This window comes from Gorilla gorilla, chromosome 1, assembly GCF_029281585.2.
Source record: "Gorilla gorilla gorilla isolate KB3781 chromosome 1, NHGRI_mGorGor1-v2.1_pri, whole genome shotgun sequence".
In the NCBI taxonomy this organism is placed as follows: Eukaryota; Metazoa; Chordata; class Mammalia; order Primates; family Hominidae; genus Gorilla; species Gorilla gorilla.
Genome location: NC_073224.2, coordinates 53,005,699 through 53,148,728, shown reverse-complemented (window position 1 = coordinate 53,148,728; position 143,030 = coordinate 53,005,699). Strand labels below are relative to the sequence as shown.

Genomic DNA, 143,030 nt, shown 5'->3' with positions numbered 1-143,030 from the left:
CATCCATTCATCCATCCACCCAGCCATCCATTCATCTACCCACCCAGCCATCCATTCAACCATCCACTCAATATAGTTTATTGGGCATCTATAAGGCAAATGCTAACATTAGTGTTTTCCTCTCTCTCCTACTTCTTTTTCTTCACAAGATCCAAGGGTAAGAAGGCGGCAAATATCCAAGGGTAAGAAAGCAGGAAATATTTTTTCTAGAGATTATCTCTTCAACCAATCAGCCTCTACTAAAAACCAAGCTAATTCCCCAGATAAACCAGCTTCCCCCAGCTGCTGGTACCTGTGATGAACAATCTTTCCTGCTTTTATTGTGTTTAACTTGAAGCCCTCCAGCACCATCTATGCTGCATTTGCTGCTCTCACCTGAACACTTCTTCTCCCCTTTGCTGTTCTATTTTTCATTTGCTCCCTTATTCTCATGGCGTCCAGGAAAGAGCTTAGACCTGGAGTCAGAAAACTTCATTTTGAATTCTAGCTCTTTCAGTCACAGTTGAATGACCATAGCCAGTTTCTCCATCTGCAAAATGAGTATAATAATACCCAGTTGTTGTGAGGATCAAATGAGATAATAGATGGGAAGCAGTTTTGTAAACTGTAAATGGCCTTACTCATGTGAAGGTTTATCATTAATTCCCCCTGTTTCTCTGACACCAAAGAGAGACAAGCTGGGGAAGGCAACAGGACTCTAGGTCAGAGCTGAGAATGATGCATTTGAACCCTAACTCTGCCCTCTGGCTCTCCAGGAGACCGTGGGAAAGCCATGAAACCTCTGAGCCTCGGTTTCCTCACCAGGAAAGGAGTCATTAGATCCATGTGCTTCCACCAGCTGGGGAGAGGAGTTGCTTATAAACAGTGATGGCTCACTCTCTATTTTAGAGATGCTTCTGAGCTCACCACCACCAATTACCATTTATTGAACACACAAGATGCTATATCCTGGGCTGGGTAACTAGAACTTCCAAAGGCCTAGGCCTTGACCGGGGATGGCAGACTACCTACCCTAGCCCTGTCGAGGAGCTGAGCAAAGCACCCTCTCACCACACGTGTTTCCCTGCCTTCTCTGCTCCTGCATAACTCAAGTAGAAGTGACAGTTAGGCCTTATCCCTGGTATAGGCCACCAACATATGGCAGGACCCTAAATAATCAGAAAAAGGAGGATTTCCTTGTCAAGTCTGAGACTACTCAGCTGCCAAGGGCTGCTAATCTCTGCTTCTCATTGTCTCTCACAGCTGCACCTCCTTTCTACTTCTGCTGTCCTCCTGGAGGATTCTCAAGCTGACGTTGTTGTGTAACCTACTAGTGGATGCCCACAGCTTCGGCATTGCTTCTCTCCCATTCCTTCCACCCACTGCTGTCATATTGATCTTCCCAAAATGCTGCTTTGGCCTCTCAGTTTCCTCTTGGACACCTTCAATGATGCTTTGTTGTCTAGAAGACAAAACAACATTTTGAAATCAAGCTGACCTGGTGCCAATCCTGGGCCTGCCACTGATGGGCAGGTTACTCCAACCTCTCTGAGCAACCAGTTTCTCAACTGCAAAATGAGGCCAATAGTACTGCTATCATGTTACTGTGATTAAACCTTAAGATACAGTTATATGCCACATAATGACGTTTTGGTCACCAACACACTGCATATACGATTGTGGTCCCATAAAACTATAATACCAGTCAGGAGTTCGAGACCAGCCTGGCCAACATGGCGAAACCCCATCTCTACTAAAAATACAAAAATTAGTTGGGCGTGGTGGCAGACACCTGTAATCCCAGCTACTCGGGAGGCTGAGGCAGGGGAATTGCTTCAACCTGGAAGGTGAAGGTTGCAATGAGCCTAGATCATGCCACTGCACTCCAGCCTGGGTGACAACAGTGAGACTTCATCTCAAAAAATAAATAAATAAATAAATAAATAAATAAATAAATAATAATACCATATTTTCATGGTACCTTGTCTATGTTTAGATATGTTTAGACACCAGTGTGTTATAATCGCCTATGGTACAATAACATGCTGGACAGGTTTATAGCCTAGGAGCAATAGGCTATACCATCCAGCTTAGGTGTGTAGTAGGCTATACCATCTAGGTTTGTGTGGGTATACCTATGATGTTTGCAAAACAATGAAATCACCTAACAATGCATTTCTCAGACTATAGCTCTGTTTGTTAAGTGACTCAGGACTGTTTATGTAAGGCACGGTGCCTAGCTTGTAGAAATTACTCAGTATACATTAGCTCTTTCCCTTTTCCTCTCCTCTTTTCTTTGGTATTACTTCCCTCCACGGTCTCCACAAGCAAGGGGCACGGTGTGAGCCTAATTGTACATCTACCCTGGGAATTCTGGAACCCTGATGCTGACAACCAATACATCACATTTACAAGGGCCAGGAGGGCACTGAGAAAAAGGTAAAGGCCTTTGGGATTGAGCATCAGGCTGCTGAAACATCAGGCTTGAGGCTTCAAGCAAAAAGGGAAGATGAAGGCTGCCCCCTGTACTGTGAGTGTGGCGAGGCCTGGGAAGGCAGAAAACACACCCTGAGATAAGAACACTGGTTCCTGATCTATAAGAAAGACATTGTGGGCCGGGCGCGGTGGCTCATGCCTGTAATCCCAGCACTTTGGGAGGCTGAGGTGGGTGGATCACAAGGTCAGGAGATCAAGACCAGCCTGACCAATATGGAGAAACCCCGTCTCTACTAAAAATACAAAAATTAGCCTGGTGTGGTGGCATGTGCCTATAATCCCAGCTACTTGGGAGGCTGAGGCAGGAGAATCGCTTGAACAAGGGAGTCGGAGGTTGCAGTGAGCCGAGATTGCGCCACTGCACTCCAGCCTGGTGACAGAGTGAAACTCCATCTCAAAAAAAAGTAAGACATTGTTAGATAACTTAGCTGGGCATGGTGCCAGGCACCTGTAATCCCAACTACTCGGGAGGCTGAGGCAGGAGAATCACTTGAACCTGGGAGGTGAAGGTTGCAGTGAGCTGAGATCGCACCATTGCACTCCAGCCTGGGCAACAAGAGTGAAACTCCATCTCAAAAAAAACAAGAAAGACATTGTTAGACAGCATTGAGCATATCACTTAAATGGCCTTGGCTCACCCCCTGGGGAAATCATGTTCTTTCAAAGACACTATAAAACAAACAAACAAAAAAAGCAACAGTAGCTACAGAGTTCCTGCTCCAGCAACCAGGAGCCTTGAGGCAGCACAAGGACACCGGGGCGGGAGCGTGGCCCAAGAAGCAGAGACAGCAACAACAACAGGATGACTTCATTTACTGAGTTATCGAAAACCACAATGTCTGAAAACCACAATGTCTGCCAAGAAAGAGGATGAGTCACCAGGACCCACAGGAAAGAGGGGCTGGGGTGGGTTGGGGTGGGCAGCATGGCATGATGAGAAAAGCAAGTATTTTGACAGCACACAGATTCAAATCCTGACACATCTCTGAGGCCTTCAGCTCTCTGGGTCTCAGCTTCCTTATCTTTAGTTTTTATTTATTTTTATTTCAAAAGAAATGAGATGGAATCTTCTCTGTTGCCCAGGCGGGAGAGCAATGGTGCAATCTTGGCTCACTGCAACCTCTATCTCCTGGGTTCAATTGATTCTCCTGCCTCAGCCTCCCAATTAGCTGAGATTACAGGTACATGCCACCACACCGGCTAATTTTTGTATTTTCAGTAGAGACGGATTTTACCATTTCGGCCAGGCTGGTCTCGAACTCCTGACCTCAAGTGATCCACCCATCTGGGTCTCCCAAAGTGCTGAGATTACAGGTGTGAGCCACCATGCCCAGCCCTCAGCTACCTTATCTTTAAAAATGGGAAAGAGCCAGGCACAGTGGCTCACATCTGTAATCCCAGCACTTTGGGAGGCCAAGGCAGGTGGATCACGTGAGGTCAGGAGGTCGAGACCAGCCTACATGGTGAAACCTCATCTCTACTAAAACTACAAAAATTAGATGGGCGTGGTGTCATGTGTCTGTAGTCCCAGCTACTCGGGCAGCTGAGGCAGGAGAATCACTTGAACTTGGGAGGCAGAGGTTGCAGTGAGCCAAGATTGCCCCACTGCATTCCAGCCTGGGTGACAGAGGGAGACTCCATCTAAAAAAAACAACAACAAAAAAAACAGCAGGGGATGGGGGAGGTAGTAACAATAGTGCTTATTTCATGGGGTTGTTTGTTTTGTTTTGTTTTTTTGAGACAGAGTCTCGCTCTGTCACCCAGGCTGGAGTGCAGAGGCACAATCTCGGCTCACTGCAAGCTCCGCTTCCTGGGTTCACGCCATTCTCCTGCCTCAGCCTCCTGAGTAGCTGGGACTACAGGCGCCCGTCACCACGCCCAGCTAATTTTTTTGTATTTTTAGTAGAGACGGGGTTTCACTGTGTTAGCCAGGATGCTCTCAATCTCCTGACCTCGTGATCCACCCACCTCGGCCTCCCAAAGTCCTGGGATTACAGGCGTGAGCCACCGCGCCAGCCCAGGATTGTTTTAAGGATTTAGTGAGTCCTTTATCTGTATAAAGCACTTCAGCAACAAATGGTATTCACTATTTTGATATCCAAGTTCTTGATTTTCCCCAAAGTTGTTAAGAGTCACACTGTCATCTTCCACTGACCCCCAACAGAAACCCTTGGCTTCAATTTTGATATTCCTTGAGGGATGATTCCTCTAAAGCTCAGGCCTCCCTGCCTTGGTTCCAGCCGTTCCCTGGGAGGCCAGGCCTGCCTGGTCTAGATCCTGAAACCTTCAAGATCCACATCGACTCCTGATGGACTTCCTCTGACAATCCCAGTGTCCGCTCATCTCACCACTCTGAACATACAGCATTTCTCTTCTGATCCACTCAACAGCACATCACAGACCATTCTAGGACACTCCAGGCTAGAGTGCAATGGCGCGATCTCAGCTCACTGCAACCTCCACCTCCAGGGTTCAAGCGATTCTCCTGCCTCAGCCTCTCAAGTAGCATGCACCACCACACCCGGCTAATTTTGCTTTTTTAGTAGGGACGGGGTTTCTCCATGTTGGTCAGGCTAGTCTCGAATTCCTGACCTCAGGTGATCCGCCTGCCTCGGCCTCCCAAAGTACTGGGATTACAGGCCTGAGACACCACACCCGGCCCATGCCTTGCTTTAGTATGTCACTGGTTCATTCTTCATGGGTGTAAGTGTTTACATCCAACTATACCACAGCCTTTTTGTAACTCTTCCTGCAGCTGGTACAAAGCCAGTCACATACTTGAAGTTAAAGCTATTTGTGTTCTGAATAAACAAATGGACTTAGCTTAGTTAGTGCATTAGCCTAATGGGATTGGGGCTTAGGGTCCAGGATATAGATGGCTCTCAGAGTCCAAGCCACCCATACTGCTCTGTGCCACTGGCCAACCAGGCATGAGATGAGCGAGCGTGAGTGAGCCTCCCATCACCACAGCCAGAATTAAGGCACAAGCCCTGCAGAGGGACTCCGAGGGCTTTTCTTCCTCTACCTTCCTGCTTTCCATGATACTGATTCAGTTCAAGGTGGCTGGGGCCTTTAGGAAGGAAAATAACCAGGCAGACCCAAACTGAGACATCAATGCAGACATAGCTACAGAGGCTGGGGCTGGGGCAAACCTCAGGCAAGCTAGGAACAGCGTCCAAGGGAACACAAGTGTCTCCGTGCTAATGTGAAATCAGGCGGTGCTGGGTATCTCATCAGCCTAATAGGGCATAGTGCAGGCAGTCCATGGGGCAGCCAATTGTCTGGGTTCCACAAGGGGGTGGTGGTCACTGAAGGAGCAGTTTGAATCCAGAAGGGCCCCAGCATCCAGCCTCAGGGAGGCATCTGTGAACGCCTCCCCAGATGCACACAGCCACGTTAAGAACTGAAAGGCACTGGTCCCCTGTCTGATTGGCAAGGGCTCTCAGAGGAGATAAAGGAGCCTGTCAGGCAGGGCTGCTGCACTCTTCCTGGATTGGGATATGCTTTCCATCTTTCAGGTGTTTGCTGGATAGGATGCCCTTCTTATGAAGGTTCAGAATCTCCAGATGAAGAAGCAGAGGCCAGAGGGAAAGAATGCCATGGAGATAATTCATACGAGTACTGCTTCTCTCAATGGTAATTCAAAAATGACCTGGCCAGGAGCCAAGATAGATGCAGGAACTAGGAAGACAGAGGAAGGGAACAAGCAGAAGGAGCGGCTGACAGATCGGTCTGCAGTGCACCATAAGAAGACGGCTCTGCCAGTCTAATGCATTCGAGCAATATCTTGTTGGTAGAGAAATACCCTAATGATGTGACCTCTCTGAAGTGTGACATTTAGCTGGGCATGATAGCCTGTAATCCCAGTGGTTTGGGCTTTGGGAGGCCAAGGCCAGAAGGCCACTTGAGATGAGGAGTTCAAGACCAGCCTGGGCAACATAGCAAGACCCCATGTCTATAATAAAAAATAAATAAACAGAAACTATCTAGGCATGGTAGTGTGCACCTGTAGTTCTAGCTACTAGAGAGACTGAGGTGAGAGGATTGCTTGAGCCCAGGAGCTCAAGGCTGCAGTGAGCTATGATCATGCCACTGCACTCCAGCCCTGGTGACTGAGTGAAACCTTATAAAAATAAATTAATTACATTTAATTGAATTTAAAAGTGTGATCTTTATCTTATTTATTTATTTATTTATTTTGAGACAGAGTCTGGCTTTGTCACCCTGGCTGGAGTGTAGTGGTGCAGTCACGGCTCACTGCAGCCTCAATCTCTGATCCTCCTGCTTCAGCCTCCTAAGTAGCTGGGAATACAGGCATGCGCCACCATGCCCGGCTAATTTTTATTTTTTGTAGAGATGAGGTCTCGCTATGTTGCCCAGGCTGGTCTTAAACTCCTGGCCTCAAGCAGTCCTCCCTCCTCGGCCTCCCAAAGTGCTGGATCTACAGGCATGAGCCACCACGTCTGGCAAAAGTGTGATCTTTGGATTTAATATCAATACTGACTGAATTCCAGACCCCTTTGCTTTTGTGTAAAATCACCCCCTGCTGCTTCTCTTAATGGTGGGGTCCTTGGATAGAAAAAGATAGGAGCAAGGCCCCCAGGTATCTCAGAGTTTGGAGACAAAAAGGATACTTCAGGCTCAAGAAGCAGAAAGTACAGAGTTGGACAAAGTATTAGGGTTCTCTAGAGGGACAGAACTAATAGGATACAAGGCCGGGCACAATGGCTCACGCCTGTAATCTCAGCACTTTGGGAGGCCGAGGCAGGCAGATCACGAGGTCAGGAGATCGAGACCATCCTGGCTAACACAGTGAAACCCCGTCTCTACTAAAAATACAAAAAAATTAGCCAGGCATGGTGGCGGGCGCCCGTAGTCCCAGCTACTCAGGAGGCTGAGGCAGGAGAATGGTGTGAACCTGGGAGTCGGAGCTTGCAGTGAGCCGAGATCAAGCCACTGGGTGACAGAGCTAGACTCTGTCTCAAAAAAAAAGGATAGATACATATAAAAGGGAGTTTATTAGGTATTAACTCACATGATCACAAGGTCCCACAATAGGCCGTCTGCAAGCTGAGGAGCAAGGAAAGCCAGTCTGAGTCCCAAAACTGAAGAACTTGGAGTCCGATGTTTGAGGGCAGGAAGCATCCAGCATGGGAGAAACATGTAGACTGGGAGGCTAGGCCAGTCTCTTTTTCACATGTTTCTGCCCGCTTTTTTTTCATTGCCTTTTTTTTTTTATTATTATACTTTAAGTTTTAGGATACATGTGCACAACATGCAGGTTTGTTACATATGTATACATGTGCCATGTTGGTGTGCTGCACCCATTAACTCATCATTTAGCATTAGGTATATCTCCTAGTGCTATCCCTCCCCTCTCCCCCCACCTCACAATAGTCCCTGGTGTGATGTTCCTCTTCCTGTGTCCATGTGTTCTCATTGTTCAGTTCCCACCTATGAGTGAGAACATGCGGTGTTTGGTTTTTTGTCCTTGCGATAGTTTGCTGAGAATGATGGTTTCCAGCTTCATCCATGTCCCTACAAAGGACATGAACTCATCATTTTTTATGGCTGCATAGTATTCCATGGTGTATATGTGCCACATTTTCTTAATCCAGTCTATCATTGTTGGACATTTGGGTTGGTTCCAAGTCTTTGCTATTGTGAATAGTGCCGCAATAAACATACGTGTGCATGTGTCTTTATAGCAGCATGATTTATAATCCTTTGGGTATATACCCTGCCCGCTTTTTATATTCTAGCCACGCTGATAGCTGATCAGATGGTGCGCACCCAGATTAAGGGTGGGTCCGCCTCTCCCAGTCCCCTGACCAAATGTTAATCTCCTTTGGCAACATCTTCACAGACGCACCCAGGATCAATACTTTGTATCCTTCAATTCAATCAAGTTGACACTCAGTATTAACCATCACAGACAACTTTGCAGAAGGATGTATAACAGGCTAGATGCGGTGGCTCATGCCTGTAATCCCAGCACTTTGGGAGGCTGAGGTAGGCGGATCACTTGAGGCCAGGAGTTCGAGACCAGCCTGACCAACATGGTGAAACCCCATCTCTACTAAAAATACAAAAATTAGCCAGGCTTGGTGTCAGGCACCTGTAATCCCAGCTACTCGGGAGGCTGAGGCAGGATAATCTCTTGAACTGGGGAGGCAGATGTTGCAGTGAGCCGAGATCACACCATTGCACTCCAACTTCGGCGACAAGAGTGAAATGCTGTCTCAAAAAAAAAAAAAATAGATGTATAATTGTCCTTGAGACCAAGCCATTGACCAACGGCTACTCCCTCACCAAATCTTAATAACCTGACACCCTTAGGGCTGTTCCTGGGATGAACTACAGGCTAGGCCACCTCACACTGAGGGCTCCTAAGGCTCCTTGCTTCTGTAGCCCTCCATGGCCTCAGCTGCCCTGCACTACCAGGACAGCAATGTCTGGAGGCCTGCCCTTCCTCCACCATCTACACACTCTAGCATGTTTATCCTGATAAAATCACGATATACCAAACCCCTGCAACAGTCTTGAAGAGGAAGGGAAGTAAAAAGCCAATATATAACAGGAGATATGGGAAGAAAGAGAAATTCACTCCTGTTCCCTAGGGCTAGTGGGAAGAGGCAACTTTTTTTTTTTAAATTAATATGGACCCTGAGTTTAATACTAGTGAGGATTTTTTCCATTGCAATTAAAAGAAATCCAGTTGCAATTGGCTTGAGCAAAATTTGTGTGTATATCAGGCCCAGCTGCACACAGAGCTTACAGGATGTGGTCAGGACTAATTTCCCTCCAACTCATAGCTGGGCTTTCCTTTACATTGGCCCCACTCTCAGACAGGCATTGGCAAGATGGCTCCCAGAAACTCCAGGTGTGTACCCAACTATATTCTTTCTTTCTTTCTTTCTTTCTTTTTGAGACAGAGTCTTGCTCTGTCACCCAGGCTGGAGTGCAGTGGCGCAATCTCAGCTCAGTGCAACCTCTGCCTCCCGGGTTCAAGTGATTCTCCTGCCTCAGCCTCCCAAGTAGCTGGAAGTACAGGCACGCACCACCAAACCCAGCTAATTTTTGTATTTTTTTAGTAGAGATGGGGTTTTACCATGTTGGCCAGGCTGTCTCAAACTCCTGACCTCAAGTAATCTGCCCACCTCAGCTTCCCAAAGTGCTGGGATTACAGGTGTGAGCCACCGTTCCTGGCCTACCCAACTATTTTCAATTCTACTGATTGCAGTTTCAAGCAAAGTCCCAGAACTGAGTCTCATTGACTGATTCTAGTTACATGCCCATTCCTGGAGCTAGGAGTGAAGTGCTTCCAAACTGTAAGTTCTTGAAAGTGCATTGATTTTTCCGAAAAATCAGAGTGCTCTTACCAGAAGCCACCAAGACTACACACGACCACTAAGGATCCCATCCTGAATCATGGCATCCAGGCAACCACTAAAGTATGTGTCAGGAGTCGGCAAAGTATTTAAATCGATGGGTAATATGAGGAACTTCTGACAAACCCTTGGGACTCAGTCGTATCCACCTTTGTCTCAGTCTTAAAACAGAGCCTGGCATAAATTCTGTGCATTTGATTTAACTACCCACCAGGTAGTTAGGAAAACTGTGTAAAAAATAAAATAAAGAATGTTTAGCAAAAAAAAAAAAAAAAATCTTTCCCAGGTGTCTCAAAGAGGTAGAAACTACTTGGAAGATTCTAGTTTTATAATTCAAAAGATCTGATGATCTGGGATTGAGATTGTTGTGATGAAAGCCGAGATAACTTTGGTGCTGGACAGAGAGGGTTTTGCTTCTGGTGTGACAGTAGAAAGTGAGAGAAATGTCCCTGGCCATGAAGTGAGATGGAAGGAATGGAAACTTGGGAGAGGGAACAAGAAATGTGGCTCTGGAAGCTGGTGCACCAGGGAGCCTGTGCTGACAGGACCGGATGCCAGAGTCTGTACACCTCTCAGCTCACCGGGGTTAAGCTCATCCACCAAGAGGCCAGACTCTGTAATAAACTACCTTGTGAACTTGAAATAGCTGACTAAATGTTAAATACAAGAAAGGACAAGTGGGCTGGGTGCAGTGGCTCACGCCTGTAATCCCAGCAATGTGGGAGGCCGAGGCAGGTGGATCATCTGAGGACAGGAGTTTGAGACAAGCCTGGCCAACATGGTGAAGCCCCACCTCTACTAAAAATGCAAAAATTAGATGGGTGTGGTGGCACGTGCCTGTAATCCCAGGTATTCGGGAGGCTGAGGTAGGAGAATCACTTGTAAATGGGAGGCAGAGGTTGCAGTGAGCCGAGATTGTGCCGCTGCACTCCAGCCTGGGCAACACAGCAAGACTCCATCTCAAAAAAAAACAAAACAAAACAGAATAGGGATGGAGGAAAGTCAGAGGTCCCAGAGCCATGGATCCCAGGAGCAGAGTCTTTGGAAGCGAACATACAGGCTTCAGAGTGAAGAACAAGGTCTGAAACCAAGCAGTGCTGCAGAAGCCCTGAAGGACACCTAACCTGGGTGTGGGAGAGGAGACCCAGGAGGCTTCTCAAAGGAGGTGGCATAGACCTGAGTCTTAAGAAACTGCTGAGCAGATGGATCTGAGCCACAGTTATTTTGTGACTGCCGTTCCTCAGCCTTTATCATGCAAGAAGCATAATAGGTTGGTTATTGTCAGGCTGATTATCACAGGGAGATGATATCACATTGACTGCACTGGGGTAACTACCAAGCAGAAATCATAGCTCCATGCCTGTAATTACAGCTTGGGCACTATGACCTCTTGTGGTGAGTGGTATCCTATGGTCCCAAAACAGGTGGTCCGGTCAGGATGGACCCTCAGGGTGCTGCAGCTTCCATGGTCAAAGGGAAGTGCAGGAATGGAGGCCTGGACCTCACAGGAAGATCAGGAGTTATAGCTGACTTGGAAAAAGTGTGTTCACATAAGGCTAGGCTATGAGACTATCTTCTTCAGAAATCTCCCTCGATTCAGAATCAGCTACTGTTTGGGTAGTGGCAAGGGCATGCCTGCCTAGAATGTGGAGGGGAAGAACCAGTTGACCTCTGAAGATCCCATTTGTCATTGGAGCCCATAGTTCCATAATCTGCCTCTGTGTTTCTAACTTATCCCAAGGATCTTGGTTCAAGGTGCTGCCCTGGGCCTTTCCCTCAAATTAATTAGCGACGTTTCAGGTTTCACCCTACATAGGAAAGACAGCCCATTGTGTCCCCCACCTGTACACCAGTGCCACAGATGTGGGAAACCCACAAGGGCCTAGAGAGGTTGAACACTTTGCAAAGGCCACTTAGCAAACCATAAATAAGTCCGGGCACGGTGGCTCATGGAAGGTGGGCAGATCACTTGAGCCCAGGAGTTCATGACCAGCCTGGGCAACATGGCGTGAAACCTTGTCTCTACAAAAAATAAAAATAAATAGCTGGGCATGGTGGCATGCACCTGTAGTCCCAGCTACCTGGGAGGCTGAGATGGGAGAATTGCTTGAGCTCAGGAGGTTGAGGCTGCAGAGAGCCAATATTGAGCCACTGCACTCCAGCCTGGGTGACAGGGTGAGATCTTGTCTCTAAATTAATTAATTAATTTAAAAAATAAAAACAAAAATAAAACGTTGTCTGTGGTTCCTAACAGAGAACCCATACTCCTCCATGTAACACAACAGGATTAGCTTTTCGTGCCCATAAACTTTCTCTTTACCCCTGACACCAAGTCCCAGAAGAAGCTAAGAAGGCAGATGAAGCCAGAATGGAGCAACCCCTCCCCCACTCCTCCTTGCCTCTGGCAAGCACCTCTCTATGTCATCCTCACTTTCAGTTCCAGTAGACGAAAGGGCCTCTAAGGTAGAACTCCAAATCAGTTGGGAGAGGGATGCTGGGGAAGACTCAGCAAAAGTCTTAAAATGCCTCATATCTCAGTTGCTGCTCTCTTTTTGTTTCTGGTGGGTGCCCCATGAGAGTGTGCACTTAGGACTAAGAACAGATCTCCGGAAGAACTTGCTTGCATCTCGTAGCTAAAAGCAGGGGTATGTAACCCAGGGAGGCTGCAAAGTCTTCTTCTCTGAGCATTCACTGTCTTTTGAGCCACCTGCAGTTCAGTTTGGAGGCAGGGGCATGGGTGGAGAGACTTCCCAAGAGTCCAGGATGCCTCCTTCTCTAGAGGTCTGGGAAGACCCAAAGGAGCTGGGAACAGAGTCAGGCAGACAGTTGTTGGGTAGTGAGCAGTTTATTTAAAAACATTCACCCAGTTGGCTGGGCCTGAGGCCTTATGCCTGTAATCCCAGCACTTTGGAAGGCCGAGGTGGGTGGATCGCCTGAGGTCAGGAGTTTGAGACCATCCTGACCAATGTGGTGAAACCCCATCTCTACTAAAAATACAAAAATTAGCTGGGCATGATAGCGCACACCTGTAATCTCAGCTACTCAGGAGGCTGAGGCAGGAGAATTGCTTAAACCTGGGAGGCAGAGGTTGCAGTGAGACAAGATCGCACCATTGCACTCCAACCTGGGCGAAAAGAGCGAAACTCCATCTCAAAACAAAACAAAAATTCACCCAGTCCAGCTCTCTGCCCCAAGTAGCCTGGTCTCCATCTCTACTCTGCACACTTCCCAGGTTAAATACAGAGAGTAGTTATCCTTTTCCCGCCTTCCTCCCCCATGGACCAAGAGCCTCTGTAGTGAGCACAAAACGTTTTCGCCATTCTCAGCTCTTGTTACAGTGAGATGGACACACAGCCTAGACAGACATTTAAAATTTCTGTCTTCCCTGCTGCCCCAGACACTCAGGGTTGGGCCTGAATGCTCCTCTCTCTCTCTCTTTTTTTTTTTTTTTTTTTTGAGGTGGAGTCTCACTCTGTTGTCCAGGCTAGAGTGTAGTCATGCCATCTCAGCTCACTGCAACCTCCACCTCCCAGGTTCAAGTGATTCTCCTGCTTCAGCTTCCCGAGCAGCTGGGATTACAGGTATCTGCCACCATACCTGCTAATTTTTGTGGTTTTAGTAGAGACAAGAGTTTCACCATGTTGGCCAGGCTGGTCTTGAACTCCTGACCTCAGGTGATCCACCTGCCTCGGCCTCCCAAAGCGCTGGGATTATAGGCATGAGCCACCACGCCTGGACGACACCTACTTCTTAGGACTCCAAAAGTAAAAGGCAATAATGCAGGTAAAGTGGCTTGCTTCTTTGTTTGGCACATAGTAGGCTCAAGAAGTGTTAGTTGGATGAATGACTGAAAGGTAAGCGCACAACATGAGCATTTGCTGGGGCCAGGCTGGGAAGCCATGGCTTCACCAGCTATATGTCTGGAAGGGGTCATGAAGGGGGTCAGTAGCTGCTAAGTCAGAGAGACTGAAGAGAGCTGAGCACCTCTGATAAAGTAAATTGTACACTAGGTTTCTGGGAGGGCCTGCCTCCTGTGGTCTCCCCAAAATGAGAAGGTGAGTTTCAGAAATCCAGGCTCCAGTGTCATCTGGAGAAGCAGAAGAGCTGGGATTCAGTTCCTGGCATGGAGATAGGTTCCACTGCCACCTCTCCTTTCCCAGCATCCCCTCCCAGCCAGGGCTTCTCTCCCCAGTTCTCCCCAAATCTGTGGATCCTGAAGCCTGCAGAATTGGCCTGGAATGTAGACGGCGAGAAAGCCTGTCACACCAAGGCAAGGGAAAGAGGCTTGGGCCAGCAGTTAAACAATTTCTGTTATATTTCTACCATGAACTGTGTGATACCAAACAATGTAGTCAGCCTTTCTGAGCCTCAGTTTCCCCAACTGTAAGATGGGAATAATAACTCATGCCCTATTCTTCCTACCATATAGGACTATTGCAAGGATCAAATTAAATATTTTACGTAGTCCCTTAGCTGGAGCTCAGTGGGTTTGTAAACTGCAATGTACTGTGCAAACACAGAACTATTAAAGGCTCTGGAACAGGGGGCTTCTGGGGTGGGACAGGTTGTAAACTCTGTCTAGCATGGGGTCAGCAAGGATCCTTCCAGTTGGACTTCCTTTTTGATCTTCATTTGAAACTTAATGAGCACTTAGGGCATTGCTGATTCTCTAATTAGGATTCAAAATTCAATTTAAAAATCATTGCTTGTTCCCTTCACTCCACACTCACTTCCTCAGCTCTATTGAGCCCAACCATTAACCAAAAACTATTTTTAAATGGCATTAATTTGTTATACCCTGAAATAAATGAGAGACAAATATTTTGTTAGAAAAACAAATCATGAACCAAACTTGCGTTAAAAAAAAAATAATAACAGCCTAGTTAATGAGTTCAAAGTGAAATTAAAATCAAACAACTGCAGCTTCCAAAGCAATTGAACCAGAATGAAATTAGAATAGCAAAATATGCACCCAAGTAAATCAAACAAATTCTGTACCTCATCGAAAGTCCTGAATCAGAAAGATGCTTCTGGCCCTCACCTCCCGTTTCGGGTTTTCTCATGTCAAATTCTGCACTCCTTCATTTAACAGTATGCACAGATGCCTTTGATGTTCTAGTCACTGGGGATGCAAAGATGGAGAAGAGACCATCCTCTGCCTCCAGGAGCACACAGCCCAACACACAGGTTTTTCCCATGAACACAGGCTGTCTCTGCCCAGCTTAACCCACCTCTAACACAGTGGCCGCCTAGATCGCAGAGTAACATGGAACGCTTGGCATCCCTAGTAATCCTCATTACTGCCAGAATCAGAGCATGAAACCAGCAATACACAAAGAACAAAAACCCAACAAACAACAGTTAAGCCACAAAGATCTCTGTGGTGACACTAACTAGGTGGTCCTCTGAGACCAGCTCCTCAAGCCCTCAGAGAAAGTGTCCTTTGATTTAATTCTGCATCCCACCCTTGCAGATTCAGACACCCTTTCTAATGATCTCTGTAAAGGCTGTTCCATCCAGTCCTCTCACAGGAATTCCAGGAAGTGGGAAAAATGAAATTGTTGCTTGTCAAGTGTAGAAGACCACCCACACTCAGCAAGGGGGTGAGCTGGAAGCCAGCCCTCCCATGGAGGACCCAGCAAGGTTCTTGCAGTGGAGAAATAGCCCAGCCTGCTGCTGCCGCCGCTGCTGCTGCTATTGCTGCTGAAACAGCTGCTGATATTTGCTTATCTCTCATATAAATATAGCAAGAAGTATTCATCTTTATCTTTCTTGGACCCTCTTAGCTGAAGTCACTATTGTCTTCCCTGAGCAGACCCTCCCTGATTCCTGAAGCAATGCTCAATCTGAACTTGAGAATTAGTTGTTGTTTTTCATTTTTGGTCTTGTTTTCGAGACTGAGTCTCGGTCTGTCACCCATGCCGGAGTGCAGTGGCGCGATCTCCACTCACTGCAACCTTCGCCTCCTGGGTTCAAGCGATTCCCACTTGAATGGGAGGCTTGAACTCAGCCTCCTGAGTAGCTGTGATTACAGGCGTATGCAACCATGCCCAGCTAATTTTTTTGTATTTTTAGTAGAGACGGGGTTTTGCTATGTTGGCCAGTCTGATCTCGAACTCCTGACCTCAAGTGATCTGCCCGCTTTCATCTTCCAAAGTGCTGGGAGTACAGGCGTGAGCCACCACGCCCGGCCAGAGAATTAGTTGTTTTGATTGTACATGAGAATGTCTTGGAGGGTAAACCCTGGCTATCTGTGTCTCCGTCTAGCAGCCTTCTCTCATCTCCTGCCATCTTGACCTAAGCCAAGTCCAAGGACTTCTGCCTTGGTATCTCTGCCTAGCATTCATGCCCCCAGCCCCTTAGCTGGAGCTCAGTGGGTCTTCCTGGATCCAGTTTCTTCCCCATTAGAACCCTTGCCCTGGGTTTTGTATAATAAGGATAGACAAAGGACATGGGGGCAGAAGTTACTCAGATAAATACATCTGTCTACCTTGCAGCCATCACCAGGCCTGCTCTGCAAGGAGGTAGAAAGAAAAGCATTAGAAACAATCAAAAAGTCCAACTGGAGTCTCACCAACTCTAAGAAGCCTTCTGCAAAGCTTCCAGCCCATCTTCAGCTTTCCTTCGCTAAACTTTCACTGGGTTTTTCACCTGGAACAAAGTTTTAGACTTCAGCATATACTTTATTCTGTTGTTACCTGCTTTATATCTCTCCACAACCAGATTAGAGGCTTCTGGAAGGCAGGGACTATGTTACATATCACTATGTTCCATAACATTGCCTAGTAATGCATTGCGCCTGGATTATCCCTCCCACCATCTTTAGGCTTGCAGTCTACCCTACACACTACTGCCACAGCCAGCTTGCTAAACACAGACCCAGTGAGGCCACTCAGGGCCCTCCATTGACTGAACTCAAACTACCTCCCCAGTCTTTCTCCTCTATTCTTTTTTTCTTTCTTTTTTTTTTGAGACAGTCTCACTCTGTCACCCAGACTGGAGTGCAGTGGCGCGATCTCGGCTCACTGCAAACTCCGCCTCCTGGGTTCAAACTATTCTTGTGCCTCAGCCTCCCAAGTAGCTGGTATTACAGGTGTGTGCCACTACACCCAGCTAATTTTTTTACTAGAGATGGGGTTTTGCCGTGTTGCCCAGGCCAGGCTTGAACTCCTGGCCTCAGGCAACCCACCCACCTCGTTCTCTATTCTTTCTACCTCCAGATATTTGCTCATGTCCCACCCTAACCCCGCCTCCATCCAAAACAGTTTAAAGCTTGCTTTTCAAGATTTTTCAGGTACTTGCAAATATTATCTCCTTCCTAGAGCCTTCTAATATTCCCATCTGAGGCAATCACTCCCTAGCATTTCCTAGCATTTTATATTTCATCTTTTAATATGTACTACCTAGCACATAGTAAGCATTCAGTAAATACATTTAAAAGATTATAGCATCTTTGATTGTAGCTACTTATGCTATGAAACATCTTTTCCTTCTACTAAACTATAAGCTTATTACCTCTGTATACCTCATCTGGGCCTAGTAGATGTTGAAACAGTAGACATTCAATAAATGTATGCTAAATTGAATAGTAGGTGTTCAGAGATACTTAACTGAATGAACAAAATGCACAGAAATGACTGAATCTAAATGGTAGCTACTAGCTCAAAGACTTTCTATATTACTTTCTACACTACATTTCTACATCACTTAGTACAAGTGACCAAAAAACCTAGTTTCATCTAGCGTAGGCATGCACAATGAGTCATGTAACTCATTTGTAGGAAAGGCAGGGGTACAGTGGGATATGAGGTACAACGAACTCCAATGCTGCTGGCACTCACTCCTTAGCTTTCTCCTCTGCCTCTCTTGCATGCGAGCTGTATTCTTTTTTATTGCAGGCTTCTTCCACGGGGCAGGGAACTTGACCCCTGATACTTCCAGAGTATAAGATACTTGACCTCTGATACTTCCAGAGTATCTCTTCACAGTATTCACAGCAGGGACCAAGCCTTGTTTTCTGTTTAATCGTAAGTGCAAAACTCTCAGGAAAGGATGTAATTGGCTCAGCTTGGGTCAGGTGGGGTTAGGACCTCTAATAAAATGTCAGTTTCAATTGTTGTTTTTTGTTTTGTTTTGTTTTGTTTTGTTTTGAGATGGAGTCTCGCTCTGTCACCCAAGCTGGAGTATAGTGGCAAGATCTCAGCTCACTGCAACCTCAGCCTCTGGGGTTCAAGTGATTCTCAGGCCTCAGCCTCCTGAGTACCTGGGATTACAGGCATGCCCAGTGATTTTTTTTTGTATTTTTATTTATGTATTTATTTATTGATACAGAGTCTCACTCTGTCACCCAGGCTGGAGTACAGTGGTGCAATCTCAGCTCACTGCAACCTCCATCACCTGGTTTCAAGCGATTCTCCTGCCTCAGCCTCCCGAGTAGCTGGGACTACAGGCGCGCACCACCGTGCCAGCTAAGTTTTGTATTTTTAGTAGAGACGTGGTTTCACCATGTTGCCCAGGCTGGTCTTGAACTCCTGACCTCAAGTGATCCAACCGCCTCGGCCTCTCAAAGTGCTGGGATTACAGGCATGAGCCACCATGTCTGGCCCAGTTTCCATCTTAACAGTGAGAAGAAAGGACGTCCCAAAGAACTGGGTTCGGGCATGGGGAAAATGGCTGCTGTTCTAGCCAAGGCAAAATGGTAGATATTCACAACAGGGAGTCATGCAGTCTGCATTCGGGGGAGGTACAGGAAATGGTGAGGAAGATTTGGAAAACTCAAGGTGGAGTCATCAAGAGGCAGAGGAACACATTCTGTTAAACACCTAAGTGAGAGACAGTGCTGACTGCATTTTCCTCAAGTGAGAGATGGGGTAGGGACAGGGTCCACAGTGATGTAAGCCCTGTAGAGACTGACCTGCTATGGGGAGTTCAGGAGGCTGAGGAGAGCCAGGCTAGATCTAAAGAACAGGAACCTGTAAGGTCAAGAGTACAGCAGGGAGAAGAGGGAAACAGGACTGCTCAGAGCTGAGCAGAACAGGCCGACTATGAACTTCTGATGCCAGAGGCAGTGTCCTCCTTCTTGCCCCAGGGGGGCCAACTCCATTTTCCCACATCTAGTGGTTATTTTTATGGATAGATTTATTTTTACCCGTTCTAGACCTCAAACCTGCCACTGCAAGAAGCGAAGCACTGAGGCTTCTAGCTTTCCAGAAAACACAGGCCTCAGTGGTCAGCTCAGTGACAGAGATCAGGCTATGGTCCCCTCGGCTCCTCTGGGGTCACATTGACCCACCCCCCGACATCCCTCCCTCCTGTCTGCAGCAGAGCTGGCGTGGGAATGGAGTGGGAGGGGGATTCCTTTTTTCTCATCCCACAACCCCACAGCCGGTCAAGGGGAGGATCTACAGCCACCCTGGAAGTCATAATCCTGGCCTGCCCCTGAATCCTAGCCAGCCAGATGTGGGACAGCCATCAGAGCCTCTTTTGACAGCACCTCCCTGGCAGAGCCTGTCTCCCTGGAATCCAGGGAGCTTGAGGGGAAGATCTTACCTTTCCAATAATAACCAGCTATGAAAAGGTATCATTTCCCAGTCCCCACAAAACAGGCAGCCAAAGCAGACTTCTTCTTTAATGGGACCATACATCTGGCCTAAATTGTCATTCCCCCAAGACAAGTTTACTGAACAGTTAGGCAATGCCTCCACACACAGCCACTGCAGACGAGCTTAAAATATACTTTAATACATTTAAAGAGTCATTTCAGAGACTGGCTTTCTTATGATAAAGATGCAACTGACACTCATTGGTGCTAAAATGTCATGTTGTTGCCATCCAGCAGGGAGCCTGACAAGCCGTTAAATCTGCAGCTCTGTTAAGCTGATTCATTTCTTTTCCTTTCTTTCTCATGTCTTCCCCAGCAATTGATTTGGGCTCCTGAAGCTGATATTTTGCTAGGGCCTACCAAAATCTAACAAGGGTGCTGTCCATTGTAGGGTGTGCCCGTAGTCCCAGTTTCTAGGAAGGCTGAGGCAAGAGGATCACTTGAGGTCAGGAGTTTAAAACCAACTTGGGCAACACAGGGAGACCCATAATGAAAAAAAAGAGGGAAGGAAGAAGGAAGGAAGGAAGGAAAGGGAGGAGGGAAGGGAGGGAGAAAGGAAGAGAGGAAGGAAGGAAGGAAAAAAGGAAGAGAAAAAGAAAGAGAAAGAAAGAAAGAGAAAGAAAGAAAGGAAGGAAGGAAGGAAAAAGAAAGAAAGAAGGAAAGAAAGAAAGAGGGAGGGAGGAAGGAAGGAAGGTAGAGGGAGGAAAGGAAGGGAGATGGAAGGAAAGAAGGGGAAAGAAAGGGAGAAAGGAAGGGAAGGGAAGGGAAGGGAAGGGGAGGGAAGGGGAGGGAAGGGGAGGGAAAAAGGAGGGAAGGGAAGAGGGAGGGAAGGGAAGAGGGAGGGAATGGAAGAGGGAGGGAAGAGGGAGGGAGGAAGGAAGGACTCTAACAAGGTACTAACTGTTCTTGAAATGCCCTGGGAAGGTGGGAGTGACTAGAGGAGTTGCAAGAGGCTGAAATGAGAACAAAGGTCACCTTTAGTGTCCTGTAAGTGCCTTGAGGGTGAGACAGTCAATCACTAGACAAAAAAGACCAAACAATCCATAGTTCCCATAGAGGGTGACCCTAAAATCTCCCCCTACCCCTGTAACTTTGGCTGCTGGCAGGGAGAGGCACAAGTACAGGCAGGGGCTTATTTTTTTTCTCTTGTTTTTAATTTTTTTGTAGAGATGGGGTGGGTCTTGCTATGTTGCCCAGGCTGGTCTTGAAATCTGGCCTCAAGTGATCCTCCCGCCTCAGCCTCCCAAAGTACTGGAATTACACGGATGAGCCACTGTGCCTAGCCAGGGCTTATTTTGGATTTTGTTTTCAGATGACAGTAGGCAATCTCCAGCCTCACATTGATGAACTCTGAGTTCTGAGCCCAGCCCAACCAGTCTAAAAACATTACTGGCCGGGTGCGGGGGCTCACGCCTGTAATCCCAGCACTTTGGGAGGCCGAGGTGGGCGGATCATGAGGTCAGGAGATCGAGACCATTCTGGCTAACATGGTGAAACCCCGTCTCTACTAAAAATACAAAAACAAAATTAGCCGGGCGTGGTGGCAGGGGCCTGTAGTCCCAGCTACTCGGGAGGCTGAGGCAGGAGAATGGCGTGAACCCGGGAGGCGGAGCTTGCAGTGAGCCGAGATCACGCCACTGCACTCCAGCCTGGGCGACAGAGCAAGACTCCGTCTCAAAAAAAAAAAAAAAAAAAAAAAAACCATAAAGAAAAAAGAAATAGCAGGGTAAGAAAACGAAGAGGAAAAAGAGGACCCAAATGAGAGAACATTGGGAAGGGTGCTAGTTGGACACGGGGGAAACTGGACCCCTGGGTCTAATTCACAACCCTGTTTCTCCATGTGCATGTGGCTCTGCTTCTTGGGGGCAGGGACGACAGCAAAGAAGGACAGGGGGTGGTGTGAGCTGTTGGGTTAGAATGATAGGATCAAAGAGGCCTTTTCCCAACCCTCTGTTTAAAAGGTTGGGAAGTAGTGGCCAGTCACCTTCTTCACAGCATAGCTCATAGCTATAACTTGTGAGATATATGTCAATGTGCCTTCCATAAGCATATAAACATGAGTGTGTTTGCTGAGGTAGGTGTGGGAATCTGTCAGTCAATGAAGATATGTTGTGTGAACCAGCTGATGGTGCATGTTTGTGCTTGAAAGCCATAAAGTTCTATGCAAAATCTATGGGTGGCACTGTTGCACAATGCTAGTGGGTGTGTGGGTATGGGGGTGTGATTAACTGTTTACAGGCTGTGTATAAGTGTGCATGGATGTCTGAGTGTGTGCAAATTAAAACGGAAATATGTGCCAGAGTATGATACAAAGTACAGGAAAGTACTCGGGCTTTGGAGTCTGTCTGACTTGGTCTTGAATCGTTGGCTCTGTCATTAGCCAGATGTATAACCTTGGGCCAGACACTCAATCTTCAATTCCCTCAACTAGGAAATGAGGTTAATAATAAGTACCTTTCAAGATTGCCGTGAGGACTAGAAACGATACCATATAGACAAAGCTTTTGGTGTCATAGCCCACGCATAGCAGGACTCAAAAGTAAGCAGCTATTTTCATGCACTGTCAGTATACCTCTGGTGGGTACAGGGACAAGAGGGAACAAAATGTGACCTGTATATAAGGTGTGGGGGAGGACGGGTATGTGTGTGTGTGTGTGTGTGTGTGTGTGTGTGTGTTTACAAAACAATTTATTCTCCTTCTCCAAGGAACCCCCTATTCAGACAAGAGCAGGAAGGTAGGAGGGGACATACAAGTGTCCACAGACACCTCGGGTTTCTGGGTCCTGGATCTAAGTGAGTAAGGGGTTGAGAGGCCCGTAGGAGCTGCAGGAAGCCAACCGCCTGCCCGAGCTTCCTTTTTTTTCCCCTCCGCCCAGCAACCGTTGAATACCGCCACCCACATCCACTCTCCACCTCCACCCTCACCCCTCCTCCACCCCTACTCAGCTTTCTATTCAACAAGTGAGAGCAAGGGCGGAGAAGAAAGCCGACGGGGAGAGGATTGCTTCCCTTTCTTTTCCCATTCCCCCTTAAGACGAACCAGGAAGTAACCGCAAGAATCGGGCCACCTTAACAGTAGAGTAATGGTTTGGCCTCGCGCCAAGTCCCACCTCTGTTCCAGCTCCTGCTCCTCCCCTCTCTCTTCCCGCACTGCTTGGGGAGAGCTGGTGAGCAAGAGTCTGGCCCGAGTTAGCTAGAGCTGTTGCCATGACAAGCATTTTCTTAAGAAAGCTCTGCTGTTGAGATCGTCCAAAGCTGGGGGCTGGGAGGGGGACACGAACTTCGTGGGGCACCATCCCTCCGAAGAGAGCAAGATCAGAGACACCCGCCCAGCTCTCCTGCACCCTTTTTCTTTCAGGAACCTGAGAGGTCCTTCCCATTGGAAGGGCAGGGGGAGGAGACCCAGCCCACTCCCCGGCCTTAGCCGGAAAGGCAAGAGAGCAAAGCCAGCGTCTCTAGCTTGGTTGCCACACTGGGGAGACTGGTGGGTGGTCACCCCACCCTACCCATATCCATGGAAACCCGGAGGGAGAGTCCCGCTTGGAGAAACCTGGATCTTTGCTAGAAAGAGAGGTAGGCTTGCAGAGAATGAATTGACTTGTGATTTGCAAACTTTGTTTCTTTCTTTTCTCTCAATGGCTTCTAAAACTCCCCGATTTTCCTCTTTCTAGCTTATTTCATGCGACTGGGTTTGGAGGATTTTTAAAAATATGTGTGTGTGCACAGATTTGTCAAATACTGTTTTACCTATTATCAGTTCTGAGAAACCATATAGTCGAACAAGTGATTTATCTCTCTTTTCCTAGTTCTTGTCATTCCTGGGCTATGGGGTAGGGTAATGGAGGGTTCTCTTTTTGACACCAAAATTGAGCTCTTGGAAAAAATATTTATCTCCCCTCCCTCAACCCATTCCGTTCCTGCCCTCCCCTTCCCCCCTTGGCTTGGGAATGAGACGCAGGATGGAAAACTGTTGCAAAAATATTTTCCGTGTCTGTTCCCTTTCTCGAAAGCCCAAAAGAGAGATGGAAAAAAAAAAAAAAAAGGAACCAAAGAAATCTTCAGCAGAAAGAGGGGCTGCAGCGGGAACTAGGAGAGGGGCACTTTGGGGCCATGGGGTGGAGGTGGGCTGGGAGAAGTTGGCAGGAGTGGGGAAGGAGAGTGCACGAATTAAATTTCTTTAGCTTTGCAGAGAAACCTCAGCAGTTTCTCTGTGCTGCTTGCAAAACATCCTCGGACTTTCACATGTATAATTAGCTGTGGAAAAAGCTGGGAGTTCCCTCGTACCGCTGTTGTTTGAGTGTGTGTGAGCGTCCAGAACCAACTGTATGAGTGTCTCCGAGGGCACCGCCCCACACATCTCTGGTCCCAAAGGGGAGGAAGGAGAAGGGTGAATTGAAAAGTTTCCGATGTCGAGGCTGGACACTGTGGGGCTGGTGAGTGTTTGGCAGATGGGGTGGGCCACAGGCATCTGTGGAAGGATCCCTGAGCGTCTCGGGTCACTGCCTTGGCTTGCTGAAGAGCTAGGAATTAAGACTGGGATTGTCCTTCCTGCTCTCCCTTCTCTCTTTCTTTTACATACTTGGCTCGCTCTTGGTAGAGGGGGCTGCTGGCATCCTTCCCCGAGTCGAGTCTGGCCTCTTACACTCCTCCACCTCCCTGAGGGTACCCGCCGCTCTTCTCCAACTGGGTGTGGAGGGTGCAGGAGTGGCCAGCCGCATCTTGGGAGGGGAGTGGGCACTCTGCTGCCAGAGGCACCTCCCTCCTGGGCATTCCTGCCGGACTTAACAATAACTTGCAGACGTGATGCCGGCGCCTGCTGGCCGGGCAGGGGGAATGTCAGATGAAGAAATAGGCCGGTACTCAACTGAGGCCCCTGTGGAGAGGGGAAAGGAGTGGGGGAGGGAAGGGAAACAAAATCCCATTCTGCAGCGCCCCCCTCCTCTGTGTGAGGAGTCTGGCGAGGAGTCTAGAGACCCTGGCCCTGCTCCTTAAGCCCCTCCCCAAGCTGCCCCTTCTCCACGCGCTTCCCATTGGAGGCCCTACTGAGCCCTCTACCTAGAGGAAGGAGACCAGGCTCATTCCGGGCTGGGCCAGGCCCAGGAAAGCAGCCTGGGGGTGACGAGGGGCTGGGCCAGGAGCGTTTAGGAAGAAGGGGAGTGGAAGAGGCCTCCTAGCCCATGTGCTGAGTTACCCTCCTTGGCTGAGGGTGGTGGCTTGGGGAGCAGACTCTGGGAGGGGCAGGAAGGATGGTGGCAGCTTGGTAAGGCGTGTTCTGGAAGGTGGGCCCTAAACCCTGAAGCAGACAAATCTGTGGGAATCAGGCTGGGGGAGAGGAAACACCTGCCTTCAGCCCCAGGGCTTGGAGGAGTGGTAAAGGCTACAGCTGAGACCCTGGGGGAGAAGGAAGTAAAACACTTAGAGGAGAGCTCATCTCGGGGCTGGGGATGCAACAGGAACGATTTGATTTTCACTTTGAGGTGTTGATTGATCTGACTGCACCCCTCGGCTAGACAGCTCTTCCCTACCTGTGTTCTGCTCGAGAAGGGAATGAGGCCTTCCCCAGTGGGCAGGGGCCCCAAGACAGAATTAATGCCCGTGTTCTGGAGGGAGGGGATCCATTTCTATGCTCCTCCTCGGGAGTCCCATCCTCCCTGCCACCATCTTGCTGAGGTGCAGCCTCGAAAATCACGCCGCTTTCGCCGCGGCCTCCCATCGTGGAGGCTCAGAGTGCAGCTATTCCTGCAGCCGGCCTTCCTATTTTCAGTAATCTGATTAGGGGTCGATGTTGGTGGGCTCGGGGACGGCTTCTCCGTGAGGTCGTTATTTAGCGCGCACCGGGTCGCCTGCTCCCGCGGCATTGAGCCCGGGGTCGCGGCTAAAGGGGTAATCGGCTCCCGCAGTCTCAGCCCTTCCCCCGGGGCTCGGGGCGGGATTGACTGCGCAACCCTGGGCCCCTCTGCTCTCCGCCGCCTCTGCGACCCCGCCCCGCCAGCCTCTCCGCCGCTGGGCTCCACCCTCCCGGGCTCTGCTGTAGTCTGAGAACTCCGTGGAGAATGCGAACCGAGCTGCGAACGGAGGCTTCCTGCCTCCCAGGTTGTGCCGAGCCTCAGACCCTTCTCCCTTCCATTTACCACCAAGTCTCTAGATTCAAGGTCAAGTCAAAGGAGCCCAGCCCGTCTTACCCCTGGGACTCCCAGCGCCCAGCACGGAGCCTGGGATGTTAGAGCGCTGGGTCAAGGCATGTTGAGAGAAGTACGGGCAGTTTGGGGGCCTTGGAATCAGCCTGACGCCAGCGAGTTCCTAACCCGCCGTCAGGCCTCCAGTTTCCCCTCTGCACAATGGAAAGCCTGCTCTCCACGGTTGAGGTGACAGGGCGTGGCTAGGCAGATTTGTCACACTGCTGTGGTCTTTGTCAGAAGAAAATCAAAATGAGAGGGCCCAGTTAAGGGCAGAAGGAGAGCAGTTAGAATTTGCCGAAGGAGTGGGGGCTGGAAGAGGTAAGGTGATGTGTAGGGGCTGGATGTCCTGGGCCAGGATATCGGGAGGCTTTACTCTTCCCCACTCCCACTAACCGGAGGTCCCGAGAGGAACGGGGTCTGGGCTGCTCCCTGCCACCTGTCAGCAGGTCAAGCCTTCCACCGGAAACTGCCCCTTATTCAAGAATTTAGCTTCTCTCAAAAACTCCAAAACCCCTTTTCTCTCTCTCTCTCTCTTTTTTTTTTTTTCAATGCTCCTGGCCTTGGACCCAGCACCCAAAGACATGGATTAGCCCTATCCACTAGGACAGAGCATTGCAGACCCACTAAGCCTTGGAGAGAGAAAAGGATGTTGTTCATTCTTAGTCCCCAGAATGACCAAGACAAACCCCGTTAGCCAAACCCCTAAAAAACTGTTTGGCTTAGGTTAGATTAGCTCCAAGTGTTTGACCTTGAAGGGGAACACCCCACCCAGAGTCTTAACTCTCCTTCTCTGGAAGGATTCTTCAGGCAATCTGAATTCTTCCCCCGAAGGGCACCCCTCAGACAAGGCTCCCTACCCAGCCCAGTTCCCTGCTTCTCAGATAAGCATTGATTCCTGTCATCCCAGTGGGTATTTGGTGGGTAGGGGTGAGAAGGAAAGAGGGATGAGAAAAGCAAGGCCTCTGCCTTGTCAGACTGGGATGACAACCTTTCTCCACTCATGTCCCCTTTTCTGCAGGTCATAGGATTAGAGCAGGCCCTGGGGCTGGAGTCCAAAATGCTTGTGTGGAATGTTTTGCCCTTGGCTTCCTCTGCCAGTATCTCTCTTTGTGTCCTCTTTCCTCTTTCCCTTGTGTGAGCCATTCTTGTTCCACTGACTTATTTCCTCTGTACATGTTAAAACAGAAATGACAGGGACTTTCTATTTCTGCCTCTACCTTAAGCCAGTCCTCTGTGTTCAGCCTACATGAACTTGAGTTGAGGAGGGAAACCAGGCAGGATCTAGTGAGGACCAGAGCCAAGGGCTCTGGGTCAGGGAAGAGGCTTGAGAGGCAGTCTATGTGTGAAGGGATAGTGGAGAGGCCAAAGGAAAGGAAAGGATTGAGAACATAGGTGCCAAGGGGCAGAGCCTCCATTTCTACCTTTCCTCACCCCAGTTCCTCTCTGCCTAAGATCCTCAGCCTCATTACTCACCTCTGCTCTAGTTTCCCAAGTTTCATGCACAAATCCCTGGGACAACTCAGGGAAGATGAACTGGGATGGGATTAATAAGACCCGCTTCCTCTTACCTTTCTGCCACTTCACTTGGGGTGTGGCAAAGGGAGTTTGGAGCAGTGCGTTTATTGGTAGGAAGGTCAAGGACTCTCAGCTAGGTTCAAGGAAAGTCTTAGCTTAGAACACCTCATAGCAAGGTCTATCTAGGTTGCGAAATCAATGCCAGGAGTACAAACGAGTAGTATACCCTCAATGGGGAGGAAGTTAGCAATATCTAACAAAGCTACGTACACATTTACCCAGCAATCCTACTTCTAGGAATTTATTGAGAAGGTGCTCATTCACAAATATGGAAAGCTACTTACAAGGTGATTTTTGTTTGTTTGTTTGTTTGTTTGTTTGTTTTTTGAGACAGAGTCTCGCTCTGTCGCCCAGGCTGGAGTGCAGCGGCGCGATCTCAGCTCACTGCAAGCTCTGCCTTCCGGGTTCAAGCAATTCTCCTGTCTCAGCCTCGTGAGTAGCTGGGATTACAAGTGCTAGCCACCACACCGGCTAATTTTTTGTATTTTAATAGAGATGGGGTTTCACCGTGTTGCCCAGGCTGGTCTCAAACTCCTGAGCTCAGGCAATCTACCTGCCTGATCTGGGATTATAGGTATGAGCCACCAAGCCCGGCCACAAGGTAGTTTTTAAAGGCATATTTACAATAGGAAATCATTGGAAACTACCCAAATGCCCATTCTTTAAACAATGGTTAAACAAACAATGGTACAGTCCATACAATAGAATCCTAGGTAGCCAAAAAGAAAAAAAAAATAATGACTAGGAGCCCTGTGAACTTATATGACATGATTGTTAGGATATATTATTAAGTGAAAAAACCAAGACATAGTACAGTATATAGTATGCCACCTTTGGGATAAGAAAGCAGGAGAAGTAAGAAATTTTTTTTTTTTTTTTTTTTTTTTTTTTTTTTGAGACAGAGTCTCGCTCTGTTGCCCAGGCTGGAGTGCGGTGGTGGGATCTCGGCTCACTGCAAGCTCTGCCTCCCGGGTTCACGCCATTCTCCTGCCTTATCTTCCCGAGTAGCTGGGACTACAGGCGCCTGCCACCACGCCCGGCTAATTTGTTGTATTTTTAGTAGAGACGGGGTTTCACCATGTTAGCCAGGATGGTTTCGATCTCCCGACCTCATGATCCGCCCACCTCGGCCCCCCAAAGTGCTGGGATTACAGGCGTAAGCCACCACGCCTGGCCTAATTTAAGTACTTTTTAAGCTTCATACCCTGATTCTATATTCATATTTTAAGTTAAAAAAAAAAAAAAAAAAAACCACCTACAAAGAAATCTTGACCTTTACTTTGTAGAAATGTTATTGGTTGTGGTATTTGTGTCATAAATTGGAAACTGTTTCGTTTATTGTATGATAGATGAAATGAGTAACTATGGTGATATTTCTGGAAATCAGGGTCTCACTATGGAAAAAGAGAGATATAAGTATGGAATGGGGGAAGGGGAAAAAGAATCTTTTGGGGTTTTTTTGTATATCTTGTGGGTCTGTCCACTGAAAGGACTGTGGAAAGGAACACACCTAGTACCTGGATTTTTATTTCTAAGTACAACTTCCCACGGGGGAGGTTGTAAGGAACAGTGCTCCTTGAAAAAATGACTAATTCCAAGTCTGAGACTGGGAAAGTATAAGTGAACTGTGTTGTGCCAGAAACTAGAGCATGCTCATGTCATGACATGTTGTCACAGGAGCTGGCTTAAAGGGTCTCCCGCCAACCAGATGTGAAACACATTAAGCATTCCAAAGGATAATGGTAATAGATTGTAACACATTGAATATTAAAAATTCCTTGAGTCTATTTTGACAGTTGACATGGACAGGGAGGAGCAGGGAGGGAAAACTCTGAACAGAAATGCCAACGAGGCCAGACACAAGGCCTCACTCTGTAATCCTACCACGCTGGGAGGCCAGGGCAGGAGGATCGCTGGAGCCCAGGCGTTTGAGGCTCCCATGAGCTCTGATCATGACACTGCACTCTAGAATGAGTGATAAAGCAAGACTCGGTCTCAAAAAATTAAAAAGTAAATGCCAGTTGGGCGCAGTGGCTCATACCTGTAATCCCAGCACTTTGGGAAGCCCAGGCAGGTGGATTACTTGAGGTCAGGAGTTTGAGACCAGCCTGACCAACATGGTGAAACCCTGTCTCTACTAAAAATATAAAAATTAGCTGGAAATCGATTGAACTCAGGAGGCAGAGGTTGCAGTAAACCAAGATTGTGCCACTGCACTTCCAGTGGGAGACAGAGCGAGACTCCATATCAGATAAATAAATAAATAAATAAATAAGTAAATGCCAACTAATAAAATCTAGTAGTAATGACAAAATTTTTCTTTAAATTTAATTTTATGTGAGGCTGAGGTGGGTAGATCACCTGAGGTCGGGAGTTTTAGACTAGCCTGACCAATATGGAGAAACCCCGTCTCTACTAAAAATACAAAATTAGCCGGGCGTGGTAGTGCATGCCTATAATCCCAGCTACTCGGGAGGCTGAGGCAGGAGAATCGCTTGAACCTGGGAGGCGGAGGTTGCAGTGAGCCAAGATCACGCTATTGCGCTCCAGCCTGGGCAAGAAGAGTGAAACTCCGTCTCAAAAAAATTTTTTTTAATTTAATTTTTAATTGAAAAATACTAGTTTCATATATGTATGGGGTGTAATGTGATGTTTTGATATATGCATACATTATGGAACGATTAAGTCAAACTATCAACATATCCATCACCTCACACATTTATCAGTTTTTGTAGTGTAAACATGTAAAATCTCTCTTAGCAATTCTGAAACATGCATTACACTAACTATAGTCACCATGTAGTGCAGTAAATCTCAGAAACATTCCTTCTGTCTACTGAAACTTTGCATCTTTTAGCCAACATTATCTTTATTTACCTACCTATTTTTAGAGATAGGGTCTCACTCTGTCAGCCATGTCGGAGTGCAGTGGCCCATAGCCTTGAACTCCTAGGCTCAAGCGATCCTCTTGCCTCAGCCTCCCAAAGCACCAGGATAATGGGTGAGCCACAGTGCCAGGTTGGAACTTTAAATTGACCAGTTTGCAGCCTCTACTATAATAGCTGATTTAGTCTAGCGTTTAATGGATACTAAAACCATTGGGTGAAAGATTGGTCTTAGCATATCTTAGTTTGGGCTGCTAAAACAACATCATAGACTGGGTGGCTTGAGCAACAGAAATGCATCTCTTTGTTTGTTTGTTTGTTTTTGAGACCGGGTCTTGCTTTACCATCCAGCTGGAGTGCAGTGGCACAATCACAACTCACAGCAGCCTTGATCTCCTGGGCTCAAGCTATCCTCCCACCTCAGCCTCCCAAGTACCTAGGACTACAGGCGCATGCTATCATGCCTGGCTAATTTTCATATTTTTTGTAGAGACGGGGTTTCACCATGTTGTCCACATTGGCCTCGAACTCCTGGGCTCAAGCAATCCACCTGCTTCAGCTTCCCAAAGTGCGGGGATTACAGGCATGAACCACCGCACCCGGCCCCATTTATTTATTTAATTTTATTATTATTATTATTATTTGAGATGGAGTTTTGCTCTTGTTGCCCAGGCTGGAGTGCAATGCTGCAAACTCAGCTCACTGCAACCTCCGCCTCCTGGGTTCAAACGATTCTCCTGCCTCAGCCTCCTGAGTAGCTGGGATTACAGGCATGTACCACTACACCCGGCTAATTTTGTATTTTTAGTAGAGACGGGATTTCTCCACGTTGGTCAGGCTGGTCTCGAACTCCCAACCTCAGGTGATCCACCCTCCTCAGCCTCCCAAAGTGCTGGGACTGCAGGTTTGAGCTATCACACTCAGCCCCCATTTATTTTTGAAACAGGGCCTTGTTCTGTCACCCAGGCTGGGGTGCAGTGGTGCAGTCATAGCTCACTGCAGCCTCAAACTCCCAGGTTCAAGCAATCCTCCCATCTCAGCCTCCCAAGTAACTGGAGCAGGTGCATGCCACCATGGCTGGCTAATTTTTTTGTTGTTATTGTGGTTTTGTTTTTTTGTAGAGACGGATGACATAGGAAGACTCCACCTCTACAAAATAAAAAATCAGCTGGGCATGGAGGCTGTGCACCTGTCTGTAGTCCTAGCTACTCAGCAGGCTGAGGCAGGAGGATAACTTGAGGCTGCAGTGAGCCGTGATCATGACACTATACTCCAGCCTGTTGACAGAGTGAGACCCTGTCTCAAAAAAAAAAGGTGAAACTAAGTAAAGGGTCTGCAGTTGTTTATTGTGCTATTTTTTTCAACCTTTCAGGTTTGAAATTTTTCCAAATACTTAGCCAGAGAGAGAAGTCCATGCCAGAGGCACTCCTAGATTCCTGGTTTCTTCTCACCTTATCTGCAAAACTCCTGACCAATAGGAGTGTCTTTTCTAAGCTCTTGGGTGCTGAGAGTCCCCATGGAGCACACAGAGGGATCTTCTGAGAAAGTAAGGTCCTTTAGGAAGCCTACCTTCCCACGCTCACTGCTCCCCACCCACAACCTCTCCTGTCCAGACAGGAGCACCTGGGCCCTGATGGGTGGGCCACAAAGGGAGGCAGGATGACAGGCATTCTCCCACCATGCCATGGGGCCAGCTGAGGGAACCTGGGGACTGAGGGCTTCCAGAGTCACCCACCTAACTTTTGAGGAGAGGGGTCCCAGGCTGTAAGAGAAGAAATTCACCAAACAGCCCAGAGATTGTTGCTGACCAAACCTTTAGCATCCCTTAGAATTCTCTAATTAGGTGATTCTGAAAGAAACCAGCAAGCAGTGCCTGCCTGGAGCCTTCATGCCTGAGCTAAGCAAGGCCTTCTAGGCACTCCCTTGGCAAGGGCAGCACACCTGGCTGTCCTGTCATTGACCCAAATCATTGTGCTACCCACCCCCACCTCCCCATCCTGATCGTCGCTCTGGAGAGAGATTGAGTTTCCAGGATGGCTTCTCTCTCTCTTTTTCTCCCTCTCTTCTCCTGGAAACCCTGGGGCTAGGCCCTACATGACTCAGGGCTCTTTTTACGTAGGCTCATGTAGGCGACGGCTATTAATCCTTTAGTCAATTCCCCTTCTGTGTTGGTGAGGGAGCCTGAAAGAGCGGGAGCCAGGAAGTTGGAAGGGGGCAGACAGGGAGGAGTTTGTTCTAGTGGGCTGCCAGGCTTGCCAGAAGAGCACGGGACTGGGAGTCAGAAAACTGGTAATCTGGACTCTTGTCTGCTATGTAACCTTGATTGAAGCAGGGGATATCTCTGGGCCTTCATCAACTGCACTGTTACATGAAACCAAGTTTGGACATACAGACATTCCTGATTCAAGACCCTCCTCTTCTATAGAAGACAAAGGAGTAAAACTCTCAATGCCCAAACCAAACTCTTTTTATCACAGATAGAGTCTAGCACAATGTAACAATTTGCAGCCAAGTCCCATCCTTCTGCCCAGGATGACCAGGGGAAAAGAAGCCAAAAAGCATATTGTGCTTTGAACTGCCACCATTGATGTTTGGGAGTAGAACAGGTTCTAAGATTTCCCACCTCCACCTGCCGGGAACTTCAATTAGGAAGTACCTTCCAAGGCCGTAATTCTGCTATGTCCTAGGCCAGAAACTAAGGAATATTAGCTAGAGGTAGAGAAATTCAAACTTTCACAAAGTTTCCTAGGGCACATAATCCCCCCAAAAGTTATTATATTGAACCATATGAAAATGCCAATATACGGCTGGGTGCGGTGGCTCACGCCTGTAATCCCAGTACTTTGGAAGGCCGAGGCAGGCGGATCACGAGGTCAGGAGATCGAAACCATCCTGGCTAACACGGTGAAGCCCCGTCTCTACTAAAAATAGAAAAAATTAGCCGGGCGAGGTGGCAGGTGCCTGTAGTCCCAGCTACTCGGGAGGCTGAGGCAGGAGAATGGCGTGAACCCCGGGGGACGGGGCCTGCAGTGAGCCGAGATCGCGCCACTGCACTCCAGCCTGGGCGACAGAGCAAGACTCCGTCTCAAAAAAAAAAAAAAAAAAAAAAAAGCCAATATACAACCACTTTTGACCTACAAAGGCAATTTCATGTAGCTCACCTAACAATATTATTCGACACTGGAATAATGTCAGTGGCATTACAGTCAGTGTTGTGAGCTGCAGAGATTAGATTTTCATCTGAGCTGTGGGTTGGATTAGAAATTCAGGCAAAGTTGCCAGCTGCTAGGCCAGCTTACCCTCCTTGCCAATCCAGACTTTCAGCCCTAGAGGTAGACATGTTGGCAGAGCCCTTGTTTGGACTCTGGTTGAGATTCTAGCATTAGCCTTCCTGGCAACTGGCCAGGGAAGCTGCCCAAGGTAGAGAGGAATGTATCATCCATCTATAGTCTGCTCTTCTTGTGTCCCGAATGCCCTGCTTCCTATCTTGGGAGCTGAAGACAGAGGAAAATTTAAGAAAGGAGGAAATGGAAATACTGGCCCTATTCATCCTCTGTCTAGTGGGATACAAGAGCGGGAACACACACTTGAAATCTCATCTGGTGCAGGAACACATGACCTAGTGATGGCTGGTAACTGCTAATAGGATGGCTGGGGGCTGAAGGGGTGTTAGTGGGAATGGGGAGACTAGAATTTGGCAGGGCTCAACTGGAAATTATTCATGGAGGAGGTGATTGCCAAACAGGATTTTAAAGAGAAAGGATAGATTTGATGGAGGAGGGGAGGGGAGATGGGGAGGAAGGGGTGTGCTGCTACCACCCGACTGAGGACACTCAGAGCATCCTGGAGAATCGGATACTCTGGCAGGTGAGGGAGGCTGTCTGATCCCACTCGCTGGAAGGCCTCCAGACTTTGTCTGAGCCAGTACCGGTACTGTGGGCAGGATGGCATCTGGCCTCAGCAGCGGCCTGCCGCCTGTCTGCTTTCCTGGCACTTATGGACCATTAGGATGATTTTTTGATGTTTTCTCCCTGCTGTCCATATTACAGCCTTCTTTGTGGGGAGCACTCGTACGACATCTGTTAGGATGCAAGGACAGGCACAGCAAGCAGCAAGCATCCATTCCAGGAGCTTTCTGACCTTGTACAGGGGAGGACGGTCACCAGGCTTTGGGCTTGTCACCAGGCTCATTTTATTGAGACAGAGCATTTGAGATGGACAGAGAACTGGCACCTCGAGACTTGCCCAAAGACACTGGGTTAGTTTGAGGCAGAGCTGGGGGTACAGCCTAGTTCTCCCCACTCCAAGACTGGGACCTCGACCCCATCACTGCAACACTGTGTGACCAGATCAACACCAAACTTCCCTGGTTCCCAATGTCTCTACCCACATGGCAGAGAGAACTATCCCCGTCCCTCCAAGGATGATGTGAGGTCATGTGCTAGGAGCAGTTTGGAAGACAGATTCTAGAAACCATAAAGGTGCTGGTGGCATGATTGTTATTGTTGCTGTTATTATTAACAATTAAGATCCTTAGCACACAGAAAATGCAAAGAAGTATTTGGCACTGCCCGTATCACCGTGCAGCTCCTAACAGTCCCCTCCATGGCTCCTCCTCGCACACTGGGCCTTGAGCTGAGAAAGGCAGAGTAATTGAGAGGGGAAGCAGAAGTCCTGGGAAGAGGTGTGCAGAGATCTCCTCCTGCCAGGGTATTCTTGGCCCTACGCTTTCCTCAGGGTGTGCCTCCTCCAAAAGGTCAGAGGAAGTGCAGAGGGGAAGGAGGGGAAGCACTATTAACTCCATCCTTCCTTAGCAGCTGACTAAGTCAGGTTGGCTGCTGAGCTCTGATTTGGGATCTAAGAGTCAAGAGGGCGGGGCCACCATAATGTGACAGCACAGGCTGATTTGATTGCCAGAGCCAATCTGTCATTCATTTGCTTGTTCACTTATCCGTTTATTTATCCAACAAACATGAAGCGAGCACAGACCATATGCCAAGCACTATGCTAAGGGTTTGGGAAGAAGTGGTATCCGGGAGGCAAAGGAAGGGCTCAGCATCAGTGATGTTAAGCTCAGGGATGATTGTCCCAAGCCTGGGGACTCACAGCAAGCCCCGCTTGTTGGTAGTGCTCTAGGGAATTTGCATCTGTTTCCCTGGAGAGCACATTTAACCCTTGACTTCAGGGAGGTAAGATCTAGACCCGACGCACAACTGAGCTGGTAGGGGCTTTAGATATCATTGCAGGGCAGCCCCCGGTGTTAGCAGTGAGACCATGGCCTGAATGGTAAAGGGCTTGCGCTTGTCCTTTGCTGAAGAAAGCCTTCTCCTGGACCAGGGCACGGTTCCGAAGCTGGGTGTGGGTCCAGCCTGGTTTATTCAGCCGCTCGGCTGGCCTCCCAGTGTTACCTGACTTTACCATCCCCTGCTTATATCCGGAGCCTCTGCCTCTGATGGGGTGGAGATGTTCTGTTGCTGGGATGCCCAGAGGAATCCAAATGGTACCGAGAAATAGAACAATACCTCTCCAGAGAAGCCCTCCAGTTCCTCCTCTGGTCTTTACCTCTCATTTCAGCCTCTTAATCCCTATTTTCAGAGGCAATGTGGTATAAAAGATAAAGGAGTGGATTTAGCTTCAGTTGGTACATGCTGTACACATCTACACCTAGCCTGAGTTTTGCCCTCTTTAAAGTTTGTATAATATCGCCTTTCATTACTTACCCCATAGAGTGTTATGACAGACAAATAAGGTATTGTAGGTAAAAGCATCCCATAAACATTAAAGTGCTAGATATACGTAAAGCTTATTATTCCGGTGACCCCCTCTTCCTATTCCCCACTCTTCATCTCAGTTCCTTCTCTTGACTGCCCAACCCCTTGACCCCACTCCCAAGAACATCCTCCTGTTCTCTGTGTGTTCCCACTCCTGCTCTCACTGCATCCTCCCTCCTTGCTTAGATCAAGATCTAAAACACTTGTTGCATCCTTTTTTGAGACAGGGTTTCACTCCCATCGCCCAGGCTGGAGTACAGTGGCACAATCATGGCTCACTGCAACCTCAACTTCCTAGGATCAGGTGATTCTCCCACCTCAGCCTCCCTTGTAACTGGGACTACAAGTGCGTGCCACCATGCCCAGCTAATTTTTTTTTTTTTTTTTGAATTTTTAGTAGAGATGGGGTTTCGCCATGTTGCCCAGGCTGGTCTCAAACTCCTGGTCTCAAGCAATCTGCCCACCTTGGCCCCCCAGAGTGCTGGGATTAGAGGTGTGAGCCACTGCGCCCTGCTCTTGTCACATCTTAAATAACAATGACATTGGTAGAAGTAATAATCTGAGCTAACATTTATTATTTATGTGATAGGTATTAAACTTGAATCATCTCATTTAATATTCTCAGTGAACAGTGAGGTCGATATTAGCATTGTCTTCATTTTCCACATGATAAAGATGTTCATAAACCATAAGGCTAAGATGCACCCTTAGTTTAGCCCATTTATAGATTTCCTCTTTCCATGGCTGAGTGACTGACTGGTTGACAAGAACATGGGAAGTTTCAACAGCATTTATTGAATGTCGACTAAATGCCAGATGCTTCCAAATTATGTCACAACAACCACCTTCTGAGACAGGTACAGGCTTTTTCTTGGAGATCATCTGGTTGTGAGAACAGAAGCCTACTCAGAGAAGCAAAAGTAAAAGGGAGCTTTATTAGGCCATTACATTAGGCCATTACAGGGAAATAGCACAGAACTTAGGTGTGGGAAGTGTAGCCACTCTGTGAGCCACACCTACATCCTGGAGCTGTAGCACTCTCTTCTTCACAGATGGGCTCCTGCTCTTTCATCCACAAGCACAGGACCCATTGTGGGTGAACCAGGCAGTAGGTTCCATCTCTCAGTCCATGTGGCCTTCCCACTTAGCTCTCCAAAGTAAATTAACTCAGTCTCTCAGTCCAAACGCCAACAGATGCTGATTCCAGCTTAGATCTGATGTCCTCTGCACTCCAGTGATCTGTGGCTTGTGGCAGGGGAGGGAGACTAATCAGGCCTATCTTTTCCATCAGGTCTAGGGGTGGGAGCAGACATTTCTAGAGGGAAAATTCATTGGCTTTAGGTTGATTCAACCCAACTACATTCTTCACCACACCAGACTCTCTCTAGGATATCTTAAAGATAATGCTCTGGTTGAAGCCCCTAAATAAGAGGGCATGCGAGTTGTCCCAGAATCTGTGGATTCAGCTGGGACTGGAAAAATAGCACTAACCATTTTTGAACCCCGCTTTGTGCCAGCCGATTAATATACATTATCTGTAATCCTTACTACACTCTTACAACATGCTATGGTTCCCATTTTACAGATAAGAAAGCTAACACTCAGTGAGTTAAATAGCTTGCCCAGAGATCATCCGGCTCATTAGGGTTGGGGCTGATATGTGACCCAGGCCTGACACCAAAGCTCACGGCCCTTCTAATACACAAAAAAAGGTTATTTACTCTCCTGGAAGATAAGCTCCATGAGAGCAATGGTCTTCGCCTTGCTCATTGATATATCCCAAGCGCCCAGAACAGTATTTGGCACATAGTAAGTACTCAATACAAAGTTATTGAGTGGATTTTGCTTTGGTAACTTTTGTACTCCTAGGCTTCCCAATGTCAGAGGGGAAAATGACTCAGACAGTGGGCCACTGAGACCAGTGGGGTAACCCTCTGGGTGTGCTTCTGGTCCCTAACCCCCACAGCCTACTGTGTTTTGTTTTTGTTTTGTTTTTTGTTTTTAGAGACAGGATCTCACTTTGTCGCCCAGGCTGGAGTGTAATGGTGTCATCATGGCTCACTGTAGCCTCCAACTCCTGGGCTCAAGGGATCCTCCCAACTCAACCTCCTGAGTAGCTGGGACTACAGATGTGCACCACCACACCCAGCAAATTAAAAAAAAAATTTTTTTAGAAATGGGTCTTGCTGTGTTGCTCAGGCTGGTCTCAAACTTCTGGGCTCAAGCAATCCACCTACCTCTGCCTCCCAAAGTGCTGGGATTACAAGCGTGAATCACTGCACCTGGCCTCACAGTCTACTTTGATGGGGAACATTAGGAGCAATATAGAAAAGTCTGAAAGAAAGTATGATCCTGGATTTATCTGTGTTTTCTGTTTGTATTTCTGACCTAAGCCATTTAGCCCTGTAAGAGGAGCAGATGAAAAGAGATTTCCTTAACACTGGAAAATCCATTTACTGGGACTAGGAAACAGGATGCTGAAGTCTTATATTGATATGGCAAAGAATGCTAATTTCCACTGGGTTTTCAGCCCCGGGGGTCAGAGCTTACCAAATCCTGAATCCATTCCTGTGCCTTTCTGTATAAAAATGCCCTGTGTCCTAAATCACCTAGTTGGCCTTCCAATCCCAGCAGGTGGTATTATATAAAAGTGCAGATTTGAGGGAGTCTGATGGAACTGGGTTCAAGTCTGGCTGGCCAGCTGTGTGACCGTGGACAAATTATTTAGGCTCTCAGACTCAATTTCCTCTGGAAAATATGAACACACACAAATGAAGAGTGATACATGTTCTGAGTGCCTGGCTCACTACTATGAGCCAGGGTAGTCATCGAATTTTAATTTTTCCTATCTTGTCCCTCCATTTCTCCCTTCCTTTTCCATGGAGCCTGGCACCAGCCTGCCCACCTGCTCCCTGCTAACCTTTGGGCTCAGTACATTTATAAAAGGGTCATAGCCCACTGTCTCCCAGTAATGAAAGGCCCAGAGGCCCCAGCCTCCTGCAACTCTCCATCAAAGGGCATGCAGGGGCTCCATCATTTCCATGAGACAGGTTACCCTCTTGGTGCCAGCTCTAGGGCTTTGCTTGATATTTGAGCAAGAAGAGTCCTGGTGAAATAAGGCAGAGTGGAGGGTAGAGAGCTGCAACCATCTCACCTTGTTTACTCGTGCCCTGCATTCCTCCCCTGGGAGTAGCGGCTGTAGAAGTCAATGCTGGGAAATCTCTTGTTGATGGAGGGAGTCAGACTGGGTGACAACACTACTTGTTTTTGTAGAAGCTGTAGCCCAAGGGTGCTATCACTATTTGGTCACCCAGATCAACTGTCAGCTGCACTGGAATTGAGCTGCCCCTGGATAAACAAGCAAGAGAGTCTCAGGCTGGAATCTCCCCTGCTTTTCCCAGCACACACCCACGCAGAGACTTTAGCTGGCAAGAAGTGGCAGCTTAGCCAAGATAATGCGTGAACCAGAACTTGCCTTTCCTGGCTGGAAGGGGCTTGGCATTAAGTGCAGTTCTTGCTCCTGCTTCCTATAGATCACTTAAGTGCTCCAGGCTCTTTTGGAACAGGGGGAATTCTCTGGTCCCCTCCCAGTTTCTCAGGGATGGCATCCAATGATGGGAGATGGTTTCAGAGGCAGTGACTTACAGACAAGGGTGTGAATATTAGCTGAGAGTTCATGTGAACAGGCTTATGGCAGCATGGTTTCTGAGATGCAGCGACTTGTTGGTTTTGGCTGCAGCGTTTTCACTGAGCCCACTCATCAGCCTGCAAGCTACTTGAAAGGAGAGTGATGCTTTAGTCATTCCTATATACTCGGTGTTTAGCACAGTCCTTGGCTCATAGAATGAGGATCAGTAAAGAACGGATAGATGGGCTGGGTGTGGTGGCTCATGCTTGTAATCTCAGCACTTTGGGAGGCCGAGGAGGGTGGATCACCTAACATTAGGGGTTCGAGGCCAGCTTGGCCAACATGATGAAAACCCATCTCTACTAAAAGTACAAAAATCAGCCAGATGTTGTGGCAAGTGCCTATAGTCTCAGCTACTCAGGAGACTGAGGCAGGAGAATTGCTTGAACCGTGGAGGCAGAGGTGGCAGTAAGCCGAGATCATGCCATGGCACTCCAGGCTGGGCAGCAGAGCAAGACTCCATCTTAAAAAAAAAAAAAAAAAAAGAATGCTTGGATGGATGGATGGATATAAACAAATAGAAATTTTTCTCTAAACAAATGGACCACAGTGAACTTTACCTTCTTCCTTCCCAGGGCCACCCTCCCTGCTCAAAACCTCATCATCTCATGCCTGAATAATTGCAAAGCCTTCCTAATGACAGGCAGGGTGGTCTAGAGAAGTGAGTTCCAGACTGGAAGTTGGGAAACCTGGAACTTGAGCCACTTAAGTTGTTCTGTCACTTTTGGGAAATCACTGAACCTTTCTGGGCTTCAATTTGTTCAGATGTAAAATGAATAGTTAGGGCTAAATGTACTTCTAGGATGTTTCAACTCTAACATTCTCTGCTTCCTCCTACCCAAACAATGCTGCAGATTAATTATAGTTGGGTACCAACATTTAAAAGTAAGATCTCACTGCTGTCTTGCTCAGCTGGGCTTCAGTGACAGAGACTGGGGACATCTTCCTAGGAAGTTGGTGACTGGAGTTGAAACAATGGCCAGTTCCCCAGGAGACTTGGCTTAGGAATTGGTCTCCTAGAATTATTGAGCCCTTATCTAAGGAAGCTCCACCTTTCACTCTCCCTCTTCAAACTCATGCTGGGAGCTTGTGAGGCTCCCTGCAGCCCCGCTCTGTATGACTCTATGTGGCCACTATGCCAAGGTGGAGAGGAGGTCTGGACTGCATTTGGAATCCTGGTAATGGTGGTGATTCTCTTTTTACTTCTTTCTGGTGTCCAACATCCTCTAATGTCACTGGCACAAAACAGGTCAGGCTATTGGAAGGCCACACTGCTTAACAACAATGTCAGGAGATCCAGGCTCTCAGCTGTATTCAGATTAGTGAAGTGTACATTCTCCTAACTTGCTCAGCTTATCTCCTGCACCTAGTGCTATAAACAGTTGTGTTTCAGAGCTCCCCAGGCTGGCCACATCCATAGTTCCAATCCCCAAAGTCCCTTGTCTAAATGGGGTCTAACTTCTGCCCCAGTTTAACCCAGGGCTGTTTCTGACTCAGCCCCTGTCATCCTGCCTGGGCTCTAGGCAACACTGCCTCTCTAATGCCCTAGCCAGACAGAGCATTCCTGTTTACCCAACTCACAGACTCTCCCTACTTTCTGGGTTATATGCTTTTCTTCTGCTAGTTGCTTTATAGCTTGGTCCATTATTCTGTGATCTAATCTACCTAGTTTTGTGAGGGTTTTTTTTTGTTTTGTTTTGTTTTTCATTTAAAAAGCATCTATATTTTCTTTCATCAACTTTGCATTTATCACAGTCATCACTCCTCATTCAACACCCTTCCCAGCTTATATTCCCTTTTCTTTCTTTCTTTCTTTTTTTCTGGAGATGGAATCTTACTCTGTCACCCAGGCTGGAGTGCAGTGGCATAATCTCGGCTCACTGCAACTCCACCTCCTGGGTTCAAGCGATTCTCCTGCCTCAGCCTCCCAAGTAGCTGGAATTACAAGTGCCTGCCACTGTGCCCGGCTAATTTTTGTATTTTTAGTAGAGACAGGGTTCCACCATCTTGGTCAGGATGGTCTTGAACTCCTGACCTCGTGATCCATCCGCCTCAGCCTCCCAAATTGCTGGGATTACAGGCGTGAGCCACCGTGCCCGGCCGTATATTGCCTTTTCATAGGAACATTGACATAGTTAAACCCTACCTTATCATATGATCATTCTTGTTTCAGTCACTTTTAGAGACACCACATTTCGAGGAGGGCTTTTGTTGTTTTCTCGGTGTACTTTAATCCAAATGGCAAATTTTTAGCCAGGTGGTTATTTTTTAAGAATATTTACTTTTTTTCCAGAGTATAAAAGTAATATGTAAAAAGGATCTCACATATACTGAGCACTTACTATATTTCAGGCACCAAGACACATGCTAAAACTGCATGACCTCATTCCCTCCTCATGACAATCCTAATAAGGAAGGAGTCATTCCTATCTTCCCTTTCAAAAAAAGAAACTAAGGCTCAAAGAGATAAAATACTTTTATCCAAGTTCCCACAGCTACCAAGTGGTGGATGTGGAATTCAAACCATGGCTCTCAAACTTCAGAGTCCAAGGGTGTGGTGGCACGTGTCTGTAGTCCAGCACTTTGAGAGGTTGAGGCAGAAGAATTGCTTGAGTCCAGGAGTTTGAATCCATCTTGGGCGATATAATGAGACCCCCATCTCTAAAAAATAAAAAATATAAAAATAAAAAAACAGTCGACCAGGCACAGTGGCTCACGCCTATAATCCCAGCACCTTGGGAGGCCAAGGCGGGTGGATCACCTGAGGTCAGGTGTTCAAGACCAGCCTGGTTAACATGATGAAACTCCATCTCTACTAAAAACACAAAAATTAGCCAGGCGTGGTGGCACATACCTGTAATCCCAGCTACTTGGGAGGCTGAGGCAGGAGAATCACTTGAACCTGGGAGGCGGAGGTTACAGTGAGCCGAGATTGTGCCACTGCACTTCAGCCTGGTGACAGAGCGAGACTCCATCTCAAAAATAAATAAATAAAAATAAAAAAAGATTCTGAGCTATGTACTGCCTCTACACAGGATCATCCTAGAAAGTGTGGAATATTCAGAAAAGCATGAAGAGAAAACTAAAACGTTCACAAGTCCAGACATAACTGCTAACATTTTGGTGTAGTCTCTTTTAGTCTTTTATATACGTGGGTGAGTATATACATTTTTTAAACAAAATTGGGAACACGTTGCATAATAAGATTTTGATTTAATTTTTTTTTCCTACCCAATACTAGATCATGAGCATTTTCCCACATCATAAAGAATTGGTCACAAGTCAGCCCCAAACATAGTCCAGTGGAATCCAATGATAGCAGGCAACCAGAGGCAAAGTGTCTGTGGTTTTAGAAGGGAAATAAAGAAGCTGATGGGCTGGGCACAATGGCCCATACCTGTAATCTCAGCACTTTGGGAGGCTGAGGCTTGAGGCCAGGGTTTTAAGACCAGCCTGGGCAACTTAGTGAGACTCCGTCACTTAAAAAAATAAAAAATAAAAAAATTAGCCAGGTGTGGTGATGCATACCTGTAGTCCCAGCTACTCAGGAGACTGAGGCAGGAGGATCCCTTGAGTCCAGGGCTTTGAGGCTGTAGTGAGCTCTGATTGCACCACTGCGCTCCAGCCTGGGCAATAGAGCAAGAACTTCTCTCTAAAAAAAAACAGAAAATAACAACAACAACAAAAACAAACAGCTGGACACAGTGGCTCATGTCTATAATCCCAACACTTTGGGAGGCAAAGCGGGAGAATTGCTTGATCCCAAGAGTTCGAGACCAGCCTGGGCACCATAGTCAGACCCCATCTCTACAAAAAGTATGAAAATTAGCTGAGCGTGGTAGTGCATGTCTGCGGTCTCAGTTACTTGGGAGGCTGAGGTGGGAGGCTTGCTTGAGTCCAGGAGGTTGAGGCTGCAGAGAACCAAGATCGTGCCACTGTACTCCACCCTAGGCAACAGAGGGAGACTCTGTCTTAAAAAATTTAAATATATGAAGAAATGATTAGGGAAAAAAAAAGTGCTGATGACCATAGCCTTTGCTTTGGAAGCTGACCACCTGGAGCCAGCCTAGGTGGTGCACAGGGTCTGATCCTGGGATGAGAAATCAGACAGGGGAGAAGGCTTGGAACTCTTGGGTCACCTTTGGGAGGTACTTTCCTCTGTGTGTCTGGATCTCACATGAAGGTGTGAGAAGATGGGCAGGCCAACTTGTGTTTGAAGTGGGAGTCAAAATGTAAAGTGGCTTTTACACAGGCTCAGCTAAAGGCCAGGCTTCTAGAATAAGATGTGGAACACCCTAAATAAAGCCCCCTGTAAATCTGTGAGTGAGATTACTCATTCATGGTGGAGAGGCTGGCTCCTGCTGGTGATTTGGGTTCTCATGCTGGCCTGTGATTGGAGAGAACCATAAAGATTTCCTGCCTTCATTCTCTTAAATGTATATGTGTGAAAGAGAAGCTAAGTATATTTTATCTGCAGCTATATTTTTAAAGAAAAGAAGTGTTTTTTTAAAAAAAAAAAAATCCAAGAATAGCACAAGAAGGGGCAGAGAGAAAGGAAGATCTGGAGGCTGTCACCAGCCAAAAGATAATTAGCAACCATGCAGCTGGGGACAAAGACAATGTCTAGTGTCTATGATGGGACACTAGATGGGAAAGTCCCTGTGCTTGTGGTGGGCCACTTGACACCCCTTGGCAGTTAGGTGGCTTTGGAATGACAGCCCGAGGTGCCAGCCTCTTGGAGGTTGTACCAACTGACTGCTACAAATTCAAGAGTGATAAGGAGTCCTGGTGGCCTCCATGACAGATACAGGTTTGTCCAAGGCACCTGTTCCGTGCAGGATCCAGGGCCAGGACATGGAGTCTTGCGTTCACCCATGAGCTGGTACCACCTTTTGCCATGACTCTGGGGAAGGCTTGGGCTACTCTGTGCTCATAGTTTGTCCCCTGGCCCATACCAAGGTGTCACCCCTCCACCTTCCTCCTTTCTGGGCATCTTGAGGACAGAAATGAGAAAAATGGAGAGAGATGCTTTGGGTTTCCATTATGAATATAGAGAGTTTTTCATCATTACATTGGTTATCTCAGAACCTCAGGGGTAACCAATGTAATGCAACGCATGGGAAGGAAATGGGGTATTATTGTTGAACATGCCACTTAACTGCTGCAGCCTTTTCACTCTCCTTAAAATATCAGATAATATCCTCTTGAATACCTTACAGGGTAAGGTAAGTGACAAGAATCACTTGAAATACTGGATATGAAAGTGCTTTGTATATCATGGAGTGCCTACAAATATACAGATTCGTATTTATGGAGATTTTTGCATGGGAAAGTCCCTCCTTACTCCCCTGAGGTTGGGGAGACCATTCATTTCTCCAGCTCCTATAAAATTTGAGTCCTCTTTCTTGAGTAGGGTGGCTTCTCTCCACGCTGTAGAATGGGAGAGTGAATTCCAGTAAGTGAGAATGATGTGTTCAAAGTGGGTGAAAAATCTTGGAATCTTGGGGCATTAAAAAGAATTCCTTAATTTATTTCCACTCTTGACCAAGCTAGTAGGTAACAGTGTGACCTTGAGCAAGTCACTTAACCTCTGAGCCTCACTTTTCTCATTCGTCATTAGTTTGTATCCATAAATGATAGTTATGATAATCTAAGGAGAGAGTATGGAATCTAAATGGAGGTGCTTTGAAAAGTTAAAAGTGCTTCACTTTAGGGTGGGCGTAGTGGTTCACGCCTATAATCCCAGTTCTTTGGGAGGCTGAGAATAGCTTGAGCCCAGGAGTTCGAGACCAGTCTGAGTAACATGGGGAAACCCCATCTCTACCAAAACCAAAACAAACAAAACAAAAAAAAATAGCCGGGCATGGTGATGCATACCTGTAGTCCCAGCTACTCAAGAGGCTGAGGTGGGAGGATCACTGAGCCCAGGAAGGTTGAGGCTGCAGTGAGCCTTAATCATGCCACTGTACTCCAGCCTGGGCAACAGAGACCCTGTCTAAAAAACAAGCAAAAAACCAAGTGCTGTACTTTACAGACCAGAAAAATTGAGGTCACGGAAACTCCACAGCCCCCACTCGTACCCGGCCAGGCATGTCACACTCTCCACTCTGGGGCCCAGGGTCCCCATACGCTAAGTAGGGTGTGCTCCAGGTTACCTCCCCTTCTTCCAGAGCTGCTGAGGGCTAATGAGAACACTCACTTGTAGACGCTGTAATAGCCTGTTTTGAAGCATCTCAGATTTACCCCAGCCTTCCCTTCCATGGTGATGTAAACGGAGTGGCTTTCACGCACACATCCCAGAAACAGCCCAGTTTTTGCCCTTGTCCTCTGACATAATGCATGCATTGATCAATAGACATTTATCAAGCATGCCTGCCCTGTAAAGCTTGGAGCGAGGCCCTGGTCCCCTGGGTTTTGGCAGCTCAAGGACGGGCGCTCCCGGGGAAGCTGTGCTGAGAAGTCGGCTGAGCCACTGAAGCCACAGGGTTTGGTTTCAGGGAGGCCAGGTGAGGGGCAGGGTGAGAACTGGGAGGGTTCCCCAGGTGTGTTCCCCGGGTTGTGGTGTGGTGTGATGTGGTAGGGGACAGGACGAGGGTCCCTGGGGAGGGAGAGAGGTGCTTGGCTGGCTGGGTCGAGTGAGTCATCGGCCCCCTCTGAGCAATCGCTGCTGCCCGGGTGGAGTCGGCCCGCCTTATTTGGGGCTTCTGTGCTGAGCCAGGCCTCCAGGGCTAACGCGTTTGTTTCCCCAGCTGCTTCCCGGGCCGCGCTGGTAGCCAGCTGAGCCCGGCGCCTGCGGCTGAGTTGCACCGCGCAGAGGCCGGGGGAGCTGCAGGTCCGAACTCGGCCGGCCCCGGGCGAGGGCGGGCGGGGAGCGGTGCGGGCTAGGGCGAGCGAGGCTGCCACACCCCCGGGACTCGCTGGTGCGCGGCTCAGCATGCCGGCTGCGGAGGTCCCGCACAGGGCAGCTCCCAGGCCTCCTGTCCCTAGAGCAGTAAATGCAGATCAGCACTTCTGCCCCTCACTGTACTCCCACTCTCATCCCCTTCCTCCCTCTACCACCACCAAAAGGCCAGAATTTTTAAGTTGATTGATATTTTTTTATTAGGATAATAAAGTCAGATGCAGTATATTGAGTATGTTTTTTTGTTTCGTGTTGTGTTTTTGTAGAGATGGGGTCTCACTGTGTTGCCCAGGCTGCCCTCTTAATTCCTGGGCTCTAGTGATCCTCCTGCCTCGGCCTCCCAAAGTGCTGGGATTACAGGCATGAGCCACCGTGGCTGGCCTTGACTGTGTTGTTAAATGGCTATTTTAGACCATGAAATTTTCAACAAAAGTTCTTATTTAAGAGTCTTGATATTTTTAGATAGTTCCATGGCTGTCTTTGATCATACAAGTTAAAAAATGTTGCTGGTAGAAATAGGAACCATTTTTTTTCTTCTCTCTCTCTGTCTCTGCCTTTCATTTCTAGTTCTATCTCTTTTGTTTATTTCTCAGATGCACAAAATTGGATGAGTCAAAATCTACAGTTCATTTTCTTGACTGGTTTATGCATGCCTCTCTTTTACTGCTTATTTATATATGCTATTAATGTTTTTTATTAACCTAATGAACACACTTGAACCCACCACCCAAAAATGAGATCACTATCATTTATTTGCATCCACCTATGACCCCTATCCCATCTCCCCACCTCATCACCCAGCCAAACCACTGTCTTGGGCTGTAATGTTGTATTCACCATTCTCTTGATAACCATATGTATGCCTAAAGAAACATATTATTTGTACTTGCTTTATATGCTTTATCTAAAAAATATAGTAGCTGGGCACAGTAGTACGCACCTGCAGTCCCAGCTACTCAGGAGGCTGAGGCAAGAAAATCACTGAGTCCAGGAGTTCGAGGCTGCAGTGAGCTTTGATTGCACCACTGCACTCCAGCCTGGGTGACAGAGTGAGCCTGTATCTAAATATATGAACACACGGCTAGGCACGGTGGCTCATGCCTGTAATCCCAGCACTTTGGAATGCCGAGGCGGGGGATCACCCGAGGTCAGGAGTTCGAGACCAGTTTGGCCAACATGGTGAAACCCCGTCTCTACTAAAAATAAAAAAAAAATTAGCCAGGCATGGTGGCGGGACGCCTGTAGTCCTAGCTACTCAGGAGGCTGAGGAGAGTCTCTTGAATCTGGGAAGCGGAGGTTGCAGTGAGCCAAGATTGTGCCACTGCACTCCAGCCTGAGTGACAGAGCGAGACTCTGTCTCAAAAAAAAAAAAAAAAGCAAAACAAAACCCTTTAGAGACAAACAAAAACAGAGGTTTCTACCAACAGACTACTCCACTAAAGCAACTTCTTCTTTTTTTTTTTTTTCTGACACAGAGTCTCACTCTGTCCCCTAAGCTGGAGTGCAGTGGCACAATCTCAGCTCACTGCAGCCTCCGTTTCCCAGGTGCAAGCGATTCTCCTGCCTCAGCCTCCCAAGTAGTTGAAATTCAGGCACACGCCTCCATGCCCGGCTAATTTTTTTGTATGTTTACTAGAGACGGGGTTTCGCCATGTTGGCCAGGCTAGTCTTGAACTCCTGACCTCAAATGATCCTCCCACCTTGGCCTCCCAAAGTGCTGGGATTACAGGCGTGAGCCACTATGCGAGGCCTACTAAAGCAACTTCTAAAAGAAATAATTCAAAAGAAGAAAAATTATAAGCATACCTTATTTTATTGTACTTCAGACACTGCCTTTTTATTTTATTATTAAACAAATTGAAGGTTTGTGGCAACCCTGTGTTGAGCAAGTCTGTTGACGCCATTTTTCTATCAGCATGTGCTCATTTCATGTCTCTGTGTCACATCTTGGTAATTCTCTTGATGTTTCAAAGTTTTTCATTATTATTATATGTGTTATGATGATTTGTGATCAGTGATTTTTTGGTGTTACTAATAGAATTGTTTTGGGGTGCTACAAATGGTGCCCATATAAGGCAGCAAACAATCAACAAATGTGTATGTTCTGACTGCCTCATTGACCAGCTGTTCTTCATCTCTCTCTTTCTCCTGGGGATTCCCTATTCCCTAAGACACAACAATATTGAAAGTAGGCCAATTAATAACCCTACAATGGCCTCTAAGTGTTCATGTGAAAGAAAGAGTCACAGGTCTCTCACTAGAAATCAAAAGCTAGAAATGATTAGGCCTATTGAGGAAGTCGTGTTGAAAGCTGAGATAGGCCCAAAGCTAGGCCTCTTGTACCAGTTAGCCGAGCTGTGAATAAAGGAAAATGTTCTTGAAGGAAATTAAAAGTGCTACTCCAGTTAACACACAAATGATAAAAAAGCAAAACAGCTTTATTTGCTGACAGGAAGGAAGTTCAAGTGGTCTGATTAGAAGATCAAACCAGCCACAACATTCCCTTAAGTTGAATCCTAATCCAAGGCAAGATCCTAAATCTCTTCAATGTTGTGAAGGTTGACAGAGGGGAGGAAGCTGCAGAAGAAAAGTTAGAAGCTAGCAGAGCTTGGTTCTTGAGGTTTAACGAGAGAAGCTGTCTCCACAACGTAAAGGTGAAGCAGCAAGTGCTGACATAGAAACCACAGCAAGTTAGTCGGAAGATCTAGCTAAGATAATTGGTGACAGTGGCTATGCTAAACAACAGATTTTAATGTAGGCAAAACAGCCTTCTCTTGGAAAAAGATGCCATCTAGGACTTCCATAGCTAGAAAGGAGAAGTCAATGCCTGGCTTCAAAGTTTCAAAGAACAGGCTGACTTTCTCATTAGGGGCCAGTGCAGCTGGTGACTTCAAGTTAAAGTCAATGTTTGCCATTCTGAAAATCCTAGGGTCTTTATGTATTTTCCACCCCTCCAGGTTCAAGTGATTCTTCTGCCTTAGCCTCCTGAGTAGCTGGGATTACAGGCGCCCGCCACCACGCCCTGCTAATTTTTATATTTTTAGTAGAGACGGGGTTTCACCATATTGGCCAGGTTGGTCTCAAACTCCTGACCTCAAGTGACCCGCCCTCTTTGGCCTCACAAAGTGTTGGGATTACAGGCGTGAGCCACCACGCCAGGCTTCTAGGGCCTTTAATAATTATGCTAAATCTATTCTGCCTGTGATCTATCAAAGAAACAACAAAGCTTGGATGACAGCTCATCTATTTACAGCATGGTTTGCCAAATATATATATATATATATTTTTTTTTTTTTTTTGAGATGGAGTTTCGCTCTTGTTGCCCAGGCTGGAGTGCAATTGTGCGATCTCGGCTCACTGCTGTGTCTGCCTCCCGTGTTCAAGCAATTCTCCTGTCTCAGCCTCCCGAGTTGCTGGGATTACAGGCGCATGCCCCCATGCCTGGCTAATTTTTGTGTTTTTAGTAAAGACAGGGTTACATCATATTGGTCAGGCTGGTCTCGAACTCCTGACCTCAGGTGATCTGCCCACCTCGGCCTCCCAAAGTGTTGGGATTACAGGCGTGAGCCACCGTGCCTGGCCAGTTTACCGAATATTTTAAGCCCACTGTTGAAACCTACTCCTTTCAAAATACTACTGCTCATTGACAATGTACCTGGTCACCCAGGAGCTCTGATGGAGACATACAAGGAGATGAATGTTGTTTTCATGCTTGCTAACACAAAATCTATTCTGCAGCTCATGGAACAAGGAACAAACTTGACTTTCAAGTCTTATCATTTAAGAAGTGTATTTTGTAAAGCTATAGCTGCCATAGACAATGATTCCTCTGTTGGATCTGGGCAAAGTGAATTGAAAACCTCTGGAAAGAATCTACCATTCTAGAGGCCATTAAGAACATTCAAGGGCTGGGAATGGTGGCTCATGCTTGTAATCATAGCATTTTGGGAGGCTGAGGCATGAGGATCACTTGAGCCTAGGAGTTTGAGACCAGCCTGGCAACACAGGGAGACCCTGTCTCTACAAATAGTGAAAAAGTTAGTCAGGCATGGTGGTGTGCTCTTGTGCTCTCAGCTACTCAGGAGGCTGAAGTGAGAGGATCGTTTGGGCCTGAGAGGTCGAGGGTGCAGTGAGCCATGATTGTGCCACTGCACTCCAGCCTGGGTGACAGAGTGAGACCTCGTCTGGGAAAAAAAAAAAAAAAAAAGGAAAGAAAAAGAATATTCATGGTTCATGGAGGAAGTCAAAATATCAACATTAACAGGAGTTTGGAAGAAGTTGATTCCAACCCTCATGGCTGACTTTGAGGGGCTCAGGATTTCAGTGGAGGAAATAACTGTAGATGTGGTGGAAATAGCAAGAGAACTAGAATTAGAAGTAGAACCTGAGGATATGACTGAATTGCTGCCATCTCATGATAAAACTTGAACAAATGAGGAGTTGCTTTTTAGGAATGAGCAAAGAAAGTGGTTTCTTGAGATGAAATCTACTCCTGTTGAAGATGCTGTAAATACTGTTGAAGTGACAACAAAGGATTTAGAATATTACATAAACATAGTTGATAAAGCAGCTGCAGGGTTTGAGAGGACTGACTTCAATTTTGAAAGAAGTTCTACTCTGGGTAAAATGCTGTCAAATATCAGTCCTTCATGGGGATGTAAAAAAAAGAGGCCAGGCATGGTGGCTCACGTCTGTAATCCCAGCACTTTGGGAGGCCAAGGCAGGCGGATCACCTGAGATCAAGAGTTGGAGACCAGCCTGGCCAACATGGAGAAACCCTGTCTCTGCTAAAAATACAAAAATTAACCAGGTGTGGTGGTGCATTCCTGTAATGCCAGCTACTTGGAAGACTGAGGCAGGAGAATTGCTTGAACCTGGGAGGTGGAGATTGCAGTGAGCTCAGATCATGTTCACTGCACTCCAGCCTGGGCAACATAGCAAGACTCCATCTCAAATAATAATAATAAATAAAATAAGAAACGAAAGGAAGAAAAGGAAAAAATGCTGTCAAATAGCATCATATGTTATAGAGAAGTCTCACTAAAGAGTCAATCAATGCAGCAAACTTTATTGTTGTCTTATTTGAAGAAATTGTCACAGCTACCCCACCCATCAGCAAGCAGCCATCCACATTGAGACAAGACCTCTCTACCAGCAAAAAGATTACCACTTCCTGAAGGCTCAGATGATCATTAGCGTTGTTTTTTGTTTTGTTTTTGAGACGGAGTCTTGCTCTGTTGCCCAGGCTGGAGTGCAACGGTGTGATCTCGGCTCACTGCAACCTTCGCCTCCTGGGTTCAAGCGATTCTCTCAACTCAGCCTCCCGAGTAGCTGGGATTACATGTGCCACCATGCCCAGCTATTGTTTTTTTTTTTTTTGGTGATTATAGATTAATGTAATATACCGCCATCCTTAAAGCTACAACATATCACAGATCACAAAAGTGCTTTCACCAAGTTACAACCCTAACACCTTACTTTTTTATGTCCTCTAACTGCAAATAAATTTCTCCTCAGAGAATCAGTGCAGTCTTCTTTATCCTTTTAAAACTTAGCTGGAGTTGCTTAAACTAATTCTTAATACCATTCTGAAACTAGAAATATACTGTTTAGAACACAGAAATGCTAAGAAAGTACAAAGACTTTAGTTTTTTTTTCATTTTCATGATTCAAGTAGAAAACAGTGCCTAGTAGGTATTATTCTACATGGTAAATGGAAGAAAAAAATGTTTAGAATGTGAATTCACTAGACCTTTGCTGTATTCAGAAGTTAAGGATTTCACAGGTGAAAAGATTTCTCTAAGAGTTCTGAACTTTGTGTCTTCTCACATACTTTTAGTGTAAACACTGTAAACTTAACATCTGTATTAATGCTACCTTTTTAGGATTAATGATTAACGAGGTAGAAGATACTTCAGTTAAATTCTCAGACACATAATTAAGTGTGTGTTAACCTTTTTGAAAGGCATTTTCAACGGAACTGGTGGTTTTTCAGGAAATTGCTGAATACCCACGCATAAATGCAGATATTGATGAAGTAGGATATTTGTATATTTGCTTTTTTTCAATCATTCAATTTTATGAACATGGGGTCTAAGCAGATTTCAAAACAAAGACCATTTATAAAACTGGACCATTTTAATGTTTACAATGTAATAAATCTCTTGATTGCAGACATATATGGCTGTTTGGTAGAAACATTACAGTAACGGCAGTTTTTTCAGTTGGTGTGTAGTCCTCAATAATTATATATGAAATTGCTGTCAAACCAGTAAGACTGCATTTATGCATCCATCATTTTCAGGACTGTTGGTAACCTGAGCATATTTTCTCCAAATAACTTTGCCTCCTTGTGTCACAAGGCCCAATTCGCTCACATTTACCTCAATGACAATATCTTTGGTAATAACACCCACAGTTGTATACAGTGGGGATGAGGGATTCTTCTTTACACCAAGTATTGGTGGGCAAAAGGTGGCTTTCAGTTCAAGATGTAATACATGGGCTTTCTTGAAATGCATATTGGCCTGATGAGTCTTTCATATTTAGGTGGTTTTCTTGTAAAGCCATCTCCGACAAAGCAGAGTTTAGTAACCACCCTCTTCCATGCCTTCTTCTTTCTCTTTCCTGTTCAAACAACTTTTAATACATCTGTTTCTCCCTGGGCACGTACTTTAGTCGGAGGGACTTCCCGTTTTCCCACCTTCTCTTTTCATTTCTGTTTAATCATATTGGAAAGTACTTTGGCTTGAGATTGTCCCTCTCTGTCCAGCAGATAGGCAGGTACTGCTCCCTGTGGAGTCTTTTCATCCTTCTTTTGTTTGGTGTTTCTCTTTTCATGCATCTTGATAGTCTTTTTCATTTGTATTTTCTCAGCATGACACTGTTTAAGGTAAAGCTTAGCCTTCAGACCAATCATTTTCTTTGCCTTCTTTGAACGTTCATGAGCCTCTCGTTCATAAGCCTCTCGACTTTCCTTCTTTCTTTTTTTCTCATGGTAATCCTAACGGTATCCATAGTGTTTATGGTGTAATTCAATATATTCGTTCTGTGGCATGGTGACAGGCGCAGAACCACCAGGAGTAGCCCCTGAGGTGCGAAAACACTCTCAATTTTAAGGTCTCAGAGACTCCGCGCAGGCCAGGACAGGAAAGGGTCACCCTTTTTTAAAAATATTTTTAGTAGAGACAGGGTTTCACCATGTTGGCCAGGCTGGCCTTGAACTCCTGACCTCAAGTGATCCGCCCCTCTCAACCTCCCAAAGTGCTAGGATTACAGGCGTGAACCACGGCCGATCATTAGCATTTTTAACACAAAATATATTTTAATTAAGGTAGTCACATTGTGTTTTTTAACCATAAAAACACTTAATAGACTATAGTATTGTGTACACATAACTTTTATATGCACTGAGAAACCAAAAAAATAATAAATAACCAGGAACTTGCCTTATTGCAGTGGTCTGGAATCGTACCTGCAATGTCTCCAAGGTATGCCTGTACTAAAAGGAAAGTCTAAGATTCAAGAAGGGATGATGGACTGAGCACTGTGGCTCATGCCTTATAGTCCTAGCACTCTGGAAAACCAAGATGAAAGGATCTTTTGAGCTCAGGAGTTCAAGAACAGCCTGGGCAAAATAGAGAAACCTCATCTCTAATAAAAATTAAAAAAAAAAAAAAAAGCCTGGCATGATGATGCAGGCCTGTAGTCCCAGCTACTTGGGAGACTGAGGTGGGAGGATCACTTGAGCCCAGGAGATTCAGTCTGCAGTGAGCTATGATGGCACCACTGCACTCCACCCTGGCCAACAGAGGGAGACCCTGTCTCAAGAAAAAAAGAAAAAGAAACGAAGATGGGATGATGAGCAAATAAAATGGTAAACATGGAGTGAAATCTATATATTGATGTCAAAGACAAGAAATATCAGAAATATAACAATGTCTAATTGATAGGAATAAAATGAAGGTATAATTTAAATCCTCAGTAACTATAGCATATAAATTGGAAGGTGAGGCCAGGCGCGGTGGCTCATGCCTGTAATCCCAACACTTTGGGAGGCTGAGGCAGGTGGATCACAAGGTCAGGAGATCGAGACCAGCCTGGCTAACATGGTGAAACCCCGTCTCTACTAAAAATACAAAAATTAGCTGGGTGTGGTGGTGCGTGCCTGTAATCCCAGCTACTGAGGAGGCTGAGGCAGGAGAATTGCTTGAACCCAGGAGGTGGAGGTTGCAGTGAGCCGAGATCGCGCCACTGCACTCCAGCCTGGGTGACAAAGTGAGACTGCGTCTGAAAAAAAAAAATTAGAAGGTGAATATAGTAATTGGAGTTTAAGTGTTCTAAGGTCCTTATGTTTTCTAGGGAAAAAATTAAAGATATTGATTATTAGAAGTCTTTATGTTAAGATTTCTAGGCTAATACTAAAAAACTTGGTATAATATAACTTCCAAACTAGCAGACGGGAAGAAAAACGAAAAGGAAACACAAATGAAAATGATAGAAAATGTGTCAGTTAAAAAAAAATTTATGGTTGTGATATCAAAGAAAATAATAAAGATTACCATTTCTTGAGTAGCTCTTGTATTAATCACTTTGAATCATTAATCTTTATAATTTCATGTAATATATGTCAGAATGACAAGCCCAAAGCAGGCATTTAAAAATTATAGTTTCTGGCCAGGTGCAGTGGCTCACACCCATAATCCCAGCACTTTGGGAGGCAGAGGTGGGAGGATCACTTGAGCCCAGGAGTTTGAGACCAGCCGAGACCACATAGCAAAATGTTGTCTCTACAAAAACATTTGAAAATTAGCCAGGCATGGTGGCACACCCCTGTAGTCCACAAAGGAGGCTGAGGTGGGAGGATCACTTGAGCCCAGAGGCTGAGGCTTCAGTGAGTTCTGATCATGCCACTGCATTCCAGCCTGAGTAACAGAGCAAGACCCTGTCTCAAAAAATAAAAATAAAAATTAGCTAGGCATGTGGGGGAAGCCTGTAGTTCTAGCTACTGGGGAGGCTGATGCGGGAAGATTGCTCCATCCAGCCTGGTTGGCAGGGTGAGACCCTGTTGCTAAAAAAAATATATAAAAAGCTGGGTGTGGTGGCTCACGCCTGTAATTCCAGCACTTCGGGAGGCCAAGGCAGGTGGATCAAAAGATCAGGAGTTCAAGATCAGCCTGGCCAAAATGGTGAAATCCTGTCTCTACTAAAAACACAAAAATTAGCCGGGTGTGGTGGCAGGTGCCTGTAATCTCAGCTACTCGGGAGGCTGAGGCAGGAGAATCGCTTGAACCTGGGAGCTGGAGGTTGCAGTGAGCCAAGATTGTGCCACTGCACTCCAGCCTGGGCGGCAGAGCAAGACTCCATCTCAAAAAAAAAAAAAAAAAAAAAAAGAAAGAAACTTGTCCAAGGTCACAGAGCTTGGATTCCAATCCAAGTATTTGAAATTCAACCCAAGCTACTTTTCCCTTTACCATGTGGTAGATTTTTTCTCTCTAATGCCAAAACATCACATAACAGCCAAGACCATGAGTTTTTTGGACTTGGGTTTATGGTCCAATTTCACCACAAGTTAACTGTAGAGCTTTAGGCCTCAGTTCCTTCAGTTGTTGAAAGAGGATAAAAATTGCTATCACAAAAGGTAGTAGGTTGGAAGATTGTGAGAATGCATGCCATTGGGGTGAGAATGTATCACTTGGGGTGGTGGAGATAAAAAATGAGGTCCCAGTTCAATGTAACAGCCGATGAATAGGCTCCTAGGGAGCAGTAAGAAGAGAACGGAGGTGGGGGGTGGGGGGAGGGCTGGGCACAGTGGCTCACGCCTGTAATTCCAGCACTTTGGGAGACCGAGGTGGGCAGATCGTGAGGTCAAGAGATCGAGACCAGCCTGGCCAACATGGTGAAACCCCATCTCTGCTGAAAATACAAAAATTAGCTGGGCATGGTAGTGAGCACCTGTAATCCCAGCTACTTGGGAGGCTGAGGCAGGAGAATTGCTTGAACCTGGGAGACGGAGGTTGCAGTGAGCCAAGATCGCACCACTGCACTCCAGCCTAGCAAGGGTGAGACTCTGTCTCAAAAAAATAAATAAATAAGAAGAAGAGCACAGGGACTGGGCACGGTGGCTCGCGCCTGTAGTCCCAGCACTTTCGGAGGCCGAGGCGGGCAGATCACTTGAGGTTAGGAGTTCGAGACCAGCCTGGCAACATGGTGAAACCCTGTCTCTACTAAAAATACAAAAATTAGCCGGGCATGGTGGGGTGGCCCTCTAGTTCCAGCTATTTGGGAGGCCGAGGCAGGAGAATTGCTTGAACCCAGGAGGCAGAGGTTACAGTGAGCTGAGATCGCACCACTGCACTCCAGCCAGAGCAACAAGAGAGAAACTTCGTCTAAAAGAAAAAAAAAACTTTCCCAAGGTCAAATGGGTAGTGATGGTGGTGGTGGATCTGGGATTTGGGCTGTCTGTCCACAGAGCTTATGCTCTTAATCTCTGCACCATACTTTAAGAGGTGAATGATCACTGAGAAGGAGAGCTCTCATGTCTGGAAAGCACCTCAAAGGCAATATTATGAAAAAAGTGTGGCTTCTGCCAAAGTTGGGTTTGGATTCTGGCTTGGCTTCTTACTGTGTGAGCCTAGACAAAGTATTTAGCCAGTTTTCTCCTCTGTAAAATGGGAGTGATATGACCCATATCCCAAGGTTGTTGAGAGGATCAAATGAGATACTAATACAGAGTGATCAAAAAGCCTGGAGACTTAGTTCCCCATCTTGGGTCAGGAAAGCCTTAGCTGTACCTGCTGTAACCAGGTGCCTGTGTTCTCTGAGCTGATGATGGGGTGACTTTGGGAGAGGAGAGGATGAACACAGATGCCTTTCTCCTGCTCTTTGAAAAGGTGATTTGTCTACCCTATGCCCACCACCCTCAATGCACTCCCACCATTGTCTCCTACCACACACAAGCACGCTGCATGGTATTCAGAAAGCCCAGTCTGTTTCTCCACCCCTTTGCCTTGTCACTCAGCTTTGCCAGGTCCCTTGAGTTCTTTGATGTTGTGCCAGGCTCTGTGTGGGCTCCCAGCCCTGGGCATGTCTGTGGTGACTGACCTGTGCCCCACTGGCCTCCACCTCCATTACCACAATGGGTCTGAGCTCTTGGTGACAGCAGCTGCTGGTCCACATCTGGAATTTAGCTCTGCTCTTCCCTTCTCCACCCTTCTCACCTGTCTATACCAGGATGACTCTTCCATCTGCTCTTCTTCCTTCTCCTATTTTTATTTATTTATTTTACTGTGATAAAATATACAGAACATAAAATTTGCCATCTTAACCTTTTTTTTTTTTGAGATGGAGTCTCACTCAGTTGCCCAGGCTGGGCTGCAGTGGCACGATCTCACTGCAAGCTCTGCCTCCCAGGTTCACACCATTCTCCTGCCTCAGCCTCCCGAGTAGCTGGGACTGCAGGCTCCTGCCACCACACCCGACTAATTTCTTTTTGTATTTTTAGTAGAGACAGGGTTTCACCGTGTTAGCCAGGATGGTCTCGATCTCTGGACCTCATGATCCACCCGTCTCAGCCTCCCAAAGTGTTGGGATTACAGGCATGAGCCACCACTCCCAGCTTATCTTAACCATTTTTAAGTAGACCGTTCAGTGGTACTAACTACATTCCCAATGTAGGTTTCCCATCGCCATCATCCATGTCTAGAACTTCTCCTTCATCCCAAACTGAAACTCTGTACCCATTAAACAATAATGCCCATTCCCCACTCCATCCAGCCTGTGGTAACCTCCACTCTACTTCCTGTCTCTATGAATTTGCCTATTCTACATACTTCATATGAATAGAATTATACCGTATTTGTTTGTGTGTGTGTGACTGGCTTATTTCACTTAGCATAATGTTTTCAAGGTTCATCCGTGTGGCAGCATGTGTCAGAACATCCTTCCTTGAATAATAATTCCATTGTATGGATGTGCCACACTTGTTTGTCCATTCATCTGCCCATGGAGGCCCTCCTTTTTTAAATCACATTTTTTGGGTATATCATAATTTGCAGTAATATGAAGAGAATAGCCTACTCTTTCCTTGTAGCAGGAAACTGAGGAGGGTCACTCTCCCAGATAGTGGAAGGCAGGTGGAATTGAGTGTGCTGTTTATAAACTCTGTCCTGAGGTTTTACTCTTCCAGAGGTCTCTTTTCTCGACAAATACTTAATGCGCATGACATCACCTGAACCCAGAAGTGCTAGCTAGAGAGAAGTGATTATCTGGGGCCAGAACCTTGCATTTGCTTGCCTTCCTAGGGAAAGACCCTATTGTTAACCCTGGAGATTCCCTCCTTTCAGTGCTGAAGGCCTTTAAAGGGTCTAGAGACTGTAGAGCAACATTTTGTTTCCTGTTTATATTTTTTGGGTTTGTGTTTGCTTTTGTTTTTTGCATTTCTTCCCCTTTTCAGTATTTGTCCTTCCTGGTCCTGATGCACTTCAATATTTCTGGATGTGCTGTACTATAATCATAGGCCTTCTTAATATGGGTGTATCCTGTCTTCTTTATTTAGAATTCTGCGGACTGGGAATTCCCTAAGGGAAAGAGCCCTCTTCCTTTCTTTCTCTAATCTTCCTCCACCCTTTTTTGTTCTCCCTTTTGTACCTCCACAACACACCAGGAGGTGTACCGCCTCCATCTAGACCACAAACTGTACTCTCAAGGTACCCATGGCCAAGAAGAGTGACACACACACACATCACACATACATTCAGCATGTCTCACTGTTACCTCTGAGAGGAAGTAGGAGAACCTATATTAATCCTCTGAGCTCATCAGGACAGGAATCCCCCGCTCCAATGTCCTGGGTTGGGCCTAGAATTATCCCACTATTTTCTACAGGCTGCTCTCTCTCTCTTTTTTTTTTTTTTAAGCAAGGTCTTGCTCTGTCACCATGCTAGAGTGCAGTGGTGTGATCATAGCTTACCGCAGCTTCAAACTCCTGGGCTCAAGCAATCTTCCCTCCTCAGCCTCGTAAGTAGTGGGGACTACAGGCACATGCTACCACACCCAGCTAATTTTTTATTTTTTGTAGAGACGATGTCTCACTGTATTGCCCAGGCTGGTCTCAAACTCCTGGCCTCAAGCGATCCTCCTGCCTCGGCCTCCTGAGTCTCTGGGATTACAGGCATGAGCCACTGTGCCCAGCCTCTTCTCTCCAATTTCTTTTAGGACCTTGTAGTATGGAGTATGCCTTAGCTTCTTCTAGGCTCTTCCTGTGGTTGCATGGCCTTAACTGAGTGAGTCACTTCACCTTTAAGACCATATGCTCTAAAATCTGTCAAAGAATGATATTGTCAGTCCTGTCTATCTTAAAAGATTGTTGCAAAGATCAAATGTCAGAGTGCTTTGAAAACTGTGAAGCATTATCCACATGTGAGTTCTTAACAGAGTTCCTTTACTCTCACGAACTCTTTCTGTCTTTTTACTTAGTCTTGCTGATACCACTTAAAAAGGAACCTCAGACAGATAGATTCCCCAGATATAGCTGCAAAAATTAGAGATTCTGGAGAAGTCTGGGAATGGGGAGTACCAATGTCCTCCTGGTACACAGAGCCAAGGGTCCAGATCCAGGACTGGAAAGTATAGGAGCACGGTGGCCAGAGGCACGGGGAGGCTCTGACAGAGGGGCAGAAGCAGTTTGCCTCCACTGTTCAGTGGCTTCTTAAGATACTTGATCTTCATCCAAGGGCAAGGGCCTTTGCACATGAAAAAAGTAATAATCCTTTCAACTTTGGTATGGGGTAGATGACTTTTTGATCCCCATTTTTTTAGATGAGGAAATGAAGGCTCAGGGAGAATGGATTTGGAGGAGGTTTGGCTGAGAGGCACTGGTGCTACTTGGGAAGGACTTCATGGGACAGCCTGTGAGCTGTGAGGGGCAGGAGCCTGGCCCAGGTGCAGGGGTCCCACGGGGCTGGCCACTTTGACATCTTCAGCTCTGGCTCTGGTGCATCCCCATGTCAAACTGGATTCACTACTGGTTTTCTTCCTGAGATATTTTTCAGGATTTAGTGACCCAAGGGAATGCCAGGTTGACAGTTAACTGCACCTGCTAGTCCTTAAGGTACTTTTATTTTATTTTATTTTATTTTTGAGACAGAGTCTCGCTCTGTCACCCAGGCTGGAGTGCAGTGGTGTGATCTTGGCTCACTGCAAGCTCCGTCTCCCGGGTTCACGCCATTCTCCTGCCTCAGCCTCCTGAGTAGCTGGGACTACAGGCGCCTGCCACCGCGCCTGGCTAATTTTTTGTGTTTTCAGTAGAGATGGAGTTTCACTGTGGTCTCAATCTCCTGACCTCGTGATCTGCCCACCTCACCCTCCCAAAGTGCTGGGATTACAGGCGTGAGCCACCGCGCCCGGCCCTTAAGGTACTTTTAAAGATTTTAGAAAGGTGAATATAGCCCACAGGAGCAAGGCCCATCTGGCAAAACTTAGGGTGGATTTCATCTCCCAAACCACCTCCTTACCTGGTGCCCATGTTCAGGGCACATGCTACCTGACTGTATGTAGCAGCTCTGGAAAGAGAAGGCTCCCCTCTGCTCAGGCTGAGCCCTTAGTGGGAGGCCCACGCTGTGATGAGCTCTCTCCTGCAGCAGCTTGATGGCCACAAGCTGGCGGCAGGGGAAACCCTAGAGGTTTTGGGTAGGCACAGGCTAGCAGGCGTGGGAGATGTTTCTGCCCTTCCTTTGACACCCAATACAGATTTCTTTGCCTCAGGTGTCTCTGCCCCTGTCCTGCTTTCCTGTCAAGATTGTGTAGCCTTGGCCGGGCTCAGTGGCTCACGCCTGTAATCCCAACACTTTGGGAGGCCGAGATGGGCGGATCACGAGGTCAGGAGTTCAAGACCAGCCTGGCCAATATGGTGAAACACTGTCTCTACTAAAAATACAAAAATTAGCCAGGCATAGTGGTACGTGCCTGTAGTCCCAGGTACTCAGGAGGCTGAGGCAGGAGAATCACTTGAACCCGGGAGGCGGAGGTTGCAGTGAGCCGAGATCACAGCACTGCACTCCAGCCTGGTGACAGAGCTAGAATCCATCTCAAAAAAAAAAAAAAAAGATTGTGTAGCCTTTTTATCCAGTGCTCAGCACAATATTTTGCTAATAACATGCTTAAATGTAAAATGAGGGGATTTGTTTAGACTTTTCCATCTACGTGGCTATGATTATGGGATTCTTGTTTGATGTAGTTGGTGGGAAAAGCAGAGGACATGCTCCCTGAAAAGACCAGGAACTTACTGGCTAGTATTGTTACTGGTGATAAAATTGTGACAGGTCTGACCTGCCTCCTAGCTTGTGGTCAGCCTACCTGCTTTGAGAAGGTGGTGGAGCATACGTGGTAATTAACCTACAGTGGTGCCACAGTTGCTGCTTCTGGGTAGAGCAGAGCAGTGAGCAACTCTGTCTCCTTTCCAAGCTGGCACCAGCTCAGGAGGAAGCATCCAAGGGGATTCTCATAAGCCACAGAGAACTGCCCATGAGTATGAAAGGGAATTCCTGGGCCAGGTGGCCACACTCAGCTGACAGCTCCTGCTGGGAGGAATGGTAGCATTTTGGTTTCTTAACAATGTTCTCCTCCATCTGGCTCCTTTGAAATGAGAGTTGAAAGGGTCCTGACCAGGAGACCTGCAGGAGGTGGACAGCAAGGCAGCCCTCAATTCTGGAAACAGCACCTCCACACATCACTTCTGGGGATAATTATCTTATCTGCCCTCTTTCAGGCAAAACTCAGAGTCTTTGGAGGGCCTTCGCTTTCCCAAAGCAGCTTAATTTTGGCCCCCATTCTTCGTGCCTCCTAGGTTTTGTTGGGTGGACATTTAACATAGTAGAAAGCTGACTCCTCTTCCTATTAATCTCCTAGGTTTATCTCACCATCTGAATAGGGCCTTATAATCCTACAAATGAGGCCTCTCTCCCTATGCTCACCAGGAAAAATTGAACTCTCAAGACTGTCCATTTTCTTTGCCCTGTTATGGAAACTTCTTTTCCTTTTGCCATATCCCCCTCTTATCTTGGCTCTTGAAACTATTCCCTTAGGAAGAAGAAAGCAGTTCCCTTCCTGCCCTTCTTTTGAACCAAACTTCTGTTTGTGGTCTTGGAAACCATGACAACCTGGCCTAAGAAGCCACTTTGACCATCTTGGAAGTTAATATTTCAGTGCTGTGTACTCACAATTGTGAGCTCTCTAGCACCTTTTTGCTTTTGTTTTGTTTTGTTTTAAGATAGGGTCTCACTTTGTCATCCAGGCTGGAGTACAGTGGTGCCATCTCCACTCACTGCAACCTCTGCGTCCCAGGTTCAGGAGATCCTCCCACCTCAGCCTCCAGAGTAGCTGGGACTATAGGTGCGCACCACCATGCCTGGCTAATTTTTGTATATTTTGTAGAGATGGGGTTTCACCATATTGCTCCAGCTGGTCTCGAACTCCTGGATTCAAGTGATCTCCCCACCTCAGCCTCCCACAATGCAGGGATTACAGGTGTGAATCATTGTGCCCTGCCTCTAGCACTTTTTTCCAAAGGGGGACAGAAGCCCGTGATCTGCTGAGAGGAGAAAGTTTCAAACAAAGCAACCCTAGATAATCCTTCTACAAGTACATTAGCAAAGGAGCAATGTTCCCTGTAGGTTCTAGGGAGTGGATATGGGCAGCATTCGCTGGCAGTCTGGAGTAATGTTCTGGAGTGTGGCCTATACTTATTTTTCCTGTGCTCTTTTCTTCTTTCCTCTTCTCACAATTGCTCAGTTACTCAGTAGACTAGTGTTGGAGGTAGCTATCTTTTCGCTTACACCAACTTTTTTTTCTTTCTTCTCCTGGATATGTTTGTCCTTCTTGCTCGGGTGCTACCTTTTAAAGCCCAAAGTTGGGAATCCAGGGAGCTGCGATGATTAACTGCAGGAGCCCAGTGGAAGAATTCCACAGCCTTAGACGGCAAAGTTTCCATAGCCTCACTGCCGTGGGACTTCCCCCGCATGAAGGCGAGCTCACTTTCTTGGGCCGGCCATTGGAGGAGGGAGGGAAGACAGCAGGCTGGCGTGTCCTCAGCTTCTCTGAGGACTTGGCTGCTTACAGAGAGAGGGCCCAGTGACAGGAACCCTAAAGGGAGGAAAGTGACCCCCTCCCCCCCACACTGAAAAAGATCCCTCTCTGGTGATGAAGATCTTGCTAATTTGGAACAGCTGGCCAGGGTGTGTTAGACTGGAGGAACTGGGGGAAAGCTTGCTCTGGCAATCTTCTGCAGAAACAAATAGCATGAGATGCCTACGAAAGTTTCACTCTGCTTGGATAGGATGTGTGATGCTACTCCTCCTCTGCGAATCCTTGTGTAGTGGTGGGGAAAGAGAGAAGAAAGCAGCCTGTCACCAGGGGTTGGATTTTAGCGTCCATATGTCTATTCCCCACCACGCTCTGTAGGCTCAGAGTGGAACGGAGGTGGAACAGTGGAGCCATCTTGCAGCTTGTAGTTGGGTAGGACTAGCTTATTGTGTTCACTTCTTGAGTTGTCAGCTTCTTTGGGAACCCTGAAAGGAGCCAGGGTCAGATTGTAGTGCCTTTTTAATCTGTCTAGTCTTCTGCCTCCATCAAGCCACTCCCCTATTTATGCTAGATTGGGAGCTTGGCTGAGCATACTACATCCTGACTTTGGTGGTTTGTTTTGTTTTTTTCATTTTTTAGACGGCTGTAGTTACTATAACTGACTTTTGTATTTAATCCATGGGAATATTCTCCTATCCCTCCCCTTCCCCCACCTAGACTCCTCAGTGTTAACTGTTTATCTCTACCTCCAGTGTAGTTAGTTCCCGCATAAATATTTGACTTAGACAAGCAAGCTCCAGATGGACTGGGGAGAATGCAGATTGGCTCATGGAATCTGGTCCCACATGCCTTTGACCCATCATCCGTGACCCCAGTGACACAGATGGGTCCTGGGTTGGTGCTGGCTGTGGCAGCCCCACAAGTGCCTGACTTGCTTTTCAGCACATTCCTGCTCCTTCCACTATGTGAGCCACTGTGGACTAGGACAGGACTGATTGGTTTCAGAAATTATCCAGGCAAGGATCAATCCAATTAAGCTGTCCCTGGAGATGTGGGAAAAGAGAATGAGAGAGATTGAGAGATTGAAATAGACAGATAGATTGGGGAGAAGGAGGTAGGGGAAGGGATACACATAAGTATGGGATAATAAAGTCAGAAGTTTGGGAATGAGGTATAGAGAAAAGTGGGGAGGTGGAAATAGTTTGGTGCTAGGTATTCTTATGATCTTGGTAGCTTAGGGCTTTAGAAATAAAATAATCCAGAAAATATCTTATTTTTTCACTTCCTACAAACCTCCGACCACCATCCCACCATTCTTCCAGGTTTTGCCTTGGAGGTCGAAGTGGTGTTTACAGTGGTATATATAGGAGTTTAGAATCAACTGGGTTGTGTTCACCTTTGCCTCTCCCTAGAGAGTAGATGGATTCCTTCAGTGATGGCTCATTCCCCTTCTATCTGCACCAAAACCTCTGTGACTGTGTCCTGCAGATCAAGGGAGATGTGCCATCAACCATTCATTCAGTCCGCCAATTTTAAGGTGCAAAGAATGCGGGGAGATGGAGCAAGTGCTGAAGGAGTGGTGCCTGGGTCTTACTGATTGTCTCTGGAGACTGGATCCCTTTCCAGGACTTTTTGTTGTTGCTGTTTGTTTGTTTGTTTGTCTGTTTTTTGAGATGGAGTCTCACTCTTGTTGCCCAGGCTGGAGTGCGATGGCGTGATCTCGGCTCACCACAACCTCTGCCTCTCAGGTTCAAGCAATTCTCCTACCTCAGCCTCCCATGTACCTGGGATTACAGGCACGTGCCACCACCCCCTGCTAATTTTTGTATATTTAGTAGAGACGGAGTTTCTCCATATTGGTCAGGCTGGTCTCGAACTCCTGACCTCAGGTGATCTGCCCACCTCAGCCTCCCAAAGCGCTGGGATTACAGGCGTGAGCCACCGTTCCTGGCCTCTTTCTGGGACTTTCATACTTTTCCTTCCCTTGGAAACAGAAGCACACTGGATGGAACAGAGAGAGGTGGCTCATTCACTAATTGCACAGGTTAGGCCAGGCTCTGGAGCTGAGGTTGGGATAGAGAGGTGATGACACAACCTTTCTGCTCACTTGGAAGAAAAATAAACAATACTCTCCACTTTCTCTCGCCTGAGAGACTTCCATCAACAATGACCAGCTGGGGCTGAGTCACCTCTTTGCCTGCCCTTTGTCTCTTTCAACAATGAGCCCTGTGTCCATCACTGTCGGTGCGAGCCCTTTGGAATAGATGTTCTTTCTAGTCCATGAGTTTTGGAAGCTCACTCTACCTTGGGACACTGAAACATGTCTGCATCTCTTTGTCTTTTTATGTATTCCCAAGTAATGGCCACTTGGCTTGAGTTCATACTCTTTTTTTATTTTATCTTTTTTTTTTTTAATTGAGTCTCGCTCTGTCACCCAGGCTGGAGTGCAGTGGCACGATCTCAGCTCACTGCAATCTCCATCTCCCCGGTTCAAGTGATTCTCCTGCCTTAGCCTCCCAAGTAGCTCGGATTACAGGCGTGTGCCACCACACGTGGCTAATTTTTGTATTTTTGGTAGAGACGGGGTTTCGCCATGTTGGCCAGACTGGTCTCTAACTCCTGACCTCAGGTGATCCACCCACCTTGGCCTCCCACAGTGTTGGGATTACAGGCGTAAGCCACTGCGCCCGGCCGAGTTCATACTCTTAACCTAGGAAGAGAAGCATAGCTTATCTGGAACCTTAATTCATAGTTAGTGCTTTTCCATCAGCCTACACCCAACAGTCCAGGACTATACCTTTTTCATCTGTGGACCCTTTCCTCACCTCTCCCTTCTCCCTTCCCACCCTATAGGAACTAGGATGCTGATGATAGTTGGTTTGACAGGTTTAGAAATGATGCCTGCTCTGCTCTTTTGACCTCAAGGTTCTGCCAAGACTGATTTTTATCCCAAGTTCTGATTTCTCCAACAAGAGCTTATGAGCTAACCAGGGCTGTCAGTTAGGACTTTAACCTCTCCTGGGGCACCAGAAGGGTGCTTCCCTGATGGGAGCATCAGTGTCTTCCCCCTTCTCCTGCCCTCTCTCCTCCCCGTGGGGAGTGTTCTCATCTATATCCTTTCTGAGCCATGGTGGCATCTGGGAGACATTCAGTTATCATATGAGATGGGAGGAAATGGAACAGTCTATGCAATTTGCTGTTTTTAACACTGCCCTAACTTTATTTTTATCTGGTTAATATGTCTGTCGGCAGTAAGAGGTTTTTAATCTCCTAATAAGTGTATACCAATCCAAAAGAAGCTGGAATAAGGTGGGGAAAAGGGGTTGATAAATTCCTGCAGCATCTTTATATTCCAACTAGCTGTTTCTGAAAGGTGACTCTTTCTCTTACTCACATGTTGTTTAGTGATTGACGACCTATAGCATATTTATTAGTCAGTTCACGCTTTCAGCTCAGTTGCGTGTGTGTGAGTGTGTGCATGCCTGTGATTAATTACCACATTGACTTGTGACTCCCACTTTCTTGACCTTCATTTTTTTCTTTATTTTGTTTAGATAAAAAAAAATAAGTCTCACTATGTTGCCAAGGCTGATCTCAAACTCCTGAGTTCAAGCAATCCTCCCTCCTCAGCCTCCCAAAGTGCACGATTATAGGCGTGAGCCACTGCACCTGCCTCTCCTGCCCATCTTGAACCACCTATGGCCCTTATTTCTTTTCTTCTTTGCTATTTTATTTTTGGTTGAGGGAGTCAAGGCAGAGGGCCATAGTACTTCCATCCAATAGATGCAGACTGACCTCTGATCACTCCCTAACCCCTCGGCCAAAAACCTTTCCCATGTCTCTGGTGCCCAAGACATATGTGTCTAGGGAGGAATCAGCTGCACTGTTACTCATCCATCAGCATCTGAACCTTGCATGCTGACTCTGTAATGCTGACTAAGGGTCCTCACCACCTTGACTAAAATCTTGGGTCTTGCTATGCAGAAGTAGCCCTTCACCCCAAAGCTAAGGAGAAAGGATTGGATGAAAGTTCTCTGTAGAAGTGGAGGAAACACGTGTCTCCTCAGAGGTACCTCTAGAGGTTGTTCTCTGCAACCCTCCAGTTAGAGTGAGCAGGCTCCTTGCCTGGGTGGCGCTGCTACCCACAGAGGGGATGGGGGCTTCGAAGCTCTTCTCCCACGAGCCCTGGTGAATCCTCCATGTCTTCCTCCCTTGATACTGGCAGCTGGTGGGGGCTGGGGGGATGGAGGAGTGCTGCTGTTAGAGCAAGAAGACAAAGTGGCTTTGTCTCTTCTCCGTAATATAAGTGCAGGGAGGTGAGAAGACCCTGGGGTTTGGCATTTCTCCTTGAGGAGCTCAGCCAGAGGCAGGGCTTTGGTTCCTAAGTGATTAGAGGCCTGCATGGCCAGAGGCCGCACATTCGCTTTTGGAAAGGAGCTCACCCACACTCCTTGCTTCCATCTTCCCCTTCCTGGCTCAAGTCATAGGCTCTATTTTCTGGCTATCCTCTTTTTGTTCCTGAGAAAGTTGCGGTGGCTCTTTTTTTTTTTTTTTTTTTTAAAGCTGATTTAGGGGGTTGGGAAAGGAAAACTTTAAAAGTAAAATAATAAAAAACCGACCACTCTGTCATTACAGGCACATAAATAGCTTTACCGTCGCTGGGCTGCACACTCGCTTTGCCATAGCAACCTAAAGCGACTGTTTATAACAGCTTGTCAACTGGCCTGGAAACCAGCAGCTGCTGCTGGCCGCCCTGGCCTCGGAGCAGCAGGCAGGCGCTCCCTGAGAGGTGTTATGGAGGCGGTGAGCCTGGTGCTTCTTCTGGAACCGTGGGGGATGGCAGGGGAAAGGCAGCCTGGGTTCCAGAGGCAACCAGGGGCAGTAATGTTTTGGGAGCCAAAGTGAGCAGCAAATGTCTTTTGTTTTTGTTTTCCCCTCATCTGTGTATGGGCCCCAGCATCGCTCATCTCCTGTGGAGATAGAAGACAGGGCTGGGAGGGGATTTGCTCCACCAGAACCTGAAAGGGGCCTGGGTGTCCCTCTGAACCTCATGAGGTGGCTTGTTTTAACTTTTCGAATAGACCTTGGCTTCTGTTGTAGCCTGTTGAGTGACATCCTCTCAAGTCTGTTTTCTCAAAGACAAAAAATGTGGGCTTTTTCAGGGCTTTGTCTGGGAAAGGGGGCTGCCCGGAGATAAATGGAAGCAGAGATCAGCAACCTGGAAGGACTAGCAGAGGGAGAGGGAAGAGCGAAGGAGACACATGGCAAGATCTTCCTGTGCCTTCCCATGTCAGCCTGGAGCTGAAGGGGTTCATGGGAATGCTTTGGAACCTCGCAGCATTTTCAAAGTGTGGTCCCCAGACCAGACGCATCAGCTCACCCTGTTAAGGAACTTGTTAGGAGTGCACCTTCCCAGGCCCCATCTCCGTTCTTGTGCACCAGAAACTCAGGAGTTGACAGGGAGGGGCCCAGTAGGTTTGCCCCAGTTCTCCAGAGGATCCTAGTGCTCACTCTGGGTTTGAGAACCACAGCTCTAAAACATTACTCAAGTGCAAGAGAGCATGATCAGTTCGCTTTCCAAAGGCCTAGGCTGACTGAATGGATCCTGTCTGTGCAATATGTGAACAAGGAAGAAAAAAACAGGCGCAGAGGGGTGGCAGGTTATTAGGGATCATTCCTGGCCACCTTTTTAAATAAGCACTGTCTTTTCAGCATGGAGCCCTCGCTGATTTGCCTGTGACTTCCAGGAAATAAGCCCAGAGAAGGCTGGAATAGGTAAAGCGGGGATGGGAGGTTCTCTGTACTCTGTACAGGTGAGACTGTCAGAGTGGAGAAAGGGAATGGGAGCAGCCAGGCCTGATGACCAGTATGGGACATGCTGACTAGTATCTGGGCCACACAGGAATGTTGTTTTAAGTCCTCTCCTGCTGAGCGTCTGGGGACAGAGCAGCTGCCCCTGGTGCTCCCTTTTGGTGGATGAGATGTGGCCTCCTCAGTCTGTGGCCAGGCAACTTCTTCCCCCTTGTCCTGAGGACTCCACCAGATCCTGAGGCCTGGGAACAACCAGGTCCCGACCCGGTAGCCCAGGGAGATGACCCCTCTCCATAAGCATGACATGATTCTGCTGAAATTCGTTTCTAAAAATAACCTAGGATCCGATCCAGCTGCTAAAAAGCCCCTTTGTTCCCTTGAAACCAAAATATGGAAAGCCACAGCAGCCCCAAGAAAGACAGTCTATGTAGTCCAAGAGAGTGCATATACGAAATACTTGAATGCTGCTGCCGGAGGGCTGTGTCCTGTCTGTGGCCTAGAAGCTTCCTGCCGCAGCTCTGAGGAGTGAGTAGCGGTTATCCTTGCTAACCCTTATCCTGAGTGAATGAGGTCAGGAGAGCTGCCAGTACCCCTTTTGTTAAACAGACCTTCCAGATGGCATTGTCACTTCCACCTGAAGGTGGCTCTTGTCCTCCTTAAACAACTGAAGGAAATGCTGAGCGCTGCTGTTTCATCCTCTACATTTTTTTGAGCTCTAGCTTGCTGTGAACACCCCTACCTCCACCCCATACACCCTCTGAGTCACTGGAGGACACAGAGGTGACCCAGGCCAGTGTGACTCACACAATTTGAAAGAGGTTGGCTTTCCCAAGGCTCTGGGCCTGAGGGACTGCCCTTTCTCATCTTGATAATTTTTTTTGAGATGGAGTTTTACTCTGTTACCCAGGCTGGAGTGCAGTGGCACGATCTCAGCTCACTGCAACCTCTGCCTCCAAGGTTCAAGTGATTCTCCTGTCTCAGCCTTCTGTGCAGCTGGGATCACAGGCATGCAACACCATACCTGGCTTTTTTTTTTTTTTTTTTTTTTTCTGAGATGGGGTCTCGCTGTGTCTCCCAGGCTGGAGTGCAATGGCGCAGTCTTGGTTCACTGCAACCTCCATCTCCCGGGTTTAAGCAACTCTTCTGCCTCAGCCTCCTGAGTAGCTGGGACTACAGGCACGTGCCACCACACCTGGCTACTTTTTTGTATTTTTAGTAGAGACGGGGTTTCACCATGTTAGCCAGGATGGAATTTTTATATTTTTAGTAGAGACGGGGTTTCACCATGTTGGCCAGGATGGTCTCAAACTCCTGACCTCAGGTAATCTGCCCACCTTGGCCTCCCAAAGTGCTGGGATTACAGGCATGAGCCACTGCGCCTGGCCTCATCTTAATAATACTGATGCCATTTCAAGATGGAGCCAGTGGCCAGGGGTCAGGGGGACAGCCGTGCCCTCCCAGGCACATTCCTGCTTCCTCCCACCACACTGTTTCCCTACCCATGCCCTGGAGCTTTCTGTCTTCATCTTGGTGGTTCTTAAAACCTGTGACATGGGTTGGATCTTAGCAGACCAGGTGATCAGGATCAGGCTGTCAACCTTGGGTCAATTCTTGGTATCGCTGTTTGGAGAAAGCTTTTGTCATCTATGGGTCCTACCTTCTCCCTGCCTTCTGAAGGCATCTGGCCAGAACTGGTAAGTTTTGCCACCATTATCACTGCACAGCATATCCTAGACAACACAGCCACTCCAAGACTGAGAGGTATTTTATTTTTATTTTTTGGATCTCAGATCACCATAGATAATGCTCCAGTGAACATCCTTGCACATGCCCCCTCCAGGCCCTGGATGAGGATTTCTTTGGAAGATGTAGCCAGGACTAGATGACTCAGTCCACAGCATGCATAGATGTAGTTTGACCAAAAAGCACCAAGTGATTCTGGGGAGGAGGGATGAATTCTGGATTCCTGAGACCCAGGGGCTACGAGTGACACGTTTTCTCCGATTAGATGCTTTGACTCTAGTACTACCTTTTTTCGGTGGAATTGAAGAAGGTGCTGTCAAAGTAGCAGACTTGGAGAGGGGGAAGTAAGTGAGGGAGGCCCGTGGATACCACCTCCTAACCAGGAAGTGGCGTTCTATCTTCAGAAAGAGAGAACTGAGCCTGCGAGTGACATCCTGTCAAGTCTGTTTTCTCAAAAACTAAAAGGATGTGGGCTTTCCTTGGGTCTCTGGGAAAGGGGGCTGTCCTGAGATGACTGGAAGCAGAGACTAGCAACCTGGAAGGACTATAGGGGGGAGAGGGAAGAGCAAAGGAGACATGAACCAGAACCCAGAACTTCGGGAAGGGAGTACCCCACCCCCAGGAGGCTAAGTTCGAGGGGCTAGCTGAAAATTAGCATCAGATTCCCTGACCAGGCCATGGTATACTATCCCATGGTGAGGCCAGAGGCCTGCCTTGGTGTGCCCGCCCTCACCTGGCTTCCTGGTTTGGGTGTGGCTGTCGGATGATGATGATAAGTGGTGCCACCCGCCACCTGAACTTTAGCCAACACCTGCTGCCTCTGACTTTGTTCCCATGCCTCCAAAGGCCTCAGTAGGCTGAAGGAGGGCATGTGCTCTAGTCTGCTTCTGCAAACCAGTTGGCATTTAAGGAGCAATTAGGGCAGGGCAGACATGGGGAGGGGAGGAAGAACCCGGGATTGTGATGAGGATGGCTGCCAGACCTGAGGGATTGGAAGTGGCCAGGGTGAACTAGAATCTGGGTCATGGAAATAAGGAGCCTGTGATAAGGAGGCGGGCAAAACAGCCTCTGCCTGAGATTCACACCTCCACAGAGAAGGGCTAGCCAGGGATGTTTTAGGCTAGGCAGCCTACCATGGTCAAGTTCTTGCCAGCTTTCTTGATAGGGCACTGTCCTTTGGAAGCATAAGAGTGCCAGAGAGAAGGAGTAGAGCTTAAACCCCCCCAGGTGGTGCACAGGAAACAGCCCTGCTGGAAAAAAGAGAGAGAATGCAGAGCAGGTTCTCCCTCTGTGCTTCTCCCAGATCACCAGGGGGAGCAAGGCCAAGAGCATGAGATGACTGAGTGGAGGAAGGCCTCATCCCCACCACTGGGCTCTCCAGGCAGGAATTGGATATGCTTGGACTCACAGCAATCTAGAGCCCAGTGCTTTCTGGCTTGGGGTGGGGGTGGGGTGAGGGGAGGGGAGGACAAGGGGGAGGGGAGGGTGTCTGCTCCCAAAAAGCTTTGGGTCTATCCCTATGCCTTTCCAGAAAGTTTACAAGAGGTAGATATTTCCCTGATCTATTTCAGTGCCTTTTAGGAGTCAGGAACAAGGGACAGATGGGTTTATGTGAGCCTTCTCATCAAGGTTTAGGAAGTAAGCTCATAGTTTGTTTACATTTTTTTATATCATTGTTCTTGCACTTGAGGCAAGGTGGCTTTGAATTCAGATTAGGGCACAAATCTGGCTCTCTGAATCTATATTTCCCTGCTATAAGAAGGAGAGGTCCTTCTTATAGGGTTGTTGGTGAGAATTGAATGAAACAGTGTATGTAAGAATGATCATAGCTACAGTGTGTGGACCAGCCACTATGCCAGGCACTACATAATACAAAGGGGTATGTACATAATTCCTGATTTTCATATGAAGTACCTAGTATGACTCCTAGCACGTGGTAGGTGCTCAACAAATATTTTTTTCCCTCCCTTCCCACCTCTCCCAATCCCACATCCCCGTTCCTGAGTATAGGGAGAAGTAGAGCCTCGCTTGGAATGAGGGAGACTGACTCTAGGTCAGAAAAAAGACTACGGGTTTTCTGAGGGAATCCTAAAGCAGGTTTTGTTTGTTTGTTTGTTTGTTTGTTTCTGAAGCAGAGTCTCGCTGTCACCCAGGCTGGAGTGCAGTGGCACGATCTTGGCTCACTGTAACCTCCGCCTCCCAGGTTCAAGTGATTCTCCTGTCTCAGCCTCCCAAGTAGTTGGGATTACAGGCATTCACCACCATGCCCAGCTAATTTTTTCTGTTTTTAGTAGAGACAGGGTTTCACCTTGTTGGCCAGGCTAGTCTCAAACTCCTGACCTCAGGTGATCCGCCCACCTCGGCCTCCCAAAGTGCTGGGATTACAAGCATGAGCCACCGCACCCGGCCCTGAAGCAGGTTTTATATTGTAGCTGGGTGCATTCTAAAGTGGGACCAGGCTGCTTCCCCTCTCCAGAGGTCTTCCCTTCCTCACTCATCAAGTCCTGCCTGGCAGTGATGCTGGCACCCCTGCCAGAGTATCTCCAAGTGCTACCGGCTTGCTCCTGAGCAGAGGCTCTCAGCCCATCGGGGAAGGACAGAGTAGGGCAGGGCAGGGAAGTGTCTGCTCCACTGAGCAGCCCCTGCCTGTAGCCCAGAAGCCAGAGTTGACCAGAGCCTATTATTATTCCAGGCAGGTCTGTCTGCAGTGCTGCAGCAGCCTGAAGCCCTAGCCCCTGGCCCCTCCTGTTTCCTTTCTCCCATTTTTATGCATCACATCACATTCAATAGGAGCATTTAGTAGCGGGGAGACTCAGGGGGTGAGTTCCTTTCATATTTTCAAATATACCCTACTCTATAACCTATACAAGGTATCACTCTTTTCCCTCATAGTTTGGGGATGTATTTCTTCTTTAGCAGCCTGGGAAAGCTAAAAGTAAAAGATTCCTTGGACAAAATTGGAGGAAAGTGTGCCTGACTAGTGTTTACAGTTTGGTGACTTAGGTTCTTGTCTCTGGCAGCTCCTCATTTCTAGAGGCTTTTTTTTTTTTTTTTTTTTTTGAAGTCAGGGTCCCACTTGGTTTGCCCAGGCTGAAACTAAGTGATGTGAACACAGCTCACTGCACACTGCAGCTTCCACCTCCCAGGCTCAAATGACCCTCCCACCTCAGCCTCCCAACTTGCTAGGACCACAGGTGTGCACCATCATGCCCAGCTAATTTTTGTATTTTTTGTAGAGACAGGGTTTCACCGTGTTACCTAGGCTGGTATCGAACTCCTGAGTTCAAGCAATTCTCCCGCCTCAGCCTTCCAAAGTGCTGGGATTACAGGCAGGAGCCACAGCACCTGGCAGATGCCTGCCTTTTAAAGGGCCTCTTAGAAGCTTGCCAGAAAATGAGGAGGTTTAGGCTCAAGAGAAGGAGTAAAGTGTAACAAAAAGAGCACCAGGCGGTCAAGACCACTGACTTGCTAAGACCAAATCACTTTTTTATCTCCCTGGACCTTTGTATCTTCATCTGTAAGGCGGGGGTCACAGCTGTCCTAACTAGAATTGATATGACCAATGCTTTCACATGTCATCTACAAATTAAAGAACAGATGTTATAGGAATTTAGGAGGAAAAAAGTAAAATGTCTTAATGATCATGTAAAGCATTATGATTTCTTGCCCTAGGAGGAAGAGATGAGAGAGTTCGCTCTTCTATCCTATCATCTCTTAGGCTTGCAAAATATTAGAAAAGAGGAGAGAGCACATACCTTACCGAGAACGCCCCAAGCCGAATGACTAACCCTTACCTGAAAAGAGGTAGTACCTTTCAGGTGTCTGAGCAGTTCATTTGATGCTGAGGTGGTGTGAGCACCTTCAGATTATTCTTTGGCAGTTGCCTAATCAGATTAGGGGCCAGGCAAGCTCAGCAGTTGCAGAGAACTCATACTCCAGAGAGTTCAAAACTCAGACAGAAGTGGGGATGTCATGATATGCTTCCTAGTATTATAGAGATCCCACCTTAAACCTCGGGCCCCAACTCTGCACTGCCCTTTTGACTTTGTGCCAGCAGCTTAGTGCTTGACCTACTGTGTGTTTCTCTAGATAAGCCTGAGGCAAACAAATCTTTTCATTCTTTTCCATGTGTGTTCTTCAGCCCCATGTGTTCTAATCTTATGCGACCTTTTCCATCAGTTGCCTATGGAAGTGGAAGAATCTCTCCTCTTTGGTACTCTGAAAAGAGGTTTAAAGTAAGGAAGGAATTCTGCAAGACGCGGTAGTTCACGCCTGTAATCCCAGCACTTTGGGAGGCCGAGGCGGGTGGATCACAAGGTCAAGAGATCGAGACCATCCTGGCCAACATGGTGAAACCCCATCTCTACTAAAATACAAAAATTAGTTGGGCATGGTGGCATGCGACTGTAGTCTCAGCTACTTGGGAGGCTGAGGCAGGAGAATCACTTGAACCCAGGAGGCGGAGGTTGCAATGAGCTGAGATCGCGCCACTGCACTCCAGCCTGGCAACAGAGCGAGGCTCCATCTCAAAAACAAACAAACAAAAAAACCACAAAAAATTAGCCGGGCATGGTGGCGGGTGCCTATGATCCCAGTTACTCAGGAAGCTGAGGCGGGAGAATCACTTGAACCTGGGAGGCGGAGGTTGCAGTGAGCCAAGATCGCACGACTGCATTCCGGCCTGGGTGACAGAGTGAGACTCTTTCTCAAAGAAAAAAAAGAAGGAATTCTGACTCAGACTGTCTTTTCTAATTCTCAAGAGACCCAAGACCCTATATGCTGGTGGTTATTGCTAATGGTTATAACCTAGCTAATGGTTATTGTTAATGAAGCTGCCTTAGAATTTTCCATTCTTTTGGTGGGGTGGGGGTTCCCTGGCAAGGAAAGATGGAAGGGCACATGGAGCTTATTCTTCTTCTTCTACTTAAAGGGCTTAATAACAAAAGTTCATTAAGATCAAATTAGGCGGCTAGGCGCGGTGGCTCATGCCTGAATCCCAGCACTTTGGGAGGTCGAGGCGGGCGGATCACGAGGTCAGGAGACCAAGACCATCCTGGCTAACACGGTGAAACCCCGTCTCCACTAAAAATACAAAAAATTAGCCGGGTGTGGTGGTGGGCGCCTGTGGTCCCAGCCACTCGGGAGGCTGAGGCAGGAGAATGGCGTGAACCCGGGAGGCGGAGCTTGCAGTGAGCTGAGATCGCGCCACTGCACTCCAGCCTGGGCAACAGAATGAGACTCCATCTCAAAAAAAAAAAAAAAGAAAAAAAAAGATCAAATTAGGCTTTCTCCCATCACTTAAGTGTCCTATTCCAGACACAGGACACCTTTCATCTAAGATTTCCAAGCACTATTTCTATAATTCCATTCCTTTATCACTTTCTTAGGGTGGTGCGAAAAGACAGGGCCCATTCTCTACCCAACTAAAGGTGGAAGGAACTGAGTCCTGAGAAGGCTAAGTAACATCCCTGTCTTCATGAAGCAAACATTGTAGTGAGTGAAGACAGAAAAGGTAAAATCCTCTGATTCCTAGTTCAACACTCTATCAGCATTGTTCCCAACATCCTCTTGAAAGGTTAAGGAGTTCTACTTAAGGGTCAAGTTGGGTTTCTTGCTGCTTTAGCCCTTCCCACTTCTTCCAGCCTTGGAGGAGAAGCTGAACTGGGGTGAAAACTCTGTGGTCCTGCCTGTTCCTATACCAGTCTGAATGAAGGGAGTTTGACACATTGCCTCAGGTTCTTTGTGGATCTTCTTGTTTCCCAGATAAGAAGGGAGTACGATGTTTTAAAAACAAATAGAGCCCTGCTTTCTTAACTCTTTGTAAGTCAGAGTAGTGCTAAAAATCTATGGGGGGAGGAGGACGCAAAGGGCAAATTGGGAGAGGGAGGAGTATAAATCAACCTGCATCCCTGTGGAAGCTTCTGGGAAGAGGATTGTCAGGAATTGGCAAAGACTTTGGCTACATGTGACTTTGGAGGAGATCACTGATAAAAGAATCAAGTCCCTTATCTGATGGTTCTTGTGCTTCTTTGTTCACCTTCTAGAAGTAAGTGTGGCATCTATTTATTATAGAGAGGTTGGCCAGAGCTCCTTTCCACCCCCTGGTAACTGAAGTCATCAGTGGGGACTACGTAACCAGGGTTGGGGTCCCATGTTCTGGTGCTGTGCTAAGAGCCCCTTCACATTTAAAAGGCTGATGTGTGGCAGTGACACCTGTCAGTGGCATGACACACAGCGGCCCCACTCTGAAACTGAGAAAGGGCCTCAGGATAAGTTCTCTTCCCACCTTCAGCCCTCCGTATCGTCACCTACACATAGCTCCACTACACCCCCTAGTTAGCATGCATGAGAGGTAATGCATCTTTCTGAGGGGAGAAATGCAGGCCTCTCTCTGGTGCCTTTATTGAGCTGATGTGAGACTCTGGTGCTCACTCACAGGCTAGCTTGTCTCCCCTGCTAACCTTGCTGTGGCCCTATCCTCTATCTGAATTGAGAGGTATCTTATCGCTCCCACTCCAGAGAAACTTTAATGCTCAGGCTTCAAACTCCCTATCTTTCCTCCTCAGAGGTCCTTCTGTCCCCTTTACTAAAAAAAAAAAAAAAAGTTCACCCTGTATCACCAACTGCCAAAGCATTTTACTCTCCTCTTCTCCCCAAAAGCCTCTTGGAGGAGGGTGGAGCTTAGCCTCAAGAACAAAACTTGGTGCCGGCCAGGTTGACACCTGCACAGGCTGCAGAATTTCCATACACCTGGAGGCTGAGTACTCTAACGGGCTTTGGAGGATTTTGACATCTTCTATCAAGTTGTCATTTCCATGCACCTGGAGGCTGAGTACTCTAAGGGGCTTTGGAGGATTTTGACATCTTCTACCAAGTTGTCTTCCTTGTGTGTAAATGTGTGTGTTGGCAGTGGGAAGAGTGTGGGGTGTGGGAGAGGAAGGCAGACTGACAGGCCACCCTTCAGATCACTTAGATCTGAACTCCTTTTTCTGACCTCTTCTCATCTTTTATAGATAAGGTCAGACTAAAGGATCCTGTCACAGGTCCCTCAAATAGACAGGGAAAACATTAGAGCCATCAGAGGTCGTAACCATTTATTTCCAAGTTTCTGAAGCTGTGGGTTTTATGTTGCTTGGTTGGGAGAGGTGAGACGTGAAGACTGGGGTATTGAAATTACTCCTCTACATTGGAGTTTACAGGCTGCAGGTGCCTCCCAGGGAGGAACGGGCCTCTCTTGAGTCAGCTCTCTAAGCTCAGGCCTCAGCTATCAGTTCAGCTCAGATCTCAACTGTCACTTAAACCCTTGTGCTTAGACTGGGTACCTCTTGCCCTTGCAGATGCTGGATACTCCTGGCTGCTCTAATGTTTTCTTTTTGTCTGTCTTTGAACCTTTATTCCAGAGATCCAGTTGTCATTGGTATCCAGGAAGCTCTCCTCTTCCTCCTCCTGACATCTCTCTACCACTACAGTTGCTGGTTGTTGCTAAGGTTGCCGCCATGGTAACATGCACATCCTGTTTACACCTTCATCTGGGCAAGTTGGTCTAAGCTAGGAACCTACCTACCCTGGACAACCACTATCATCACCACCTGGGGACACCAATCATCGTGACACGGAGTCCACCTTCCACTCAGTTCCCCCATCCTCTTCCTCCTCTCGCTGCCAGACTTCATACAGAAGAAAGGATCTAGACTTCGGACGGCTACTCGGGAGCTTATTGCACAAGATATATTCAATCTATTCCCTCACTGGGCCCCCAGAGAAGCAGGAAGTAGGAAGAAGTTGAGACAGGGAGGCAGGAGACACTGGTCAGTTGAAGGGAAACACTACATCTTCTCTGGTTGAGGAGCTTGGTAACAGCAGGCAAAATGACGAACCCATCAGACCGTGTCTTGCCTGCCAACTCGATGGCCGAGAGCCGTGAAGGGGACTTTGGCTGCACAGTAATGGAACTGAGGAAGCTCATGGAGCTGCGTTCGAGGGATGCACTGACCCAGATTAATGTCCACTATGGAGGTGTACAGAATCTCTGCAGTAGACTGAAAACCTCCCCTGTGGAAGGTAAAGGCCGTATCAAGGGTGGGGAGTTGGAGGAAGGTGGCTAGTGTTTCAAAATATTGTTTTCCCAGCTTCTAGAGAAGGCACATTTCTGGAGGCCCAACTGGTATATTTTTGTCTGGTGGGAAAGGTATGGCATCTGAAGCACTGAAAGGAGGGGAGGCCATGAAGAACCGTATCTTTCCCAGAGATGATGTTTAGAAAGTGTGCTATTCTCTAAAGATTATTCTTTTCTCCTTTTTCTTTTCTTTCTTTCTCTTTCTTTCTTCTTCTTTTGTTTCTTTTTTTTTTTTTTTTTTTGTGAGATAGGGTCCTGCTTTTTTACCCAGGCTGGAGTGCAGTGGCGTGATCATGGCTCACTGCAGCCTCAACCTCCTGGGCTGAAGCCATCTTCCTACCTCAGTCTGCTGGGTAGCTGGGACCACAGGCGTGTGCCACCACACCCAGCTAGCTTTTTTGATTTTTTTGTAGAGTTGAGGTCTCAGTATCTTGCCTAGACTCATCTCAAACTCTTGGACTGAAGTGATTCTTCCACCTTGGCCTCCCAAAGTGTTGGGATTACAGGCACAGTGAGCCACTGCTCCTGACCCCTCTTTTCTCCTTTTTCTGTATCAGTGTCCAGAAAGGAGGATATTTATTTTTAAAATGTTTATGTTATAAATGTTGTTGTCAGTAAATAATCAAGTCCCTTCTTCTATATGTCTGATTATAAAAGAATTTAATTCTTCCCTACACTGATCTTACAGTTTAATGAATGGAGGAAGGAAGGGTACAAAAAAGTGAATAAGTCCAGCTGCCCAATTGAGCACTTCTCTATTGTATACTGTTAGAAATGGGATGATAGGCCAAGCAGGTGGGTGGCTCACATCTCTAATCCCAGCATTTTGGCAGGCTGAGGTGAGAGGATCACTTGAGCCCAGGAGTTCCAGACCAGCCTGGGCAACATAATAACACCCCATCTCTATTTTTTTTTTTTTTTTTGGAGACAGAGTCTTGCTGTGTCACCCAGGCTGGAGTGCAGTGGCATGATCTCAGCTAACTGCAACCTCCGCCTCCCAGGTTCAAGCAATTCTCATGCCTCAGCCTCCCAGGCAGTTGGGACTACAGGTGTGTGCACCACCATGCCCAGCTAATTTTTTGTATTTTAGTAGAGATGGGATTTCATCCTGTTGGTCAGGCTAGTCTCGAACTCCTGACCTCAGGTGATCTGCCTGCCTTGGCCTCCCAAAGTGTTGGGATGAGGAGGCTTACAGGCATAAGCCACCACGCCCAGCCTCTATTTTAAATAAAAAGAAAAAAAAAAAGGAAATGGGATGCTAAATCACAAGGTATATAACTGTACCCATCATATCTTTGGATCACTCACTGTTTTGTGTCAGGGAATTATAAGTGATTTTTTTTCAACTCTGCTGGATACACTTTTAATGTAGTTCTCCTTAATCTTTTTTGTTTGTTTTGTTTTTTGTTTTTTTTGTTTTTTGTTTTTTTGTTTTGAGATGGAGTCTCACTCTTGTTGCCCAGGCAGGCTGGAGTGCAATGTTGCAATCTTGGCTCACTGCAAACTCCACCTCCTGGATTCAAGCAATTATCCTGCCTCAGCCTCCTGAGTAGCTGGGGTTACAGGCATGTGGCTAATTTTGTATTTTTAGTAGAGATGGAGTTTCACCATTTTGGCCAGACTGGTCTCGAACTCCTGACCTCAGGTGATCCACTCGCCTCAACCTCCCAAAGTGCTGGGATTACAAGTATGAGCCACTGTGCCCGACCTTAATCTCTTCTTAAAAGATAAAAAAACTTAAAAGATAATGAAAAATTCAGCTTCAGGCTTTGGCCCAGCCCAGTTGCCCAGTGTGCCATGGTATTATGAAATTTTGCCTCATCAAAATGTAGAAAGAACAAAAGGAAACTTGCTTTTTCACTTTAGTCTGGTTTTAGCATCTCTGTAGCAGATTCTTACTTGGCCCTATACATCTGGCAGTTCATGGTTGAGTAGCATGAGATGGAGCAAAGATCTTGTCCATTAGGGGCTTTCAGCCTCATGTGGTCTCCTATTTCTGAATCTTCCTCAGAGGCCACAGCATATTTCTCACCAATTCTAAGAAGTTGTTACCCTTTGCCAGTGCTGTATTATAAGTTAGTGACTTGGAGCCTAGACTCTTTAGGATGAAAAAAGAGAAAGAGAGTTTTACATAGATATCTATACCTAGTTTATGTCTTATTTTCTTTACAACCTAAGGGAGCTTCCCTACCTGTTTTCTTTACTTCTAGAATTTGGTTTCCTATCTCATAGGCTTTGAGTTCAAATGATAGCTCCACCATTTACTAACTAAGTAGCCCTCCACAGTTTACTCAGCCTCCCTGAGTCTGTTTCTTCTTTGAAAATAATGTCGATAACACCTAGCCCATAGAGTTACTGAGATTAAATAATACATATACAGTGCTCATACTTATAATTAGGTGTTCAGTAGATTAGTTTTCTCAGATTAAAACAGAGTCCATGCATCTGTAGATACTTGCCAGAACATGGGTGCCTATGGAGTGCAATGTTTTGTCCTATCTGGAGAGGTTACTGTGTGTGTAACTGCAACTACTGTCCATTTCATTTGCTCACTTCTTAATCATAAAAAAAAACCCCTGGGTAAGGTGGCAATATCTAATTGCTTTCATGTGGCTCAGTCTTTGCCTTCTAATGGTAGTCCTTAATCATACCCCTTTGGGCTCTGTCTACTTCTTGCCAGCTAGATTTCTTTATTCGGTCGCTTTTACAGCCGTACCGACTGCTGAGGGTCTGTTCTTAATTATATCTTCACTGAGATTATGCAGTACTTTACAAACACCCATCAGAATTTAAACAGGATCTTTCTTTTTCCCTTCCTATGCTGTTCTTGATCCCTCTGGTCAGCTGTCTGTCTCACAAACAAGAACTCGGGAGTCCAAAGAAGCTGGAACCTAGAGAACTCCTGACAGCAGGATTCAGGCTTTCCTCCAATTTTCCAGATCCCTTCCCAGAGCTGCCACTGTTTACTTTCTGATTCCCAGAGAGCTTCCTTTCCCAAAGGCCAACATATATTCTACTTTCTGTCAACATTGTATATCAAATGTTATAGACATAGCTAATGCTCTTGGATCCTTTCCCAGTCCTGGTTTCAGCCCCTTCCAATGGCAAGTGCTTCCCTTGTTACAGCCCCTGGCCATGCCTGTAGCCTAGGACTCCTACCACTGGCACAGTTTTCTACTGCCATGTACTGCTTCTTTAGATCACAAATATGTGTCCTGGTGTTTTTCTTTCTTTTCTTTCTTTCTTTTTTTTTTTTTTAGAAGGAGTTTTGCTTTTGTTGCCCAAGCTGGAGTGCAATGGTGCGATCTTGGCTCACTACAACCTCCGCCTCCCGGGTTCAAGCAATTCTCCTGCCTCAGACTCCCAAGTAGCTGGGATTACAGGTGCACGCCACCACTCCCAGCTAGTTTTTTGTATTTTTAGTAGAGACGGGGTTTCACCATGTTGGCCAGGCTGGTCTCGAACTCCTGACCTCAGGTGATCCACCCACCTCGACCTACCAAAGTGCTGGGATTACAGGCATGAGCCATGGCATCTGGCCTTTTTTTTTTTTTTTTTTATAAGAGATGGGGTCTTGCTCTGTTGCCCAGGCTGGTCTCAAACTCCTGGACTCAAGCAGTTCTTCTGCCTCACCAGTTTGTATTAATGTAAGAGTTACCATAGGGCTTGTTCTGGAACTGGGGAGACGGTGTTGGAAAACAACTTTTCCATTAGTAATTTTTAGTCCCCAGTACCAACAGTGATGTCCTAGTGTGTGAGAAGAATAAAGAGATAAGAAAAGGAGAAAAAAATAAGAAAGAAAAAGAAAGAAAGAGAAAAAAGAAAAGAAAAGAAGATATAGAACAGCTAAGACATAGGAGTATCTACCCAGGCAAGGGTAATGCTCACCTGTTTAGTTAGGGTAGGCAGAGAAAAGATCCCCAATATGCTCATCCTATAAAAAGCCAGCCTGTTCATGGAAGGCCACACAGCCTGCCAGCCTAGCAGAATTTTGTCATTGTGGGAGGTCCCAGTGGACCAATAATAAGAATAAAGAAATGTACCTGGTGCTTGAATTCTGCTAGTTGGAAACCAAGGTGAAAGTGAAGATCAGAGATATTGGTTCCTAAAATATAACCCTTTTCCTTTATTTTCTATGGACTGATAGCATCTTTAGTATAGATTGACAGAATTTTTTTTTAAATCATAGCTTTTAAGGGGACTTATGGAACTTGAAGTTTATTACATTTCTGATACCAATATGGTTTTATTATCATAGATTTACACAATTCTAAAGGCAGGTGGGACTTAATTATCTCTTTTGGCTGGCCGCAGTAGCTCATGCATGTAGTCCCAGCACTATCTGTGCTTTAGCTAAGATTCTCTGTGAGACTGCTCTAGCATAAGAAGCATTTAGAGCATTAATGGAGTGTAAGTCAGAAGGCATGAAATATTCCATCCCATTCTACCTGGTGGTAAGAACTTAGGTCATTTAAACCCTTTAGCCTGGAGACAGGGAGAGAGAAAGAGATTATTATTATTATTATTATTATTATTATTATTATTATTATTTTGGGATGGATTCTCACTCTGTCACCCAGGCTGGAGTGCAGTGGCACGATCTCAGCTCACTGCAACCTCCGCCTCCCAGGCTCAACTAATCTCCTGCCTCAGCCTTCCAAGTAGCTGGGACCACAGATGTGCGCCACCATGCCAGGTTAATTTTTGTATTTTTTGGTAGAGATGGGGTTTTGCCACCTCTACCTCAGCCTCCTGAAGTGCTGGGATTACAGGCACGAGCCACCACTGACCCAATGTTTTTTTGTTGTTGTTTTCAATTTTATTTTTGAAACAGGATCTTGCTCTGTCACCGAGGCTGGAGTGCAGTGGTGAAATCATGGCTCACTGCAACCTCCACTTACCAGGCTCAAGCAGTCCTCCCGCCTTAGCCTCCTGGTTAACTGGGACTACAGGTGTGCACCACCACGCCCAGCTAATTTTTGTATTTTTTTTGTAGAGACAGGGTCTCTCCATGTTGCCCAGGGTGGTCCTGAACTCCTGGGCTCAAGCAATCTGCCCACCTTGGCCCCCCAAAGTGCTAGGATTACAGGCATGAGCCCTCGTGCCTAGCCTCAGCCCAATGTTTTGATACTGGCTTGTGTTCCTTGAGTATACATTAGCTAGTTAGAGTAAGAGGAGTTGCCCCAGTGGCCAAGAGTTGGTTAGACTTAAGAAGGCTTGGAGATGTTTAGCTACATGGCCTTCAGCAACAACCACAAATAAGGCTGAGAGCATGAGCCAAAAAGAGAAGAAAATTTAGGGCAACAAGAAAGGGTGGGGGAGACATAAAGGAGAATACATGTTTACATCAAAGTAACTAAAGATTTCAGTCTTTATGTCTGTATATAAACAAAAGCAAAGATGCAGGGGTGAGGCTGGAGCTCCTGGGCAAGCTGTGTTGCCTTGGGTTTATCAGGAGGGACAATCTGAGCATTTTGCACAATGGAATCCTTCTCGTTTGCTTGCTTCGTTCCCCATTCCAGTTTTTTCCCCCTCCTTTTATTGTCTCTTCTTTCCCTGTCCCATTCCCACCTCAACCAATCTTTCCAATCCCCAAAGAACAGAGCAGTTTGGTTGGTATAGGCTAGAAGATAGCCTTTTACCTTCTGTGTGGTTTCCTGTGGAGTCTCATGGCCTCGTGAGTGGAAGAAGCTTTTTGTGAATCTGGGATGAAAATTACCTGTGGCTTAAGGGGAAGAAGGAAGAGGTATTTTCCTTAGTCTCAATACCCTTTTGTGTGTAGGAAAAAGGGATGGTCCTGGTGGCCTAGGTAGAGGTTATACGTGTTCTTTTTTCCCTGTAGAATTTTGCACATTGGTCCTTAGCTATGCTATCCTTTTTAGGAGGAAGAATGGTGTTTTCTGAGGAAGAGTTAGGCCAGCCCTTGGAGGCAAGGTCTGGGCCCAGAACAGAATGGGAGAGAAGGGGAGCCTTGAATAAACAGCAAATTATTAACTGTAGGCCTTCTTTCAAAAGGCTGAAGACTATTTTGGTTGAATTTGGATCTAAAAGATTGTTGGTGGAACTTTCTGTTTTATGTTCCTTCTGTACCCTTCTACTACTTTTCTCCTCTGCAAAGTTGAAGGCATGACAGTGAGATATTGAGGCCCTCCAATTCTTTTTCAACAACATTCAACTAATACTTAGTAACTGCTAGGTGCTAGGGACACAAGGGTGAACATGACAGGTGAAGTCCCTCCTTCCATAGAGCTTACAGGCTAAAAGAAGATGCATATGAATGAAGGCAATTTCAGAAATCTTGCCATAGGGCTTTGATGAGGAAGAGCAGCGTCTATGGGAACACAGTGTAGGGACCTAAGCTGAAGGCATTGCAGGGGAGGGGAAGGGGGCTTAGAAGCTGGAGATAGCACACCTGTATCATTTAGGGATTACCCAGTGAAGCTCTAGGATGGCCACGCTCTATGATCATTGCTACCACCTGCCGAATATTCCTGGCATAAGATGCAAGCATTTTTGCCTTCCTTAATTACTGGGTAGTTACTAGGTTTAGGGAGCTGAGATTCCTTGGGGAGTAAGTGGCAGGCGGGGGAAAAAAGTGTGTTTTAAGACGGCCAACCCAAATTACAATTTTGTTTTATTAGCTTGAGGATTTAGATGAACATCTATCACCTTAAGATCTCTGGGGCTTAACTGTGCTCCCGTCACTGTGCCTTTTGAGGGCAGTGGCATGTTTTACCAAGAATTGTCCATTTTGCTACAAGCTGAGATGTACTGGGATTGGGCTCTTCCTCGGTGTAGCAGATTGAAATTTCTAGTAGTATGGTCAATCTGGAAAAAATTGAGTACATATCCCAAGTAAATGTTCACCTACAAGACTACTGCCTTACTATTAATACATCTAACACTTTTATTTACATAATAAGATAGGCAAACATATATTTTCCTCACTCTAACAGATGGATGCATGCCCCCCGCTTAGAGACCACTGCTCTAAAGCACAGTGGCATTAGGGGCATGTGGAGGACTAGGGGAGTGAAGATGGGATGGAACAGATGTGAGAGGAAGATGGGCAACTGGGTTCTTTGAGATTTTCTTCCCTATCTTTAGAGCTTATAGTCTGTTCTGGAATATCAATTTTTAGGAGCTCCTCCACTTGAGGTTAGAAGCATAACCTCTATTTTCCTCTTTCTTTGTGCCCTCTGCCCTGTAGCCATCATCTCTTGCCCCAACTCTACTAAGAATGGCAAATAAGTGACCCTAATAACAGTGATCTGGGCATGGCCTCAGAGATTAACATTCTGTGGTCCACTCTGCCTACCAAATTTTGGGCAGATGGATTAGCAGTAACTAGTTCACGATGTGAGAAGGACTCAAGCCAGAAGTGTCCTCCCTCTGCCCCTCGCCATCCCCCACCGCAGGGAACTCCACTTTGCATCCTAGGAGTTCCCTGTCTGGTTTGAGTTTCATGCCTAGGGCTGAATTAGACCTCTTGTAGGCTGTGGGTTCTCTCTTCCTAGCCCAGCCCAGGCTCTGCCAGTTCTTTTCTACTTAGCCCTCCTTGCCTAGAGCTGGGCTTCTGGGTTCACTGTCATAATGCTGTCCAGCTGGGGTCAGAGGGATCTTCACGAGGAGAGTAGCTAAGGCTTCCCCTTCCTGCTTTCTCTCCTAGAGCCCTTTATGCTCCATTCCTTTGACAACTCAGCAGAAACTGTTGCAAGTTTTTTGGGGGTCCGATTTGGTTTTTAACCTTCTCATTCTTGGCTTACATTGGACCATTAGCTGTTGGTGGGAAGAAAAATAGCATTCCCTCCTTGGGTGAAGCAGATACTGCATCTACCGAAAGTGGGGCTTTCATTCTTATTATTTAGCTCCAAGGTGGGAATATGACACCAGATGGAAGCACATTCATGAAGTACAGAAGGTGGCAGAGTGGCAAAGCAGAAAGCTAACTAGAGAGCTCTAGGGAGACTTTTTTCCCTGGGCCACAGTTGCTGTTTTCAAAAAAAGGCCAAGAGCAGGGTGTGGGATAAAGGGAAGCATGCCCTGAGGAAGCGGCCCACCTTGGGAAGGGTTTTGCTGGCCAGAATGAGGAAAGCAGCATTGTTCTCCAAGTTCATCATCCTCTGGCTGTGACCTTGAATCGACTGCTTTATCTCTAGGAGCTGGAAGTCTAGCAGATAGGGAGCAAATCTCCAAGCCGTGGGTGTATTAAACTGGAGGTGCTGAAGCAGGGAAACTGCTGTATACTCGGAAAAGTAGCATTCGGTTATTAGCCAGAGATGGCTAGATCTTACATGGCCCTATTTTGATTTTAAGTTACTCCTCCCCCTCAGTCCCCAAATCCAGGGTTGTTGGGGTTTTTTAAAATTAATTTTAACTTTTTTTTTTTTTTGAGATGGAGTCTGGCTCTGTTGCCCAGGCTGGAGTGCAGTGGTGCAATCTCAGCTCACTGCAAGCTCCGCCTCTCGTGTTCACACCATTCTCCTGCCTCAGCCTCCCGAGTAGCTGGGACTACAGGCGCCTGCCACCACACCCAGCTAATTTTTTGTATTTTTAGTAGAGACGGGGTTTCACCGTGTTAGCCAGGATGGTCTCGATCTCCTGACCTCATGATCCGCCTGCCTCGGCCTCCCAAAGTGCTGGGATTGCAGGCGTGAGCCACCACGCCCGGCCTTTTTTTTCTTTTTTTGAGACAGGGTCTTGCTCTGTTGCCCAGGCTGGAATGTAGTGGCAAAATCACGGCTTACTGTAGCCTCAACCTCCTGGGCTGAGGCTATCCTCCTGCCTCAACCTCCCGAGTAGCTGGGACCACAGGCACATGCCATCATGTCCAGCTAATTTTTTTTATTATTTGTAGAGACAGAATCTTTCTGTATTGCCCCGGCTGGTCTCGAACTCCTGAGCTCAAGCTATCCTCCCACCTTGGCCTCCCAAAATTCTGGAATTACAGGCATGAGCCACCAAACAAAACCCAAATCCTTTTAAGGAAGGACTTAAAAGGTATTCTGCTGTCTGTCCTTCTCAAGTTCCAAAAGAGGACAGCCTTCAAATCAACCCAGAGAAAATTCTCCCTGGTACTATATGAGTGGGAGAAGATTCTGCTGCCTCCTTTGGCAAGGTGTCATAACTCAGACAGCTGGGAAGTCCCTCCTGATGTCTACCCTAGCCCCACCCTTTCTGGGGCTGAGCTGGTTCTGATAAGTGGTGCCTCTGCCGATGTCGTTGGCCCTTCCCTGCTGGAGCTAAGCCACTGAGGGTTGGGCTGCATTTCTCCTCCCAGGCCCTAGGTCCTGCACACTCATGGCAGACACAAATATTCCACTGCTGTTTATTCCATGTTCCCACCCAGCCTGGGCAGGGGCCGTGCACCTCCCCAGCATGGGGTGGGGGTGATGACTTCACAGCTAAACATTCTCTTTGCCTCTCCCAGCTCATGTGTTCAGTCTGGATCATAGGGCCAGAAGTACTCCCACTCTGGGTGGGGCTTTCTCTCTCATGTTCTTGAGGACAAGATTTCCCCTCAGTTTCCTGAGGAATTTCTAGGGGAAACCCTTTTCCTGTGTTTCCAGCATTCTCTCCCTGCCAAGTTTTCCTTCCCCTCTCCAGGAGGTTGTGTGAGTATCTGAGAAACCACTGCAGAGATCAGGGCCTTTTAGAGCCTTTTCCCAGGCTGGACAAGTATTTGTGTGAAATTACAGCTGCTGAGATCAGGGCCTGAAAGACTCTCTAGGGCAGAAAGAATTGGAATGGAAAGCCCAAAACTGGGGATTGGCCGAGCTCCCAGTCCCACATGGCTTTCCCATGCCTCACCACATGTCAGAGAGGATTCCCAAGGCTACTACAGCTAAGAGCCTTGACCTGCCCCGCCTTGCTGCAGGGCATACTGGGAACTGAGACAGCCACTTGACTTCTTAAGGTTGCTATTGTACAAGCTCAGGGTGACTTAAGGTGGAACACATAGATGAGTAGAAAATGGCAAAAAAAGAAGCAAGCAAGTGACTTTGAGAGCATTTAGGTAAGAACAAGGCCTGACTTTTTATGTTTTCCATAGTGTATGTCACTTCATTTGCTTGGGTCCAAAAAAGGCCATAAGAAAGGTTTTATTGAGTACAAAATTCATAGGTTTGGACTCTGATGAACCTGATGGCGATGTTACCATCCCTGAGGCCAGGAAGAAAAAAGACAGGACTAATCCACCCCAATTGTAGACAGTGGGAACAGCGCTGGCTTGCTTAGAGGTACAGAGGAAAACAGCATGCAACCCTGCCCTGTGGTGAAGGAAGTAGGGTGGCCAACCATCCCGGTTTGCCTGGGACTGAGCGGGGTTCCCAGGAGGCAGAAACTTCAGTGCTAAAACCTGGCAAGTCCTAGGCAAACCAGGACAAGTTAGTCACACTAGATTGAAGCCTCAGCTGAGTGCAGCTGCCTCCATGCCCCAGTGTCCTCTGTATCTAGGTTGGCATCCAGTGGCCCCCTGTGGGGTGGCATAGACTCTGCCACTTAATAAGCTCAAGTAGTCATACCCCTGCCAGGCCTTAGTTTGCTTCTATGTCAAATCGGGTTAATAGTAGCTACCAGGTAGGGGTTTGTGATGCTTGAATGAGAAGGCATGAATGTGCCTGGTGAGGCATCTGGCACATAGTAATCACTTAAATGTTAGCAATCTTAGTTATCACTCATTCATTCAGTTCATTCTACAAATTTGTGTGTGTACAATGTGCTGGGCAATGCTGTAGGCCTGAGGAACAAAGATAAAAATCCTGCCGTTGTGGAGGAGGTGGACAAACAATAAATGAATGCGTCCTGTCATATGCTAGGTGAGAAGACCTGTGGAGGGAAATGATTGAGCAGGATGAGGGGGATCAAGAGTGCCAGGTAAATACAGTGGTCAGGGTAGGCCTCACTGAAAAGAAGATGTTTGTACAAAGACCTGAGGGAGGTGAGGAAGTGAGCCCTCTCCAGCAAAGAGGAATCTGGGCAGAGGGAACAGCTTGTGCAGAGGCCCTGATGTAGATGCCTGTCTAGTGCGTTTAGAGAACAGCAGGCAGGCTGGTTGGGCCAGATCTCAGTGAACATGGAGAAACTAGTAGGAGATAAGGACTGGGGGGCTGGGGGAGTCATAAGGGGCCTGGAAGCCCATCATTAAGTCCTTGGTGCCTAGTTTTACTCTAAGTAAAAGCCAGAGGGTTTTGAGCAGATGAATCGCATGTACTGCCTTGGATCTTAAAAAAGATCATTCTGGCTAATACATTGAGAAGAAACTAAGAACAGGAGAGGGAGGGTGGAGGCAAGGAGACCAGTTAGAAGATGATTGCTATAATCCAGATGAGAGAGGATGGTTTAGACCAGGATGATAACAGTGAAAATGGAAAGTGATTGGACTTTAGATATATTTTGAAGCTGATAGGATTTCTCAACTACATGATATAGGAGATGGGAGCTGGGCATCAAAGATGATTACAGGGTATTAGCATGAGAGCGGAGAGGGACAGGTAGCCCTGTTCTCTGCCCCTCATATGTCCCTCTTTTTGGGAGGGAGGGTTTCATTAGGCTATTGGGGTGCACCTTATGATCTTTAATATCTGATGTCTTGGTTTGCCCTCATAATCATCTACTAAACCTTGGTAAGGAGGAAAGGGCATCTCCTCCCTTTACATTGTGAATCCTGCTTTTTTGAGAAGCGTCCCAGGTAGATTAACAAATTACCAGCACTCCTGCCAGCAAGCCTGGCTCTCCAACACAGCAGACCCAACTTGGCACAGCCTTGCCATCTCTGGTCCCTGGGGAGAAAGGACCAGCAAGGCCCTGCCCCTTTGGCAAGTCTGCCTCTGCCTGCCTGGGGCTAAAGATTCCCTGCCCAGAACACTCCTTTCCCAGGCTCTGGCTTTCCCTCCTACTGGGAACCTGACTTCTCAGGCTGGTGGGGGCAGGGAGTCTCTGGGGAGCAACCCAATTTGCTTCTAGAGGTTTGGCCAAACCTCACAGCTCTGCGGGGCTCAGCTGTGCCCCTAAGCTGGAGGCCAGGGTGATGTGCTTGGGCACTGGGAGTCAGGAGACCCTGGATAAGCCATCAGGCACCACTTCCCTAACCAGCCCCTGTGTCTCTCTCCTAAGCACTAGCAAGTGAATGTGGTCCCAAAAGAGGGCTCTCACACCCCTAACTGCACAGGTGTGGATGCTAGTTCATCCCCTGCCCCCCCACTTTCATCTCCCACCCCCCACATCTACCTTCCCAGACAGATGAGTATCTTATGTATGTCTCCTGATGCTTTTTGTTTTATAGGATAGGGAAATGGAGGCCATCCCAAACTCTGCAAATAATGCTCCCTTGGGTACCTATTTTCCCATTTTCAAAATCTTTATCTGTCCAGATGTCTTCGTCAGGTCCTAACCCAAATCTCTCCTTTTGACACTTAAGGTAACACTCCTGGGTTCTTTTTTGAGACAGAGTCTCTCTCTCACCCAGGCTGGAGTGCAGTTGCATGATCTCAGCTCACTGCAGCCTCTGCCTCCCAGATTGCAATTCTCTTGCCTCAGCCTCCCTAGTAGCTGGGATTACAAGCATGCGCCACCACACCCAGCTAATTTTTTTATATTTTTAGTAGAGATGAGGTTTCACTGTGTTGGCCAGGCTGGTTTCAAACTCCTGACCTCAAGTGATACACCCACCTTGGCCTCCCAAAGTGCTGGGATTACAGGCATGAGCCACCACGCCCGGCCCACTCTTGGGTTCTATTCAGTGAAGATTTTCAGTGAAGAGTAGACATTTGCCTGTATACCACGTCTGCATTCCTTCCTCAGCAACAGAATAGCCCTTCACATTGACTAAAATGTAAAGAAGACCTCTGGCATCCAAGTCCTTTGCCTCCGTTTTGTCCCTGCAGCCTCCATCATCCACTTCTTGTTCTCTCTGTGAAGCTCAGTTGAAGTTCCCTTCCTCTGATTCTGACCCTCCTCAGCTGCTAACCTTTTTTCAAGACAAAAGTCGCCCTACCCTGCCTCTGGGAAACCCTTCAAACCGGCAACCAACAGCTTCCAGTGCCAAAACCAGGACTAATTTGCCTCAGCGTGTAAACAACTTGAACACCAACTGGCATTAATCGCCATGGTAGGATTGCCCCTCTTCCCTTCAAGGGTAGCCCCACCCGGGGACCCATGAAAGGACCCAAATATAAGGAAAGCACTGAGAATAATTCTGCCTATCTCTTGTCCCTCTGGGAAAGTGCCTAGAGAGTAGGTGTGGTATGTATGTGGTGCATGGTCTGTGTGTGTGTGTGTGTCATATATCTGTGTGGTATGTATTGTGTATGTGGTTTGTGTTTGGTGTATATGTGTCTGTATATTGTGTATATGGTGTGTGATGTGAGTGGTGTATGTGGTTTGTGGTGTGTATGTGTCTGTATAGTGTGTGTGGTATGTGGTGTGTGTACACACAGGTATGTAAGCAAACGTATGTTGGTAGGGAGGATGCTGCTAATCAAGTACTGCGTGGTATCTGAAAACTTTGTGGCCTCACCTTTCTTGTTCTCTTTTTATTCAATCTGAGTAGTAGTACTTCCCTTAGTACCTACTTAGTCCTTAGTAGAATGGTAGTATCTCTCAGTGGTGTGTGTTTGTGCCTCTGTGAGTGTGTGTACATGCATACACCTAGGCACACAGGTGTGTATATGTGTGTGACAGAAGAGGGGAACATGTGCTTAAAGGGAATGCCCACAAGTTATAGTCTTAAAGACTCTGCCCTGATGCTCCCCTAAAGCTCCTGGATCTTAGAATTAGGACACATGTGTGGGCTCTGCCTCCATCTTGCATGACCTTGAGCAAGGAGCTTGTTCTTCCTGGCCTTTGTGTGTGAGCCAATGGATGGCAGCTCACTCTGCTTTTAAATCACTGCAGCATTTACCTGTTAATATGACATAAAAGTTCTATGTGAATCCCAAGAACCACTTTAATATTTAATGTTCTCAGAGCTGGAGCCTGGGGCATACTCAATCAGTAGCAGATAAGATTTTATGTCTGGTTAAGAATTTATCCAGCTTATACTTGTTACTAAGATAAGTGAGTGGTCCCATGGCTGACTAGTTTCATTTTGCCCATTTTTAGACTGAAAGTTCCACACTCTCTAAGTCCTGGGTAGATTAGGATGGTTGTCTCTAACTGGATCTCATACTTGAGCAAATCAGGAAGCAAAGGGTCTTTTTTATTTATTTTATTTTAGAGACAAGGTCTCACTTTGTTGCCCAGGCTGGAGTGCAATGACGTGATCACTGCTGCTCACTGCAGCCTCAAACTCCTGAGGTCAAAACAATCTTCCCACTTCGGCTTCCTGAGTAGCTGTGACTACAGGTGCACCACATCATGCCTGGCTAATTTTTGTCTTTTTTGTGGAGGCAAGGTTTCACCATGTTGCCCAGGCTGGTCTCGAACTCCTAAACATAAGCAATTCACCCACCTTGGCCTCCCAAAGTGCTAGGATTACAGATGTGAGATGTCATGCCTGGCCTCTTTATTTTATTTATTTTTGAGACAGCGTCTCTCTCTGTTGCCCAGGCTAGAGTGTAATGACATGATCATGGCTCACTGCCACTTCAAAACTGCCTTTTATCATTTTCCTTTTTTCCTACATTCATTCATCCACTCCTATCTCCTTTTCAGGTCTGTCTGGGAACCCTGCAGATCTGGAGAAACGTAGGCAGGTGTTTGGACACAACGTGATCCCCCCCAAAAAGCCCAAGACTTTCTTAGAATTAGTGTGGGAAGCTCTTCAAGATGTCACGCTCATCATCCTGGAGATTGCAGCCATCATCTCCCTGGTCCTGTCCTTTTATCGCCCTGCTGGTGAAGAAAATGAACGTGAGTGTCCTAAACAGCTCACCATGACTCTTATCTGGGTTCTTTCCACCACCACCACCAAGCGCTTAGTATTGGTGGCTGACAGGTTATAGCTTAAAACATTTCCCCCATTATCCAGAGTGGGCTTTCCAAAGGAAACCAAGCAGTAGCTACTAAGCTATTCTTCCAGCTCATCCTTATTCCAAGGGTTCCTCCCCACCCCACCCCCACCCTCTGTCTTCTATTAAATCCTTTTTCGGAATGTCAGGAATCCTCTACCCTTTTAAGACATTTTATGTATTTATTAATTATTATTATTATTATTTTAATGGAATCTTGCTCTGTCACCCAGGCTGGGTGCAGCAGCTTAATCTGGGCTCACTGCAACCTCCTGGGTTCAAGCAATTCTCGTGCCTCAGCCTCCTGAGTAGCTGGGATTACAGGTGTGTGCCATCACGCCTGGCTAATTTTTGTATTTTTAGTAGAGACAGGGCCTTACCATGTTGGCCAGACTGGTATCGAACTCCTGACCTCAGGTGATCCACCCGCCTTGGCCTCCTAAAGTGCTGGGATTACAGGCGTGACCCACTTGCCCGGCCTATTTAATAATTTTTATAACATAGAGACAAGGTCTCACTATGTTGCCCAGGTTGGTCTCAAACCCCTGGGGTCAAGCGATCTGCCTGCCTTGGCCTCCCAGAGTGCTGGGATTGCAGGTGTGAACCAACACCCCCAGCCAGGAATTCTCTACCCTTATCCAACCAACAAAACCCTACATCTCAAAGTGCCCCCTGCCACCAATTGTCTGGCATGATGGGAAACAGTAGTGAAAGCCTGACCATGTTGGGAACCATAAGTGTGACCTTACATGTGACTTGCCTAAATTTGATAGTTTGTACTATTTCGTCATTTGCCTCTTTTGGATTAACATAAATAGTTACACTAGTGATAAGACAATACTCAATCCTGCTATCCTCTGATATCCTCTTCCAGCCAACAGTAGTATTTGCTATTATTCACTTTTCCTGACTTTCTATCTTGGGGTGATTGTGGAAGCACTACTCCTATTTCTTAATGTCAACAAAAGTCCTTCAGTGACTATTTCTCTCCCTTCCTGGGATAGTGTGTGGTCAAGTCGCAACTACCCCAGAAGATGAAAATGAGGCACAAGCTGGCTGGATTGAGGGGGCAGCCATCCTTTTCTCAGTGATCATCGTGGTGTTAGTGACTGCCTTTAATGATTGGAGCAAAGAGAAGCAATTCCGGGGGCTGCAGTGCCGCATCGAACAGGAGCAAAAGTTCTCCATCATCCGAAACGGTCAACTCATCCAGCTCCCTGTGGCTGAGATTGTGGTTGGTGATATTGCCCAAGTCAAATACGGTGAGAGCTCCGTGTTTCTTTTGCTTACCCCACCACCACCCCCATTTAAGGGATAGGTCCTTTGGCATGAGGGGGCTGGGAATTGCTGAAAACCCAAAAAGATAAGATCCAAAATTGTATTCACTTCTAGGTTAGAGTTTAAAGAGGTTGTGGGAAGCCATTTCAGAAAGGAGTAGCTGAAACTCTGTCGCAAGATTGTCAGACTTGTACCCTGTGTGTCTTAGGGTTAAAAGTGTATAACATTCAGGCCATGGAAAGGTGTTGGGGATGAATAAGAGTTTGAATTTATAATGCCTGGAAAGCAACCTTCTCCCAGATTGTACAGAGCTGAAGACTTGTAAAGAGTCTCCATGTACTCTCGGCCATTGCTCTCTAGATAGGGCCCATGGGAACAGCCATGAGATAGGGTTGAAGGAGTTGGAGGACCCTACCCTCAGCCAGTCTCTTACTATCTCCTTCACTGTCCCTCCTTCCCCTTTGTGCTCTAGGTGATCTGCTGCCTGCAGATGGAATCCTGATCCAAGGGAATGATCTGAAGATTGATGAGAGCTCTCTGACAGGGGAATCCGACCATGTCAAGAAGTCCCTGGACAAAGACCCCATGTTGCTCTCAGGTATAGGCCCTGGCTGCCCAAGTTCCCATTTACCTCCCTGCAAACACCTAGGCCACAGGATCCAGACCCTGTTCTCTCTTCTGACTCTGTACCATCTCCTTCCCTGGGGTTCAGCTGGGGCAACAGCATTTTGGTGGGTGGAATACAAGGATATCAGGCAGCCTAAATGAAGTTTTCCATGAAACAAGTGTTATAAGGGCCTTGAAGGGGCTTTGCTGGTTGCAGGGATGGCAGGGGCAGGAGGGAGGGCTTACCCTAAGGCGGTTAGACACATTTTCCTCCTTACTCCCAATTTGTCTGGTCTGTTTTAAATGCGCCCAGCTCTTGACCTTTTCCTACTGTGCTAAGCACATCATTATCCATGGGGTAGGGAGGAGTATTTTTTCTTCTAAGTTTGTGTTTCATACCAAATCATGTCTAGGTATTAAAAAACCCATTCCTTCCCATCTTCTCCTTTCCCGTGTAGGGACCCATGTCATGGAAGGTTCTGGCCGGATGGTGGTGACAGCTGTTGGTGTCAACTCTCAGACTGGAATCATCCTTACTCTCTTGGGGGTCAATGAGGATGACGAAGGGGAGAAGAAGAAGAAAGGTAAGGGGCATCTGGAATGAGATTCTCTTTCCTCTCATCCCCATGGACAAGCAAGGAAGCAAGCAGATCTGGATAGAAAGCATGGTTGGAAGAATCTGCTGCGATGAAGAAAGCAGATATCCAAACTCCTTGCTGAGATAAGGATGTAAATCCTTGGCTCCAGGGAGCTCTGATGAAAACCAGATCCTGACTCTAGGCCCCCAAATCAGGTTGAATTTGAGCCTTGATTTTTATGTCTAATGGTAGCTTGTAAAGGGATGAGTTATAAAGCCTGCCCTAAATAAACTGGCTAGGTGCTGGTAGCCCCAAATGCCTTCCGTGTACTCCCCCTCCTTCCCCAACTTTCTTCCTCAAAGATGGGGGGTTAAACGAACCATCAAGACTAAGAGAAAATTGGCCAGAAGAGTAAAATAGATTTCTGCCGAAACTGTGGGCTCTCAGTGGAAGAGACACACAGCTAGAAGAGTAGGAACAGTTAGTTCAGTCTTTGCCACTCAGTTATTCCTGAAGGAAAGAATAAGAGAGAGAAAGAGGAGCAGATACTAAAACCAAGTCTACACGTTTCCCTAAGCATTCCTTCTTCCCTTAGGGGAGAGAAGGTTTCTACCACTTGGCTGGAGAATCATCTTGAGCTGTTTAGTGGAGGACAGTTTATGAAAAGGAAACAAAACACATTCTCTCAGGAACTAAATAATTCATTTCTGCAGCTGCCTGCAGGTGAATAAGGGGGAAGCTTGCCTGGTGCTGTTGAAGTAACACGGAGACACCTTTCAAAGTCTTTGCCATCAGGCAGAAACGGTTCAAACCTCTCACTTCCTAATCCCCACCCCATTTTTCCAAGCAATGTGACTCAGGCCAGGAGCAAGAGAAAGCACCTCAGGTGTGAGTATGCACTCACCTACATGAGCGTTTTGGTGGATATCCCGAGGATTCATGACAGCCTCTAGCAAGAATGAATGAAAACAGAGATGTGAGCTTCCTTTACATTTATGTCCCTTCCCTGCAACCCAAACACTTTGCTGTTGTCCTTCTGGGCTCTGAGCAGGACCAACAAATTGGATCTCTTAATAGTTACTTTGGGTTTCGACCCCACTTTTTTCTTTCTTGTTCAAACAGGTAAAAAACAAGGAGTCCCTGAAAATCGCAACAAAGGTAACCTCTCCAACTACTCATTTACCATCTCTACCTGCCCACACTCAAACCAGACCTTTCCAGGCCATCTTCCTTCTCCCTTTTCCTCTCCATAAATCTGTTATCTGCTGCTGTGGCTCAGATGCCTCATCCTGAGGAAGGTGCAGAGATTTTTGGGGTGGTCTCAAGGGCCTGATCCCACTCTAAGGTGGGACAACAGCACCCTCTGCTGTTGGCTCACAGAATGTCATGTCAAGGTTTGTCTTGGGGAGTGTGTAGGATTGATCTGCTCTTCCTAGGGAGCTGAACTCTGCTTCATTGACCTCAGCCTGATTTAAACACCAACAGTCATCAGTTTCTGGGTTGGAAGACTTCAGGGTCCTCATGGTGGAGGGAGGTGGGGTGGGTCGTCCCTGCACCGTCCTCTTGCTAGCTTCCTCATAAGTGTCCTCTTCTGGTCTGGATCCCTTCTCTGCTGGTCTTCTCAGGGGTGCTTGGAGAGAGCCCTTTCTCTGTATCTCTCTCCCCACCTCCCTTTGTTCTTGCCACAGTCTGTTTTCTTCCTCCTGATCTGATGTGTGTTTCTCTTTTGGTGACTGTGTTCACATTCTGTCTCCGTCTTCTTGTTTGTGAGTCTGACAGCAGGGACTTACTCAGGAAGGGTATCCTAAGCAAGGGGCTGAGCCCTGTAGGGGTGAAAGTGGAGTGGTGCTGGGAGCCAGCAAGAACTACTGTCTTGTGACGCTCCTAGAGATTTGTTTTTACTTTGTAACCCACATCACAGCAGTCTTTAGAAATAAAGTCATCACATTGGAAAACCAGGGCTAAACGGAAATAATTCCTTAATTTTAGGTCTTTAACTCTTCTTTTAAAAGCAAAATGGATTTATATGTCTCTCTTTATCCCTGCTTTCTCTTATTCCAGGAGGTCCCTCACACCAGCTTCTTCCCTCTTCCCCAAAAGACTTAACCCCAGGTCCCACTCTGTATCTCTCTACCTTTGTCAGGCAGGGAAGAAAGGGAATTTTCTTTTCCTATCCTCAACTGCTAGAAGGGGCTGGAAAATACCCTGGGTCTGGGGGTATGTGTTTCTTCCCTGACAATCGAGAGAGAGAGAGAGAAACCATTTAACAGAGCAATCTTGTGCTCCAGAAACATCTGCCAACCCTCTCCTTCAGCCCCTTTCTGCAGTAAAGATTCACTATTTTAAGCACTGAGTTCCAGGAAGGATGGTTGTTTTAATAGTGCTTAGTGACATGATTAATCCCCTTGCTGGAATAAACCTAGCTTGGGACTCTGAGGTAGTGCCAGGAAGCTGCCACTGAAGAAGAAATCCATACCCTAAAAGCACCCCAGTTTCATCTAAACTCATTAGAATATTATTCCAAAGGCCCTAATAGAGTGTTGAAGGCAAGTTCCATGTCTAGCATGGGTTGGAAGTGGTAGGAACTGATGTCAGGGTCCAAGGTATATTCCGGGAAAGAGACAGGAAGGTTTTCTGGTTTCCACCTGCCTGCCACTCAGTGCTACCACCTTGCCTGCTCACCTGTCCTATTTGTGTGTACACTCCAGCAAAGACCCAAGACGGAGTGGCCCTGGAAATCCAGCCACTCAACAGCCAGGAGGGAATCGACAATGAGGAAAAGGACAAGAAGGCGGTCAAGGTGCCTAAAAAGGAGAAGTCAGTGCTGCAGGGCAAGCTGACTCGCCTGGCTGTTCAGATTGGGAAAGCCGGTGAGTAGGGTAGAGCCTCGTTGTGGTTTATCAATGTTGTCTTGGATCCTCATCACTTTTATCGCCTTCTTTCTGCACCGACCGAGACCGGCAGAAAGAAGCTGAAACTTCAGGGTGGCTAGTTGGGGCTAGGCGGCTGTTTCCCTGTCTCCGCCACTGTTTGGTCGCTCCCTAGGCTTTTTCAGAGAGAAATGTTGTCCTGTGTGTAAGGGTTAATGGCCCTGAGATCTCTTAATCCAAATGAATGAGAAATAAAGAGCATATATTACAGCAGGGGAGATTTACATTAGCAAGAAGGAAGACTTTAATAGCTGCTTACCTGTCTCTTGCTTTGGGTTGTAAATTCCTTAAAGATAGAGAAGGCTGCAGCTTGCTACAGGCAATTCCCTAGCATAGGAGTAGGATCTGGCTAAGCACAGAGCAATAAATACCAAGTAAGGACTGGAGGAAGAAGGAAGGCTGTGGTTAGAGAGGCTCTCTCCAGAAGAGACGTAACTAAATAATGCACTCTGCATATGAGGAAGTGGCTTCTCCATCACTTGCCTCTACATTTTCCTGTCTCACCACCTTCTTTCAATGGAGGGGGAGAAAGGGGAGTGGGAAGAAGAGATAGAAGATTGCTACTTTAGTGGACATATCCCTCAAGGAACAGTCTTTTTTTTTTTTTTTTTTTTTTTTGAGATGGAGTCTTCCTCTGTTGCCCAGAATGGAGTGCAGTGGCACCATCTCAGCTCACTGCAGACACCACCTCCTGGGTTCAAGCGACTTTCCTGCCTCAGCCACCCAAGTAGCAGGGACTACAGGTGCACACCACCAAGCCCATCTAATTCTTGTATTTTTAGTAGAGATGGGGTTTCACCATGTTGGCCAGGCTGGTCTCGAACTCCTGGCCTCAAGTGATCCGCCCACCTCAGCCTCTCAAAGTGCTAGGATACAGGCATAAGCCACCGCACCCTGCCAGAGAGTAGTTTTTTACCACTGTTTATTCTCTGATTCCACCTTTCTGTTTACCACAATCATAATCAGCATATCTCTGCACTTTATACAGCTGTATACAACTTACCTGGGGTTCTTGTTAAAGTGTAGATTCAGTTCAGGGGGTCTGGTGTGGAGCCTGAGATTCTGCATTCCTAATAAGCCCCCACAGGATGCCAGCACCGCTGATTCAGTTTGCACACATTGGATGGCAGGGATCTATGCTACCCACCATAGCAGCCACTCACCACATGTGGCTGCTGCAATTTAAATTAATTAAAAGTAAATAAAGTTAAAAATCCAGTTGCTGGGGTAAATTTTAGTTGGTCACGAGCCACATGTGCTAGTAGTGGCTGTCATATTGGACAGCACAAATAGAGAACTTCTTAAGCATCACAGAAAGATCTATTGGACTGAGTTGGCCTAACCTCTTCATGTCCATTCTGGTACCCAGCTAATTTTAACTACTGTGAAATCTCTTGCGTATAAACTATACATGGATGAGATGAATTGCAGGTGCAGAATCAAACACACAGGTTTGAAACATTAAATCTACCCCACCTAACCCTTGTACTATTCTCCTAATCCTTGCCTTGTTGTTGTTGTTGTTTGTTTGTTTTTGAGACAAAGTCTCACTCTGTCACCCAAGCTGGAGTGCAGTGATGCAATCTTGGCTCACTGCAACCTCCACCTCCGGGGTTCAAGTGAGTCTCCCGAGTAGCTGGGATTACAGATGTGCATCACCATGCCTGGCTAATTTTTAGTAAAGACAGATTTTTGCCATTTTGGGCAGGCTAGTCTCAAACTCCTATCCTCAAGTGATCTGCCCCTGGACTCAAGGAATCCCATGGCCTCAAGTGATCTGCCGGCTCAGCCTCCCAAAGTGCTGGGATTACAGGCGTGAGCCACTGTACCTGTCCCCTGCCTTGTTCTTCTTACAGAGTACAAGCTACCTGATGTCTGGCCAGTAGTCTCCTCTGTTGCTTTATTTTATATATTAGGCCAGTCCAGGAATAGGGTGAGGCAAGTCAGATGCCTTCCACCACCTGGAGAGTGAGTTCCTTAAATTTTGCACTCTCAGTGGCTTGCTTCTCCACCTGAGTCCTGGCCCTAATCAAGCAAAGAACAGAAGAATTTGCTTTCATTGATATCATCATCTCTAGCCTTGCTTGGAGGCCCCCAGATCATCAGGCCCTTGGGAAAAGCAAAAACCAAAACCAGATAATGATTTAAAGCAGAGCTTTTCCCAAATATTGTGCCACAGTTAGGGACAGTTGTCCCCAGATATTGATTCCATCAGCCCTCAAAGCATCCAGGCAGCACCCATGGCAATCAGAACCCCTAAGCCAGTCGGTTTTGACCTTGAGCAGATTCTTTCATGTACTGTAATGTGTAGGGTAACCAACCATCCCAGTTTGCTTGGGATTTTCTCAATTTTAGCAAAGCCCCGCATCCCTGGAAACTGTTCAGCAGTCTCAGGATGGTTTGGTTACTCCACCAATGGGCCATACCAAAGACTTCTCAGTACTTTCATTTCCTCATCTTTAAAAAGGGGGTAATAATAGCAACCTATTTCACAGGGTTGTTGTGAAGTGCTTGCCTGGCCCACAGCAGGTGCCTACATAAGTATTTACTATTATTGGCATCTTCTATGTGTGCCGTGACAAGAGAAAGCTTAGGAAGTACTGTTCTAAGAGTTAGTCATGCAGTTGATACACTAGCACCATAAAGGCATTGTTGTAAACAAGGTGTGAATTGTCCAACATTCAGAGGTTAGTAGAGGAGAAGTCAAAATTGATAAACTACTATGAAATGGACAAGTACAGTCATGACATTATGAATCGTAGGGAGAGGGTGGGTGTGGAATAGGATCATAGAAAGCTGTTTCAGGAAACAGATCAACCCCCTGATTTGTGAATGAGGAATTTGATCTAGGAAACAGGCCCAGAGAGGGTCAATGACTTGTCCAAAGCCACAAGTCAAGTTAGTGCAGTGCTGAGAATAGAACCTGTGTCTTTGAAATACGAAACCAGTGTCTATTCCCTATGCTATAATGTACAAGCAACAGAGAATGGGGGGGGATTTTAGTAAGTCTTCCTGGCGATGGTGGTTTTAATAATTGGCAACAAAGGCTACAACTGATGCCAATCTATCTCTGGCTAGGGCCCTAGGACTGCCCTCAGGCCTGGGTTCATGTGACTTGTTTCTCTGGACAGGTCTGCTCATGTCTGCTCTCACGGTTTTCATCCTGATTCTATACTTTGTGATTGACAACTTTGTGATAAATCGCAGACCATGGCTCCCTGAGTGTACTCCCATCTACATCCAGTACTTTGTCAAGTTCTTCATCATCGGCGTCACTGTACTGGTGGTGGCTGTGCCAGAGGGACTGCCTCTGGCTGTCACCATCTCACTGGCCTACTCTGTGAAGGTGAGACTAGAACAATCCTATCTCTTCCTTTAGGATAGAGATGGGAGGGAAGGGTACCACGTAACCTTTAGTGAAAAGATAAGCCATTCTATCATCTATAAACTTTGGCTGGTGCCTCACAAGAGCAGAAGTCCCTGGTATTATGGAGGGACCATCTCTGTCAGATGCATCAATGTTGAAATGACCCAGTAGAATCTTAAGAGAATGACAAAAATGGTATCTGGGATTTTTTTTTTTTTTTAAGACAGAGTCTCATTCTGTCACCCAGGCTGGAATGCAATGATGCAACCTCCGCCTCCCAGGTTCAAGTGATTCTTGTGCCTCAGCCTCCCAAGTAGCTGGGATTACAGGTGTGCACCACCATGCCCAGTTACTTTTTGTATCTTTTATAGAGACAGGGTTTCACCATGTTGGCCAGGCTGGTCTTGAACTTCTGACCTCAGGTGATCTGCCCGTCTCAGCCTCCCAAAGTACTGAAATTACAGGCATGAATCACTGCACCCAGTCAGTATCTTGGATTTTTGTGTGGGACTGGAAGATGAAATGTGGAGAGATGTTGGCTAGGAAATGGCCTTTGACCTATATTTAGGAGAGTCCAGTTAGTCCCCCTCTCAAGTCTTTTCTCTTCTCCTTTGTAGAAAATGATGAAAGACAATAACCTAGTACGGCACTTGGATGCTTGTGAGACCATGGGCAACGCCACCGCCATCTGCTCTGATAAGACAGGCACGTTGACCATGAACCGCATGACTGTGGTACAAGCTTATATTGGGGGCATCCATTACCGTCAAATCCCAAGCCCTGATGTCTTCCTGCCCAAAGTCCTGGACCTCATTGTCAATGGCATTTCTATCAACAGCGCTTATACCTCCAAGATTCTGGTAAGCATTTCCTTTGCGTAGACACTTAGAGTGGGTGGTTGGAAGGGAACATCCATTTTCTCTGAAATGAACCCCCTTATTGTTTACACTGCCTAAATTGCCATCCCACATCCCATTTCTCACGCTGGAGTGAACATGTTTGGGTGAGACTACAGAAAAATCCCTGGGAGTCAATGGAGGGTTGGAGGTAAGGGCCTGTAAGAATCTATGGCCAGGAAATACCCTCCCAATTAGCATGTAAAAGCAATGTCTCTAAGGAGGGAAAGTAGAAAGTAACCCAAAGTAGAATTGGGCTTATCAGAAGTAAATTACTCACTTTCTAGAAACAAGAACAGTGTATTAGAATAAGACCCACACAAGGCGAGACACACCAGCACTACCACTAGAGCAAACTACAAAATCCCTAAGCCCTGGATGGCACAAGGATCACAGTTACCACTGACCCCTCTCTGCCTACCCTTGAAAAAAAAACAGGCTAGGCATAGTGGCTCACTTCTGTAATCCCAGCACTTTGGGAAGCCAAAATGGGAAGATCGCTTGAGCCCAGGAGTTTGAGACCAGCCTGAGCAATATTGTGAGACCTCATCTCTACAAAAATAAACAAAATTAGCCAGGCATGGTTGTGCACCTGTAGTCCCAGCTACTCCAGAAGCTGAGGTGGGAGGATCACTTGAGCCTAAGAGGTCAAGTCTGCAGTGAGCTGAGATCACACCACAGTCAAGCCTGGGCAACAGAGCAAGGTGCTATGTCAAAAAGAAAAAGAAAAAAGATGCCAGGTGCTGTGGCTCACGCCTGTAATCCCAACATTTTGGGAGGTTGAGGTGGGCAGATCACCTGAGGTCAGGAGTTCAAGACCAGCCTGGCCAACATGGTGAAACCCAGTCTCTACTAAAACTACAAGAATTAGCTGGGCATGGTGGCAGGTACCTGTAGTCCCTGCTACTCAGGAGGCTGAGGCAGGAGAATCACTTGAACCTGGGAGATGGAGGTTGCAGTGAGCCAAGGTCGTGCCACTGCACTCCAGGCTGGGCAACAGAGTGAGACTCCATCTCCAAAAAAGAAAAAAAAAAATGTTATTTCCCCTATGAGCTCCAGGTATATAATGTGAAGGTTTTGTAAATGAGTTCTTTCTCCCTAAGTTCTCTGCCTTGTCAAGGCATCTTACTCAATAGTGCTGTGTATATTTCTTCTCCCAGCCTCCAGAGAAGGAGGGAGGTCTGCCTCGGCAGGTGGGCAACAAGACCGAGTGTGCTCTGCTAGGCTTTGTCACAGATCTGAAGCAGGATTATCAGGCTGTGCGTAATGAAGTGCCCGAGGAGAAGCTCTACAAGGTGTACACCTTCAACTCAGTGCGCAAGTCAATGAGCACCGTCATCAGGAATCCCAACGGTGGCTTCCGTATGTACAGCAAGGGCGCCTCTGAGATCATCTTGCGCAAGTGAGCACCCCCGACCACTCTGCTTCCGTTCAAGATCCTCTCCTCAGGAAGGCATGGGTGCACACCCCACACTGAACCCATGTGAATGAGGGAGGCCTCCAGCCAGGTGGTGACATAATAACTAATATCCAAGTGTCTACTCAGGCCACGCATGTTTTTTAAGTGCTTAAGGTGGCTTGTTGTATTTAATCCTCACAACTCAGTAAGATGGGTACTATGATTATCCCTGTTTTACAGATGAGAAAACAGAGATATAAGGAAGTTAAGTATCTCACTCAAGGTGATACAGCTAATAGTGGCACAGCCAGGATTCAGACCTGGACGATCCTAAGTTTCCATTTCCTAATCTGAAAACAGAGATAGCCGTACTCAGCTCCTAAAAGTACTACCCCCTCACTGTAACTAAATGATTCAATGTATGTAAAATGCCTTATACATAACAAGTACTAGAAACGTTTGTTCTGTGTTCTCTTTTCCTTCTCTTTCCTTCCCATTCCCATTTCTGATTACAGGGAATTTACATAACTTTAAAAGTGACTATTCGGCCAGGCGCAGTGGCTCACGCCTGTAATCCCAGCACTTTGGGAGGCCGAGGCAGGCGGAACACAAGGTCAGGAGTTCGAAACCAGCCCGACCAACATGGTGAAACCCTGTCTCTACTAAAAAAAAAATACAAAAATTAGCCAGGCATGGTGGTGCGTGCCTGTAATCCCAGCTACTCAGGAGGCTGAGGCAGGAGAATCACTTGAACCCAGCAGGCGGAGGTTGCAGTGAGCTGAGATCGCACCACTGCACTCCAGCCTGGGTGACAGAGTGAGACTCCATTACAAAAAAAAAAAAGTGACTATTAATAAATTACCCATAGTTCATCAAAAGTTGGCCCTATACCTAAGTAGGGCTGAATTAACCAGTGCTCCAACATGGCTTTAGCCACCTTCTTTTAATCAGCACATTCTTGTATAGGAAACCTACCCCAAACCACCAGCACCACATAGTGAGCACTATTCTAAATACTCAGATTGAAAAAGTCTCTCTGCCTTCAAGAAGTTCAAAAGAGCAGGTGATTCACAAGTGACTTGCATTGCTTTCACACATGGGTAAGAACAGATGACATGGGAGAATCCCACTCTCTGTATATCTAGACCTTAACTCCATCCACAGCCCACCTACCTTGGAAAGAGGGACTCAGCTGGGTGATGAATGAAGGAAATGTTTGGCCACACTTGGAGCAATGTCTTTAGGAATAATACAGAGTTGCCAAAATGCCTGTCAATGATTGTAGAAACGTAATGAGTGGGAAGGGAGACACCGCGTTCTTACTGTGCGCCTCCCCAGGTGTAATCGAATCCTGGACCGGAAAGGGGAAGCAGTGCCATTCAAGAATAAAGACAGAGATGATATGGTACGCACTGTCATCGAGCCCATGGCCTGTGATGGACTCCGGACTATCTGCATAGCTTACCGGGACTTCGATGATGCAGAGCCCTCTTGGGACAATGAGAATGAGATCCTCACCGAACTGACCTGTATCGCGGTCGTGGGCATTGAGGACCCTGTGCGCCCAGAGGTGAGAGGGTGGGAAGCCACCCAGGAGTCTCAGGAAGTGGGGTACTAGTTCCCTTTCTAGTTGTGACCCCAGGCAGGTAACCTAACTGCCTCTCACTTACAGGGATAGATGTTTCTGTGCTTCCTGCTTCACAGGACTGCTGTGGAGTGCCAGTATGATCGAATGTGGCATTCCTAGGACTAATGCTGTCTGAGTGTTGAGAAGCAAAGGGCTTATTGGGCTCATTATTTGGTACTTAAGTGTTGTCAGGAGGTCGATTTAACCAGGACACCAACTTTGTCTTTAGCTCCCTCCTTTCAATCAACACATTATTTTTGAGTACCTGCTGTGTGCTGATAACTATTCTAGACACTAGGGGATTGAAAAGTCTCTGCTTCTAAGAAGTTTAGACAGATGGACTATTAATTCTCAAGGCCCAGAGGCATGAGAGGGTGTCATGCATGTGGGAAATTACAAAGAGCTGATATGGTTGGAGCATGGGCCAGGTGGGTGGAGAGTGGCAAAAGCTTCTGCTAGAAAAGAAAGCACTGGCCAAATCGCAAAATGCCATTCATGCCCTGCCGAGGAGTCTCAATTGTAAGTGAAAGAGCAAGTTTTTACACCTCGCTCCCAAAGCAAATTTCCCCTTCAACTCGTGGTACAATAGGGCAAATTCAAATGTGACTGCCGTGGGTAGGACAGAAGTGAGGTGGCACCCAACAGTATCAAAATGACCAGACCTAGCCCATGCTGCATGGCACCACTTCTAGGGTGCCTTTCTCCTGTCTGCCACAAAGGGACAGACGAACAGGGACAGCTTACCAGGGTCATCACCCTCATCTGCGCCTTTCCCCTTTCTTCACTCTCCATAGGTGCCAGATGCTATTGCCAAATGCAAACAAGCTGGCATTACTGTCAGAATGGTGACAGGTGACAACATCAACACAGCCCGGGCCATTGCCACCAAATGTGGCATTCTGACACCTGGGGATGACTTCCTGTGCTTAGAAGGCAAAGAATTCAACCGGCTCATCCGCAACGAGAAAGGCGAGGTGGGTCCTGGCTAGGGGGAACCAGGACCTCACCTGACAAGGAAAAGGCGGGTTCTAGCATAAGGCATCTGGGTCATGTGCGGGAAAGTGGGTGGTTTCTAAAGTGAAAGCTATTCGTAGTGAAACATCTCCTTGTACCAAACTGCTGATATGGTAACATTGGGAGTTGCCGGCTGGGCGCGGTAGCTTACGCCTGTAATCCCAGCACTTTGGGAGGCCAAGGCGGGTGGATCACGAGGTCAAGAGATAGAGACCGTCCTGGCCAACATGGTGAAACCCCATCTCTACCAAAAATACAAAAATTAGCTGGGCATGGTGACATGCACCTGTAGTCCCAGCTACTGGGGAGGCTGAGGCAGGAGAATCACTTGAACCTGGGAGGCGGAGGGTGCAGTGAGCCAAGATCATGCCACTGCACTCCAGCCTGGGCAACAGAGCAAGACTCCGTCTCAAAAAAGAAAAAAAAAAAGAGGGGGGGAGTTGCTTGTGAATGAAGCTCGCTAGCTTCATTCACAAGCTATCTTTTGAGACAGTGTCACTAACTTTTCATGTCTTTCTGCTTTTTCAGTTTTTTATACTGACTTCCCCCTAGCCCACCCCTCCTGTGTCCCTGCCCTTTGGCTAACAGTGGCTAAAGGAGAATGTGGTCTGGTGGTGGCACAGATCCAAGCTTTCCTGAGCTACATAGAAATCAAACCTAAGACCTCAGAAGCACCACTTTACCCACCCGAGCCAACAGCCAACCATGGCCCACCTCCCATTAAAGGTCTGGGAAATGCGGGATTGGCTCCCAGGTAGGGACTTGGGAGGAAAAAGAAAAAAAGCAGGGCCTGAATGGTCATCATCCGTGAATCTACCCTTGGAGACTGGTTGGCTGTTTCATCTCTGCTCAATCCAGAATAACACTTTCATGTGGGACTGTGGTGTACCCAATCTCCCAGTGACTCCAAGTGTATGGAGAAGTTAAGATTTTCCTGGATAGCTTTTCTGCATTTGACTGATCCAGGTGTGGTCTGGTGTTGGCAGGTAGAGCAAGAAAAGCTGGACAAGATCTGGCCTAAGCTTCGGGTCCTGGCGCGATCTTCTCCCACTGACAAGCACACCCTGGTGAAAGGTGAGGTTGGCTTCCAAATAGGTGCCTGTAACAGCTGAAGGCAGGCCAGGGCGAGGACAGATAAGAACCACCAGCCAAAGCCACTCTCCTGTCCAAATAGGGAGGTCCTAGGAGAGCTCCCAGGCTAGTGGGGAGAACATACAGTTAGCAAACATCTGAGCCCTTGGTGAGTATGACACACAATAAAGTTGTTGGGTTTTTATTTTTTGTTTTTATTTTTGGAGACCGAGTCTTGCTCTGTCACCCAGGCAGGAGTGGAGTGGTGCAATCTCGGCTCACTGCAACCTCCGCCTCGTGAGTTCAAGTGATTCTCCTGCCTCAGCCTCCCGAGTAGCTGGGACTACAGGCGCATGCCACCATGCCTGATCAATTTTTGTATTCTTAGTAGAGAAAAGGTTTCACCATGTTGGCCAGGCTGGTCTCGAACTCCTGACCCCAGGTGATCTGCCCACCTCGGCCTCCCAAAGTGTTGGGATTACAGCCGTGAGCCACCGCGCCTGGCAATTGCATGGGTTCTTAAAAACATGATCATGTCTTATTTACCAATAGTACTGTGAACTAGGCAGGGCAGGTATTCCCATTTTACAAATGAGGAAGTTTGAGGCTGAGAAGACAAGTAACTTACCCAAATTGCCCAGCTGGTAGGTGGAAATGGTGCAGTTTGACCCCTAGGTCTCTGCCTTGAAATCCATCCTATGTGTTCTTCATAGCTGCCTTAGGGTACCGGATGAGGACAAACTTAGTTCAGTGCTACTCATGAAACAACTTACTGCCCTTAGGTGGTTCCTGCAGAACTTCTAGGAAAGGGAAAAGGGAAGGAAAGAAGAAAGTAGAAGGAGTGGCGGGTGGTAGGAACTGAGGGGTGGGGGAGACCAGAAAAGCTCACTGTGGCGTGTCTGTTTCTCCCAGGCATAATTGACAGCACTGTTGGGGAACACCGGCAGGTCGTGGCTGTCACTGGTGATGGCACAAATGACGGGCCTGCTCTGAAGAAAGCGGATGTTGGTTTTGCCATGGTAAGCTCAGCACAGTGTCTCTCTGATTGCAAGCTGCCTTCTCCATCAGGAAGCCAGGTCCGGCTTCTGGTTGCCTGCTGCTTGCTACACCTGCATAGCCCATGGGGTGCTTTTTTGTCCAACTCCATCTCTCCTATCTACCGGGCCAATCATGGTATATGTAACTGGGGACCCATCAAGTATGAAGAATAGATAAGAGGGAGGGAAGTCATGAAGAATCATATGCAGGAAAGCCAGACCAATATAAACTTGCCTATAAACATGTGATGTTGTCGACTAGGCAAACTCTAGAAGATTTGTGTTCCCTATGGTAGGCGCACTGTGTGGCTGGCACCATTGGGTATTCTGCTTTTCACCTCTGAGGCCAAGAGCACCAGAATCACTTGGAAAGTTCATGTAAAATCACATGTTCCAAGGCTCCACAGTTAGACGTCTTAATTCAGTAGGTCTGGGATGAATACCAGAATTTTTTTTTAACAGGCACACCAGTTAATTCTGATATTCAGAAAGGTTTAGAAGCCCCCAGATTCTATCCTCACACTCAAGTAGTTTATGATTATAAGCCTCCCATACAGATTGAACTGTTGGTGATTTTTAGCAGTGGAAGGACATTTAAGAAGTCATCTATCTTTAGAGAACTCTTTTTTTAAGGGTTTTATTCTAGGAAATTTCAAGAATATGCAAAAATAGGGAGAATTGACAGGTACCTGTCACTCAGCTTCAACTATGATCAACACATGGCCAATCTTGTTTCAGTGATTCCCCCCCATTTACATCCCCAGTCTTCAGCTGAATTGTTTTTGAAGCAAATGCAAGGCATCATGTAATTTCATCCTTAAAAATTTCATGGCCGGGTGCAGTGGCTCACACCTGTAATCCCAGCTACTCGGGAGGCTGAGGTAGGAGAATCACTTGAACCCGGGAGGCAGAGGTTGCAGCGAGCCAAGATCACGCCACTGCACTCCAGCCTGGGTGACAAAGCTAGACTCTGTCTCAAAAAACAAAAGAGATTCCCCCTCATTGACTATTTGATTACTCTGAGGCGGGCGGATCGCCTGAGGTCAGGAGTTCGAGACCAGTCTGGCCAGCATGGTGAAACCCCGGCTCTACTAAAAATACAAAAATTAGCTGGGCATGATGGTAGGTGCCTGTAATCCTAGCTACTCCGGAAGCTGAGGCAGGAGAATCACTTGAACCTGGGAGACGGAGGTTACGATGAGCCGAGTTAGCACCACTGCACCCCAGCCTGGGTGACAGAGCAAGACTCCGTCTCAAAAAAAATTTTTTTTTTCATTATAAGGGGGGAGGGTGTGGGGCAAAAAAAAAAATTTCATTATATGCCTCTAAATAATAATTATGTATCAATAATCTATATATATAAAAGAATCTTAATACCATTATCTCAGAACAAAATTGATGCTTCCTTACTATCATGAAATTTCTAGTTTGTTCACATTTTCCTAACTGACTCAAATGTTTTTACAGTTTATTTGCCCAAATCAGGATTCAGATAAGATCCATAACTTGCAGTTATTTGATACATCTGTTAAGTCTCTTAACCTATCTCTTGGAGTGCGCCTCCTTCCAGCTGTACCAGTAGCTGTACCAGCTGTATAGTAGGTTTCTATACAAACCCATAGAATGCAGATTCACCCACTCAGGCCCCACCCCAGATTTACTGAATTGGAAAGCCTGGAACTGGGGCCCAGAAATCTTAATTAATTATGTTAAATCTGTTAAATGTGTTTTGACAGGCTCTCTCAGTGATTCTATGTACCCTAAACTTTAAGAATCACTGATCTTATAGGATCTCTATGTTGGGAGTCCCCAAAAACACCCCTATATTCATGGGGTTGCTAGGAGGACTCATGGGACTTGGCATATAGTTGTACTCATGACTAAGATTCATAACAGTGATGTAGTAACAATACAGTTGGATCATAAAAGAAAAAGACAATGGCAGAATCTGGATAAATCTATTTGCAGTCTTTCTTATGCTCTCCCTCCCATGAGGAGTCAAACAGAGTCCATTCTTTCCCCACTAATGAAAACACATAAATATATGTGTGATGTTCTGCCTAGGGAAGCCCATCATGGACTTAGTACCCAAGGTTTTTCTTGAGGCTGGTCACATAGGCACCTTCTGCCTAGCACATACCAAAATTCCAGACTCCCAAAAGGAAAGCAAATGTTCAATGTAAACCACATTGTTCGGACACAGTCTAGACACAATGAGCCACCCTTATCAGTTAGTTGTTGAGGGCAAGCATTCTGAGAGCCCATTTCCCAGATGCCAGCCAAGGGCCCACCCTGCAAGCATTCCTTCCTAAGGATAGTCGTCTCAGGCCTGCTGTGTTAACTCTCTTCTGCACAATCCCCCTCCATCTTTTTTCCTAGCAACTTAGTTTTGAAGGAAGTGGGTTGTTTGTCTGCAGAGACTATCCCTCAGTATAGATTTTGTTGATTATTTCACTGTGATTTCCTTTAACGTATTATTTTCTTCCTTGTATTTCCTATAAGCAAGTAGTTGGTTCTAGAAGTTATCAGATTCTAGACCCTTTCTTTCATTGAGGGCTGCAAAATGACAATATTGTAATTCTTTATTTATTAACTTAAATACTTACATAAAAAGAGATTCCCGGCCGGGCATAGTGGCTCGTGCTTGTAATCCCAGCACTTTGGGAGGCTGAGGCAGGCAGATCACGATGTCAGGAGTTCAAGACCAGCCTGGCCAAAACAGTGAAACCCGTCTCTACTAAAAACACAAAAATTAGCTGGGCATGATGGCGGGCGCCTGTAATCCCAGCTACTTGGGAGGCTGAGGCAGGAGAATCACTTGAACCCGGGAGGCAGAGGTTGCAGTGAGCCAAGATCACGCCTCTGCACTCCAGCCTGGGTGACAAAGTTAGACTCCATCTCAAAAAACAAAAGAGATTCCCCCTCATTGACTATTTGATTACTCTGAGGTTCCAATCCTACCTGAAAGGTAGGTTTTTGGTTTGTTTTTTAATTACTGGTTTTTTTTTAAATGATGAGTTGACTTTTTAGGAACCTCCAAAGGTGACCAACGAGTGGATTTTTTTTTAAGTATCATTACGAATTCATAGATTTAAGTATATTTGATGTGTTTCAATCCACTGCTCTTAGTATGGTTTTGATGCTCAAAGTGATCCACCATTAGGCAGAAGAGGCCTCTTCAACATTGCTGAGTCCTTTAGATACAACCCCAGTTGTTTTTAATAGCTTTCTTGGTTTATTCTTGGTTTTTTGGTTCTTTTTTATCCTGGATAGGAGATCGTCCATTTCTCCAAGGATTCCTGCTTCATTTTAATGTGAAATGGTATTTATTTTATTTGTTTATTTATTTATTTATGAGATGGGGCCTTGCTCTGTCACCCAGGCTGGAGTGCAGTGGGGCAGTCTCGGCTCACTGCAACCTCCACTTCCCAGGTTCAAACAATTCTCCTGCCTCAGCCTCCTGAGTTAGCTGGGATTACAGGCAGCTGCCACCAAGCCTGGCTAATTTTTTGTATTTTTAGTAGAGATGGGGTTTTACCATGTTGGCCAGGCTGGTCTCAAACTCCTGACCGCAAGTGATCCACCTGCCTCAACCTCCCAAAGTGCTGGGATTACAGGGGTGAGCCACCGCACCCGGCCTGAAACGGCCTCCCAACACTTTGGGAGGCCAAGGGGGAAGGAGCACTAGAGAACACAATTGGAACTCAAAGGTGTTCCTTGCTACTGAGTAGATCTTTGTTTCTAAGCCTTTTCAGTGGACAAAGCTAAGAAGTATGCTCTTAAGTCTCACTTGCTTTTGTGTTTGTCTTGTGTTTGCTCACGAAGATAAAATACTTCGTGAATTCATATTTCTGTTTTTCATTTACTTTTAGAATTATATATTTTTTATTCCACTTTTAGAAGAAATAATAATTTTTTTAAAGAATTATAGATGCCTAACTTCCTGATTTATAACTTTCTAATTTTATTTTATTTTATTTTATTTAGTTATTTATTTTGAGACAGAGTCTCACTCTGTCGCCCAGGCTGGAGTGCAGTGGCATGATCTTGGCTCACTGCAACCTCTGCCTCCCAGGTTCAAGCAGTTCTCCTGCTTCAGCGTCCTGAGTAGCTGGGATTACAGGCGTGTGCCACCACACCCTGCTAATTTTTGTATTTTTTAGTAGAGATGGAGTTTCGCCATTTTGGCCAGAGTGGTCTCAAACTCCTACCCTTGGCCTCCCAAAATGCTGGGATTACAGGCATGAGCCACCACACCCAGCTTCTAATTGTATTTAACTTCCCTGATTTTATGTTTGTATCCCTTAAGCTGAAAATTTTGATTCCTAATTGCATTAACATGATTATTTTTTGTTTTATTCTAAAATATTTCAAGTAGTTACAAAATATCATCAATAATATTAGTAATACAATTACTCTGCCAAAAACAATTAAATATTTTTCTCATAGTTCCTTTTATCCATAGGTATATGCTACCAGGAATGTGCCATCAAATTTTTGTTTTTAAGTCATTTGTAACATTTGTCTGTGTGTGTGCAGTTGTGCTACCAAGTGGCTACCAGATCATTTATATCATGTTACTTTCCATTTTGGAGATTGCTTTTTAGGCCAGTGTGGTGGCTCACACCCATAATCAATCGCAACACTTTGGGAGGCCAAGGGAGAAGGAGCACTAGAAGCCAGGATTTCGAGACCAGCCTGGGCAATATAGTGAGACTCCCATCTCTAAAAAAAATAAAAAATTAGCCAAGTGTGCTGGCACACACCTGTCGTCCCAGCTACTCAGGAGGCTGAGGTGGGAGGATTGCTTGAGCCCAAGAATTCAAGGCTGCAGTGAGCCAAGATCACACCTCTGCACTCCAGCCTGGACGACAGAGCAAGATCCTGTCTCGAAAGAAAAAAAAAAAAAAAGCGAGAGAGATAAAATACATGGTTCTAAAGTCAAATGTACAAAACAAGGTATATTCATACAAATCTGGCTTCCACCCTGGTTGCCTTTGCCTTGCTGCTTCCCTCTTAATTCAATAGGTAATTTTTTTCTGTCGTTTTTGGTGTATTCTTCTGTTTGCTCCTTTAAAGTATAATCAAATGCCGTCCGGGCACGGTGGCAGATGACTATAATCCCAGCACTTTGGGAGGCCAAGGCAGGTGGATCACCTGAGGTCAGGAGTTCAAGACCAGCCTGGCCAACATGATGAAACCCCTATCTCTACTAAAAATACAAAATTAGCCCGTCATGGTGGTGCGTCCCTGTAATCCCAGCCACTCAGGAGGCTGAGGCAGGAGAGGAGACTCGCTTGAACCCAGGAGTCAGAGGTAGCAGTGAGCTGAGATCACACCACTGCTGTCCAGCCTGGGCAACAGAGGGAGACTCTGTCTCAAAAACTATAAATAAATAAACAAATAAATAAATAAATAAATAAACAAACAAATGTAATATATTCATGGCCTGCCCCCTTAGATAAGTGATACCATACCATAAACTCGTTTTTCTACCTTTCTTTCTTCACTTACCAACATAACTTAGAGATTATTTCATAATAGTAATTGTAAAGCTGGGCAATATAGAGAGACCCCCATGTCTACAAAAAATTTAAAAATTAACCAAGCAGGGTGAGCAAATGCCTGTAGTCCCGTTACTCAGGAGGCCAAGGTGGGAGGATCATTGGAGCCCCAGATGTGGAGCTTGCATTTAGCTGAGATCCTGCCACTGCACTCCAGCCTGGACCACAAAGCAAGACCTTGTCTCAAATTTTTTTTAATTTAATTTAAAAAGAAAATTTTGAACAAGGATGAAATTTCGGAACTGTGCTGCCATACTACTACTCCTAGAACAAATGCAGAGTTTCTCAAAGGTGTCGGAATGACATGGGCTTAAATGAGATACTGGCAGTGGCAACAGAAATGTAAGAATTTGGAGGTAGAATAGACAGGATTTGCTCTCTGCCTTTTAATTAGTTTCCAAGGTTGAGGGAGTAGGAGGGGAGGGTGAAAGGGATATCAAAGATGATTGTAATTCCCAGTCCGAGCTCAACAGTAAGGTTGGTGGCATCAGGCCGCAGCCCTCCTTTCTCTAGAGTGACAGTGACACATTTGCTCTTTGTTTTCTTTTGTGTGACTAGTGTGCCCTGTAGTATTTACACTGACTTCAGAAGCTTCCTGGAGGTCAGGAAATGGAGCCTGGGCTTTATCCACTCCCTCACTGTTTTCCCTCCCATCTTACCTCAGGGCATCGCAGGCACAGATGTAGCAAAGGAGGCTTCAGACATCATCCTAACAGATGACAACTTCACCAGCATTGTGAAGGCAGTGATGTGGGGACGAAATGTCTATGACAGCATCTCCAAGTTCCTGCAGTTCCAGCTCACTGTCAATGTGGTGGCCGTGATTGTAGCCTTCACTGGAGCCTGTATCACTCAGGTGAAGGGGGTGTGGGTGGGCCGAGACGGGAGGGATGAGTCAGGGGCTAAGGAACATGGAGTGAAGAATACGGTGTGTTTACTGAAGAGTAAAGGCAGCGTTTCCCCATGACATTGGGACACGAGTTAGCTCTTCTAAGTCCGCTGTCTTCATTTGCTTATGTAGATGGTAACTTACAGGCCTTAGCTTAGCACTTATGTGTCAGCCACTGTAATAAGCATTTTTATGCACTATCTGTATTCTTCAAAAATGACCTTGTGAAGTAGGTATTATTATCCCCATTTTATGGGTGAGGAACTTGAGGCTTAAGGAAGTTAAGTAGCTTTCTCACAGTCACTCAGCTAGGAAGTGGCCAGATTCCAAGTCTAGGTGGGTCGTGGGAGCTGGGCCATCGACAGGGCAAAGGTGGACTGGTTTCAGAGAAAAGCTAAAAGGACTGGTTCTTCTTCCCACCAGGATTCCCCATTGAAAGCTGTGCAGATGTTGTGGGTTAATCTGATCATGGACACTTTTGCTTCATTGGCCCTGGCCACAGAGCCCCCTACGGAATCTCTGTTGAAGCGGCGCCCCTATGGCCGAAATAAGCCTCTGATCTCACGCACTATGATGAAGAACATCTTGGGCCATGCGTTCTATCAGCTCATTGTCATCTTTATCCTTGTCTTTGCGGGTGAGCCACTTTGGGGGTGGGTAGCAGCTGGGGTCCTGGTTGGAGGTGGGGGCAGAGAAAGAAGGTAGCGTGAGAGCAAGCGCACAGGTCAGGAATAAGCGCAGCTTTATCTCCCAGTGCTTGCTGTGCTCCCGCTACACGGTGCATTATGCTACTATATGTACTCATACAGTACTCTTGAGTACTGTGTGTACTGTATGTACTCAAGAATTTCACAAGGGAGGCTTTATTCTTTCTTTCTTTCTTTTTTTTTTTTTTGGAGACAGAGTCTCGCTCTGTCACCCAGGCTGGAGTGCAGTGGCGCTAACTCGGGTCACTGCAACGTCTGCCTCCCAGGTTCAAGCGATTTTCCTGCGTCAGCCTCCCAAATAGCTGGGATTACAGGCGTGCGCCACCACACCCGGCTACTTTTTGTATTTTTAGTAGAGATGGGGTTTCATCATGTTGGCCGGGATGGTCTCGATCTCCTGACCTTGTGATCTGCCCACCTCAGCCCCCCAGAGTGCTGGGATTACAGGCATGAGCCACCACGCCTGGCTTATTTCTTTTTTTACAGATTCAAAAAATTAAGCTCAGGTCCCATAATGAGTACATAGTTGCAGTAAAATTCAAACCTATGATTGCCTGACTCCAGCGCACATAGTCTTACTACCATGCTGCACTACATGAGAGCAAGTATCAATGCAGCAAACTGAGAGAGAAGGTAAAATAAGTCAAGACCAGAGCTAACATTTAGAATGTTTAATAACTAGTACAACAAAAAATTAGCCAGGCATGGTGGTGCACGCCTGTAGTCCCAGCTATTTGGGAGGCTGAGATGGAAGGATCACTTGAGCAGGAAGGTCCAGGCTGCAGTGAGCCATGATCATGCCACTGCACTCCAGCCTGGGTGACAGAGTAAGACCCTGTGTCAAAAAAATAAATAACTAGTGCAGCTCAGATATTGATCAATTAGAATGGACACCAGCCATAAGCAAGCAGTATATCTGTACCAACACATTCTTACTCTTAGTTCAGACCACACTTAACCTCCAGTGCTTCTCCTCTCCCCACTAGGTGAGAAATTCTTTGATATTGATAGTGGGAGGAAGGCACCTCTACATTCACCACCCAGCCAGCACTATACCATTGTTTTTAACACCTTTGTGCTGATGCAGCTTTTCAATGAAATCAACTCCCGAAAGATCCATGGAGAGAAGAACGTCTTTTCAGGCATCTACCGCAACATTATCTTCTGCTCTGTAGTCTTGGGCACATTCATCTGCCAGGTGAGATTCTATCTGCAGTTGGGGCAGGAGATCTGGAATGATAAAGGGCAGAAGCTGGGAGCCAGGGTTCCCTACATACCTAGGAAAAGGAATGAAGGAATTACGGGGACTGGAGCTGTAAGTTGAACAATTTGGGATTCCCAATCTGCTTTCTTTTGCATATTGCTCTAGAATTGGAGCCCATTGTGTCAAGAGCTCCAGTGCAGGGCAGCATGTTGACTGGAAATAAAATAATACTTCTAAAATCCTCTCATGATCTTTCTAAATACACAGAAATTTCACAGAATGACCAAAAGAAGTATTCTTTTCTAGTCCCTTTCTGTGGCTCCTGTCAGCCTATATGAAATGTGCATGCACATCTAGTATAGACTCTCCCTGTCCCTGCCCTTTGTTCTGAAGGGCTTATGATAAAAAGTGTTGTGCAACTCAAAGAAAGAGAAGTAATGGGATTGTACATGTATATTACATAGTCAGCCCAGCTTGGACTCCTCCAATATGAGACTATGAGCTGACCATGTCCCATCCCTCAGCAGGGCACCTCCCTTTATTTGTCCCCATCCTCAATTCCTTTTTTTTTTTTTTAATTTAATTTTAAAAATAGAGATGGGGTCTCACTCTGTTGCTCAGGCTGGTCTCAAACTCCTGGCCTCAAGCAATCCTCCCGCCTCCCAAAGTGTTATTACGCCTGCCATTTTTTCTTTTACTTTTTCTTTTTTTTTTTTTTTCGTTTGAGACAGATCTCTCTCTCTCTCTCTCTCTCTCTCTCTCTCCCTCCCTCCCTCTCTCCCTCTCTCTCTCTCTCTCTCTCTCTCTCTCTGTCTCTCTCTCTCTCTCTCTCTCTCTGTCTCTCTCTCTCTCTGTCACCCAGGCTGGAGTGCAGCCTCAGTCTCCCAGGTTCAGGCAATCCTCCCACCTCATCCTCAGTTCCTCACTCCATCACTGTACCTTCTCCTTGTCACTAACTGGCTTTAGTCACAAGAAGCCTCCAGCTCCCCTAACTCCTCCAGATCGTCTGTTAATCATAGTCACAGTAACTATGTCTGTCTCCCCATCAGAGTGCTCTTAAAGGCTGTTTTTGTCTGTCTCCCCTTTGAGATTTCTTCTTTTCCCTTCCCCTGCAAGCAAATCGGGACTTGCACCCAAGGATCCTGAGGAGTGGGATGATGTGGCTTTGGGGGCCTTGGCTGGAGGGCCAGCTGCCTGTTAGTCATTTCCTTGATGGTGGGCTGCCCCTTTCTCTGTTCTAGATTTTCATCGTGGAATTTGGGGGTAAACCCTTCAGTTGTACAAGCCTCAGCCTGTCTCAGTGGCTGTGGTGTCTCTTCATTGGGATTGGAGAACTTCTGTGGGGCCAGGTGAGTACCGGCACACCCTCCTGGTGCATTCTCACAGCCTGCAGAACTCCCCTCCTCTACATGAGATGGAACAAGCAACGGTGGAGACCCCCCAGCTCCTCATCTTCATCTTCTCCTCTTCCCTCCCCACCCCCACTCAAGTTTTCAAGTTCTTGCCATCTCATAGGATCTCAAGGTGGAATGATCACTTCAGAGGTTTCAGAATTCTTCTCTAACTAAGCCTGGAGGTAGAAAAATCCCTTAGCTTGGCTGGGCGCGGTGGCTCACACCTGTAATCCCAGCACTTTGGGAGGCCGAGGCAGGCAGATCACGAGGTCAGGAGATCAAGACCATCCTGGCTAACATGGTGAAACCCCGTCTCTACTAAAAATACAAAAAATTAGCCGGGCGTGGTGGCAGGTGCCTGTAGTCCCAGCTACTCGGGAGGCTGAGGTAGGAGAATGGCATGAACCTGGGAGGTGGAGCTTGCAGTGAGCCGAGATTGGGCCACTGCACTCCAGCCTGGGCGACAGAGCAAGACTCGGTCTCAAAAAGAAAAAAAAAAGAAAAATCCCTTAGCTTCTCTGAGACAGAAACTAAACTTTTCAATGGAATTTTGCTACAAAAAAAATAAATATAATAAGGGTCTTAGAAGTAGAAGAGTTTGCAAGACACATGTCTTTATTCTCATGAGGCAGCAACCTGGCTATGGGCTGTCGAGCTGACATAATTCAGGGTTTCCAGCCTCTTCTCTTTCTTGCCATGGCTTTATCTGGGTGGAATGCTTAACTCTTACCTGAGATAAATTCAGATTTACAAGATCTCTAGAGTAGCAGTATGGCCTGTGGTTCAGAGCATGGACTCTGGGAATGACTGCCTGGGTTTGAATCCAGCTCTCTCTCTTTTTTTTTTTTTTTTTTTTTTCTGAGACAGAGTCTTGCTCTGTCACCCAGGCTGGAGTGCAGTTGTGTGATCTCGGCTCACTGCAAACTCTGCCTCCTGGGTTCAAGCAATTTCTCCTGCCTCAGCCTCCCAAGTAGCTGGGATTACAGGCAACCACCACCGCACCTGGCTAATTTTTGTATTTTTACTAGAGACGGAGTTTCACCTTGTTGGCCAGGCTGGTCTGGAACTCCTGACCTCGTGATCTGCCTGCCTTGGCGTCCCAAAGTGCTGGGATTACAGGTGTGAGCCACCGCACCTGGCCCAGCTCTTGTTGCCCAGGCTGGAGTGCAATGGTGCAATCTCGGCTCACTGCAACCTCCACCCTCCAGGTTCAAGCAATTCTCCTGCCTCAGCCTCCTAAGTAGCTGGGATTACAGGCACCCACCACCACGCCCAGCTAATTTTTTTGTATTTTTAGTAGAGACAGGGTTTCACCATGTTGGCTAGGCTGGTCTCAAACTCCTGATCTCAGGTGATCCACCCACCATGGCCTCCGAAAGTGCTAGGATTACAGGCCTGAGCCACCGTGCCCGGCCTCAGCTCTCCTTTTTATAAGCTGAATCATCTTGGGCAAGTTACATAACCAATCTGTGTCTCAGTGTCTTCAGCTTAGGAAAACAAGGTCATTGTTAATTAGTGAATCAGTTACTATACAGTAATGAATAATGTCTTATTCCTTATAAATAATCAAATTTTAAACTATTACGATTATAATAGTATCATTAAGTCTAATAGTTTCACTTCTTCCTTAATACCACTTTACAAACCTCCCTCATCCTCAGCTCTGGCCTGGGCTATACCTCTCTTTACAGACCCCAGGTTTCTGCAGATAATCCCTTAGTGTCCAGCCACCCAGGTAATGGACACTTTGCCCTAACTGGCCTCAAAGAGCCATTTCTGGAGCTGCAGGCCTTCTCCCCTAAACCTGCTAGTTATTTATTTCATACCTAGATGCCTCCCTGAATAATTTCTTTTTCTTTTCTTTTCTTTTTTTTTTTTTTTTTTAAGAGATGGGGGTCTCAGGCCAGGCACAGTGGCTCACACCTATAATCCCAACACTTTGGGAGGCTGAGTCAAGCAGATCACCTGAGGTCAGGAGTTCAAGACCAGCCTGGCCAACATGGTGAAACCCTGTCTCTACTAAAAATACAAAAAAAAAAAAAAAAATTGGCCGGGCATGGTGACACATGCCTGTAATCCCAGCTACTTGGGAGGCTGAAGCAGAATTGCTTGAACCCGGGAGGCGGAGTGCAATGAGCTGAGATCACGACACTGCACTCCAGCCTGGATGACAAGAGTGAGACTCTATCTCAAAAAACAAAAAATAAAGAGATTGGGGTCTCACTATGTTGCCAGGCTGATCTCAAAGTCCTGGGCTCAAGCAATCCTCCTGCCTCGGCCTCCCAAAGTGCTGGGATTACAGGCATGAACCGCTGCACCCAGCCCTCCCTAATTAATGTCTGACCCAATTCCCTCCACCCTGTTCTGTTTGGTGAAGATTTCTTTTTTTTTTTTTTTTTTACCAATGGGTTCCTAAAGCAGTTTTATGCTTTGGTAAAGCTTGGTTGTTAAACCTGTTGTTTGAAACTCTGTTCTGGCTCTTGCCTCACATGTGGCCATGTGGCCTTGATGCCAGACAGCAGCCTTCTGTATCACAACAGCTTTTTCCACATTCAGAGGCAGAGCTCTGGCATTCTTCCCATTTCAAAACCCTTGACTCCATATCAGATTGCCCATACAGTCCCTCTTCCCCACATGAGCCCTGGCTACTCCTTATCTTGTCCGGAAAGAACTGACTAACAGGTGCTGAGCTCACCGGGAAATTTATTTCGAATTTCAAACCCTATGTACTGCTCCTTGTCTTCCGATAATACTCATGTGTCCCCTCTTCTATGGACTGTCCCATCCACTTCCTCACCTCAAGCCCAAGAAAACTTTTGGTATCCTTTCACAAGAGTTTGTAACACAGAAACTACTTTGCATGAGGCAACTAAGAAAGGGGTCATTCATTTCCAATACCCTTCTCAACCCCTTGCCTATACATAGGCAATATCACCATCTTCTCCCCAAACTCTTTCCCCCCAGGTCCTGGTCTCTGTTTCTTCCTACTGCGTACCATGCTGTATAGTTCTGTTAACCTTAAAAGACAGATTGCAAAATGGAACAGAAGAAATGAGACAGAAAGAGGAAAATACAGTAAATGACCAGGCAGATGGCTGGTCGATTACTAGAATAGAAGCTCTCTTTTGTGTGTGTCCATAAATACAGAAAACCTTCCTAAAAGCCTGACCGCTGGTGGGCACTTGGAGAATGCTTGCCTGGATGGATTGGTGCTTCTGCCCACTGCTCTTCCAGTGGGAAGGGTGGTAGGGCAAAGAGTAACTTGCCCAAGGGCCTGGCTCATGTAAGTTGACTGACAGCTCTTCTCACGCTGATTCTGACGTCTTCCTCTTCGCTGCGCTTGTTTTCAGTTCATCTCTGCAATACCTACCCGATCCCTGAAGTTCCTGAAGGAGGCTGGGCATGGCACCACCAAAGAGGAGATCACCAAGGATGCCGAGGGACTGGATGAGATTGACCATGCTGAGATGGAGCTGCGCCGAGGCCAGATCCTCTGGTTCCGGGGCCTGAACCGTATCCAGACTCAGGTACTCTGATAGTGGTCTGTCCTTCCCTTGGGAGAAGCAGCTTCCCATCTTGGAAGGTGTTGGGAGGGTAGCAGTTCTTGTTGGCCAGCATCTCTTCCCTTCCAAAGGCTCACTACTGATGGGCAGCCCTAGATCCTCAGCTTCAGGACAGACACGCAAAGGGATCTGTGTGGGGTCCTCTGAGAGGAGAGGAGTCAAATGACCTAGACCATGGGACACTATTAGCATAGTCCTTTAGCTCTGGGTTGACCCTAAAGCCCAGCCTGCCACCCTCTATCAAATGGGCAAGCTTCAGCATAAGGTCTCTTGCAAGCACTAGACCTGACCCCAGGGTGGGAAATGCTCAGTTTTTCCCTACCCTTCAGAAGGAAGGAGTTAGACAATATCAATATGCCAACATACCCAGCATTCACTTAATATACCTTCCTCACACTGCCATTATAGGAATAGATGCTATCTGGAAGGGTCTTTGTAAAAGAAACTCACCTTGTTATATCTCCCCCATTCAAAGTGTAAGGCCATGGTGGGGAATCTGATGGTTTCATGTGTAAAAATGACAATAGTCTCTTGATGTCTGAGCATCTTTTGCAGGATTCAGACTTGCTTCCTGACAAGGAGGAAGCAATAATTTCTTCAAGCCTCTTCCCTTCTTGCAATTTCTGAAATGGGATAGAAGCCACCCCTGCTGCTCTTATGTCCCCTGTCTATAGCCCCACAATAACTTTTTTTTTCCACTTTCCATGCATCAATTGTAACTACTTTCTCCTGGGTGAATGCGCTGATCTAAGCATTGATAATTCTGTCTTCCCCTGCTCTCACCCCCCATAGCTTTATTGTTTTAATCCTGAGATTTTCCATCTCAAAAACACTGTAAATTCCAAGATCTCAAGGGTGGTCTCCAGAGAACAGGCGTATTTCTCTCTGCTGATTGGCTAGAGATCTTCAAAATAAGTTTCACTGTCTAAAACTGGCCTTGCAAATGTTTTAGAAAGTTCCCCAGTCGGCCAGGTATGGTGGCTCACGCCTGTAATCCCAGCACTTTGGGAGGCCAAGGTGGGTGGATCACCTGAGGTCGGGAGTTCAAGACCAGCCTGACCAACATGGAGAAATCGCGTCTCTACTAAAAATACAAAATTAGCCGGGCATAGTGGCACATGCCTGTAATCCCAGCTACTTGGGAGGCTGAGGCAGGAGAACTGCTTGAACCCGGGAGGCAGAGGTTGTAGTGAGCCGAGATTGCGCCATTGCACTCCAGCCTGGCCAACGAGAGCTAAACTCTGTCTCACAAAAAAAAAAAGACTGGGCTCGGTGGTTCTCACCTGTAATCCAGCACTTTGGGAGGCCAAGGCAGGTGGATCCCCTGCCTTAGGTGAAACCCCGTCTCTACTAAAAATACAAGCCAGGCATGGTGGCACATGCCTGTAGTCCCAGCTACTTGGGAGGCTGAGGCAGGAAAATCGCTTGAACCCGGGAGGCGGAGGTTGCAGTGAGCTGAGACCACACCCTTGCACTCCAGCCTGGGTGACAGATTGAGAGTTGTCTCAAAAAAAAAAAGAGAAAGAAAGGAAGTTCCCCAGTCAATCCCACCTCGTTAGTGTATAGGAGAGATAGATGGAGTGAATATTCTAAACTATATACCTGGTAGGAACTTATCTCCTATAGGCAAAACAACAAATAGAAAAGTGGAAAAGAGGCCGGGTGTGGTGGCTCACGCCTGTAATCCCAGCACTTTGGGAGGCCGAGGCAGGCAGATCATAAGGTCAGGAGTTCGAGACCAGCCTGGCCAACATAGTGAAACCTTGGCTCTGCTAAAAATACAAAAATTAGCTGGGTGTGGTGGTGGGCGCCTGTAATCCCAGCTACTCCGGAGGCTGAGGCAGGAGAATCGCTTGAACCCGGAAGGCTGAGGTTGCAGTGAGCCGAGATCGCGCCATTACACACCAGCCTGGGCAACAAGGCAAGACTCTGTCTCAAAAAAAAAAAAAAAAGAAGAAGAAAAATGGATTGCAGACTCACTCTGCACCTGACTGTACTTCCAGGCAGGTGCTTTTTCTGTCTGCCAGAGAAACATTCCAGGGTGCTGTGGCTGCCTCACCTATCCAGGGCGATGCAGCTCCCTGGGGACACAGGTGCTTCCTGGGGAGCCCTGAGCACTTCTCCGTGTTGCTGGCCTCACATCCAATTAGGCAGGCATTGGAGTCCGGGCACTGCCTGGAGCTTACCAGAAGGTGCTTTACAGTGGTCCTTGGTTTGTCTCTCAGAGGGCTTGGTCCCCTCTGCCGTGAGGCTGGACTGCAGCTGTGGTGGCAAGTGGCCAGATGTCACTGAGCAGCCTGACCATGGTCTAGGTGGTGCTTGAATGCATCCACTTGGCTTCCTTTGGTCATTGAGTTTCAAGAAGACAGGCTCCAGGAGACGGCTTGGCCAGGATCAGGCAAAAACAATCATGCCGAAAAAGTGGCGGAAAAGCTAGAAGGTCTCTCAGTGAAGGAGGAGACCAAGGAGGATGCTGAGGAGAAACAATAAATCGTCTTATTTTATTTCCTTTTCCTCTCTTTTCCTTTCCTTTTTTTTAAAAAAAATTTACCCTGCCCCTCTTTTTTGGTTTGTTTTTATTCTTTTGTTTTTACAAGGGATGTTATATGAAGAGCTGAATTTAAAAAAAAAAAAAGAAGAAGAAAAAGAAAAGTGGAAAAGGGCTAGGTAGGGAAACGCTAGGGTTCCTTTTCCCTCTCTCAAGTTCCTCCTCTCAGAAAGAAAATTTCCAGCGGGACCTACACAAAGTGCCTCGTGGCATCCAGGCATCCAGAGTCCCCACGCTCACTCCCTACCCCACCCCACACTCCAGGCTGCTGACTCCAAGTACCCATAGAACCTGGCGCCTTTGGCTCCCATCTCTAAAGCCCCCAGTGCTTTCCTTTGGGTCTGCTCTTTCCAAAATAACCTGTCTTTGCTTTGCTTTTCTTCAGGATCAACCACTTCTTCTACTACGTGATTTCTTTTCTCCTAGCCAAGATTCCCTCAGTCCAGTGCCTCCTTGTTCCTTTCCAGTCTTCTGTCCTGGGAGGCTGAGATTTATGGGTCTTCCTTCCCCTCCACTACCAATTTCTATTTCCTTGACTATGCCCCTCTCTACAAGGTCTTTTTGGTTTCACTGCCTCCATAGCTTTAGGTATACTACCTTTCCCCATTGTTGGAGCATGAGGCAGTTGGGCCAAAATGGCATTAAAGCCTAAAGTGAGGCATGTTCAAGATGCCACAGTGACCAAATTCACGCCATCCAGGATGCACCTGACTCTGGAAGCTGATGAGGCTAATGATGCTAACATGTATCCCGGATCCCTGAGGTCCGCTCCCAACATCAGCCCTTCAGCCTCAGCTGGGTTCTAACAAAACCCCCTGCCACCTCCACGTTGATCTTTGTTGTCATTCTCATCACAGTGCTTTGGTATGGGAGGTGTTAGAAAACTTAGAGACTAGAATTGTGGAGGTTGGGACCTTGTAACTCCAATAAGCACTGAAGAAGGTGTCTCTACAGTCCCTTCTTCCATGGAGCTGGAACCCCTGCACCCACCCCAAGTGTAAACCCTCTCCTCCTGCAGGTTCAAGCTCCTCAGTCCCAGGGAACTAAAACTGAATAATGTGAGGAAGCAGTGGTGTTTCTGCTCAAACTGTGATCTGGATCCAGAAACTAGCCCTAAACAGCTCATGGCTTCTCGGGAAGCTTTATAAAAGGACTGTCTCACTCACATTCTGCCTACTTTCCCATCTTCCCTCCTGGGAAAATGAAGTCCAGTTAATGGAATCAGCACCTTTCCTACATTCCTGGTAGATTAACCCTTGGCATTAAGCAGATAGATATTTCTAAGATTATTCTACCAGATTCATGAAGGCTAAAGGGAATTCCTTTTGATTTCGTCCTTGTTACTTAGGGGTCAGGGATAAGGATGGTAGAGTTGATTGAGGCCCTAGATCAGGACCATTGTCAGAAAATGAATGGCATGGCCGGGCGCGGTGGCTCACACCTTAATCCCGCACTTTGGGAGGCTGAGGAGGGCAAATCACAAGGTCAGGAGTTCGAGACCAGCCTGGCCAGCATGGTGAAACTCTGTCTCTACTAAAAATAAAAAAATTAGCTGGGCGTGATGGTGCACACCTGTAGTCCCAGCTACTCAGGAGGCTGAGGCAGGAGAATGGCTTGAACCCAGCAGATGGAGGTTGCAGTGAGCCAAGATCGTGCCATTGCACTCCAGCCTGGGTGACAGAGCGAGACTCTGTCTCAAAAAAAAAAAAAAAAAAAAAAAGGAAGGAGGGAGGGAGGGAGGAAGGAAGGAAGGAAGCCGGGCGCAGTGGCTCGCGCCTGTAATCCCAGCACTTTGGGAGGCCAAGACCGGTGGATCACGAGGTCAGGAGATTGAGACCATCCTGGCTAACACAGTGAAACCCTGTCACTACTTAAAATACAAAAAATTAGCCAGCCTGGTGGCGGGTGCCTGTAGTCCCAGCTACTCAGGAGGCTGAGGCAGGAGAATGGCGTGAACCCGGGAGGCGGAGCTTGCAGTGAGCCGAGATCGCACCTTGCACTCCAGCCTGGGTGTCAAAAAAAAAAAAAAGGAAGGAAGAAAATGAATGGCATTAATTGCCTCTGTCTCTGAGGAACAGGGCACTGAAAACCAGAGGCTACTTGTGTAAGCCTCGACCTGTAGCTGTTTCAACCACCACCAACCAAAACCTCTTCCTCCCCCTCCCTCAGTCTAATTGCCGAGTTACTGTCAGCATTTCTGCCAGACATTTCAGATCTCTAATGCATTAATGCACTTAGTAGCATTCTCGATAGTGGGCTTGGCCACTGGGTTCTTGAGCTCCATTCTCAGGGAGCCTGCCTACTTCAGCCCAGGGAAGGGATAGCTCAGACAAGATACCCAGAGGAGGATTGAGCCCAGCAACTCATGGCCCAAGGGCCTTTCCATCATGGCCATTTGTATATTGGCTACTAAACGGCCCCTGTTTTTTATTTAAAAACATGAGTTATTTTCCTGGAAAATCCGCAAAAATACGTAGTCGGTTTAATTGATTTAGAGGTTCCTGAGCCTTGAAATTCAGTAATACATAATTTGCCTTCAGAATCTTCAATTGTTTGCCTTATTTTTAAGAGTACAGGTGAAAAGGGGCCTGTAGGTGGAGGTTGCAGTGAACCGAGAGTATGCCACTGCACTCCAGCCTGGGCGACAGATTGAGATTCCATCTCAAAAAAAAAAAAAAAGTACAGGTAAAAACAACGAACAATCTCCGTCTAGCTGTTAGGAGTGATGGAGTAGGGAAAAGTCCCTTTACATTTTAAATACTCTTGGCCCCCTCTAAACCTCAAATGCCCACTGTGGATTCAAAGGGAAGAAAAAACTAGATTCTGGCTGGGCGTTGGGACTCCATGGCAAATTGTTCCCTAAGTGAAGTATGATATGCAATTAATGTTTTTCTCCTTCTCCTCACCATTGCTTTGTGTGGGAGGGAAGCTCTCTCTTGCTCTCTCCTGTCCCCTTTTCCCATCTACTTCCATTCCTGCTTCCCCAACCTTCCATGACCCTCCCTTCCTCTTTCTTCACCTCTCTCGGACTGACTGTGGAGCAAAGCTGTCTCACTCTCTGATTCTTTGCAGATCGACGTAATTAACACATTCCAGACGGGAGCCTCTTTTAAGGGAGTCCTAAGGCGACAGAACATGGGTCAACACCTTGATGTAAAACTTGTTCCTAGTTCATCCTATGTAGCAGTTGCGCCAGTCAAATCTTCCCCCACCACTTCTGTTCCTGCTGTTTCATCTCCTCCTATGGGCAGTGAGTGATAGTCTATTATGATGCATGATTTGCTAAAATGACCACAAGAGAGCACGTGGCATCCACTTTAACCAACCATGGTTATCTTTTCCTTTTGGTTTTTCCCTTTGATATTTTGACTTAAGGGAAGAAAAAGACAAAAATCCTACTCTAAAACCAGACTCTGTGCCCTTGTATTTTATTTTTGTAATGTAGAAAAGCTATTAAACCTTAACTGTTTTAAAGACAATAATTCTGTTTTCTGATTGTTCCTCTGCATTGCTCGTTTCTTCCTTTTCTTGAGTTTTGTTTTGTTTTGTTTTGCTTTGCCTTTTTTGTTTGTCTGTTTGTTGCTTTGCTGGGATATGTTGTTGTTCCTCTCTTCTCCTCCTGCTCCTTTGAGTCTGAACTCTACCTCCTAAGCTTAGATGTGAGGTTAGGCCAAAGGAAAACCCAAGAGCTTTCTTTACATGGGGGCAAGGTTTGGGATCTTTTGAGGAAAGGTAGGAAGGGAGCTAATGTGCCCGTGGGTGTGTTTTGACTAGTGGACCTGTCATAATTGAGCCAGTATTAAACTTGGTCAATAATAATAGTCCATTTGGCCACCACTGTATTGCTGACTGGCAATTTTAGCATAAAAGTTGTAGCTGGCTGGGCACGATGGCTCACGCCTGTAATCCCAACACTTTGGGAGGCCAAAGCAGATCACGAGGTCAGGAGATCAAGACCATCCTGGCTAACATGGTGAAACTCCGTCTCTACTAAAAATACAAAAAATTAGCTGGGCGTGGTGGTGGGCACCTGTAGTCCTATAGCTACTCAGGAGGCTAAGACAGGAGAATCACTTGAACTCGGGAGGCGGAGGTTACAGTGAGCCAAGTGGAGAGCCACTGCACTCCAACCTGGGCGATAGAGCAAGACTCTGTCTCAAAAAAAAAAAAAAGTTGTAGCTATAGGTGAAGAAAAGAAAGTAGTTCAGTTCAAATGTATATGGTTGAACATCCCCGTTATTTTACTTTTCTGGGACTCCGGTTTAAAAATCAGTTAATCTTGGCTGGGTGCTGTGGCTCACGCCTGTAATCCCAACTTTAGGAGGCCGAGGTGGGCGGATCACCTGAGGTCAGGAGTTCAAGACCAGCCTGGCCAACATGGTGAAACCCTGTCTCTACAAAAATACAAAAATTAGCCAGGCAATATGGTGTGTGCCTGTAATCCCAGCTACTCGGGAGGCTGAGGCAGGAGAATCACTTGAACCCGGGAGTCAGAGGTTGCAGTGAGCCGAGATAGCACCCTTGCACTCCAACCTGGGCGACAGAGTGAGACTCCGTCTCAAAAAAAAAAAAAAGTCCGGGCACAGTGGTTCACGCCTATAATCCCAGCACTCTGGGAGGCCAAGGCAGGTGGATCATAAGGTCAGGAGTTCAAGACCAGCCTGGCCAATATGGTGAAACCCTGTCTCTACTAAAAAATACAAAAATTAGCCAGGCATGGTGGCACGCACCTATAGTCCCAGCTACTCAGGATGCTGAGGCAGGAGAATCGCTGGAACCCAGGAGGCGGAGGTTGCGGTGAGCCAAGATGCTCTACTGCACTCCAGCCTGGGTGACAGAGACAGACTCCATCTCAAAAAAAAAAAAAAAAAAACGAAGAAAAAAATCAGTTCACATGAAGGTACGAGAAATATACAAAAGAGTCAAAATAACATTTTTTCTTCATTTACTAAACTTTCAGGAGTTTCTGAAGAGGAGTGCCTTTTATTTTGCTTCTCCTTTTCTCTAGTTTGATTGTTTCACCAATAGCCAGCACTTATTTTGCACATAAAGTTTCAGGAAGCCCTTTCTCAGCCGGACTTGCAATTGGAATATTATCAACTCACAACCTAAGATCTGGTGTTCCCATTGGTAGATTCTTGGATTCTTGCTAGTGCTTATGTCTTCCTATTCCTGGTCATTTTCCCTTCCCCAAATGGGACTCAGAGAGGAGAGAGAAGGTAGCCAGCTCTTTGCTGATAATGTGGGAAGGAGTTTATCTGTATTAAATATAATGTGGGTTTCAAATATCTGAGTGTTCAGTCTGTTCCTTCCTCCCCCATTCCCAACCTCACCACCCCCTACCCCGACCTCTGCGAAGGGGCTAAAGAAAGAACAGTTGCCTTGTCTGTGGTTCACATGATCACAGACTGTGTGGGTTGACCAGACTTAGATTTGTTTTGTCTCTTTAGCCAAAGTGTTCTGATGTGAGGAATGGGGGTGGAACTTGATAGAGATACATACAATTTCTTTAGGTCAAAAAAACAGGCAAGAAAGAACTCACTAAGTCTTCCCTGCAAGTATCCAGGAACCTCTCCCACCAGTTCTTTCATATTCCTCTCTTAATTCCTTTTTTCCTTCTAGTTCTGCCATCCCCTTCTAAACTAGCTTCTGTTCTGTTTTAATCATCCCTTTCTGATAGGAAGGGTTAGTGTCAGATATCCTGATGGTTTGATGGTGGAAGGAGACTAAGCAGAAGACTAAGCAGAAGACTGGGATCTTGTAGAGCAGCTGGTAGAGGGTGCGCTCCAAATCCTCAAAGACTAGAAGATCAGAGGAGAGACAGGCCACACCTGCTCTTTCTCCAGCTGTGCCTTTTTAGTTGGAGCTCCTAGAAATTATAGCCATACATTTTAAAACCCTCTTTCCCATTCCAGATCTCCAAATGAATTCAACTGTTTGTCCAACCTTCATTAGATAGATCTCTAAGATTTCCCTGCATAGGGAGGCCCTAATCCTTTTCTCCTGGTTTCTGAAAACAGCAGAAAACTGCCTGGCGCGGTGGCTCACGCCTGTAATCCCAGCACTTTGGGAGGCCGAGGCAGGTGGATTACTTGAGGTCAGGAGTTCGAGACCAGCCTGGCCAACATGGTGAAACCTCATTTCTACTAAAAATACCAAAAAAAATAGCTGAGTGTGGTGGCGCACGCCTGTAATCCCAGCTACTCTAGAGGCTGAGGCAGGAGAATCGCTTGAACTCGGGAGGCGGAGGTTGCAGTGAGCTGAGATCACGCCATTGCACTCCAGCTTGGGCAACAAGAGTGAAACTCCATCCCAAAAAAAAAAAAAAAAAAGCAGAAAACTACAGAATGAGAAAATGGAGTCTTCACCTGCCCACTCATTGAGCTGCAGAGAGTAGCCCTCAGCACTCATACCCAGTCTCCTGAGTCATGAAAAGAGTTGCCCTTCAACCAGCCACTTCCACCTGTAGGCCAGGGCCCCAAAAGAGACATTTCCCCAAGGTTTTGAGAAATGATGACCAGGAAGGGAAGGGTTGACTGGCTGTGTGGAGAGTGCTCAAAGCTTTCCCTGCACCTTCTTCACTAGCCCTGTCTTGTCCCTATACACTGCTCATGCACCAGGCATCATGCTCCAGGAAGGGGAGATGCCAGCCCTGGGTGGATTGGTGGTGATATAGTGCATGATTGTTCATCAGCGTGTGTTCTCTGAGTTGAGTGCTGGAGTTGGGGCATCCTGGCACAGCCCCATGCCCTCTCCTCCCTCACCCTTCTCTCCACCCACCAAGCCAGCTGGTGCTCCCTAGCTCTCTGACCCCTCTTCACGTGAGCTTCCTTACAGGTGGCTGGTTTCCCTTTAGATTCCAGAAGTCCTGCAGTCTAGCTGGATGACTGTTTCTTGCTCCCCAAAAGACATTTCCCATATTTTTTCCATCTACCCATCCCCAATTCACTTTTATCTTCCTCATTGTTTACCTGTAACAGTATTATTGGTCACCCCAACAGGTGAGAGGAAAAGCCAACAAACAGGGCTCCAGACCTTCACTCCAACCCCAGTTGTTACAAATTTATTTTCTATAGTGGACTTCACATGTAATTTTTTCAATAAAGTATTCAATTGAATGGAAGCAGGAAATTGAAAATCACTGATATTGAACATGAAGTACTGGCGGATAAAGGCACCTGCCCTCCTGTAATATTCAGTAGAAATTTTGAGATCTTGAAAACATATGAAAAATATGGGCTATGTTATCACTCCTGACAGTGATGGCTTTGATGGAGTGGGATGACTTTGGACCCATCTCTTGGCTAGTGTATCTGTGCCAGGGTCAAAGGAGAAGGCACTGGGTTTGGACTCACTCAATCCAAATTGCCTTGCTCTGAGATTTTATGTAGATCAATGAAAACTTGAGACTTCCTGAAGACCAGATGGAGCCTCCATTCCATCTGATCTCACCTAGATCTGGAGCAAAGGCAACATGACAGGTAAAATTTGCACATCAGATGGTCAAATAGGAATCAGATAATAAAAATGTGGTCCTCGCTTTCTGTTCAGCATGGTGAGTGTGTGCCTGTGCTCCCTGATTCTTCTTGGCTGAGGTGTTGAGCTGATACTGTTGAGTGGCAAGGAGTCCTTTGCCTTCTGAGCTTTGAGCACCCTCAGTCTTGGGTGGGTCTGCAGGCTGTAGTAGAGTGGGACAAGATAAAGAAAGCCTTAGCCAGCAGAGACACATTCTCCTCCAGAGAAAACGGACCAACAGTATTGATAGTGAGCCTTCTTTGAGTGGTATTTATGAAGGTTCTGTATGGTGGTAGGAAGCACTGGAACAGGTGATCCAACCAGTTTATTTGGCTGACTCTTTGTATCCTCTGCTGTCTCCAAATTCTTGTGTCTTCTCCTGGAATATACTTTTTGCTTAAACAGCAGAGGAATGAAAGAGGTACCCTACGCCCACCTTCATCACTCCTACCCCTCCAACCTCAACAGTTTCCCCCACATTACTCCCATTTCTTTTCTGAGTGAAGATTTTTTGGACAAGACTAGGATCAGCCACCTTCCAACAGCTAGAACCGTCCTACAACCATTTACCTTTCCCCTGGCCCCTCTCTCCAACTTCTCGGAGCTCCAACCCTCTCCCCCTACCCCAATTCTACCATCCCTGATTCTAAGCCACGCCTCAGAGAGACCTACAGTTCAGAAAAGCAGAGCTGCCAAAATTGCTGGTGCCTGTGGACAAGCAAAAGCTGTTCACAGGCATCAATTATTGTCAGTTTTTTCTTCACGACTCTGAACTGACCGAATCCCTTCCTTTTTGCACAGTAAGACAGAGACTATGACACTGGGCAATGCATCTCCTTTTGCCCAGTAAAACCGCACGTGGTTTCCTTTCCTTCATCCTCTTCATCCACCCCATCAGAAAGGCCACTTGTTTGTAGCACTGCCTCCTGGATTAGGTTTCTCTCCCTGGTCCCTTTCATTCCCTTCTCCACATAAGACTATGCTCCTCGTCACAATTTGGAAACAGCTGGAGAAAGCAGCATGATTGGGCACAGTTGCTGTGTATCAGAGACATGAACGTGCATTTGAATTATGAGAGCCAGGTCTTTTCTCAATAGGCAGGAGGAAGGCATCTTTTGACACCTGTATTTTATCTGCTTCTTCTAGGGAAGGGGCTGAAGGAGTGAAGTTCTGTGTTATTTACGGGGAGGGGACACAGTGGTGGTTGTGGGATATAAAAATATGCATGTTTCCTGGCTGAAAGGGCAAATTATTATTAGAGAGTTTTAAGTTCCTGCATGCTGCTGACACAAATGAAGATTGGTTTGTCTGCCTGGCTGCACAGTTTTCATGGTCACTCGTCACCCAACGTGTATTATGTGCAGATTGGTATATGCTGGCTCTTTGAGGTCTTTAAACAGATAACTAAACCTCAATGCGTAATTTTTCCATTCCACATTCACAAAATGTTTGGCCTCAGCACAGAAATCCACATATCTCAATCATCTTTTTAAGTTTGGCTATGAATTTGCATCTAGTTCCCATGTCCTTGCCCTCCATCTAAAAGAACTAATGAAACTTCTTGTTTTCTGTTTCATTTTAAAAGTAGATTGTTTGGGAATGCTAACGTTGCTTTGGGTTTTCTACTTTTTTTAATGCAGCTTTCAAAATGTCCTAGTTGCCGTCACTCGCCCCAGCCCACCCCACTGCTTGAAAGTTGAGCCATGTGATGTTTCTAGTGCCCCATGATCTCTTCTGATGTGTGTTTGGTTTTGGTTGCTGAGCAGTCATGTTTTATAGTCTAGGTTTTGTTTCTCTCCTAAATCCACCATCTCCTTGTTCTGCCGGCCAATTCTCACCTCCCTATTTTCTCATCCTCCTTTTCCTTCCCCTGGTATAGATCAAAGTGGTCAAAGCGTTCCATAGTTCCCTCCACGAAAGCATTCAGAAACCCTACAACCAAAAGTCCATCCACAGCTTCATGACCCACCCTGAATTCGCCATAGAGGAGGAGTTGCCACGAACACCACTCCTGGATGAGGAAGAGGAGGAAAATCCTGACAAGGCTTCTAAGTTTGGGACTAGGGTGCTCCTGTTGGATGGTGAGGTCACTCCATACGCCAATACAAACAACAATGCGGTGGATTGCAACCAAGTGCAGCTCCCCCAGTCGGACAGCTCTCTACAGAGCCTAGAGACATCGGTTTGAATTTTCTTTCTCTGACTCTCATCCCTATTTTCCCTATTTCCATTTTCGTCTGTCCCATCTATGAGGTGATGATGGGACTTTTCATCGTCACGTCAGCTGCTGTGTTAACAGCAGTGTGTGTGAAGTGAACCTCTACCTGACCATGAAGAGGCAAGAGCACAGACTTACAAGGATTTCAACTTAAGCTTGACTTGGGGTTTGTAGCGGGACCCAGTCAAACCCCATGCAGGTCATGGTAGAATCTACTCCTTGGTAGTCACTTGTCATTTTTAAAGAAATGATGACAATCCTCTTGGCATCACCCCACCCCACATTCTCCCCTGATGTTCATCTCCTGAATTCTGGATTTTGTCCTACAAGTGTGTGCCATTTATAAGCTAAGTTGAGGGTTCAGAGGGAGACAAATATCCCCAAGTGAAATATGTTGCGGTAGAGATGGAATGTATAAAATCCGCCAGTAGTGTGATTGTTTTTCAATTTTTCCCACTTTGAAAACTTACACCTAAAGGCCTGTAGGCCTCTAACTCTTTCATTCAAACCTCTCCAAAGTTCTTTGTCTTTTGTCTTCCCTTCCTTTCCTTTTTTTTTTATGATGATTAAGAAAATGGAAAGGATATGGATGAATTGTGTAAACTTAGATCCTTCTCCCTTTTGGCCCAAAAGAACCCTTGATTTAGTTCCAGAATCCAACCAGTTTCTTTGTTAAAAGGGTCCTTTTGAAGCAATTAAGTGCTGGTAAGAATATTTCTCTGTTGTTGCCAGGTTACCTTCTGCTTTTAAATTGCCATCTTGTCAAGTGTATGTGGTTCTTAAGTGCCAGGGAGATCAGCCTTGCCCATGAAGGTTGCATATGTGTGGTATATAGTTTTTACCTGAAAGCCTGAGCTTTCTCTTATTCCTAAAGTGGTGGCAAAAGAATGAACTGGGTATGACCCTGCCCCCTTACTGGGTTTGGATATTGAGGACCAGACACTGCCAAATCTAGGACAAGACAGACCATCAAAGCAGACTTTTGTGGGCTCCTCTTTGGGGTGACCACTGCTTTCAAAGCCATCTGCCAAGGCTCTCCAGGGCAGGACCTGACTGGTGGGGAATGAGTGTTCAGAAGCCTTGGGAGAGGCCAAAGAGCCATTCTAGTATGACCTGAGAAAACCTTCCTGCAGGGGCCAGAAACCTTGAGCTTAGGTGCCTGGGGACCAGCTTCGACATTCTCTCCGGTTTCTGATTCTACTTTTTGCCACGTGTCACAACTTTTCCAGTCTCTGAGGAGGTCCCAGCCTTTCTCAAATATTCTGATTTTGAAAATATGTATCCAAAGTGGGAGGCCCCTGTGACATTTTGCCAACTTAAACGAGAAAAAGACCCCCCCCCACCACCCGGCACACTCCCCCTTCCTCCAGCCCCCCTTCAGCCACATGCTCCAGCTGCTGCCCAGTAAAGCCCTGTGCCTTTTTTTCCCCTGAATACTGCCCAAAGCATCCCCTTCCCATCTGCCTCTCAGGAGTTGGGGACTTTGCTAGGAGATTTTTTAAGTGTTCCTTACTGGGACAAGGTGGAGCCACGTTTGCAGGAGCTCCATTTGTATCCCTGCTGGTGTTGACTTCTGTGCAGGGGCCAGTTCATGTCCCTGACTCTCACCTCCCATTAGATAAATGAAGCCCACCCCCCTTTCTAGAGTGATGAGAGTCAAGAAGAGGGGACGTATGAATGGCCAAATTCCCATGTGAGAGGAAGATGACCTGATCCACCTAGCCTTTTCTTCTGGATCTGTCCTCCCTCACCCCTTTCACCTGAGCTGTCCACAGTAGGAAACATAAAGAAACAATGTCCCCTACATATCCCCATGACTACATAATCCATCATCGTAGGAAATAGGAAAGCAAATTTGATTTTGGTTTTGTAAAACGTACATGCTTCAATAATTCTTTTTTGTGTCTTAAATACTCATAGGGGAAAAAAACAGCTCACCCAAGGTGTTAGGTTTCACATATATATTCATCAACTATTTTAGAAGATTTAATTCTATCAAATCTTGTATTACCTCAGATCATTTTAAATAGCAAGCCAATAACGAGCTTTGAAGGCTATTTTACCATTCCTGTTCACAAAAGGCTCTCATGGTGCCTGACAGGTTACCCTTGAGGGCTTGTGTCTACTTTTTAAAAGTCAATGGTTTTTTTCTTGTGTTCTAGTTTCCATAATAGGAGAGAAAATATAGAAATATATGCAAAAATTATAGTTTTCTTTAGATCAGAAACTGATATTTTTGGGTCAGCCATATGTATTTTGTTTAAAGGATTTAAAATAAAGTGCCGTCATCTAGCCCTGTGGAAGGGAGCACATAACCAGCTGTTTGGCATGACAGGTGACTTAGTATATTTGTAATTGGTTTTAAAACCAATACACCGTACTTTCTTTCTGCAAACAGCCATCTTTATACTTAGGGAAAAAAATTGTTGGGTTCTAGACTTTTTTAATATAAATTTTGTTGATATGGAATTAAGTAAGTTTAAGTTTCTATGTGCATATGTTTTTTATATAAGTTTTTTCTATTCAGTTTCACTGATCCAACTGGCAGTGGGTAAATATGGCATAAGTTAATAACACTTTTCCCCAAAATGGTGCTTTGGATTTGAAAAGGGTCTGATGGGGAGAAGGAGAACGTATCATCCTAGCTTCCTCTCTTAATAAACCTAGAAAAACGGGTAGTAAACTGTGGATAGTCAGGAAAACACCCAGCAAGGGACACAGCTGTCAGGAAATGAATCTTCCCCCCAACCCCCACCATGCAGATGGATAGACAGACTCTTTCCTGACTAGTCATTAGGATCAGGGGCCTCTGTTGGATTTGTGTTTCTTGAAGAATAGCTGGCAGAGTGGTATAAAAGACACGAATATCTCCTGGTCTATAAGGATACTCTGATTTGGGGTTTGCATTTTTCATGGTTTTTATTTCCTGTTCCCCCTGGAGTTTTCCATTAGTGAGTTTTTGTGCAAGGATCTTATTTGTGATGCCTTCCCTCCCCTAGAAAGATTTTGTGCAATATATTAAATGGGGACAGAATTCTAAATGGATAAAACAATGGCTGGTTCTAGCCCTGAGTGACAGTCTTAAGGCTAGGTCCTTCCCATAGTATCATCTGTCCTCTGGAATGACTCTCCTGTCCCTAAAGGGGTTAAGAGAGAGATCACCTAGAAATCCCTCTGGACACTTGTGGGTTCTTTAGGGTTTGAGTTTCTTCTTCCCCTTGAGCTTCAGAGAGGAGAGTTGGCATGGTTAAATCTGAATGGTTACCTCACTGCTGAAAACCCAGAGGGGCGTGGCACACTCGCTTGTGTGGAAAAGCCTCTAAATGCTTCCCTTCCTTTCTTTCCTGCTTCCTTTGCCTTACAATTGAAGCAGCCCGTGGTACCATCACAGTATGCAGAGACTTCCTCACCTTTCATATCTAGGGACCACCCCCAATGCATTGGTGAGGGTGGGCACTTATAAATGCCTGCTATTGTTAAGCCATTCCAGCCTCTTCCTCTGAATAGACCAGACGCCCTTTCACTTAGTTCGGTGCCAGTCCTTTTGCCTTCCCAACCCTGCTGTTAGGCCTGCTGTTCCCTTTGCTCTTGATTAGGAGAGATGGAAGGAGATGAGCTCCCATAACTGAATTGGCCTTTGGTTCATGTTTTCTCCCCATATGTATATATGCCATATGTGAATATGCCATATATATGTGCCAACAAATCTATCTACGTTGTTCTTTTCAAATTAGCACGCAGATAGGAATTTTGAGTTTCTTCCTCTTTTAGTAACTAGTATAACAAGCACTGGTATTTTTGTACAAAAAAGAAAAACAAAAGATTGACTATTGTGGTCTGCATGACATAAACAAACAAATGGTGATATCAAAGCAGCGTATACCCCAGTCCAGTGTGTGTTGCCATAATTTGCAATTCAGCTTAACAGTGCACCCAATCTATATTTGCATTTTGATATTATTTAAGCTCTATGTACAAGGTTTTGCATGTATTTATATGGTTCTTAGGAAAAAAAAAAATGCTATAAACTGGCAAATCTGAAATTCAAATGTGTTGTTCCACTGAGACCAGAAGAAGAAGAGGAGTTTTAAAAGGGATAATTTGTTGGAACCAATAAAGCTTTTTGCTGATGAACAGCAACCAATACTGCTGTGCACTGAGAATAAAAACTCATGCCCACTTGTAACTGTGCTGTCCTCAATGCGTCTCCACTTTTGGGTAATGCCACTGATTGTCTGTTGAAGTTGAGAAGGGAAATGCCGCAACCACAAGGACAACCCCATTTAAACAGGCACAGAATTCAGCTTACCACCCAGACTCTGACAACGCTTCCCTTCCCTCTGGGCCTTCGCATTGGCTTCATTCCCTTGCAGTGCAAGCTTTGCTCCACCCACCTTGGTTAGAATCCACAGTTCAGGAGCTGGAGCTTTTGGAAGAATAAGAAAGAGGCAGTCTTGGCAGTCCTTGCTTTTTTTCTTTCCTTTTTTTGTTTTTTGTTTTTTGTTTTTTTTTTTTTTGGTTTTGGTTTTGGTTTGTTTTATATGAAATGTCTTTTAGGAGAAGTAGTTTCCCTTACATTAGCCGCCTTTCCCTTGGGTTCTCCACCCTCCGCCTCGCTTCCCTATGGTTTAAAAAATGTCTTTCATTAATTGAGTCTTGCTAGAGACTCATATTAGGCCCCAGTTGCAGGTCAAAACAGCTTCCTGGCAGGTCATTTACATTCTGAGCTTTCATATCTGAGACAACTCCTTCCTGCAGCTCTCATCCAGGTGCATGACAAAGTTCCCCAACCCTCTTTTAAAATATCACAGGGAGGAGCCAGGCACAGTGGTTCACACCTGTTGTCCCAGCTACTGGGGAGGTGAAGGGGCTGAGGCGGGAGGATCGCTTGAACTCCTGGGAGTTCAAGTCCAGCCTGGGCAACATGGCAAGACCCCATCTCTAAAATACACACACACACACACACACACACATCATAAGGAGGAAAGGACCTTGTCCACTCCCCAAATTCCTTTAGGAAAAGCATGACATTGAAGAATGCCCCAAACTCTCCTATTTTAATAGTCTGGCTCTGAAAGAGGATCTAGCCCTGGTTGAAAAAGACTTATGGCCGGGTGCAGTGGCTCACGCCTGTAATCCCAACAGTTTGGGAGGCCAAGATGGGTGGATCACCTGGGGTCGGGAGTTCGAGACCAGCCTGACCAACATGGAGAAACCCCATCTCTTCTAAAAATACAAAAATTAGCCAGGCATGGTGGTACATGCCTGTAATCCCAGCTACTCGGAGGCTGAGGCAGGAGAATCACTTGAACCTGGCAGGCAGAGGTTGCGGTGAGCCAAGATCACGCCATTGCACTTCAGCCTGGGCAACAAGAGTGAAACTCCATTTCAAAAAAAAAAAAAAGAAGGTCCGAGCGCAGTGGCTCATACCTATAATCCCAGCACTTCGGGAGGCCAAGGCAGGCAGATCACCTGAGGTCAGGAGTTCGAGACGAGCCTGACCAACATGGAGAAACCCTGTCTCTACAAAAAAAAAAAATACAGCCAAGCGCAGGGGCTCACGCCTGTAACCCCAGCACTTTGGGAGGCCAAGGTGGGCGGATCATGAGGTCAGGAGATTGAGACCATTCTGATTAACACGGTGAAACCCCATCTCTACTAAAAAATACAAAAAACTAGCCGGGCGTGGTGGCAGGTGCCTGTAGTCCCAGCTACTCGGGAGGCTGAGGCAGGAGAATGGCGTGAACCTGGGAGGCGGAGCTTGCTGTGAGCCGAGATAATGCCACTGCACTCTAGCCTGGACAACAGAGCAAGACTCTGTCTCAAAAAAACAAAACAAACAAAAATACAAAAATCAGCCGGGCGTGGTGGTGCATGCCTGTTATCCCAACTATTCAGGAGGCTGAGGCAGGAGAATCACTTGAACCTGGGAGGTAGAGGTTGTGGTGAACCGAAGTCACACCATTGCACTCCAGCCTAGGCAACAAGAGTGAAACTCCATCTCAGAAAAGAAAAGAAAAAGACTTAAATGATCTGAGATCTTATCCCCACTTTTCTTTTCTGTCCTAGGTTGCTCTCCACAGGCATTGAACACATTGCCCACTTAGTTTCTTTAAAATAGGGGATGGAGAATAAATAATGAACTTAACAAACAAAAATGAAAATAGGCTGGGCATGGTGGCTCACGCCTGTAATCTCAGCACTTTGGGAGGCCGAGGTGGGTGGATCACAAACTCAAGAGATCGAGACCATCCTGGCCAACATGGTGAAACCCCATCTCTACTAAAAATACAAAAATTATCTGGGCATGGTGCCATGTGCCTGTAGTCCCAGCTACTCGGGAGGCTAAGGCAGGAGAATCGCTTGAACCCAGGAGGCAGAGATTACAGTGAGCCAAGATCGCGCCATTGCACTCCAGCCTTGCAACAGAGCAAGACTCTGTCTCAAAAAAAAGAAAGAAAAGAAAGAAAAGAAAGTCTGCTTTTTCCATTGTAGTTTCCCTCCTAAATACTCTTACTGAAAAGGATGTAACACATATGAACCCCTATACGGTCCTTTCTAAAGCTTGGCCCTCTGTTTCTTCTCTCACCCCCACTTTGTGTTTGTTGGACCATAGATCTGTGCCTCTCTGCCATGCCAAACAGAGGATCTTAAGGATCCACGTCTCTTAACCCCAGGATATGGTAAGGAATGGTGAAGAATGAACCTCCTACGTATCATTCTGGCAGAGACCACTATATCCTAAGGTGTTGGCTCAAGAGAATGTAAAGGCCAGCTCAGCAACTTGGACCTAGGTCACTGTATGGAAAAGAGCATATTCTGTTCTTCCATTCTTTTCCCTTACCCCAGTTCTAGAAAAGAACAATAGCTTTCCTTCCATCTTTTTTTTTTTCTTTTTTTTTTTTTTTGAGATGGAGTTTCACTCTTGTTGCCCAAGTGGGAGTGCAATGGTGTGATCTCGGCTCACTACAACCTCTGCCTCCAGGGTTCAAGCAGTTCTCCTGCTTCGGCCTCATGAGTAGCTGGGATTACAGGCGTGCGCCACCATGCCCGGCTAATTTTTTGTATTTTTAGAAGAAACGGGGTTTCACCATGTTAGCCAGGCTGGTCTCGAACTCCTGACCTCAGGTGATCTGCCTGCCTCGGCCCCCGCAAAGTGCTGGGATTACAGGCATAAGCCACCACGCCCAGCCTGCCCTCCATCTTTAGTAATGGTTTGTGAGTCTCCCCTTTCTCCACTAGTCCATATCATCTCCCTGTGGTCATCAGTTTGAAGCTCTCTACCAAGCCCACCTGGTTCCCCCAAAGTATACACATGACCAGGCAACTCCCTGACCTACTCTGTGGTGAATCCAAAGAAGATGACTCCTTGGGTTCCAGTGAGATATTTACCAGCCCCTGACCTGGGTTTGTTAAAGCGTGGCCTTCTTGTCACTACAAGCAGGAAGGAGAATGAGAATGA

The 143,030-nt window shown here is 46.7% G+C and overlaps 1 protein-coding gene, 1 non-coding gene and 1 pseudogene across 9 annotated transcripts; 2 read left to right on the top strand and 1 right to left on the bottom strand.

The window, feature by feature from the left end:
- Positions 1-22,610: 22,610 nt before the first annotated feature.
- ATP2B4 (ATPase plasma membrane Ca2+ transporting 4) lies at positions 22,611-139,754 on the top strand. 8 transcript variants are annotated; one of them, XM_031013999.3, is made up of 22 exons: positions 22,611-23,040; positions 78,500-79,160; positions 93,868-94,065; positions 95,168-95,425; positions 95,914-96,039; positions 96,506-96,631; positions 97,748-97,783; positions 99,334-99,495; positions 102,687-102,901; positions 103,540-103,782; positions 104,979-105,220; positions 106,556-106,787; positions 107,639-107,818; positions 108,845-108,932; positions 109,842-109,948; positions 116,195-116,386; positions 116,843-117,056; positions 118,113-118,324; positions 119,572-119,679; positions 123,075-123,251; positions 128,908-129,015; positions 135,230-139,754. In XM_031013999.3, the coding sequence occupies exons 2-22, from the start codon at positions 78,968-78,970 to the stop codon at positions 135,536-135,538; spliced, it is 3,726 nt and encodes a 1,241-aa protein (XP_030869859.1). In that variant the 5' UTR covers positions 22,611-23,040; positions 78,500-78,967; the 3' UTR covers positions 135,539-139,754. The 8 variants fall into 8 exon arrangements, with proteins under 8 accessions (XP_030869859.1, XP_030869852.1, XP_030869858.1 ...); XM_031013992.3 differs by having other exon boundaries at positions 128,908-129,085; XM_063709358.1 differs by lacking the exon at positions 22,611-23,040 and adding an exon at positions 23,762-23,900 and having other exon boundaries at positions 128,908-129,085.
- LOC101147053 (ribosome biogenesis protein NSA2 homolog) lies at positions 52,707-53,638 on the bottom strand (annotated as a pseudogene).
- LOC115932381 (small nucleolar RNA SNORA77) lies at positions 125,258-125,382 on the top strand. Its single transcript, XR_004068664.1, has one exon. It is a non-coding gene; the product is annotated as a small nucleolar RNA SNORA77 (small nucleolar RNA).
- Positions 139,755-143,030: the final 3,276 nt, after the last annotated feature.

Bases quoted from the DNA above. Each gene is read 5' to 3' on its own strand.
- ATP2B4 (XM_031013999.3), top strand. From the start codon at position 78,968: ATGACGAACCCATCAGACCGTGTCTTGCCTGCCAACTCGATGGCCGAG. The intron at 95,426-95,913 runs GTGAGAGCTCCG...TTTGTGCTCTAG, and splicing joins TATTGCCCAAGTCAAATACG to GTGATCTGCTGCCTGCAGAT. The intron at 105,221-106,555 runs GTGAGCACCCCC...GCGCCTCCCCAG, and splicing joins TCTGAGATCATCTTGCGCAA to GTGTAATCGAATCCTGGACC.